The sequence below is a fragment of the Melitaea cinxia genome, chromosome 11, assembly GCF_905220565.1.
Source record: "Melitaea cinxia chromosome 11, ilMelCinx1.1, whole genome shotgun sequence".
NCBI classification, from domain to species: domain Eukaryota; kingdom Metazoa; phylum Arthropoda; class Insecta; order Lepidoptera; family Nymphalidae; genus Melitaea; species Melitaea cinxia.
Window position 1 is genome coordinate 5,067,003 of NC_059404.1, and position 144,179 is coordinate 5,211,181.

Consider the following 144,179-nt stretch of genomic DNA (forward strand, 5'->3'; position numbering starts at 1 on the left):
CGAGCACACCTCGGAAAAAGGGACTCAGGTGGAAAGGACTCCGCTTTACCGAAAAGACACACACACGAGTATTCCTAGTGTGGAGCTTTAAATGTGACGCGCTTTTAAATTTGTTTCTCAATTTACTCGTATGTACTTATTTTAATTATGTATTGCTTGTTTCAAAATTCTAAGAAGTCGTAACAAGTCATGAGTTTCAAACTTAACACAAAAGAATAATTTTGTTGCTTTGATTTATGAAGTCATTTCGTTCTTAGATTGAGTAAGTATTACAGTGTTGTTTTTTCTCAAAATATTTTTTAATAAAATGAAAAAATAATTTTCAGCTTCTGGTTGTACCACTACCGTAATTGTACTTTTGCTGCAAATTTAATTAAAATAAATTGTCGCGACTGAAACAATAGGACATATTCTGTAAGCTTTTTTATTACATTTTTATTGAATTTTCCTATACCTTATTAAAGAACAAATAAAAACAGTTTAAGGTCTTGTACAACTACACTTGGAGTTTAATCCGCCAGCGTGTACCATTGCGGGTTAAAGGATCAATTCCTTATGGACAGGATGGCTCTAGAAGTTGGCTGAATATTTTGTCGTGTAGCTTTCTGAGAAAGAACACTAAATACTTAATGAAATTGCAAATAATACTTTACAAATATATAAAATTGGAGTGTCTGTTTGTAATAATAAAATAACCGCATTTTACTAATTGCATATGGATGTATACACTGTCATCATCATCATCACTTCAGCCTATCGCAGTCCACTACTGGACATAGGCCTCCACAAGTTCGCGCCAAAAATAGCGTGAACTCATGTGTGTTGCCTATACTACGCTGGGCAGGCGAGTTGGTGACCGCAGGACTGGCTTTGTCGCACCGAAGACGCTGCTGTCCGTCTTCGATCTGTGTTTTCAAAGCCAGCAGTTGGATGGTTATCCCGCCATCGATCGGCTACACTGTATATATACCAAAATAACATTTCTTACAACTTCTCTCTGTCTGTCTATCTGTTTGTTTCGGCTAATATCTGAAACAGCTAGACCGATTTTGACGAGACTCTCGCTGGCAGATAGCTGATGTAATAAGAAGTAACTTAAAATTTTAAAAATTTTATAACTCTGCGAAATAAAAAATAACTTTTTTGTTAAATTCCACGCGGGCGAAGGCGCAAGCATACCTAGTAGTAAATAAATGTAATATTTTATTACTATTCGCTTTAAATTTGAGGACTTTTATTAAAACATTATTTAGTAGCTCTTACTGCAAATATTAGAAATTATGAACTTGTTTTCCGTTTCGACACAGTTATTTTGAGAGAAAAAAACAACAACATTAGTATCTACGTTCGTTGCTAAAACTTTCATGAAATATTTTAAAATTTTAACAGAATACTTGACAAAATTATATGATTTATAAAACTCAACAAACTTATTAATTACATTTGGTATAATATTTTAAAATCTACTATTTTAAGACCTACATATGTGTACAAAATAAACATCAGCGGGATTTTATGTAAAACACAGCCTTAAGTGTCTTACCTTCGGAACAGGCGACTATGTGTATATACATAAATAGTATTGATAAAGATATCGTAATGTTACATTATAATTGTAGTTAACTCAAGTAAAGCCACTACTTGCACTTACTAATAAAACAAATAGTGGTGAGGGAACGTCAGATAGCTAAACCTAGCTATTAGAGCTCCCCGTTCTCAAAAGGATAAATACTATTGTTACAGGATATAAAGGTACAGTGGAAACTAGCTGACGCCATTACAGTAACTTGTTACGTTTAGGCGACTGAGTAAATCCGTCGGTTTCGAATACAAAGCGGACCGCGCCGTTCAGTTAAGCTTATCAACGAACGCTCTGAACCGGCGTGATTGCTAATGTGGCTTTAGAATTATACGGTTAAAGAGATATACATATTTATTACGGTTTTAGAGATGACTTGATTTGGATTAGTGACGTTTCCATAGAACAAAATATACGCAATAAACGAAGCTATTAGTAACTATGTAGCATTAATTAATAGAAGTAACAGGACCATTGTACAATGAAAGATTAGGTTAGAGCAATTTAGTCCTGACTCGGAAAAATCTTGTAATTCAGCATAGCTTAACTTTTTTTAAGAGTTCATATGACAACTTCCACCTTATAGTATAGAATAAACTTCTGTTTTATCAAAAAAAATAATAATAATAAGTATCTATATAATATTATTAACTAAATTTAATAAATTAATGTAGAGTTCATTTCCAAACTTTTAACCCCCGACACATAAACAGGAGTGTTATAAGTTTGCCGCTAATATCTGTTAGTGGCATCATAGGTCTTGAAGCGATGACCCGATTTCGATTAAGTTTTTTATACGTAAAAGCAAGTTACCTTACTTTTTTTTAACAATTTTTTGTAGAAGTAAATCCAGCAGTTTCAAAAGTTCCGCCTCTTTTTCAAAATTTCGCGATGCATTTCGGACGTACAATGACCTCATACTAACCTAATTGTATCAATTTGAAATAATCTAATGAAAATAACGTTCTAATGAAAGCTAATTCATTAAAAATTTACAGATATTTTGACCGATTCAGATAAATTACTTTCTATCATTTGAATATTGTTAATTTAACATTGTTAACAGACACTTGATTTGAACAAAATAAAATGTCATTTTATTTCAATAAAATGTCATTTTATTTCAAAAATATCTATTTACAGCTTACACAATAATACAGGTCGTCGTTTGCTGTATAAAGTCTAATATTGAATTCCAAGAAATTTCAATAGTAATATGAAGTACATGAGCTTTCGTGATTTTCTATTTTCTGTAGACCAAGTAAAATATTTTCGTTGATTGAAATATCTCAGTCCGTTTTTATTACAAATAACTAATATTTAATAGCGATATTAAATATTAGTTTTCTTGCTTAAATATTATATTATAAACGTATAATAAAATTGTATCCAACCGATGTCTGCACTTAAGAGATATTAAGGAAAATCGAAGTGTAGAGGCTATAGTGTGAACAATAAAAGCAAAAACAATATTTTTTAGAATTTTATCTCTTTGCCTGTTTGTTTGTACGTTTTTATTCCAGCATCGCGTACAATTTGCTGCATGAAAGTCAATGTGGTTTTTAGTATTATGATTCTGAAAATCTCACTTGAAAGTGATGTCAATTTCATAATTACATACCTTCTATACGTAGAGTTGTTATTCTATAAACAACCAAAATAAACCAAAAGATATATCGAAAAAATACTGTCCAAAGTCACTATTCAGCTTCATACAACCAGACGCACTGCGTTACGCCACCCTTATATGGTTGACATTCCCACTATACGCACTAAGCGATTCGCTAGTACATTTTTGATGCGTACGGCTAAAGGGTGGAACTCTCTACCAGCGTCTGTATGTTACAATCTGGCGATCTTTAAGTCGCGAGTAAATAGGTTACTACTACGTAAGCGTGCTCCATCCTATACCGCATTTTCACTTAACATCAGGTGAAATTGTGGTCAAACACATGCCTATTATTGTATTAAAAAAACTATTCCACGCGAACAAAGTCGTGGACACAGCTAGTCTGAAATATTATATGGACTGCCCTAATAACATTCCACAAAACATTTTATTAGTATGATAGTCATTGCCTTTATATACTAAGTAGCTCTTGTCTGCGATTTTGTCCGTGAAGGTATCAATTTATCTAGAAATAGTAATCATGAAAATAAGTTATGAAGTTCATATGGTTCTTCTTGGTTGTTGTATTTAAAAAGTTGGATACGTAATCCTAAAATATAACTACGGAATGGTACTAGTATCCTTATTTTTCATACTAAGACTAAATATCTTCAACAAAACATTATCTTTTATGGAGTGCTAAGGACCAATGGCGAAGGAAGTCACGGGTATGATAAATTTAAGCTGAAATCCTGTCTTCTTATCTTCTTCTACTTTCTCTCTCTTTCTGCTTGTCTGTCAATCCACTAGTTTCTTCGTACATTCGCTCCGGTTGTACGTTAAAATATTCTTAACCCAAATAATAATTTTAAAAAAAATTAATTGATCGTATCTGCAAAACTTTTAGTCAAAATATGTTAAAAAATAAATCAAAATATAGTGTTACGTTGGTAAAATACGCAAAGAAGTTTTTTTTTATGACAAAAATCTAAAACAAAAGCCAATTTTATCGAAATCCTCACCGGATTCACGATGAAAAGATACCTTTTAAAAATTCATCTTTGAAATAGTCCCTCGAGTTACTTTCTTATTTTATTTTTTTATAAAATATATATCAAAGAAACATCCATTCTCATTATGGATTACTTCGTTAAATAGCTCAACATTTCTTTTTGTTTTTATTCAAGTAAAGAAATATTGTTTTTAATGATATATTGCTTGATATAATATGAATAAATTGTTAATGACTACCTTGTCAGTTTCATTGGGAAGTAAAGAAATGCTTTTAAACGAAACATATTTAGTTGTATTGTAACTAACTAATTATGCTAATTAATAGAATAGTAGGTAGTATATTAAAAATCGTACTTCTCTGCTGGACTGTATTGTAGCGGCACTTAGATGTTCCACTACTGGATTAAGGCATCTCTTTATTATTATTTATTTTTAATGTACACCGAATCACAGACACATATAAAGAAAGATTTAATACAAGATATACAAAGGCGATCTTATCGCTAAATAGCGATTTCTTCCAGATAACCTTTGGGTACTGGACACGATACAGTAGCAGCGGTTAGAGGTGTGCATAAATGAAGGAGGAAAAATCAATAATAAATAGACAAAAACTACGATAGACTTACATAATTATTAAAAAGGAACTATTTAAGGAAAAGTATTTAATCCTAATCGGTCACGCTACGCCACACAAAAATTCCCACATATAAGATGTACAAATTTTCATCCGACGTTTTCATTAAGCGCCGAATACGAGACGAATATAAAAAATTTAGGCGTTTAAAAATTTCAAAGCCATGTATTCTACCCGATAGTAATCAATGTCTTATGATTAAATTTATATTAAAAAGTCTTTAACACCCAAAGTGTGTTAATATGTATATTAGATTATATAGACGACAGAGATATGTAGGGTTAATTGGCACTGTCTTTTGAGCATGACACGTAACTGAATATTTAAAGATTGTATTTGATATTGACGTTTTTAATTTTTAAAAGTACTACTACGTAACATCACATTAAGTATTATTAAATTATTAAAGAAGTATAATTACGACAAAGCCAGCCCTGCGGTCGCCAACCCGCCTGCCCAGCGTGGTGACTATGGGCAACACACATGAGTTCACGTTATTTTTAGCGTTAACTTGTGGAGGCCTATGTCCAGCAGTGGACTGTATAGGCTGTAATGATGATAATATGTATGCTTCGTAAGATGACGATACAAAAGCGCTTATGGAGCCTGCCTGGGTAGAGAATTTGAATGGGTATCCATATGAACTGAGCAATACAGTGAAGTATAATTACGTTTAAGTTTTTATTTATCGCTTCTAATTACTGTAACTAAATAACATTATTACATAATTTAAACTAGTTCGAGTTAATATTTTGCATCAGTAATAGGAGTTTAATATTCCTCGTTTCGAACTTAGTTTTATTACGAATATTTCACAGTTATCAATTCTTAACACAAAACGGTACATTCAGCTCGTCAGAACTTGAACTATGGTAGTTCGTAACAACTTCACTGAAATTGTTAGCCTCAGTTAGAATTCTAGAATCTATCTCGAATTAGATGCAAAGTTATTTAGTGTACCTTAAAATACATTTACTATTTCTGTACTTATATAATAAGTCTGGGCCAACTGGTTAACTTCAGTCAATATTTTAATATGTATTGATTTACCCCAATGAATTAAACTTCATTTTCACCTGTAGTAAATGTCTCACAATTTGACTAATCTATTTGATATACGACGTATTACCTTTGGATTTCCTATTTCGATTCTCCTATGTGACTGAGCCTGATTAACGACCGAGTTTCCTTTGACAAACATTTACCACTTGCACATATTCAACTAAAAGTCTATCTGCCACAGCAAAATATTAAATTGAATGTACTTAGAAATTGTAGAAATTATTTAAAAGTTTACTTTTAAGCACATTTGACAAGATTTTAAAAATATATTAAATTAAACTTGTAACTTTATTTTATTTCATCTTTACATCTATACAAATGAATAAAATTAGTACTGTGTGGCTACGGTACTAAAGAATTTAGCCACCCCCTCTCTTCCCGTGGGTGTCGTAAGAGGCGACTAAGGGATAACACAGTTCCACTACCACATTGGAACTTAAAAAGCCGACCGGTGGCGGGATAACCATCCAACTGCTAGCTTTGAAATACACAGGCCGAAGACGGGCAGCAGCGTCTTCGGCGCGACAAAGCCAGCACTGCGGTCACCAACCCGCCTGCCCAGCGTGGTGACTATGGGCAATACACATGAGTTCACGCTATTTTTGGCGTAAACTTATGGAGGCCTATGTCCAGCAGTGGACTGTGATAGGCTGTAATGATGATGATGATGAAATGAATAAAATTGGAGCGTCTGTTGTTATATTATAATGACGCTGCGTTGGCGCAACGGTTACAGCCATGGATTGTACCTGTTGCGTTGGTGGTTGCGGGTTCGATCCCCGCTCATGACAAACATTTGTATTGGCCATACAGGTGTTTGCCGTGGTCTGGGTGTTTGTGCAGTCCTTGTGGGTCTCCCCACCGTGCCTCGGAGAGCACGTTAAACCGTCGATCCCGATTGTTATCATGTACACCTGATAGCGATCGTTACTCGTAGTAGGGAATATATCCGCCAACCCGCATTGGAGCAGCGTGGTGGATTAAGCTCTGATCCTTCTCCTACATGGGGAAAGAGGCCTATGCCTAGTAGTGGGATATTACAGGCTGAAGCGTTATTGTAATAACCGCTTTCTACTATATACATATGGGTATATACACGGTAAATATACCAAGGTAACATTTTTTACAATTTTTGTCCGTCTGTCTTTTTGTTTATTCCAGCTAAGCTCCGGCTGGGCCGATTTTGACGGGACTTTCACTGGCAGATAACTGATGTAATAATGAGTAACTTAGGTTTTTATTTCAGAAATTTATTTATTTTATAACTCTGCGAACTGAACAATATTTTTTTTTAATTCCACGCGGACGAAGTCGCGGGCACAGTTCATATAAAAAAAAACGCAACAAATATAATAATATATTTCACTATTGTATTTTTTTTTCAAATTTAAATACATTGTGCTATTTCCATTGAACCTTGCAAGAAAGACGATTTTTTTATATAACTAAGTCGGGGGTAAGCGATTACTGTAGTTTACAGACGCCTGTAACACCAAAAGCATTGCAAGCGCTTTGCCGACCCAATCCTCCCGAGGAGCTCTGGTCACCTTACTCATCACAGGAACACAAAACTGCTTGAAAGCAGTATTATTTAGCTGTGATCTTCTAAAAGGCTCTGTTGAGCTGCTCCAAATTTTGACAATCATATTTCCTGCTCTGCCCTACCTTAGTTTAAAAATTAATTATAATCGAAATGTCAACCCAAAATAACTTTTATTTCAAATCTTATATTATTGTGATCGAACGACGAAAAACTTCCATATAGTCATATACATTGGGATGAACAACTATAAAAAAATAATAATTCTTCTGTGCATAGTATCAAGGGTTTATGTTCTGACATCTTAAAATCTAATTCAGTCCAAATTACAGATGCTACAGATGCAATACAAAACTGGAAGTTAATGTGTCCTAATGGCGATATCCCGAAGGACGTTACAAAACAAAAACTTTGGAATTTACCAATAGTTCATCATCATCATCATCATCATTACAGCCTATACAGTCCACTGCTGGACATAGGCCTCCATAAGTTTACGCCAAAAATAACGTGAACTCATGTGTTTTGCCCATAGTCACCACGCTGGGCAGGCGAGTTGGTGACCGCAGTACTGGCTTTGTCGCACCGAAGACGCTGCTGCCCGTCTTCGGCCTGTATATTTCAAAGCCAGCAGTTCGATGGTTATCCCGCCACCGGTCGGCTTTTTAAGTTCCAAGGTGGTAGCGGAACTGTGTTATCCCTTAGTCGCCTCTTACGACACCCACGGGAAGAGAGGGGGTGGCTAAATTCTTTAGTACCGTAGCCACAAGTACAATAGTTCACAATACTCATATAAGTTTGACGCAAAATCTTACAAGTGACAAAAACCGTGCCAGGCTTCTAGCTGTGTCAAATAAAGAGTCAGGTCACTGGTTACACGCAATGCCGTCAAAAAATCTTGGGACACTTTTAGACAATGAAAGTTTTAGAATTGCTCTCGGTCTCCGGTTGGGAGCTCCACTGTGCTTTGAACACAGATGTCCGTGCGGAAAAGAGGTCGATTCTTTCGGACTACACGGCCTTTCCTGTAACAAGAGTTCAGGTAGGTTTTCCCGCCATGGTTCCCTAAACGATACCATAAAAAGAGCTCTTGCCACCATCGACGTTCCTGCTCTTATCGAGCCAACTGGAATTAGTCGCAATGATGGCAAGAGACCTGATGGATTGACGTTGGTTCCCTGGGAAAGGGGACGGGCGCTTTTGTGGGACGCAACCTGCGTTGACACACTTGCTCCGTCTCATGTCAGGGAAACAGCCTTAAAAGCGGGAGCCGCAGCGGAAAAAGCTGAAACGACTAAACGGCACAAATATTCGTCACTAATTCCAAATTACATCTTTGTGCCGTTTGCAGTCAAAACACTTGGACCTTGGAGTAGCAGTGCTAAAAATTTTTTAAATGAGATAACACCTCGCCTTATTGCCTCCACTGGTGACAAGAGGGCTGGTGCATTTTTTGCCCAGAGAATCGGCATAGCGATTCAACGGGGAAATGCTGCCAGCATTCTTGGCACAATTCCACGCGGACATGATTTATACCAAAACTATCTGTAAATATTTAGTTCTTAAGTTGTGAATTGTAAATATGTATAATATTTTGTATAAATAAAAAAATATAAATTTAAAAAAAAAATTAAGTTTACCTTGAAAATACTTGAGATAGTCAAACAGTTCAACGCGTAGACGAATTGTCAAATCGGGCCATAAATGTGTGCACCGAATAAAGTAAAGCCCGAAATACTGCAGCGGCAGAAGTGCGCAGTGAAATTCATAATTCACTGTGAAACCGCTTATCCGCTTGCAATATTTTGCAAACAAACTGACCGTGGTCCATACTGTTTACACAGATAAAATTTTACATATTAACTACACATTTAATTAAAGCTGTTATTTAAAATTCCTTTTTATTCGTACTCTATATTTTTTTTAATATTATTATGGATTAACATTTTATAAAAATGTCTATAATAAATACACTTTTACAAAAAATATTCGTAAGTTTTAATGCTAATAATACTGACTGGCCACCAGCTTGATTAAGAAGGATGACGATTCAAAATAAGTTAAATAATATTAATAAAATATGTAAGTTATTAATATATTTGTTTTGTCAATATGTTTAGGTACAAAGCAGCAATACAATAAATAAAACGATTGACATCATTATAATTATTTTTAGATATCTAGGCAACAAAATTTAAAAATTTAAGTACAACTAAAGTTCTTAGTTCCATTCGATTATAGGTATTACGTGGTTGTACAATTTGTACTTAACTCGTTAGGTTCGTAAGTATGCTGTCTCCGAACCTAACTTTAACAAATTGCGTATTGAGATACGTTAAATGGTATATTAGAAATCATGGTGAGATTTAAAGGAACAAAGAAGTACAAAAACATGTTCATATTTTTAATACCGCACTGCTCCATTGTTTTTACAATAAAATACTGAAATTCTTTTGTCAAAACATATTTATCATCAATCGAATCTTTTAAAATGTACCTTATCCTAATTCCTAAACCCACACCTGAATACTTACCTACACCTGAATCGGTTTTCAATAGTTAGATTAACTTTGTTCGAATATTTTTAAAGAATTTCTGTTTCTTTTAATTTACAACAAACAAAAATAGACCAAAGAGAATTTAGAAGCAAGTTTTATAATTCAATATCTTTGTTAAACAGCAGACGCTTTAAGGGAATGCCTAATTTGTATCGAAATTTACTGGGCTCACAAGCAGTGTTGCCGTTAGGACAATCTAGTTTGTGGCTACATCAAAGAAAAAAGTTGCCAGTTTTGTAAATAAATCACTTTGGAAATTCCGCTAGAAGTGGCTAAAGTGTGCGATTTCCAATTACAGAGCATAATATGACTCAGTGGAACTTGAATTAGTTTTGAAATACACCTAAAAAAACTACGACGACTTTACTTTACTTTGAATTACTAACTATTAGTATATTACTAGCTGTGCCCCGCGGTTTCACACGCTTTAATTTAAAAAAAATGCGTATTGCGTATGCGTAAACAATAACAACATTGCGCTCCGTTTGACATTTTGACACGAGTAGTATTGACGTTATGCAAAACAAACTAGGCTCAACATCAATAGCAATACGGTCCATTTTCATTCGATCGAAACCTAAATTACGTTAAAGATAAACATTCATTCGGGAAGCCCCCTGCCATAAAGCGGACATTATTGGTGCTGCCTCAAATTAATTATGTATTTTAGTTTGGTAGTATTGGTACCGTATGGTGGTATGTATTAGTCGGTAGACTTTTTATAGTAATAAAAATAATTATGTATGTATTAACAATCTAAAAAGCAGCTAGAAGTAGCTAGATTTATTTTGGTGGCTAAAAGGGATCATTTTTTGGCTAAAACCGTTGAAAATCCGCTAGATCTAGCCACAAAATGGCTAAAACGGCAACACTGCTCACAAGTTCGTAAGTTGTAAATGAAATTACATTCGAGAGCTAATATTTAATTAATAAAGTATTATCGTTATGAAATAAAATAACATTTTTGTTATAACCATAAAATAAAAGTATTTTCAATATGAAATACGAATATTTTATGTTAATAACTCGTTTAATTAATTAAAACTACATTTAATTATTGCCCATCCATTTCATCCCACAAATAGTAAGTTATTTTTTTTTTTTGTGTTTGTTTGCTAAAAACTTTAGTAAGCAGTGGCTATGTCGCCAATGTAAGTAAAATGTAAGTAACTAGAAGTGTATTTAAATATGATTTCGTTAGTGAATTCGAATAACTTTTTAGAATTGTACTTTCTCGATTTTTGAAGTCACTTTACTACAAAGAAAGCTTGAAGTTATTTCGCACTGTCGAGGCACGATGAGGACACCCCACAAGGATAACATTCAGATTATAAAAAATGACTATGCCTACTACATATTATTAAATTTCTAACTATCAAACTTTTCTAAAACTGTAATTTTGTGTAATAGTCATAAAAATATAACTAAAACGTTTGAAATTTTAACGTCGCCAACAAATGCTTGTCCAAAAATATGTTGTAAGTGTGCAATGTAACTAAGTTGACTCTGCAAATCGAGCGCAAACGATCTTGACTCAAATAATTATTATATTACTACTCGAGTTATTTTAAGTAAAATTAGTTGCTATTTGCGTCGCTAGAACAAGGAACCTACCTAAGAAATTACAATTTAATAAATGTATTATTAACATAAATAGTTTGTAGTCGGACAGAGGCTATACTGTTGAGGTTAAAGCATTATTTAGCACTGTTTTTAAAATAAAAAGCAATTTTTCTGTGGTAGAAAATACAAGTAATTAACGTAATGGACTTAAAAATAGCGTGAAAATATTGTGGCATATTCTTTTGTGTAAAATGTAATAAAATTTCAGTATAATAATACAGCTAGTGTTGCTAGCTGACCCGATTTATGCGGGACGTCCCGATTTTCAGGATTCTAGTGAGACAAGATGAATGGATTTTACATTTATTCCCATAATTTATACTTTGAGTTACAAGTTTCACTGGAAAACGAATATATTAACGTTCTATATGCGTGTATTGTATGTATTGTTTGTATTCGTTATCAGACTATTTTAATATCAATTTAATTATCCATCCGTTGCAAAAAAACTCCTACAGCCTATCGCAATCCACTGCTGGAGATAGCCTCCACAAGTTCGCGCCGAAAATAGCTTGAACTCATTTTTGTTGCCCATAGTCACCACGCTGGGCAGGCGCTTTAATGACCGCAGGGCTGGCTTTGTCTCACCAAAGACGCTGCTGCCCATCTTCGGCCTGAGTATTTCAAAGCCAGCAGTTGGATGGTTATCCCGCTATCGTTCGGCATTTTAGGTTCCAAGGATTGATATTGGATCTGTGTGGCTACGGACCTTGTGTGGCGGTAGTAAAGAATATAGCCGCCTCTTACGACACCCACGGCAAGAGAGGGGGTGGCTATATTCTTTACTCCTGTAACCACACCGCTGCGTTTTTAAATACAGGAACCAAATTTAAGCCTATAGAGCTTATGGAAACGGTAACAAATAAAATGGTAGCATGGAAAATTGTTACATACTATGACATCTTAGAAAAAGAGAGACATTGTCTAAACTACTGCAAACAGATCCGCTTGGAACAATTATTAACATCAATCTTTCACCTCTCTTACACAAACTACTACTGTCGATCGATTTTCTATTAGTAGTGTGCAATAATAAAATCAACTGTAAAAACTTTTCTACTACACGCATTATGCCTTTAGCTAATAATTGAAATACACTAATTGATATATTATCTAATATAAACAAATCCTAATCCTTCATCCTAACACTAGTATATACATTCAAAATGTAAGTAGGAGTTAAAGATATATCATTCTATATTTAAAATTAAGAATTAAGCGTAAGGCGTTTATTTATGTATTTAATATCAAAAATATGATGAATTCTAATAATAGTGCAAATATTGAATTGAATAAGCAATACGATTTACAATACAACTATTAAATTAGTGACCAATAAAATATTTAGAGCAAAAGCTGGCGAAATTTTAATCTTTTATACAATTTATACATTAGAACACTGCAGCGGATCAAATTGCATGTAACAGCCGACATCCCCATGTGGGTGAAGAAAACATTAGCAATATGTAGATCTGCGAGCTGTTTCGATATCCAATATGTTTCGTGAAACTTGGAGGAAGTAATAACAGAACATGTTCCTACTGTTTATTTCGATGTGTTTTATTCATGCAGCGTAGGTACGCGATATTGTAGTATACGAAATAAGATAAAAGGTTTTATACGCTATAAATTTTAATGCATATATTTAAAATTTAACTTCGTAGGTATATAACTAATGATTCTTAAAACTATCGGTTTAGTAAAATCGGTAAAAGTTATGCATGACACATCACTTTTACCCTACGATTTATGAAATAAAAGACCACAAATCGACAGTCAATTCAAAATATGAATAGTTATTAACAGTCACATTAATACTGAATGATACTTAGCACCGTGATTTTTTTGTTACCCACGTAACACTTAGACCCTGGGAGTAACGGGAACCAAAATCATAGTGTTTACGAGTAGCACTCGTAAAATTTTAATTGAAAAAATAATTGTTTAATTAAATTGTGTCTAAGATATAATTCAATAACAACACATTTCCAACACTTTGTTTTAAACTACGTATTTGATCAATACATACAAAGTTCTCAAAGCATTTTTCAACTTGTATGCAATAGGTATCACATAAAGCAGAGAATCCCTTCAGATCACGATAAAATATCTCGAGAATGTAGCTGTTTACTTTGAATCCACTTCTTGCTTGCTTGTCAGTTGAATCTGTAATTATAATTTTAGAATAAACGGTATACATCATTCATTTTCTTCGCGAACAATTTATATTTTATAAATTAACGCAAATTATCGCACCGAAAACTGCATGTTAAACTGTAATATTACTCATAAAGAAAATGATGTGTGCTTAGGTGCCACATATTTAGATGGGGGTTAGAGGGCCGACGATGTTTGAACAAGTTTTTTTTTTTAATTTTTCGAACTAACGTAGCTTGAAACATAACTCGTAACTCGTAACAACGTAAACTCTTTACTTTGAACTCTTTACATTACTTGACATTTTGACAATTTTAATAATTTAAATTGCAACAATTTGGAATAGTACAAATATTGCAATGTAGCTTGGTAATTTATTTTTAATTTTTTTCTACTTATAATTTTGGCTATGCTATGCCTACATGTATATCTATATGCCCCTAAACGAAAAGACACATGTTTAGATACTTGTTGTATAATAATATTGATGTAAAGAGTTCAAAATAAAGAGTTTAGAATGAGAATAGTTGCCAATGACAATGCAAGGTACGCAATCAGTGAAATATTTAAACTAAGGTTAAAACTCCTAATTTTCTAGTCAGCACGGCTATTGTCCTTCAAAATAATATTAATATTGTTTGTACAATATGAAAGGGTCTCTCGAGGCTGCCCCTGGGGAATTACTTCAAACTTACAAAAGTATAACAACAAGGTATTTAAATAATAAACATTTCCAAGAATTTAATGATAATGAGTATCTCAAAAGCCTAAAAAAATCAATAAAAAAGTATTGATCTTCAATTTACTTCTTCAAGAAAGAAAGTATTGTTAAACTTATTAACACCAAAAATAAAAACATATATTGCAATTGCTATCGTACATGCTTTAAATCTAAATTCTGTTAAAATCTAGTACAAGAACTTTAATCAAACATGCTTGGGTTTAAGTTGTACGTGCAAAATATTTTAGGTCAACAATAATTTATCGTAAGATAAAATATAATCTTTAATGTCGTCAAAAAGTTATTACAGAAAGATGCTCAACGCAGATAAAAACTTCTACAATAAAACGTCGATAAAATGTCGCCTTCCTAACCAATAAGTGTTCGCAATAAGTTGAACAATCCTCCCTTTTGTTTCCCGAGTGGCACACCGAGGCGCACTACTTTCATTCAGTACTTTGTTCCAGGCGGAGACTTCTTTCACTGACTTATGTCGAAACTATTAAATATCATCGTTAGTTTTTTTCTGACAACAGCGTCTGTCGCTTTTACAATGCTTTACGTCGTCTTATATATAAATTTAGGGTTTCTGTTGTCAATTGCATTTATATCTATGACTATCTGATTTGATAATTGAGCACGAGTAATTTTACTATGGTTGGTGGGTAAAGCACGAATAAGGAACCTTTCTTCGTTAAGGAAAAAACTAAAATTCTAGAAAAAGGCAATGTGGAGAAGTCGATATATTTTTCACTTTGCTTCATTAATTCTGCTGCGTAATTGCGACTTTGCGTGTCTTAGAATTGATCCAAACTTGCAGTTTTCCTAAGTATTTCTTTCGCTATAAAACAATTACTAATTCTTTTAATGTACAAATTAGATCCTAAAACATCATTAATAAACTAAACCCACGGTCTATATGGTTAATAATCATATAATGGTTAACTTACGTGTTATTTCTAAAACATATATGCATGCCCAATAAAAATACTACTACGCTAAAGGTAAAACTGAAATCTGACCGACAGCTCGTGACAAGTTTCAAATCATTTATACAGCACCATAAATTTTCATAACTAAACATAACAAACTCGTAGACTATCCATGAAAATCTTACTTCATATAATTCGAGTAATGTATAAAGTTGTGAACTGCTTAACAAGCACAACATTTAAATTATAGACAGTTTGTTAGTAACACATACAGTGTATACAAAGAGATGTGTATTTTAATAACAACCACGATTATAGCAACGTCGGTAGCAATTATGTGAAACTGTGCTCTGTTTTGCACTATCAACGAAATAGCGTGTACGCTAACGAAGTTTCTTGGTGAGGGAGATTTCGCTAATATGCAATCACACTGTTTATATTTCCTTAGCTTCTAGAAATTAAGCCGACTCGAAGTTTTATTATAACATTATATTGTATAACTCTGTAATAAATATAAATATATAATGTAATCTGTAATCTTGCATCTGTTTTTTTTTTGTAAGTGTTTGAATATGACGATAATTATTCATTTAATAAGCAATTATTTGTCTTGAATAGGGGAGCGGAAGGCTAGTTGTAACAGGGGTTAATAGTGATTCGCGTTTCTCTTTTTTTCGAACCCATTTTACATACGTACATTATCAAAAGTTTATGTGAAAACGATAGTTAAATAGTGGCTCATTCGACAAGTACTGTTGTATTTCATAAATACTAAGCTAATAAGCTCTCATAGCTAAGACACGAAAAATTGTTACAACTAGCCCCCTGCTCCCCTAACAGTATATATATTTAATACAATAGAGGAATCACAACAGCCTTTCGCAGTCACTACTGGACATAGCCCTCCACAAGTTCACGCCCGTCTTCGGCCTGTGTATTTCAAAGCCAGCAGTTGGATGGTTATCCCGCCATCGGTCGGCTTTTTAAGTTCTAAGGTAGTAGTGGAACTGTGTTATCCCTTAGTCGCCTCTTACGACACCCATGGCTATATTCTTTGATGCCGTAACCACACAGCAATATAATAGAGGAAAAATATAGCATATTTTAATGAAGTTATTTATATCTATGTGATTGTTCCCGTTATTTAATCTCTTCTTTATCATATATAACACATATAAAAAATATTTCTTAGTTTTTTTGATTTTCCACAAAACAAATAACATTATAAAGTAAAATTTATCTTCTCGTAGAAAACAGGTTAATTAATTTCTGAAGTTACCAAGAGTTAATATTTACATCAAGGCTCTAGTACTCAAATAACGCGATCATATTACATTTGACTCAGTATAATTTAGCGGCGATATGACTGTTGTTTGTTATTTGTTAAGTAATAAATCTAGTGACACAACATTTCGCTGACTAAGACCCTCCGCGCCGCTCCGTACCAGAACATCGTGCATATTGTTCAGTTAAATTAATGCGTACCGAAGAAAACAAAGTTAATTGGTACTTCACTCTGACATATATTAATTATGTATGCTATGCTAATGAATTAACGATAATCATTTTTCTTAGTTGAAAGTGCTTAACGGACTAGAAAGAATATATCCATGCAATAAAGTAAATAAAGCTATAGGTAACTACAATCGACATCCAATTAAATGAACATCCCACATTCGTCTAATAAAAAATATTTATTACTAAACAACTTTTTAGGTTAAAAGTTAAAAATTTCGAACGCTTCCGAATTTTTGAACTTTTTAGATATAAAAGTTTCGCACACTTTTTACATATTAAAGTAGAATTCGAACGAAAGTCGACGCACAATCAATAGCCACTTGTATGTATGTATAGTAAGTAGGTTGAAGAACACGGGATTATCATTACGCTTCAGCCTGTAATATCCCACTACTGGGCATAGGCCTCTTTCCCCATGTAGGAGAAGGATTAAAGCTTAATCCACCACGCTGCTCCAATGCGGGTTGGCGGATATATTCCCTACTATGAGTAATGATCGCTATCAGGTGTACATGATAACAACCGGGACCGACGGCTTAACGTGCTCTCCGAGGCACGGTGGGGAGACCTCACAAGGACTGCACAAACACCCAGACCACGGCAAACACCTGTATGGCCAATACAAATGTTTGTCATGTGCGGAGATCGAACCCGCAACCGCCAGCGCAACAGGTACAATCCATGGCCGTGACCGTTGCGCCAACTCGGTGTCGGGATTATCATATTAATTAATAAATCTACGAATTCTAACGAGATTTGTATTGTAATTTATCTTAATATTATTTATTATTTTAAATTTTCCATTACTATTAATTAATTATAATTCAACGCAAAGGAACACGAATATCCAGGAGTCTCGACTGTTATGAAAATTTAGTTGAAATTTCACGCAAAGCCACCCCATTTCTTATCTCCTTCGATTGTTCTCGATTCGAGGATATTTTATAGAGGACAGAAAAGTCATTGCTAATCGTTAACATAAACTCAAAGCATTTTATACAAAGAGAGATTTGTTATTTTTCCACTTCAATTGTTCCTGTATAAACCTACGGATTAATCTATTATTCAAGAGTGAATCTAAGAAAAAATAATAAATGTTAATTCAAATAAACCGAGTTAATGTTACACAAAATACATTAAAAGTTTGGTACAATATGCCAATAACAAAAAAGTTAAATCAAAAATAAGTAGAAAAGTATTTTGTCATAACCATTACTGTCAAATTATTATTTCACTGGTGCTAATCCGCAGTTTCGTCTTTCTCTAGCACGTCGAATTTAAAATCCACTACATTTTTAGATTAATAATTTCACTTCTGAACCGTGTGCCTAAGTATGAATACTTTTTTATTACTTTTTTTTGGGGACAAATGAATTCTTATATCTGATGAGAATTCTAAAAAAATCTTGGTTTCATATTGCCTTGTTTCGTTTTAAATTTATATTTAAGGAACAGATATCTTTTTCTTCTAGTTCTCTTTTATTAAGTGTATACATAATACAAACAATGTGATAAATAGGTAATAACTAATAACCAACGATTGGTAATAAATATAGAATGAAATACAAAACAAACATTAAAAATTATGTGACTTTAAGGTCAAGTAATACAATCGTGCACGTTTCCATATCTGAAATGATTCGACTAAAGCTCTTGAGGAAGTTTAACATTTCAAACATACGTCGTCTTCGAAAATATTCAAACTCTTACATTAAATAGAATTTATGTAACTCGACGAAGAGTCAGCGCCGCTCTTTTATGCATTCCGACTTTAGACTATGTTTTAAGCCTTACAAAGCACTTTCTTAAAGTTAAACTGAATAAATGCACTGTTTGATTTGAGTGGAATTGAAAATTTTCCGTAACCTTACTGTACATTTATCTATAGGGAAAGTTAATTCAATGAATTTGAAATAACGAACTAAAATATTCAATTCACATAATTTCTCGTTCCCATGTGTTTGTATAGCGGTTAAGTTTTTAGTTTGATGTTAATTCGGTTTAGTTTTGGTCATTGCAACTACGTGATAAAGATGAAATCGTGCTCTTTTAGATTATAGGTGCGTTTACTTTAAATAATTATTGTTATTGTTTTAACTGTTTTTTTTTTCACAAAATTTAAATAATTTTAAGTTAAACTATAATATATATACTATATATTATATATATACACATGCGTGAGAGAGTCAATTATGAAAATTGTTCCGCTTTTATCAATACCATCAAAACTTTTTAATTATTAGTTCCAGTACCACAATACTTTTTTAAAACTTGGTTAAAAATATTATAACTAAAAATAAGTTGAACAAATCACAGTTGATGTAATAACTAACTAGTAGCGAATTGACCAAAGTTAGGTGTCTTTGAGTAGTGGTTGATTCAGGTCATGAAAGTAGCAAAAAAGGCGTAAAAAGTAGGCAATTGTACCGACTACTTTTTTATTATGTAAAAGGTAAAGAGTTTTCTGTTCATCGTGACAAATGTATTAGAAGAGAAAAGGAAGTTTGGAATTTTTTAAATCAGTAGAAACAATTTTTATTTACGTAGATATATAATTATGATCATAAATAACTCATTTATGAGCAAAAGACACATATACAGATACATTATAGCTTTAGACGTCAACAAAATTATTTTGATGAAATTATGTATTTTTAATGACGACGACAACATGGCGTATCCCTTTGTATTATTGTTTTAATGTATGATTGCAAATCTAAATGAAACTTGAACAAATATAAATGAAACACAGGAATATAAATAAAAATTTACTTAGAATTAGAACGTTTTATAGATATTTATTTTAAAAGTTCATCATCATCATCAATTTTTTTGATAATATAATTTTAAAAATTATATGTTAGCGTGAAAATTTGAGTTTGATTTTTTTTTGAAGTAGGTTTTATTTCCAAAATAAAAATAAAAGTGGCAGATGTATCACACAAAAACTTTAAGAGCACATGTAAACACAAATAGTATAATAATAATATAATGAGTAACAAAATAGCTCTTTATTGTAATCAAGTTGTCTAATGTATTAAATAATTAAATAAAAAAAGTTGTATTAATTACGCTGTAATTAATACTTTGCTATGTTTCAAATATTTTAAGGACATGCCATTTTGTCGCAAAACGTCTTATCTAATAATATTTTATTATTCACAAAAATACATACTAGTATTTACTTCCTTTGAGAACAAATAATTTTTAATTTTAAAACTAAATTTTATTATTTTTCGTATATTCGTAGAATAAGTATGTCCCAACGAGGAATCGTCCCTGAAATAAAACAACATTATTTAATTTTATCATATTTAATAAAGACCACCAAATGATTAAAATGTATAGTGATGCGTAATGCGTCCATTGTTATGTCAATATATATAAATGAACTCAGAAGTGCTTGATACGCTTACAAATCGTGCAATTTTGTACTAAGTGGAAAAATAAATTATTTTAAATAAATCTGCATGTTGCTAAAAAGATTCTAGGGTACACAATACACTGTTAATACTCAATAAAACGGCAAATCGCTAAGTATTCTTTCTCTATTAATTCCCACATTACAATGACTTACGTTAACTACTAAATTTAAAATTTTCTCGTAGTTGCTAGATTACACGTGAACAAAAAAAACGTGACCCATTTAGAATACATACATATTAAGAGACTTGAGTTTATTTTATTTTTCTGCTCGTTAAACAAACAATGCATACAAAAATTGTCAATAAAATATTGGTCGTTAATAGGTATCGATTGGCGATAAGCTTTAAGTATATTCCGACAAACCTTTCCATTGTGGGTTACTCCAGAAACAATTAAATAACAAATTAGAGTCATTTTAGACCATAATGAGAATAATCTTAGATATATGTTTCTATATGTGGTAGCTTGTTATTAGCTTTTTTTTTATTCATATTCTGTATTAGTTATAGTTATAATAAGCTGTAAGCTATCTAAATAAAATAAATAAAATAAAATAAAATTCTCGTGTCGTGTGATATTAGTTGTCATACTCCTCCGAAACAGCTAGACCGATTTTTATGAAATTTTGTGTGCATATCGGGTAGGTCTGAAAATCAGTCAACATGTATTTTTCATAGCCTAATGTATAAGAGGGTATAACATATAAGACAAAACAACGTTTGCGGGGTCAGCTAGTATTGTAATAAATGCTTACCTACTCAGAATTTACTTAGTAATCTGTCTGTGACAGAAATCAATATAATAATCTATATCTAGTCGTTTCATACTTTCAATCTTAAATTGTAGTAGGCCTTATTCAAATAAATAAAAATATATTAAAATAAATAACAAGTAAAAAAAATTAAAAATAAATGAGTAAAATAAATACTAAACTTTATCTCTCGACTTCGACTCTGCTTGTCGGCAAATTTAGATTCAGATTAATAACATCATTGAAAACAGACATGATTTTACAATATTACATTTTTTTACTGATTTATAAAAATATCTATTAAACCAATGACCTCAGCTTTTTTCTCATTAGAATCTTAACTCTGAGATGTTATTGTTTAAAAAAAATGCAATAGTGAATAAAAAAACTTGACACCTACCGACAAATAATGAGTTTATTTTCCATGAAGACAGTAGTGCTCTTCATCTCTGTAATAAAAAAACAATTATGTGCATATATTAATAACATTTTTAGACCACTAGGGAGGTGTACGGTCCGTCTGATAGTATGCGGTCTGCCTGCAACAGCATGAGCTTCGCAAGTACGTTGCCGACCTTACTCTCGGCTCTACTCAAGAGCGCTGGCTACCTTACTTGTCACAGGAACACAATTTATAGAAAAGTATGTTTTGTGTTTAATATTCTTTAAGATGTGAGGTACTTCCCCAATTCACTGGGCTACTTCAGATCATGAGCTAGAAATTTCCTGCCATACACTACCCAAAAATTGTGTTTAATAATAATATTCTATTCTACTTAAACTTATTCACTCTCACTTTTACCCACAATGAAGTTGTTTCAATGAACTATTATTACTACGAAAACATTACCTTCCTGAATAAAAAGATCAGTTACGAATATTGTCTTAAAAGTATTTATATATTTTTGTTATATAAATTTATTATTATTTTATTACTCTTTAATTATTTACTAGTGTTCGCCCAGTGGTCGAAATTCGACTGTAATTAATTTAAACTATACTTCTATATTAATACAACAAAATAGTATACTATGTATACATAGGATACTAAGGGATAACACAGTTCCACTACTACCTTGGAACTTAAAAAGCCGACCGGTGGCGGGATAACCATCCAACTGCTGGCTTTGAAATACACAGGCCGAAGACGGGCAGCAGCGTCTTCGGTGCGCCAAAGCCAGCCCTGCGGTCACCAACCCGCCTGCCCAACGTGGTGACTATTGTGGTTTTCCCATTTAATTCTAGTTGCCGTGTGAATTTGAAAGTTAGTAAACGATATGTTATATTGGTTTTAAAAGTTTTTCTGTGAAAGTAACAAACAACTATAAGTGACTATAAACTTATATTTTGAGGACATGAACAAACTTCGTATTTATATAATAGAAACAAGTATATCACTTCTATATTAACTTTAAATAATGAATTTTTAAATTCGCTTTAGTAGTGTCAAAAATAGTAAATAGAAAAAAAAATCTTTTCACCTCATAATTTAAATTATGTAATTATTTAAACGAAAGTAGTAAACTGTAACTTACGTATGTTCAGCATCGTGCTTGCTCTGCAACATTTGCGACAAAGCTGCTTTAGAGGTACGCTTTTCCGCAGGACTTAGTTCTTTGTTCAGCATATGATCTGCAAGTTTAGATTAAGATATAAAAATACACAGCATAAAATTTACTTGATTATAAACGCACTGGATATACCGGAGGAAATAAATTTGCATTTACCAAATATTCATTGAAGAATGTAACAGTCTAAATTACAGCACTCTATAATTGACTAAACTGAACTAATATAGAACAACTAGAGTACAAATAAATATTGAATATAAATTTCTATGTATGTTGTATCCATTTACTGAGGAAGACTATGGGCTATATAATAATGTGTTTTTTCCTCAATTTTACGCGGGTAAAACCGCCGGCCCAGCTAGTTGTTATATATAAGGTATGTTTATCAAAAAATCTATCCTGAAAGAGTATTGATAATAACTACAATGTTCAACCCGAGAACTATAAAATCAAAATGTTTATAGCAATAACTATATATGGTTCTTTAGAGAGTGGCACATTTTTAATACACTAAATGAATAGTGCTAGAACTTCGAACTTGATTATATTAATACTAGCTGACCCCGCAAACGTTGTTTTACCATATATGTTATAAACTTCTTTAACTCTCCCCCCTCACCCCTATAACTTAGGGGTACGAAAAATAGATGTTGGCCGACTCTCAGACCTACCCGATATGCACACAAAATTTCATAAAAATCGGCCCAGCCGTTTCGAAAGAGTATTGTAACTTACATTGTGAAACGAGAATTTTATATATAAGAATATAATATAATTAATTTACATACTTTTAAATATATTAGCTTCGCCCTTCCGGTATTCCTGAGTATCCGCCGGTAGCTGAGTCAAGTACATTTGTAGTGGTGCTCGGTAGAAATCTATTGAAATGAAGATAATGAATAAGGATTATCTTATTATAAATCTAATTAACTATATGAAAATACTAACACAATATCCGATCTCCAATCACCTCAACATTTACAGGCTCAATGTCGGGACGAGTTCGTAAATGGTCAGCTGTAAAAACACATAAATTTAATACTCATCATTAATTTGAAATTGTACCTAATAAATAAATAAAAATAAATTACAATTAATAAAACCTACACAAGCAAACATTATATTAAATTATAAGTGAGCTTTGACAGAACCTGAAAATAATAAATATTTACTACATCATGTTGTAGTAGCAGATCAGTGGTTAATCCTCATTTTGGTTCGTCTTAATAGGTGTGGCAATCTACTACATTATCAAGATGATTTAACTGGGGCAGCGCACAGCAGGAAATTTCCTGCTCAAAATATGGAGCAGCCCGACTGGGGTAGTACCTCGACTTTACAGAAGACCACAGCTGAATAGTACTGTTTCCAAGCGGTATTGTATTCCTGTTGGTGAATAAGGTGACCAGAGCTCCAATGGGAGATTGAGGATAGGGTCGGCAACGCTCTTGCGATGCTTATGGTGTTGCAGGCGTCTATAAGCTACGGTAATCGCTTACCATCAGGTGAGCCATACGCTTGCTTGCCGACCTAGTTGTATAACAATAAAAAAAAAATACTTCACTATGGTTTTTTAAAATAAAATAACACGTCGTATATACCTACCTTTATATATATTAAAACCATCCCGGTCTAAATTCGAACATCGTATAGAGATTGCAAATAGCGAGATAATTAATACAAATGATTCCCGCATATTAAGCTTATGAAGAATAATGAGTTGGCAACCCCGTATCAGAACACGGCTACACTGAAGAGTTGAACGCGGGTTCGGGTTTTATATTATCGGGATGTAGGTTAGAATGAATTTATAGGTCAGGTGATAAGTAGGGTAGGTTGTACTGAGTTCGATTCTGTTTCGAAATGTTTAAATCAAAATTTACTTTTTAGTACTCAGTAAAACAAATTACGTAATGTATCGCACTTTAGTATTTTATTAAAATTGAAGACATCAATTTAATTTAATTGTACGATTATTAATTAAATAAAAAGTATGATATTTTTTGCGTTTTAAAAAGAGGACTTTAACTAGGTAGCCGTTTAATTTCATATACCTTAACATATTACCGGCTTACTAAAAAAAATGATGGCTAACTAGAAAATGGAATAAAATATATTAAATAATTTAAAAGATAAATAATAAAGCTACTAATATATAACATGAAAAAACGATAAAGCTGTAACTGAAAGGTACGAGACACCTACACAACACTGCAGTTGGCGGCACAGCGGGAGACATTGAAATCTGAATAAGGACGCATTTTAATACGCCTCCAAAGGTCCTTGTCATATGAAGTAGGTTGAAAATTTGCTTTATTATAAAAATGTCTCTTCATAAAATTAGTTTTACTTTATATTGATTTTTTATTACATTATATTACCTACGTATAATAAAATATAATAAAATGGTAGGAAAGTCCAAACTGTACATTGAATATTTTTTTAAAAGAATATTTGGGGTGTGATCTACAATCGATACCGAAACCAAAAATATAGTTTTTAGAATATTTTTTTTTTTTTTTTTGTATGTATGTATGGGATAAACTCAAAAAGTACTGTATTGATTTACTTCAAATTTGGCACGAATTTTATTAAGATGTTGGGTCAACATATAGGCTACATACTATCTCGCTATCACCTACGTGGAAGGAGCAGTGAACCTTTATTTCTTCAATGCATTCTGTAACAACGTGTAATCTAAGGACGCATATTTGAATGTTTTTGTTATTTATTATATTAATAACCATGCTATAAGCTAGCTTCATACTATAAATAAAGACATTCTGTAGTATAATTAGTATCAGCATTACACCCGTGCGAAGCTGGGGCGGGTCGCTAGTATTATCTATAATTAAGGTAAGCAGAGTAGGAAATATCTTGCTCAATATTTGGAGCTGCTCGACCGAAAACACCTCAACCTTATGGAAGAACACAGCGAAATAAAATTGCTTTCAAGTACGAGTAGTGTTACGTTCCTGTGATGCCTTATGATAAAATATGATACCTTTATGATAAAAATAAATCCTACGCGAGCAGATACTAATGTATCTTGAGGATATCACTTTATGTTAAACGCTAGTAATGAACAACGCCGCTTATGATCAACCATCGAACCACCTACAGAAGCCCTAATGTATTTTTAGCTTAACGAGATAATTTTTTTTTTTTTTTTAATTTTTTGAGATAAAAATATTTAGAAGTCAATGTAAAAAATTAAATGACCATGAGGAAGTTTTGTGGTCGGAAGGTGTGAAGAGTTGTAAATGGCCGTTCCAGCATTGTGAGAATTATAAAGCTAGGTTCAAAATAATTGTGCTGAATCGATTTTCTGTTCTGATTTTAAGTTTAACGTGCTTAACTTGATTCAATTTCTTTGTATTAATTTTTACGACATTACTCTGGCACCCCTTTAAAGATTTATCACATACGTTTACATCATCTCACGAATCCTTAATATCGTTAAAATGTCGTTTATCATTATCATTCAGAGCATATAATATATCCCTTTCCGATATTAGCTGTAACAACTTCACTAGTTTTTTTTTTTTTTTTCAATAATATTCCCTTTAAATATTTTTTGTTTTAAATTCTTCATAACCATGTTACTTATACTTTTTGTAAATACAACTATTTTAAAAATCTCATACAATATTTTTACAATCCGTGGCAGTTAATTCTAAGATAAACTATTTTAAATTCTATCAGTATAGATACATAACATGCCTTCTGTATACCATATCGTAGATTATCATTTTTCCATTTAAAGTGCACTAAAGTTTTTGGAATGCAACGCTACGCTCCCGCTATGCATACTAAATTAAGCGTGGCTGATCTCATAATAATAGTTTCATGATACAGCGATTGAGAAATAATGTTGTGAATATAATAATGATTTCAAAGTTGCAACCATAATATTGTAGTCTCTATTACAAATTTAATATATAGTTACTGGTTTACTTTAAACAGATTCCAAACAAAACCGAATAGTATTATAGCAAACATTATTGTCTGTATATAAATATTTAATGAACATTTTTTTAACAAATAATAATCAACCATTATTTTATTAATATATTTTATCGGTAATAATTATTATAAAAAAATAATAAATTTAAAATGTGAATTTGTAAACTGACAATTCGAAGGTGCTTTTGAAGCCTATTTGAATAAAGTTATTTTTGATTTTGATTTTTTTATCATTCATAATTTTTTCTTATACTTTACTAAGTTTCATTAGTTAAAATAGCTTATTTAGGTACTTTAAATCTTCTCAACAGAGCAATTTTTATACAGAAAACTAGCTGACCTGGAGAACTTCGTATCACCTTATTTTTTTCTGAAATATAATAATAACATAATATATCAAAATAAAATATAGCCTATCTTTTAAGTTGGATCAAACTGCACACGGTGTGCAAATTTGACTAAAATCGGTTAAGTAGTTTAGGAGTCCATAATCCATTGAGGACAAACATTGTGACACGAGATTTATATATATTAAGATAAATGCTACTTCAATAAACATTATTAATTATTATGAGTATTTCCTTGACACCTTGTTTGAAAAAAGTTGATTAAAATAAATGTACAAATAAAAAACTAAGATTTTTTAAAATAATTTGAAACAATTACAAGCATAAAATAAATAAAATAAATAATAAATAAAATAATAAATATATAAAATAATAAATTACAAGCATAGCAATATTTAATTCGATACGCACTGTTAGGCGTTTAATTTTTTAAGTATGTAATGGTATGTATGTCCCTTTTACGCCCAATATTTAACAGTAATACTTTTTTTTTATTGAAATAAATCGGAGTAGGAGAACGTAAAATTGTGTTCTTTAATGTACTCCAATAGATGAGTGTTGCCTACCATACACCTAGTAAAAATTAATACATATAAAAACAGCCAATTGAATCTAACTAATACAATTGTCTTGTGTATGTACACAATTTGCGGCATAACTAAATAGTGATATCTACTAGGTAGCCAGGGTGGGTCATCATCATCATAATCATCATTACAGCCTATACAGTCCACTGCTGGACATAGGCCTCCACAAGTTTACGCCAAAAATAACGTGAACTCATGTGTGCCGCGGTGGGTATTATGTACCTATTAGAGTTTAAGGATTAGGTAATTAAAAAAGCTATTAAGTTATTATTTGACTTAATTAGACATACACTAAAATCACAAGGGCCTAGATACGGTACTGTCTGAACTATATTTAGGGACGTGGAGGGAAACAACAAAAGTGCTGGATTTAAAAGACTTTAAAACTGTCGTTTTCAGCGCAGAGTGTATGCAACACAAATGGACGGCTTTCTGTCGACACTTGACGTAGAGGCTTTCAGTAAATGAGCGCTGCGGCATTTACAGTCCGCTTAAACAAAGAACTCTTAACCCCGACCTTACGACGACCTCGGGTGGAACTAGGCAGTATCAAAAACTATAACCACCATTTAAAGCCTTTTTTTTTCTTTATTTATTTTTTGCAAAAATTGTTATATTCTGTTTTTGAGTATTATTTAACATGATACCTACCATCTCTTAGCAGTCAACTAGTATCATCGGTGTATGATCTGCGCAAATGATAAGGCTCGTTTAATGCTTATGTAGCATCAGTATTTGATCGAAAAATCCCGACGAATTGATGCGTTATCTAATCTAGAGCAAGATATCGAATATCTTTCGAGATTTGGTTTATAAAAGTATTTTTAATATGTTTTTAAAATAGAAATCCCACTAACGACTTTTTAATGGAAATGGATAAATAATAATAGCATAGCGCTCAATTACTCGTAGATCCCTTTGTTTAAAACATTCATTGTTTAAAAAAAACTAGATCAAATTTTAAAAATAGTGATTCTGAAATTCATTAATTGTTTCTTTTTTTCAGAGATTGGTTTCTAATTGTATGAAGGCTATGTAAACCTTCCTATATTATCTTTATATCGGTGTATTTTAAAAATGAAAATGAGAAATATGCTTGATAAAACAAAAGTAACTATTTTTTTTATTAATATCAAGTGTTGAAGCAGTGCATTGTATGTCTGGACATTTCAAATTAGTCGCTATTATCTAAACTTGAAACGAATAAATCGGAGTAAACTTTAGATTTTTCTGTAATACTTAAATAATACCTTATCTTATCTATCAGTAATTTATTTTAGTCGCTATTTTAGTACCTTAAAATATTAACGGAACAGTCTTTAAAATATATTTTTCGTAACAAAAAGAAAAAATAAATATAATATATGAAAAAATATATAAATAAATGAAATATTTAAATACTTTATTGAGTTAGATAAATGTGTTTGTAAGAATTAAGCCACAGACTACAGTAAAAAACCTTTTTTACTGTAGTCTGTGGAATTAAGCATACAGTAGCTACACTTTTTAACTTTTATCACTTCTCCCGAGTCCAGTGTCATAACTTATTATGAGAGCTCAAATCATACCCAGTTTTGACTTTTTACAATTTCGTTATAGATCATAGAAGACCGCATAATTAAAAATAAAATGAGTATTTTACACGTTGAGCTAACAAATTACGATTGCATGACGTCAATTGATCTTCTTTCTAGGTTCTTGATCCAACAGTAAAACCAAACAGTAATATTCAACATGGAATGACTGGATTATGTGTAGCACTTTAGTGAACTTCATAACGTCTTAGTTTAAAATTAATTATCATCTTCGTTTAAGGATTACCATTTAGCAAAAGAGTTTGCTTTATACACAATTCTTATATTTAGCTTCATTCCTTTACACTTATTGTTAGCTTTTATTGTTAGATTCGAGGATTCGATTTTGAGGATTTTGAGGGAAATAAAAGAAAATATTTTTTGTTACAAATGTGCAATCATAGTATAACCTCGAACACTAGTCTTACAGATATAGTCCAGATCTTAAAGCCATGACGAATGTAGGACGCGTCGTACGAAGTGACAAATGACACCTAGCGTATCTGACGTGACACCATAAATCCAATACTCGTAATCGTATCGGAACTGATAGATCTCTCATTTATTTCCCGGTATTATCTATTTTGTAGGAGAATTATTCAACTTGGATAGATAAGTGTGACGTGTCGGAAATATAGTATGTAATATAACAAGGTTTTTTATTAGCTATTTCTTTATAAGAATGTTGTAGTTTGTTTATTTGCCGACCGGTGTGGTGTAATGGTCCACGTGCAACGTCCACGTGCCGGTCGCGGGTTTGATTCCCGCTCGGATTGAATATTTGTATTTATATAAATGTTTATTTTCGGTATTGGTGTCTGTCCTTGTGGGTCTCCCCACCGTGCCTCGTAGAGCACGTTAAGCTGTCGGTCCTGTTTGTTATCATATTCATTACTAAAAGGTCCACTGTCCTACATAGAGAAAGACAGATGCCCAGCAGTCGGATGTTACAGGCTGAATCAGTTTGTTTATTTGTTACTATACTAAACGCATAATAAATAAATAAATAAATACTTTATTTTAGGAGTGTTAAGTCCATTTGCTTTACTTCCTTTCAATTTAGATAACCTCACTGACCAAAATGAAAAAATTTCGCTAAAATTCATAGCGTACATTTAATGGTAGAAAGATGCAATTCATAAACACTAGCTTTAAAGGAACAAGAAAATACAAGCATATTACTTTTTACATAAGGATACAGGTAACTACGAGCTAAACCCAGTTCGGTGTATCTTATGCCAATAAGTAGGTATATGGTATAGAATGCGTTTTATCAGTTGGAATTGCGTTTGTTTTGTTTTCTTTAGTGGATACTTAAGAAATAAACGTTTTTTTTTTTAATTAGTATTTCAAATAAAAACGCTAACAAAAACAAGATTCTGACTGCGTTAACCTGAAGATATTTATGCTACGCCTTGCCTCGTAACAATAATAATAATACTCTTTATTATTCACAATAACATTTTACAAATAAAGAACAGTGTACAAAGGCATTCTTATCGATAAAAGAGCGATACGAAAATACCGTTTCTAAAACACGTGCCATCAGTAATATCTATGTAAATACAAGAGGTTGCGGGATTAGCGATATGCCCGCTTGTTGCAACTGATACAAATACACCGTTTAAAATTAATTTATTGTTCCTTTTTTGAATTAAATGTGAAAAATTGAATAAAAAATCATATTATTCATTCGGAAGATTTGGCAATTAACGCATCATTGTAATATACCTACTTAAATGTGACTTAAATATGCCATCAAAAACAAGAGAATTATCAAATGAATAGATCATAGTCCTCGAGAACCAGTATATTCATATTTAACCAGCTGACCCTGCAAACGTTGTTTTGCCATATATGTTATTAACCTCCTTAACCCCCCCCCCCTCCTAAAGACCTTGGAGAGACTATGCGATAGGTACCTGAGAGATAACGTACTACCAAAAGTACCCCTACACAAGAATCAACATGCCTATAGTGCAGGTAAATCCACAGAATCAGCCTTACATGCTGTAGTGGGCAAGATCGAAGAAGCACTCATAATCAAGGAATCCTGCCTAGGCACCTTTATTGACATCGAAGGGGCCTTTGATAAAACAAATTTCAACAGCATAGTTACAGCGTTAAACCGCCATAAAACAAACCCAACTATAATTACTTGGATCAGAAACATGCTGGCAAACAGGATCGTAAGAGTAGACAATGACAACAAACAAGGCGCTATCGTTGCTAAAGGATGTCTCCAAGGAGGGATGTTATCGCCCTTGCTATGGAACCTTGTAGTAAACGATCTAATATCCTTGCTAAACGACAACAGATATTACGCAATAGGCTATGCAGACGACCTGGTTATACTCGTGACGGGCAAGTTCACAAGTACACTTTGTGAACTAACTCAGACAGCCCTGCTATTAGTAGAAAGATGGTGCGAGGAGCATAACCTATCGATAAACCCGAACAAAACAGAATTAGTGATGTTCACGAACAAACGAGACTTGGAGAATTACACTCTACCTAAACTCTTTAACTCAACCCTGAATCTAACCTCAGAGGTAAAGTATTTAGGTGTAATACTAGATAATAAACTAAGCTGGTCCAAACACATGGAAAATAAATTAAACAAAGCCAGCATCATCTTCTGGCAATGCCGCAGGATGATAGGCAAGAGCTGGGGACTTACACCAAAACTGACCCTATGGCTCTATACTGCGGTCATTAGACCCATGATCAGCTATGGAGCTGTGGTGTGGTGGCGTAGAACACTCCTCACCACAACGCAATCCAAGCTACAAAGCTGGCAGAGGTTGGTGTGCATGGCAATCACGGGCGGCATGAGAACCACACCAACAACAGCAATGGAGGCCATGCTAAATATTCTGCAAAGCTGCAACCACTGCAGTAAGACTAAAGACTCACAAACTACTGTGTTCAACAGGCACACCACACATTAAGATTCTGGAAGACATAGCCAAAGACATTCCGTTCATGGAAGCACCAAATGACGGAATACAGATCAAATATATTTTTGATAAAAAATACAAAATACAGCTGGAAGAGGATTCACGTGTAGCCTCAATGGGGCGAGACCTGAGTATCTTCACGGATGGCTCAAAAACGAAAACAGGGTCAGGAAGCGGTATCTTCTCCGAAGACCTAAATATTAATATATCACTACCCATTGGTACCTATAGCACAGTGTTTCAAGCAGAGTGCTTGGGTATACTTGAGGCAGCCAGAACAATCGGGAGGAGGAATGTAAAGGATTCCCACATCCGTATACTATCGGACAGCATGTCAGTATTACAGGCATTGGATAGTAACTCGACCACGTCAGGTATAATCTATGAATGCCATAACACCCTGATGCAGGTAGGTGAAAATAATGACATCACACTGCAATGGATCAAAGGTCACAACAACACACGCGGTAACGACAAGGCAGATGAGCTAGCAAGAAGGGGGTCAAGTGTGACGGCTATAGGGGCCGAACCGATTATACCGTTACCTTCTTGCTGGCTCAAAGGCCAAATTCGACAACGCATGAAACACAAACATATCACACTATGGTCCGAAATTGAGGACTGTAGGCAAGCCAAGTTGGCGCTGCCAGAAATTGATGCCAAATTGGCAAGAATTCTAATAAATCTGGACAGACGCCAACTGAGACTAATAACTGCGGCACTGACTGGACACGGTCCGTATAACAAACACCTATTTAATATGGGCATTACCGACAGTCCCCTGTGCAGAGCTTGCATGGGAACAGAAGAAACGGCTACGCATGTACTTCTTTACTGTCCAGGTGTAGCGGCTTACCGGGCACAACATCTTGGCACCCTGAAGACACTTCCGGAGATCTTCAAGAAGCCCAAAAAGCTTCTGAAGTTTCTGGAGGAGCTTGGGTGGCAAGAGTGAACCGAATCACTCCCACACACGCAAAATAGGCGCAAAGTCGTCGAGTTGCGGAAACCAGCCCGTGTTAACCATACCATACCATACCAACCCCCCCCCCCCCCCCTCTTATAATTTAGGGGTATGAAAAACAGATGTTAGCCGATTCTCAGACCTACCCGATATGCACACAAAATTTCATAAAAATCTCTCCAGCTGTTTCGGAGGAGTATTTGAACTAACATTGTGACACAAGAATTTTATATACATAAGATTAGCAATTTTGACATAGGCACTATGCATATTTAATGTTTGCGGTTTCCTATTACTAGAAACGTTTTTTTTACGTGGGGAAAATCCTCATAGACACCTTCCGACTCTTACTGAATAAAAACCATCCACGTGTCAGTAAACCTCCGCCTATGTGGGGCGAGATGGGGTCGCGCTAGCATGCACCACCTCGCCCCGGCGTCCGGTCCGAATGAAAACATCCGGGCCTCGGCACCCAGAGAAGGACGGCCCCCATAAGATCACCCGTCCAATCCAGCCGAAGGTTCCCCGACCCCCCAGCCGACCACCCCACGTAAGGGACGCTCAACCGGACCAGTCTACCATCTGCAAAATGGGGACACATGCCCAGGAGCGTCCCCCCATCAAGCCAGGCTAGCCTGACCTCCAACGCGGGATCGCACCAACAACTGAGGTAACAGCTCCAGGGAGCCAGCACAATCCGGCCCTCATGCAACTGGTCTGCCGGATTGCACCAGGAACCGAGCAAGCGCCAGGTAGCCAGTACATCCTGGCAAGAACACCGTGCCTTAGCGCTACAGGGCGGGCGAGCTAAGCCCCATGGACCCACCTGCCCTGTCCCTACCGGCTAGGCAAATGCCCGACCTCCAACACCGGATCGCACCGAGCAACCGAGCAAGCTCCAGGGAGCCAAGCGCGACCCGGCACTCACACATCAGGTCTGCCAGATTGTACCACCAACCGAGCAAAGCTCCAGGGAGCCAGCGCAACTCGGCCGGCACACAGCGCTTTCGCGCAACACCGCGCTTTCGCGCCACAGGACGGGCGACCGAACCACCCGAACCGTCCGTCCACCGGTTTTTGGTACCACTCGCTGGAACCAGGCGAGTGGCATTCCCCCATCCACCACCTAGGGGATACGTCCAGTAGGAGATTCAGCAACTTCCCCTGGGGGCACTAGAAACCTAATCTAACCTAAAGGCTCCTCCATCCTAATCTTTGTAGTTCTAGGTCAATCAAAGAGACTTCGAGGCTATCGGAAATAAACCCACCTTAGAAACAATAATTTTGTTGCTAAGCATACGCATTCTTTTCGAGATTTTAACTAATGTATGTTATTAGGGAAAGCGTAAGCATTTTTTCCTCTACGAAACGTAAGTATGTAAATCGATTAACGGTTAAAAATTATGATACTGCAAAGAAATTCCTCGAAGCGCTAAAAAACCAAAAGGAGATTTTTTGGAGTAATGTAATAAAGTTATTCTTCCCACGTAAATTGAGGCGAAATGATCCTCTAACATTCGAATCTCAACCACATGATCTTTTTTCCTCTTTTTTATCCTTGTCTTTGTTACGATCTGAACTTTCTAGAATTGTAAATTACTCGCAGTTTCGTAACAATTGCAAATTACTAAAGTGCTAAGTCCCTAATATTGACGTCAATATTGAACATCTAAGGTTGAACTAGAAGAAATGTTTTAGTTGTACCAAATATAGAATACGTTTATTTGTATATTATTGCGATTTGAAGAAATATTAAAAAAAATTAAAAATGAGTTTAATTACAAGTAAGGGTAAATATAATTTAAAAAACGAGTGTGTTTTAGATCACACGACTGAAGTAAATAACTATATAATCAATGAGTAATTCATAAAGGTCGACTTATTTACGTATCTAAGTATTTTTGAAGCAAAACTCCTTTACGCACTCTTGACTTGAAGAGTTAGCGCTTACTTTTAAAACTGTATATTACGCATTCGTACTTACTACGTAAGTATACGATCAGTTTTGATACTAAACATACGTACACAAGTTACATTGCAAACGAACATTAAGCCTAGATATGGTTGTATCTAAGAAAAAGAAGCCACTGAACAAATAAAACTATTTTATTTCAATTACACCGCGTAGTGTATATTTTACAATTAGCTTTTAGTTGGTCTGGTCTTTTTGTGATATTCTAACTGAAAGTAATGCACCATTTCTGTCCGTTTTATCACTCTTTACGCGAGGCACGTGACACGTCGAACGTGGGTTGTGGAAAACGTTGAAAGTACCGAGAATAGATTTGAAATGGACGGAACTAAGGAAAAGATTTCTAATGCCGTAAGATATGAAGATTTAAATCGTTTGTTATTAAGTAGGTACGTGTAATGTAAAATGTGTTCGTAGTGGTTAGGATATAACATGAAAACGACTTGATAGATTATGCTAATGACCTCTTTAAGTGTTTCAAATTTGTTAGCTTATCTAAATAATAATAATATGAGGAAAAACAGGGAAAGTTAGCTAAACAGGTCGTTCTCCTAATTGGTACAAAATAAACATAGGTAAGTAAAATCTGCGATTATAGAAAAAAGCTTTTAAATGTTGTGTTAATTATTAGATAGGTATATTTATACTAATTATAAGAACGTGAATATGTGTAGGTACTTAATGTTTTCTTTTTTTATTCATATTCAGTTTTAAAATTACAATTCTCCTTTAGTTATAGCACTATTTTCCAATATAAACTATTTAATATTTATGCCTACAGACTTTCATTAGATTTTAAATTATTCTTACAATTTTCTTCTATGACTATGAAGTTATATTAATAATGACGCGACAGAATAAACATTAAAGTAATTTAATAGAACGAATATTCAGAATGAAATTGAGCAACAATAACAAACAGCAAGCATGTTAAAGCTCCCAGTAGAAACACCGATTACAACTTTCACACCATTAGGTAACCATATAGCGAAAATAGAGGCAATCCACCAACATCATTAATAATTTCACGTGAGATAAACTCGATCCCTCATACATATCCATAACATATACAATTATTCATAATTTTAGCGAATATTTTGAAGCAACAGTAACAAATATAAATACTCTTTATTGTACACTAACAGATAAAATTTTTACATAGAAAAAAAATATATCAACATGTAGGTACAAAAGGCGGTCTTATCGCTAAAAGAGCGATCTCTTCCAGACAACCTCTAGTATGAAAAAAAACATGAAAAAAATGTATATATATACTCAAATATATATACATATACATTATACGTATAAATACACTTAATATAAAAAAGTATAATTTAATATGGACGGAATTTTTTGATAACAGGTTACAGATCTAATTCTGTTAAGCTAATTTGACATAAAATTCTAGTTCACATGTCATGTGTGACGTGTCGGCGGCGCCTAAACACAGACGGTCGCGGGCTCAATTCCCGTTCGCAGTGGATATTTGTTTATACCTACACTTGATAGCGATTGTTACTCATAGTAGAGAATATGTCCGCCAACACGCATTGAAGAAGCGTGGTGAATTAAACTCTGATCGTTGTCTTACATGGGGAAAGAGGCCTATGCCCAGCAGTGGGATATTATAGGCTGACCTGTAGCGTAACATACACACACGGTCATCTGTACCTAATAAAGCCACTTAAAGTTTTTTTTTTTTATGTAACATCTGATTGATATAGTTGTTTTTTTTTTTTTTATAATTGTACACATAAATTAAATACAACACATACATTACACACAGACAGGGTAGGATCTGCGGGAATCACATCCACAAGACCTGACGCTGAAAGCAGTTTCTGCACACTGCGCCAACGGACTAGTCGAACTATTATTATTATTAGTTACTAGCTGGCCTGGCGAACTTCGTATCGCCTTTTTTCCTTAAATATAATCTAATATATAAAATTCTCGTGTCACAGTTTTCATTGCCATACTCCTCCGAAACAGCTTGACCGATTTTGATGAATTTTTTTGTGCTTATCCGGTATCTATGAGAATCGGCCAACATCTATTTTTCATCCCCCTAAATGTTAGGGGTAGTCCACCCCTAAATTTTTTTTTATTTTTTAGACAAACTTTTTAATTTCTATTTTTTTATGATACAACATTAAAAAATACATACAACCCTAAATTTTCAACCCTCTACCATCAACCCCTATTTTTAATAGCGTTTAGCGGCAAGACAACGATTGCCGGGTCAGCTAGTAATTACATAAGTATATCAAAATAAAATGTATTATCCTATCTTTCAAGTTGGATCAAACAGCACACGGTGCGCAAATTTGACTAAAATCGGTTAAGTACCTAGTTTAGGAGGCAATCGTATGCAAAACACCTTGACGCGTTAATTTATATATATTAAGAATATTTAGAAACTCATCTTATCTTAATCTTAAAAACAAACTAGGGCACGAATAAAAAAATTAATGTACAAATTAAAACTGCAAAGCAGCAATAAAACTTTAATCAACCATTAAAGACAATAAAAAAGAATTGAAGAGCTGTTATGATCAATCGGTACTATGAATAGGTAGGTACCTAATTACGGGATCAATTCGTCGCTGTATTTAATAAAATATTTAATTATTTCAAAATTGTAAATAAGTTTTTGAAAAAAGAGTAAGGTTTTATTTTTTCAAACCGGAATTAAAAATAGGTAAAGTATATATTATTATGATTATTCAAATTCTTAGTCGTAAAAAAAAATGGTAGTAACCGACAACTGCGCGGTGTAAAATATTAAAAGAATAGCAAAATAACATCATACAAATAGACAGATAATCCACGTCCATTTGCCAAAGAGGAGAAAAAACGAGTGTGCTTTAGACCACACGACTGAAGTAGAACTTCTTTAGTTGCCCCTACAGTAATATACGAAACGTAACGCTCTCTCTTTCATCTTCACTAACTTATATTTCCCTCTCAACTTCCGTTCGCCTCGCCAGATCACACTTTTCGTAACGCTCTCGTCACGCATTCACCAGCTTACTCCCCAAGTCAAGTGTGCTTAAAGAAGTTTTATTATAAAAACCAATATGAGCATACTTCATATTATAGTTTACGCCAGAATTTTGATTTTCGGATAGGAATAAGGGTACCAACTAGCAAGTGTAAACACCTTACACTGACTTTTGCAGTAAAAAGATCAAAATTGAGCAATAATTAGGGAATACAATCCAGCACCTAAAAGACAATCTTGCGAATCCGCAAGATTGTAAGATCCCGCGGATCCGATTTGCAGGATTGTACAATATTTTAGAACTATTAGTCCACAAAATTCATTTTAATGTTAGTAAATGAAACAATAGAATTTACTTAGAAGAAACATATTAATAGTTTGATTATATTTTGATCAGAAATAATGAGTCATGCACTTGCTTCTGAAATTGTTTTCGACTACACATAAAGTATTCAAGGTTTCATCTTTTACATTTAATCGTATTAAGCTGCACGCTAAAACACTAGGAATTTGTATAGGGTAAGGTGGGGTACAGTGTTACAAAAAAAATAAACTAGAATATAGTATCAAAAATATTGTATTAATCAGCATATTTTTGGCAAGGAAATAAACTTTAACAATCTCTCTTTAATTAAAATAACTCAAACATTAACATTATTAACAACTACTTAATTTAAATTGCACATTAATTAAATCAGTCGATTGTAACACTTAGCCCCGTATCTGGGGTAGTCTGTTACAGGGTCAGGGGCTCAATGTTACAACATTTAAAAAAGTAATAGAAAAACTAACAATAAAAGAAAAAGTTCTAACAAATATTAAATTTCTTTAAAATATCCTTTGGGAACTTATAGACATCTGTCTGACATGCTTTGCATTTGCTACTTTTCGAAGACTCACGCCACTTTCGAAGACTCACGCCACTTTCAACCATCATAATCGCTTCTGCCATATCTTTTTCACTATGAAGACCGTAATCCGTCTTCCTTTTACAATTTCGCACCATTTTCTTTTAATACCTTGAAATAGTATAAAAATGTTAATTGTTACAGTGTCACACAGTGACTTGTAACACAGTGCCCCAGAGAGGTAAACCAAATAAAAAAATTCGTAGCGTATTTTAGGTTATGTTTACAACAAAGTACTTACAAGTAATTTTTAGCTAAATATACATTAAATAAAGGAAAATTACCATCACTTACCTAAATACAATACCTCCGGAAAGAAATTAAAAACTTTGAAATTATTTTTTCGTCGTTTTATCACATAAAAACCTTTTTTGTTTATTATTTTTTAAATACGGTACAAACTGCCGCGATGAGAATTGTTTATAGATGGCTGCTTGGGAGCTTGACAAACGTCTATACCAGCATCATAAAAGTAAAGGACAGGGACGGATATATATGCATTGTAACATTGTACCCCGTGTAACACTGTACCCCACCTTACCCTACTACTGAAAGTATACAAATTACTTGGTAAAACATTACATAGCGAATCTCCGGAACTTCTTGACGACTGATTCTTTATTGCCTGATAAATATTTCTTTATATTGAAGGGTAAAATGATTAGACCAATAAATGAAGTCAATCAACCTGAAGATACGTTGCTTTACGATACTACATACTACAAGTCATAAAATAATGGTACAAATTAATAGTATAATCATTATACTACAAAATCCAATTCTGTTCGTGCCGTAGATATTGTTATGCGAAATCAAGCTGGAAAAAATAAAATCTTGCATAAATCTTGTGAATCCCACAGGTGTAATCCCTTTAATTTTATGCGGGATCCCGCATTCGCGGGATTGCGGATCCGCGGGATTGCATTCCATAGCACTAATTTAAACAAAAAGGTTTACTTTTCGAAAACCTAATAAAAATAACTGTGGTGTTATTGTATTTTAAAATTATTTCCAGCTTTAAAAAAATTACTATTATTTTAATAAGTGAAAGTGCAAATTTTTTTAATTTTATATTTTAAAGTCACCATACCAATAACTATGCGTCTATTAAAAAGAATAGAAGAACAAAATATTATAGTATGTACAGTGTACATAATATCAAGTAATTTTTAATAGAAAATAAAAAACTTGGTCTAGGCATTTTATAATTTATTTGCATAAAAAATATGTTTTTTTTTTTAAATTTTAAATAATTTTACAAATACGTTATAATATAATCTCTAAACTACATCGAAATACATTGACATAAATACATGGCGAATTTTCATTGCAACAATCTCATGTAAACTTATCCACTCTATTCATTAAAAAAAGTATATAAAAAAATATTATAAAGTTAACTAATACTATAGTAGAACACTGGCATTATAATAAAAACACATATTTGTATTACAACATTCTTATAAATAAAATGGTAAGCAAACGCGCATCCAGGTAAAGGTCAATGAAGGAAATCAATTACCTAAAATAATTTAAAATGCCATATATTTTTCACTACGCCTTTATTCTTTTAAGAAAGTACAAAATCATTTACCTAAAAATAACAAAAGTCCATTAAATGTTTACTTCTGGGCAAAAACTCCTTAAACCCTGGATATGTGACTGCTCATAGATCTATAATCCTCAATAATATCAAAAGTATCAACAACTACAGAAAAATAGTAAATATGAACCAAGTATTTGATACAAATTAATTTTTCCACATAAAAATACAAATGCTTAACCTCTAAATATAAATTAACAAAAAATATATGAGTCATTCTAAACTAATAAAAACCTTATTTTGAATACACAATTCTAATCTTAATCTATTATTGAAATACAAAAAGGCAATATAGTTGACCTTAGTATAAGCACAAAATGATATTAATATATGAATACTGTAAGGCAGTGTTATCCACGGTATAGTTAACTGATCGATATTAAGAGATCATTAGCTACAAATTTAAGTAATTGAAATATTATTGTCCTGGTATATGAGGAATATGCAAAGGAATGTTGTTTAAGGCAAACACGGTGATTGACAATTTTGTATGAGGTCTATTTTAAAATTTATAATTTAAAAATAATAATAATTTAAAAGTCAATTTAAGCCAAAATACTTACTGCGACGTTGACAACACTTATAACAAGTGTCAAACTGTCTCTTGTCAGAAAAAATACTATTTTGAATAGTTTTAATATTATATTTTTTATATCAAAACAGGCTTTATTAAACTTGTTAGTTAAAAATATCTTAGTTTTAGTTCGTTATCATTGCAATCATTTGAATAATCATTACTTAATAGTTATAAATGAAAAAATTCTTTAACGATAGTAATAAAAGGTAAATTTCAACTTTATTAGTAAATATATATGTAATACAACACTCCATATTAAACAATCATATTGTAAATAATATCATAACATAATACTTTATAATTGTGCGATGTTTGTAAATAAATTATGCGTCCAAATTTATCAATATTAATTTCGTTACCTTAATATTACATGACAAAATAATTTTATATACTGAATTGAGTATTTCTTAATCACTAATCAATTACTCTTACTTTGTTAATACTTACAGTATCTTATGCATATATATTAATATTGTCAGCCATTATTCTCCTGCAGCTTATTTTCACGACCCAAAATGCTTCAAACTATCTCCGCCATCTTAACTTATGAGTTTTAAACTGTGTTTGTGTTACAGATTTGGCTTTAACTTTTAATTTACAAGCCAAAAAAACGCTTGTACTTATACAAAATTTCCGTTGGCTATAATTAGCCAACTTGGTTTAACCTTGAAATTTTGGATCAAAAGTTGATCCAAATTGGCCAAATTTGTTTATTTTAAATAAAGTATCCAGTAGACAACGTCTCATTTTACAACTAGCTCTACAGCTTCAACAATGTTTCATATACATATAACTCTGTAATACTTTATTCCAATACTAAATTCATCTCACAGCTCCCGATAAGGCTTAATGGACATTTATTGAACACACACAACAATATTAATCGACTCCAATATTTGAATTAAAATTAAAAAACAAACACATATCATTATAAAATTACATAAATGCATTTAGGACTAATGTTAACAAACATCTTATACTTTAGAAGGTACCAGAAACAATAAGTTTAATTATAATCGTTTTTATTTTTATTTTTTTATTTGTAATGTATTATATCATATTGAAGTCATCAATGTGGTAAAAAAGCTGGACATTTCTAACAACAACTGTATTAACAATTAAGCGTTCTGAGTTCAGAAAGTTTCAAGTTAAAATATATTTTCATTTGACAACAAAGCCGTAGGGATAGTAAGATGAAATGAGTTTTAAGAGGACACATTTAGCATAACACATCAATGTTATGGTAAATACTTGTGAACATTAATGAACAATAAAATGACAACCAAAAATTATAGATAATACTGGCAGGTTCAAAAAGGGCAGTTATGATTTAAAATTGTTTAAATTTAAGTACAAAATGATAAAAAAATTGTTTAAAAATACTAAAATATATTTTTAAATAAAATGTATTCAAGTTGTCATTTTATTATCTAACAGAGAGGATTGATCAATTGAACAATAAAATTAATTATTGGTAATTTTAAAACTAATGATGATTCAATTCGAGATAAGGAACCCAAGTCGTAAATAAACTTGCATTGTTTAAACTTATATTATTAAGAAACGCTCATATTGATCAATTCCTAAAACAATATAAAATTTATAAATTATTTTAGTACATTTCGATAAAAATATCACAAGTTTTCAAGAGATTCATCTACAAGAAAAATTCGAAAATCAATCAAAATACACATATACAGTGGTTGATAGGTTGATCACATGTGATAATGGTTGAAAAGTTGATTAATTATATTAGTTGATACGTTGATAAGTTGTGATAGCGATTGAAAGGTTGATCAATCATACCATCAGCGGAGTAGATGATGAGGGTCGAGGGTGTGAGAATTGCATCACACCGCCGCAGGAGTCGCTGATTGTCAGTGCCACTTCGCCTTTTGAGCGAATATGTCCGCGCGGAGGTTTTGTGCGAAACATATGCCGAGGATCTAAAGTGATATTAAGATATAATTTATAAAGTTCAGTTACATAAAGTTGGTGTGGCCACTATACACAAATTTAATTTGATTATACAGTCTGGTTAAAATATAAATAAATGTATGTACATAATACGAGATTAAAATATATTAAAAAAAAATAGTTTCACTATGGCTCAGGCTTTTTCTGGTCACAAGAAGATCCAATAAAAAGTGAACTAACAGATTGAGAAAAAAATTAATAATGCTATATTTCAAGTAGTCAAAACATAAATTATAACAACTTTTTCACAGTATAAAAATTCAAGGACAAAAATAACATGGGTGGTAATTCTAAATAAGTATTGGTATAAATATAGCTTATATTAAATTTGCACTTCGCATTTAGCCTGTAACATCCTACTCTTGGGTATAGGCTTTTTTTCTCCATGTAGAAGACGGATTGGAGCTTAATCCACTACGCTACTCAACTGCGGGTTGGCAGATATGTTCCCAACCCTGAGTAATGATCGCTATCAGGTATTTATGATAACAACCGGGACAGGCGGCTTAACATGATCTCCAAGGCACGGTGGGGAGACCCACAAGGATAGCCAACCAAACCGGAAAGTAATATTTGTACATTTATAGAACAAAATATCCATCCCGAGCGGGAATCGAACCCGTTAATCGTCGGTGTTTTAGGTACCAAAGCGGTTATAAATTTCCCCTTAAAAGGAATCATTTGTTGTTACGAATATTTTGGTACTAAGATATTGATTCTAAGTTATAATAGCCAGTCACAAATAATAACTGTTACTTATTATTCTATTATTTTTATTATATTCTTATATAAGGGAGGTTAGATTATTGCTCTATGTAAAAATCAGTAACCATATCAGAACTAGACTATAATAACAAGTAAAATCATTATAAATCCTATGATACCAGAAACCAGAAGGCATTAAAGCATGTTTATCTAATTTATATGAACACATATATAGCACATTTATTCTGCAAGCAATAGTGCATCTACAAAATAAAACTTACTTGTGCAAAAGCAGTACAAACAGCGGACGTGGCTACAATCAACAGATTATGGTCGAACCACTCTTCAGCGGCCTCAAGACAACCCTTGTCATATATTATCTTAGCTATGTCAAAACTCTAGAACAAAAGAAAACTAAACGTAAATAACGACCAGCTAATAATGTGCAAATTATTACTATATAATATACCTAAATACTAAAATGACTTATTCAGGACATTTTAAATGAATAAAAATTTTATTTGGAACCTTCACGTTGAGGATACATTGAGAGGTTTTCTAATAGAACTAAAATATTTCAATTCATGTATGTATATTATGCACATGTCATACCTACAACAAAGTCACTTATTGCACAAGTCTATTATTTACCTGAGAACACTTCGATGACTGAATTTTATTATTTCTAATCTTAAAATCAGATGATAATTTTTTTTTTTTTTTTAATTCACCAAAAAAATCGAATCAAGATAATATTTTAAAAAAAACAAAAATAATAAGAAACAGGTTTTAAAATAACTCGAAGTAACATGAACATATTATTATTTTTATTTTTCTATCAATCATAACTACTTACTGGTGCGAAACCGAAATTACTATTGTATAGGAACACACATCATAAAGAATCAAAATTTTCTCAAGCTGTCCATCAACACACGTAATAACATAAATATAAGAAAACGAAACGCTACTTTACCCAAAGCAGTTGTGACGCGACACATGACTACAAACTTAGCAGACGAATAAATCCAATAATAAATAATACTGCTCTCAAGCAGTTGTGTTTCTGTGGTGAGTGAGGTGGCTAGAGCTTGAGATTTGTATTAAAAAAAGCTGTGCTACAACAAATATACATAAAATGCTAAAACAAAAGGTTCAAAGGGATCAAAAACGTCACAAGGGTCGCTAGGGAACCTTAAGGGCAAGTGGTCCCAGTACTGCGGCGGCAACGGGTACGAAATTTCGTTGAAGCCAATCTTCACCGGCTGCCAGACATCCACGTTCGTGTATCACACGTTCGCTCGATTGCTATATTTATAGTTCAATTAAATTTGAGGCGAGCAAAAAATTAATAATCATGTTGGTTTTACTTTAAAACATTACAAATATTCTTTTGCTGAGAAATCGACCCTCTCCCATACTTATAACAATACAGCCTATGTCACCCGCGGATAGTGTAGCTTTCCAACTGTGAAAGAATTTTTCAAATCGATTCAGTAGTTTCGGAGCATGTTCAATGCAAACCAACAATCAAATATTTTCTCTTTATATTATATTATAAATGTATAAAAAGACTTCATTCAAGTAGGCTTCAAAAGCACTTCTGAATTATCATTTAACAAATTAAATTATATTTGTTTTAAAGTATTAATAATAGTTAAAATGAAGCTACCACGGATTTGGTGTGTAGATTCTGCCGAAGGGTATCGGCAAGAAACTCTGCAGTTACTATTTAAGGGGCTACCCTACCTCAGCTCGAATTCAGATTTCACCCGTACTAAATACACATGAGAATTGAGAGCGCTTGGTTGTTCATCACGCGAATTATATGTATTTTCTTCCCACAAACATTATCAATAGTTATTTTTTAAAAAACGCAACATATAAAATGTTCGTCATACTTATTTCAATTACCATGCTTAATCTCAAGTCCATAACTTCTATATTTACTGAGATATTAAGGTTTTAATACAAAAATAGAGGTAACTTTGCGATTTTTTTCTATCGAGAAAATTTTATGGAACCGTGTTTTCGAAACATATGAAAGATAGTTTATGTCCTGAACTTTACCATACATAAATTTCAAACTTAAATATTCAGTAGTTTGGAAGATATGGACATCCTGCCGAGTGGAAAATAAGGAATTTGAGGTAGGGTACACTCTTAAGAAGGAAAGCTTAAACCGAAAAACTACAGTGCTGTTAATAAATGTAATTAAATATTTTCGAATGTCTCCTGATACATGTAAGTTATCTATTTTACTATGTAAATATTTTGAATGTCAGGTATATATATCAATATCAGTCTTCTAGATTTATTTCAAGATTCATCATTTTTTTCTTAATAAAAACCTTATCTTTTTTGTGGTAGTCATATATAGCATAACAGTAGCCCCAACATACATCTAAAATTTCAGACACCAAATCTCAATAATATTATTAGGTACTCATATTATAATAATATAATTTAAGGAAAAATAATGTAAGAAAAACTTACATAAGTAGGTTTCCTAACGTCATATCCACATTGTTTATTCCTGATGATGTCTTGCGGTTTGTTCCGGCAACAGCTAAAAGGCACTCCGCAAGCTTCTCGAGAACCAACAGCACCACTTGAACAATTGAAATATGCATTGCGATCCCAATCGCGGGGACCTTCTACACCGCAGCATTGCAACTGAAAATTAAATACTATATAATATCTATTATTTAACTATACTGGACCTGAACATCTAATAGATTTATATTTTTATCCTAAAAGATTTTTTTGTGGTAGTATCAAGTCCTTTGGAGGCAAACTTTTTTTTAATATAACAACGGGGGCAAACTAGCAGACGTAGCCAATTGATGTTAAACAGCTACCGTTTCCCATGGACATCTGCACCATAAGAGAATAAGAGGAGTTGTAGGTACGTTGCCGGCCTTTAGGAAAAAGATGTCTATACACTCAACGTTTGAAAAGCCCCAGATTATAGCGCTCAGGGAAAACCTCAGGTGGAAAATCATTCCACAGTTTGCACTACGCGGAAAGAATGCGCGCGAAGCTCGCACATTGGTTGCAAACGATACATCTAAGTGGTGTGGATGAAAGTCTTAGTCATTCAGCGAAGGGTGGGATGGTATAAGCGTGACAGCGGCACCATATCAAACAGTCAGAACACTCACCATTGTACAGACGGTAAAAAACACACAGGGAGCCAACGTCTCTTCCTTATACTTAGAGGTTCTAAACCGTCTTTGAGTGTGGGATTGTCAACAATGTGAACTGCCCTGCGTTGGACGGAGTCAAATGGGTGGAGTTGGTTTTGAGGGGCACCTGCCCAAATGTGCGAACAATACTCCAAATGGAGGCCAACCTGAGCCTTATAAAACAATAGCTGATATCCCCATATGAAGTAACGGCCCACCCTGTTCAGAACCTCGAGGTTTTTTGCAGCCAGTTTGGCTTTGCTCTCCAAATGACACTGGAATTGGATCTCGTTCATAGTGTCTACCCCAAGGATCCCAATACTTTAAGTGATGTTTAATGAGGAATACTGTTTAAAATATATGTAGAGTGCTGTGTGGTTACGGCAGTAAGAATATAGTAAACCCCTTTCTTCTCTCGGTGTCGTAAGAGGCGACTAAGGGATAACGCAGTTCCACTACCACCTTGGAACTCAAAACGCCGACCTGATGGTGGGATAGCCATCCAACTGCTGACTTTGAAATACACAGGCCGAAGACGGGCAGCAGCGTCTTCGTTGCGACAAAGCCAGCCCTGCGGTCACCAACCCGCCTGCCCAGCGTGGTGACTATGGGCAAAATACATGAGTTCACGCCATTTTTGGCGCGAACTTATGGAGGCCATGTCCAGCAGTGGACTACGATAGGCTGAAATGATGATGATGATAAATGATTTCAGAAAATAATTGTAAAAAATTAACGTTTCTTTGGGCAGGATTTGCAAATTTAATAAAAATGTATCATAACATACCCAATCTTCTTGAATCCAGTCAATCAAATTCTGCTGATCAGGATCTTCTCTGTAATGTGTGATAAATGACTGGAATCCACTTGAAGCTTGCTGTTTGATCTGAAGATAATCATTTATAATACATTTTATAAATACGAAATTTATTAATTTATAAAAATTAATAAATATAAAAAAATTATATAAAATAATATAAAAATTGTACAATATTTTTATTTAATATCTATAGATAAACAAAATAAAAATACTATACATAATTGTGCTATTTAGTAAGGGCAGCTCGTGTGAATAAACGTTTATTACTAATTCAAATAATAACTTTTGACCTGCTTTCGATAAAATATAATTGTTGACGGGGAAAGACCGGGTTATTTTAGCAGTTTTGTGTTACCGTTTACGCATAAACCATTATATATATCTGGTAAAAAAATATATAATAAATTAGGGAGATTATTTACCCAGTCTTTAAACACGAAGAATAATATTCCAGCTGTCATTTCCGCCAATAGAAGAAGAGCGAGAAATACTGCATACTGAAATTAATTTTAATTTCTAAATAAAAACCTATTTCAGTTTATTATTAAAATACATTTAATTTTATACCACATATTACGTTTAAAAAATGTATACGAATAATATGAAATGTTATAAACTGAATACTCTATAGCATTGTATTTTCATGTTAAGGTCAAAAAATGTGAACAATACGAGTACTGACACAAGCTAATAGGCACGTGTTCTCACGCAAGGCACCGACGCATCCCGTAAAGCCTATTATAAATGTCGTTGTACCTGGAAATTAAAACAACATGTATAGGTATTTAATGAACACTGAAATTTAGCATTACAATGCCTATAGAAAATTATAGATATTTACTTTTAATTAAATACAGACCACATTTTAACCGACTTCAAAAAAGGAGGTTTCTCAATTCGACCGCATATATATATATATAATTATGTGTGTGTGTTCGGGAATAACTTCGTCGTTTATGAACCGATTTTGATAATTCTTTTTTTTTTTTTGGAAAGGAGATATCCAAGGGTGGCACCATGATAAGGAAACCAGGATCTGATGATGTAATCCTAGAGAAATCGAGGGGAACCCTCGAAAATCGTAGTGACAACTAGTGCGTTTGTTAATTTTTGTCAGTCGGTTTTTTTTCTTTTTCTAGCAAACACAATTATAACGATTTTATTTTTAGAATATTTTATTAAATCTATATAAACAAAAATAAATCGCTAATAATGTAAAGATAGGTAAGCGCATTACGTTACTGTCAGAGGACAAGGTTTTATAAAAGAAAAAAATATAGGCTTACGATGTTTGCCGAGTCAGCAAGTTTAAAATATTTGTTAAGAGAAAAAATGCAGTAATAAGATAATAAAAACTCATAATATCAAGTATAAATCTACAGCATTCTTTGTAAGTAACCTATAAAATGTGATATGGTAATAATGCAACAAACAGAATTGTTGTTATTTATTATTTATTTATTTAAATTCTTCATTGTACAATAAATACACTAATACAAGGTTGTACAAAAGGCGAGCTTAACGCATATTAAGAAATCAAATTTTTAATTACGCAACATACTTATGGAAGGCAAAAAAATCATAAATTAAAATGAATTAAGATAAAATAATATTTTAAAACAAGAAAAACCAGTAGCTAACCAAAGACATTAATAAATAAACTTTCTAAATTTTCGTTACTATATGCATATTTAAATCATTTACTTTTTTTACATTTTGTACCACTCGAAAACAGTCTCGAATTTAGAACGTGAAGAGAGAGCGAAGTCTAATCTATACTAATATTATGAAGAGGAAAGATTTGATTATTTGTTTGCATTGAATAGGTTATAGGCTCCGAAACTACTAAACCGATTTGAAAAATACTTTCACTGTCGGGAAGCTACACTGCCTGCGGGCGACATAGGCAATATTATATTTTCAAATAAATTGGAAAAAAAAACATATTTTGAAATTTTTGTTAAACATACGAAACCGAGGAGGGATGCTAGTATGTTATAAATTTGTATAGACTAAAAAAGTGTAAAACAATTAACGTGGTGTAAAAATTATATATACATTATATATACATATATACAACACTAGTTACTGCCTGCTGTTTTTGTCACAAATAAATTAAATTTTTACCCAGAACATTTCTGAAATCATATGTCATGATATGGATATTATTTTACATTTTTGTTTTCAATTAATAGTACAGAAATTATTTAATTAATAGTTTAACAAATTAACCCAGAAAGCTAAAACATGATAAACAAAAGGTAATCCAATAAACCTAAACATATTCAAAAAGAACTAAGTCCACTTAACTTCATAGCAGCATTAACTAACAAATTAGAATACTTATGTACAAACTTCAGTGTAATTTGATTTATATTTTCATCATCACATAAATAAAAAAAAGCCTAGTAAACAAGTCATATTGTCAGACTAGCGACCCACCCCGGCTTCGCACGGTTGCAAAACTATCAATGTTCCTCTATTATATTACGCATGTATTATACATATAAACCTTCCTCTTCAATCACTCTATCTATTAAAAAAAACCGCATCAAAATCCGTTGCGTAGTTTTAAAGATTTAAGCATACATAGGGACAGAGAAAGCGACTTTGTTTTATACTATGTAGTGATGGGAAAGATACATATACCTTACTTATTGTTACCGCCTACAATATTTTCTGTTTGGCCTAAAGGTTGACTAGGAGAGAATGCCACTAGGCATTAAGTCCGCCTTTTGTTACAACTGTTTATATTGTTGGACAATAAAGTATATAAATAAATAAATAAAATAAATACCTAGGTATTTTTCAATTACATATAATACCATTTCTGTATATTGACAATGACACAGATTGTTTGATAACATCATTGTTTTTAAAGTTCTTTGTTTTCAAATTAATGTAAGATTAACAAATAACATCCATTGTTAGAAAAATATTTCAAGGACATTTTATTTAATTAAGCAAAAAGGATTTTTAACTAATAATTTCTACATGTCATTAATAGATTAGTACCTAGCGTTAATATACATACATATCATTAACATACTTATGTTTTTGTATGCAAATTGGTAGGCAAACAAAAAGGCTAACAAAAATTGCAATACACTCAAGCAACTACTTGAATGTTAGCAAATTTCTATTGTAATGTGCCTCTAGTGATTTTGTAAATATAGATATTTTGTTGAAAATATGTAATGCTTAATACTGTACTGTCTATATGAGACCTTTAAGTGCGAGTTTGACTTACATCTGATTGATATTTATTTACATATATATATGGGGGGTAAAGTTATTCGCGTCCGTAGGTACTACCTAACCACTTGCCCCTACACGTGCCCCCTGGGTGGTGCTAAATGAATAACAAGCCGAGAGTGCCTGCGCAAGCAACCGTGGGCAGTGCTGGCGCGGGCACTCCCGTAACACACACACACACATAACATACTCACCTAGAACACCACATTCATACTACACAGATACACTCCCTCAGGCCCCCACACGCGCAAGAGCGTACATACTAAACATGCACCTACACACCTTCTACACTCAATAGACACCCACAACAAGGTTCAACATAACACTTCTGCAGGGATGGTGTGGTCAAGTTCCTGCGGACCTTCCCTCGCAACAGTAAGCGAGGGTTGGCCTTAATTGACCACCTGCGTGTTTGTGCCGTGCGCGGGGACCCGTAAGGGGGGATGAAGGAATCCTGGTGGCTGAGCCGAAAGAGCGTCGGCTGTTGTACGTCTCCTAGGCAACACTCCACTTTGGTCTGGATTTCTCCTGACACGGGAGGCTGGAGACTAGCCACCTCCGGTCAATCGGCTGCGACGTCCCGTCAGAGGGCCGTCAGGCGAGAGCTCTGTCCCGTTGGGGGTGGACGACGGGTGGGACGGTGAAAATCATCTCGCCCAGCTCGGCCTGCTTCCTGGCGGGGTGGGGCTCTATATCCTGAGGTGACTTCTGGCGCTGACAGCGTCCCCACTTGAGGGCTCGAAGGAGGGTGGAAGCACTCTCAGGATGAATTTTTCTAACACTATTATGGCAAACAAAAATAAATTCGAAAAATCTAACACCAAGGCCGCACCGGGGGCGAACAACCCTGCTGGAGCGCCTACCACCAACCAACCGGCTGCACCTCAGGTTTCTAACCTGAGTGTTGCGCCAACTGATAAACCGGCTGCACCTCGGGCTCACAACCTGAGTGTTGCGCCAACCCAATTACCGGCTGCACCTCAGGTGCAGCACCTGAGTAGTGAAGCGGGTACTAGTACCATGGACCTCACTTCTCTGAAGGCAGCAATGCCGACAGCCACCCAACCCTGGCAGGAAGAATCTTGTTGGAACCTGGTGGCCGTTAAGAGGAGAGAGGTCAAAAAACATGACCAGGTGTCGGCTCGCAAGGGGAAGCGGGCTGTAGTCCGTGCGGAGGCGCGGCGAACGCGACGCCCGACTGACGACGGGAGTAGGCCGCTTGAAGCTGCCGAAGGGACCGAAAGGACCCACGCTGCCCCTGTCAGTGTTGCGCAGGTCCCTGGCGTAGCCGGGCCAGCTACACCTGTGGGGGCACCCTCTGAAGTTGTGGCAACTGCTGCTGCCAGCGCCTCCAGAACCAAGCGAGCCAGACGCCGCAACAAGAATACGACGAAGGTTAGCCACGGGGAGCATCCGAGTCGGCCAAAACCCGCGAAGCGGGACCGACCGGATGACTCCCTTACACCTCAGGGTAGTGGCAAACGTCGTAAACCTACCCACACCACCGACTCCATCAGATACGCGGACGCGTTAAAGTCTAATGACTACTGCGTCGCGATCATGATGGAGCCGTACCATGACCTCTCGAAGGAGCAGGCTGAGGCCATTGAGAGGCGGTTGCAGGGGGTGATGGACGAAGAAATATTCTCGCCCAGCACTTCCGCAACACCCGTTGCTGCACCGCAGTTTAGGGGGAAAGCCTTCTATAGTGAGGGCACCCTTAAGATGTGGTGCAGGGACGATTTTTCCCTTCAGTGGCTTCGTCGCTCCATAGGGAGGATCACATCACCACGCGCGGGAACCAGGCTGGTTGTCAAAAGGCAGTCTGAAATCCCGCGGCGTGTCAAAGTGGGGCTCTTGATCCCGCAGGTGGACCCGGAGGATACTCTGGATAAGATCCGCCTGCGGATCATGTGCCAGAACCCGCAGTTCCGCGTCTCCAACTGGGCGCTCTATAATGCGGTGCCAACGGAGGAGAAGAAATCCATGTATCTCCTCCTTGGCATCCCAGAGGATGACGCGGAAAAGCTGAGGGGAAGCGAGCGTAGAGTTTACTACAAGTTTGGTAACATCTACGCTCGCTTCCACGATGACCGCACTACCGCACTGCCGAATCTCGGAGCGGACGAGAAGGTCCTTAGTGACCCAGGCAGTGCAGACAACAAAATGGTGGAGGGACAGCCGGGCTCCAGTAAGGAGCCTGTCGTCGACACCGGCTCGTCCGAGGAGGGTCCCCAAATAGACCTGGGTGATCTCTCCAAGGACGAGCCAGGGGATCCTGACGACGCCATCCTGGAATCCAGCGATGATGGCGGTGCCAGCTCTTCCTAAATGCCTACTAACAATCACCCAAGCTAACCTCCAGCATAGCCAGACTGCGACGGCCAACTTACGCAGATTGCTGGAGGGCAAAACGAAGACCGTGGCCCTGATCCAAGAGCCGTGGATTAGGAAGGGGAGGATCTGCGGTCTAAGCAACATTGGAGGTAAGTTACTTCTAAATAATAACGTACACCACCCACGCACTTGTATCTATGCACACAAGGACGTGAACATCACCTTAATAACCGATTTCTGTAGCAGAGATCTTACAACCGTCAGGCTCCAAAAAGAACCCTCTTCAGGCTTACCTGATGTGGTGATAGCATCTGCCTACCTGCCGGGTGATGCTGACATCCCCACCCCAGAGCTAGCCGCGCTTGCTGAGCACTGCGAGCGCCAGGGTCTGGAGCTCATTGTATCCGCTGACTCCAATGCGCACCATGCGCTATGGGGCAGCAAGGACAACAACCAGCGAGGTGAGGACTTTGTTTCTTTTTTAATCGCAACTAACCTTAACATTATAAATAAAGGATCTGAACCAACTTTTGTAACTTCGAGATCCCAAACCATCATTGATCTAACTCTGGCGACAGAGCATGTGTCCGAATATATTTCAGATTGGCATGTGTCTGACGACGTGTCGTGCTCCGATCACCGGTGGATCAAATACAACTTAGAAATCACGCTGACGGCACCTAAACCCCGCCGTAACCCTCGGAAGATGGACCGCGGCAGGTATGAGCTTCTGACAGCGGAGAAACTCAAAGGCGTCGTACTACCCGATAACCATGAAGGCACGGAAGACATAGATAACCATATCAACCAGCTAACCGACTGCCTAATCACCAGCTTCGAACAAACATGCCCACTTTCATCGCCCAGCGCGCGACAGTTTCGTACGGGGCACTGGTGGGGACCGGAGCTCGAGAAGCTACGACGCAGGGTGAGGAAGTTGTTCAACAGAGCAAAGAATACTCGTCTCGAACACCATTGGGACGCCTACAAGCAAGCCCAATATCACTACAAAAGGCGCATCAGAATGAGGAAGAAGGAGTGCTGGAGGCGCTTTTGTACCAATATTGAAACGAACAATCAGGCGAACAGAGTTAAGAATATAGTGTGCAGCGAGCCGGTGCACAGCCTGGGATGCCTGAAGAAACCGGATGGAACATATACCAAAACGGATCTGGAAACCTCAGAACTGTTAATAACTACACACTTCCCAGGATGCCAAATCGAAAGTAATGTGGCATGGGAGGAAGAGCCAAAGAAGACACCTGTAATGGTGGACTGGATCACCGCCAAGAAAATTGTCACACATGACAAAGTAATCTGGGCCATCAACAGTTTCCTTCCATATAAGTCGGCAGGGCTGGATAAGGTGTTTCCAGGTCTGCTAAGATGGAGTGATAGGAAGCTAATCGACCACCTCGTCTCTATATATAGGAGTTGCTTAGCATACTGCTACACTCCAAAGTTATGGAGGGAGGTTAAGGTAGTCTTCATACCCAAACCCGGCAAAGGAGACTACTCGCAACCAAAATCATTCAGACCTATTAGCCTTACCTCCTTTCTATTGAAAGTTCTGGAAAGGCTAATAGATCGGGAGCTGAGGAGCACAACTCTGGTTGAGCAACCTCTGAATCCCAACCAGCACGCCTATTCAATGGGCAAATCAACGGACTCTGCCCTACATAAGGTTATATCCTATATAGAGGGCAATCTCCACCACAAAATATCAACCCTAGGCGCCTTTATCGATATTGAAGGGGCCTTTGATAAAACTAAGTTCACCAGCATAAGCCGGGCCCTGACTAAGCGTGGGGTCAATAACACAATTGCCGGGTGGATTGACAGCATGCTCAGGTACAGGGCCATTCAATTCACTGTGAATGAAACAACCAGAGGCATTGTAGCGAGGGGGTGTCCGCAGGGGGGGTCCTTTCCCCACTTCTGTGGAACATAGTGATCGACGAACTGATCACCTTGCTCAATGACCGCAGATTTCTCACAGTTGGCTATGCAGACGACTTAACTGTACTCGTCAGTGGACCATCTGAGAGGACAGTCTGCGACCAAATGAGGGCCGCACTAAAAGTCGTTGAACAGTGGTGTGTAGACCACGAACTAACAGTGAACCCCGCAAAGACGGAACTTGTGATGTTCACTAATAAACGGAATTTAGGGAACCTCAAACTCCCTAAATTATTTGGCACCAGTCTTGCCCTAACCAAGGAGGTCAAATATCTTGGAGTAATCCTGGATAGTAAACTTCTTTGGAACAGGCATTTAGACTCAAAAATCAACAAAGCCAGCATAATCCTCTGCCAATGCAAACGGCTCCTCGGCAAAAGCTGGGGCATATCACCTAAAATTACTCTATGGCTTTACAAAACCATTGTCAGGCCTATTATTACCTACGGTGCGGTTATCTGGTGGCAGAGAACAGAACTTATAACCGTTAAAAATAAGCTCCAGCGGTTTCAGAGAATAGCGTGCTCTGCAATCACTGGCTGCATGCGTACCGCTCCCACAGCAGCTCTTGAGGTTATGCTTGACCTGGCACCGCTTGATCTGTTTATACAACAGGAGGCGGCTATGTCAGCTATCAGGCTGAAACACTTGGGCCTGTGGTGCAACCAGGAGGGTCCACACAACAAACTTTGGAGCAACCTTGTGAGCTATGAGCCACTACTTGCTGCTCCATGTGATAGGATTCCCAAACAACATATTTTTGAAAGGAAATACCATATACAACCATTTGAGGCTGTAAGAGACCAGTCCGGCATACGTGAGGTCCGCATCTACACGGACGGCTCCAAAATGGGGTCTGGTACCGGTGCTGGAGTGTACTCACAAGACCTTAATATCAATTTATCACTAACGCTGGGCCAACACAGTTCCATCTTTCAATGTGAATGTGTTGCTATAACCCATGCAGCCACCGCCGTCCTGTCAAAAGGCATTAGGGATTACAAAATCCGTATTCTGTCGGACAGCATGGCTGTACTTAAAGCACTAGAGAGCAACTTGATTAACTCTAGTCTTATATACGAATGTCATCAAACCCTGGAAGTATTAGCCTCACATAATGAGGTAATACTACAGTGGATAAAAGGACATAGTGGATCACACGGTAACGACGCTGCCGATGAGCTTGCTAGACAGGGGTCCAATACAAAGGTTGCCGGCCCAACTATCCTAATGCCGCTACCTTTTGGACAACTGCGCTCGTGGGTAAGGCAACGTACACGTGCAAATCACAATGCCCTTTGGGCAAACCAAACCGGCTGTAGGCAGTCTAAATTGATACTCACAGAGGTATCACCGCAACTAGCATGCCGACTGCTCAGTCTTAACCGTTTAGACATCCGAATAGTTGTTGGCACGATTACCGGCCATATGGCACTTAATCACCAACTATTCATCATGAATGCAACAGACAGCCCTCTTTGCAGGGGCTGTCTGGCTGCTGAAGAAACAGCCGCCCACGTAATCCTGGAATGCGAGGGAGTGGCCACACACCGGGCTACCATCCTTAAGGGAATAAGGATGCTCCGAGAAGCCTGTGAACGCCCCAGGAGGCTTCTGAGCTTCTGGAAGGAGCTGGGCTGGCTGAACTAGTCATCCCACTTTTCACGCATAATGGACCACCTCTGTGTCTAAATGCGGCAAAACCGAGCCCACTACAATACAATACTAATAATAATAAATTTTAATAAATTACAAAAAAAAAATATGTATGTAACTATAAATTTATAAAAACTGTAGCTTAGTACATAAGAATGGAAGAATCTGTACATAAGAAAGGAAGTAAATTTACAGAAAAAATTACTGTGATTCATCTGTTTCGTATCTTTGCATAGAATCATGCTGTATATGAAACTTTGACCTAGTGCTGATTTGATCTTGACATACATTGTAGATCTAAAGTCATTACTTCAGAAGCAAATGGTTAAATTCAAAGTTATTTTGTACACACATATTATAAGAAAATGAACCATGCAAATGAAATTGTAGGTATGCTGTGAGTAACTAATACATTTTACTTGTTTATTTGCATATATCAACTTTATTGCTTGACTACAAATAAAATTAAGAAACAGCCGGACTTAAAGCCATACAGCCTTATCTACTAGGCAATTTAAGTAATGTTTAACAATAACAGTATAATAACTTAAGAAAATTATTAATAATGCAGTGATTTATCACAAGTTTTAAATATGAAGTATATCAAACCTAATACTGTCACACAGAAGTAATTTACAATGTATATAATATACTTACCAACACATATCAATATGAATGCCGGGTCCAAAGCAATATTAGTCAAGCGTGACAGATTACTGAATGTATCTTTTTCTGTCCATGCCCACACACCCACCGCCAACACAATTAATCCCAGAAACTGGAAATAACAAGAAATTTTTTTTAAGTGGATCATTGGTTTAGCAAAAGTTTCGTTCTTTTGTTTGAAAAATTAAACGAAATAAACCTTGAAAACTTCTTTAGGTTAGTGAGGTTTTGACACATTTTACTTCCTTGTTTTTAAATAAACAAAGTATAGTAAATGAGTATTTAATAAGGTAAATTTATAATATTAAGTGATCGATTAAAAATATCCTGCAATTGATCTCGGTGACTGCAGCCTTGATTTTCTACAAATAGATAACTTAAAAACTTACTTACAATATTTAACTATATTGAGATATAAGTAGCAATTTCAAAAGTTATTTTGTTACTCACCCAAAATAAAACATTTACACCAAAAATTACATATTTTAAACAACAGCTGACTTCGGTTGTGTCACGTCGGTATTTCCTGATGCTAGGCATTTTACAATCTAATTAATCATGTCCAGCGAAATAAGTTAACATAATTGTATAAGGAACAAATGAAAAATATAATTTATGTTCTACATTTACTTTATTTAAAAACTTCAAACAGCTAATGAAACAATAAAAGAAATAACAAGTAGGCCAAAGGCCAACCAACTGGAATGACGAATGCCAATGCTTATTGCTTCGCGTCAAAAGTCAAGTTAGAAGGGCAAAACGCAAAAGTACGTAAAGTTTATTGATTATCTGTGGAACGAATTACAGATAAGATATTTATAATTTTATATAGAACTAGCGACCCGCTCCGGCTTCGCACGGGTATAAAGTATAATTATACCCTATGTCATTCACTGAAAAAATGATTAAAATCGATCCAGTAGTTTTGATTTATTCATTACTGCCCGTGGCTCGCACGCGTTAACTTTAGAGTAAAAGCCGACCGGAACCGCCGCAAACGCTACGTACCGCAATTTTTAAATCTGTAATATCTTCGAAAATATTTATTTAAATTATATGCTGTAAAGAGAACTCCGGGCTTTTCCAGGGCAAAGTTATTCTTTGGTGAACGCAGCATTTGCCCCATATTCTTAAAAGGAGTAAAGATAGTCTTCACCGCATATTTGCTCAGGACCTCAAACTCAGCAATCTTATCTGTCACTCCTATAATATATGGCATAAAATTTAATGCTGGTTGTCTTTCAACCCTGTACTGTCGTCGTAACTTTTGTCCTTTGCAGTTGTGTTTCGCACGTTATATCCATTCCGCTGTAGGACCTCTTTAACGTGTGCTAACTCTGATTCTATGTGGTCTTCGTCACAAGATCATGTGCGCGATTGGTTTACTACAGCGCTTAAGTGTCGAGGATGGTGGTGTGAGTCAGCATGCAGAAATCGTTCGGTGTGCGTTGACTTTCTGTAGACAGTATGGCTCACCAAGCCATATGTACGTACTCCAATCTCAACATCAAGGAATGCCATTTTTCTGTTTTACTCCATTTCACGGGTGAATTTAATTTTGCTGTGGATGCTGTTTAAGCGTTTTAAGCATTTCATTGCATTATCACTGTCCCCTTTTATGATGGCAAATACGTCATCTACGTACCTCTTACACAGTTTCATTGTTGTCATCTCGTTCACGTCGCCAGTAGTTTCCAGCGAATCGAATATGTTTTGGAGTTCCAATTGGAATGGCGCGGAGCCACATAGTATTCGGGACAGCGGGGTGGTTTGATTCTCGATCCGTCGCGATCTTGTACTCCCACTTTAGCGTTGAACTATCCCATAACAACGCTGTAGAAGGTCGAAGTATTGCCATGTATGGCCCTTCTAATATCTTCATACAAGGTTTCGACTTCATCGTCGCTGTGTAGCTATGGCATTATAGAATTTAGCCACCCTCTCTCATCCCGTGGCTGTCGTAATAACCGACTCAGGGATAGCAAAGTTCCAATACCCCCATGGAACTAGCGAAGCCGACCGATGGCGGGATAGCCATCCTACAGCTGGCTTTTTAAATACAGAAAACAGACCGAAGACGGGCAGCAACGTTTTCGGTGCGACAAAGTCAGGCCTGCCGTCACCAATCCGCCTGCCCAGCGTGGTGACAATGGACAAAAACCTCTATGAGTTTGCGTCAAAAATTTCGGCCCTCAGTTCCAGTTCCGGTTCAGTTCCACCGAGTTACGGAGGCTACCAATCAAAATTACACCTGGCTACGTATAATGGACGCACGCTACGGTTGGACCATCACCTTACCGAACTTGAAGTAGAACTGAGTCACATTAAGTGGAGCATACTGAGGTTTTCTGAAATCCGAAGAGAGGGTAAGGGCACGATTTTTTGTTCTAATTCCGTGAAGGGCTTTCCCAAGGTGGCGTCGGTTTTCTGGTCCACGAGACTCTCGCTAACAACGTTATGGAAGTCAACAGTGCGTCGACCCGGGTAGCCTACCTTGTACTTAAACTCACTGACAGGTACTCCCTGAAAGTGATACAGGTATATGCGCCGACCTCGGTACACTCTGACGATGTAGTCGAAGTTTTTAGTGTACACAACAAAAATACATAGTAGTAGTAAGCGTACAAAAACGGTCTTATAGCTAGAAGACCGATCAATATTCGGCGAGCGGAGCGGATGTTTGAATGTGTACAAAACAAAATCAGATGTGGAATAAGTCTATTCTTGTACTCTCCCCATCGTGCCTTGAAGATTACAATAAGCTGTCGATACAGGTTGTTATCAGATACACCTGATAGCGATCATATAGGTATAACAATACCTAGGTTTAATTCGCAGTTAATGCTGACGCCGCTATTTTAATTCCTTTTATATATCCAATTTTACATGCGGTCTAGTTAGTTGCCGTTTACCGTTTACCATCCAGCGCGTCACTAGCTTTTAATTACACAGAAAAGGAAAGTGAAAAAAGTTTTTGGGGACAGTTACTGTTAGTGTTTTGGAAGATATAATAAGCTAAATCAGTATTCAAACAACTTTTAAAAAAAAGACTACCGGGAGATGCCGCGTAACAGATCGTTACTCATAGCAGGTACTATATGCACAAACTAACGATTCTTCGATCCTTCTCCTACATGGAGAATAATAAGTTAACGTCTAGCAGTAAGTAGGATATGACAGGCTGAATTATATTTTATATTCTTATCTATTTATTTTAGACTAGACTTAGACTTTAAAAGTGGGTTATTATTTAATTTTCATATAATCGTCTTGGACTGATTTCAAATAAGGTATAATATTACTCTTTCATAACCTTTTTTTTTAAAGTACATACTCTGGAGCAATAAGTAAATGACAGACAAATATGACCGTTGGTCGATACTACTCAAACAATACAAATTACTAAGAGGAGGTATAGGTAACCGGTGGTTTTGATGAACATTGTACTTGAATGTAAAAGGAGTTTGAAATTAAAGACATAAAAGTTATTAATCTATATTGTTTCATTTTCTGTCAATATGATATGATATTTCTTTAGAAATAAGTTTTTGAATATTAATTTAAAAATATATATACATAATAATTTTAATGTTATCTATAGTCGCATGTCTGCCCATCAGCTGTGTGCTCCTTGATCCAATCAAGGTAACGGGCAACTTTTGTGTAAACTCCTGAAAAAAAATCGTTAGTGATAATATAAAATATAAATATTTTTGTTACTGACTTTACTTTGTAATTACATATACCTTCATGCTGTAACTGTAAGTACTAAATTTTTACTGAAGTATAAAATTACTTGTATTACAGACATATACCTAAAACTTTTCTAGATAGATATTATTGAAATAAAAACTTCTTTATGCACGCTTGACTTAGGGAGTAAGCTAGAATTTACCAGCATGACGAGAGCGTAACAAAAAGTGTGATAGGGCGAGGAGAACGGAGCAAGAGAGAGAGATTCGAGCACATTTTTTTCTCTTTTTCTCTCATAGCCAGTGACGTCCCGAATACTTTCGTTTTACTTCAGTCGTGTGGGCCTAAGCATACTTATTTTTTAAGTACCCATTTTTTTATTAGCAACTATGTACATTTGCTGGTGACCATCGCGATAGCCCGTTCTAACATTTAATATTATCTCTACCTTATATTATAGCGAGATAGATCATAGCTTATGCTATTTCTAAGCAACGTATCTCTCTAATTATTAAAAACAGTTCAATATATTATATTAGTCATTAAACACCAATTCTCACCTTTTTATAAGCACAGTTAAAGAAATATAAATAAAATGCTCTGAAAAATTTGATTATAATTTTTTAATTTATCTAACTACTTAAGAAACTGTCTAGACCAGTGTCTGAAGCTTAATTTTACATTAAATGAAGATTTAAGTTGAGCTTACCTGGATATCTTGGATCAGCACAACCTATTCCCCAAGAGACAATACCTAAATAAATAAAGAAACATATTAAATTTAAAATATCTATTATATTAAACACAAACTAAATAATTAATAGAAAGATAGATATGGTAATATTTGCAAATAATGTTGATAAAAAGCTACTGAATGTGCAAGAGTAAGGCTGGCCTTATTTGTTTTGACACATTTGTTATTTAATTATTTACCTGCTAGAACGTATCTTCCAACACCTTCAAAAACTAGTAGAGGTCCTCCACTGTCACCCTATATTTTATAACAAAATAGGTAATATGTGTATTTCATTCAGCAAAATAATAATTATTAAAAATAAATTAAATCATGAACATAATAATATATTAATTTAATGTTCCTTAAGCTATCTACGCTTACGCTTCAGCCTGTAATATCCCACTACTGGACCTAGGCCTCTTTCCCCATGTAGGAGAAGGATCAGAGCTTAATCCACCAATTAATAATAATAATAAACATAATTTATCAGAATTCGAAATATATTCTTTAAGTGGGCATTTAAGGCTTACCTAATAAATACCTACTAATTGTGTATTAAAAATATTAAATACTTATAGATTGTGGTATATCTTTCCATACAACAATGTCTTATTAACTAATTACCATCTGTTGCTTGTTCGTTTAACTATCATACCTAAAATTGACTCTGTTAAGAATTCTTTGAAAGTTCAACTCGCTATATCCTTGCGGTAATACTGCGTAAACTTTATAATATAATGTGTAATGCAGAAAATTCATAAATTTTACGAAAATTTACGAGAAGTCAAGTCAGTAAATTTTATGGGTAAACCAGCTGACCCCGCAAACGTTGTTTTGCCATAGGTATATCTTATTAACTCCCTCAATCCCCTCCGTTATAACTTAGGAGGATGAAAAATAGACGTTGTTCAATTCTCAGACCTACCCAATATGCACACAAAATTTCATGAGAATCGGTCAAGCCGTTTTGGAGGAGTTTAACAACTAACAACACAAAAACAACACCGCGACACGAGAATTTTATATATTAGATTAAAATGAACAACGACTTGATAAGTTTGTTTCCGATTAAAAAAAATACAATTTACATTGTAAAGTAATAAATGAGAACATCATCACCGTAGCCGAAGATTACTACTTATTTAACGCATTATTATGGATAACTCACAAAGAAGTCATCAGAGCCTTCGGATATAAAAATAATTATCAAAATGACTACAATAAAAAGTTGTGGGGTAACACACATCAAAAATATACAGTCAAACTGAGTACCTCTTTCTTTTTTGAAGTCGATTCAAAATATTAAGTACCTGGCAACCATCCTTTCCTTGGCTGAAAGCGCACATCATCGTCGGTTCTATATGTCTTGCTAGTTTAGAATTCATACATTCCTCATCACTCAGTATACGAAGACTTGCTTTCATTAGTGCATCCGATGAAGGTCCATTTATTGCGAGTCGCCCCCATCCGACTATCGTCCCAACTCTACCACCGAAATTTTGTCCTAAAATTTATAACATTTATATTTCGAAACGAAATTGATTCAGTGCAATATATTTTAATTTTCTAGAGGTGATTTAGTCAGTAAAATGTCTTTATTATTAAGTATTCTCTTTTTACGTTTTTAAATTATTATGGTATTATGTTGTGCATGTTATATATATATACCTACGCATGATTTATTTACCCTTACATACGTTACGCATGGTCAACAAAACTGAGCTCAACATAAATTTTGTTAATTCTAAAGTAAAAACAAGTTGCGACAATTAACGCGACGAAATAATGCGCAACCAGTTGAAAAACAAAGGTCCAAATTAATTTGAAATAGCAGACTTAATTTATCTGTAAATGGTAATATTCAAATTACTATATGTATAAGAAATCAGAAAACAAGAACTAGTTTTCAACTGGATCCGTGTGACATTGTCGCAACCAAAAACATTCAACGACAGCTTTCAACGCAGTCGGTATTTAATGTAAGCTTAGGTATATTTCTATAATATGTCTAAGTTATTTTTAAGGACAGGATATGATGTATTTAAAAAAAACGATCTATTTACAAAAAGAAATGATGCTACAAAATTCAAGAGGCTAATACAAAATTAATGACCTCACTAATAAACTTTAATACAAGACATATTTATAGCGCATTTGCATTCAGCCTGTAACATCCCACTATTGGGCATAGGCCTCTATCTCCATATAGGAGAAGAATTGGGGCTTAATTCACCATGTTACTCCACTGCGGATTGGCGGATAATATTATTTATTATATGTATAGATAAACAATATGATTTATAGCGTTACACATAAATATAACTCCAATTTCTTTCTATATTAATATCAGGTAAGCTATTAATACTAAAGTTAGACAATATATTATTATATAATTATAGTAAACTAATAAATGTAAAGTAACTATTAGTAATAACTAGTATAACTATTGTTACAAAAACTTACCACTCTCTGGTAAGCAAATAGTTCGTACAATACTACTAAATGCCACAGGCCTGTCAAGAGTAGCGATTGCTATATCGTTCTCATCTCGAACGGCTGTTGATTTGAAATTTTCGTGAATCGTTACTTTTGATAAATATCTTTCTTCGACATTAGTTCGTTCACTCAAACTATCTAAACCGATTAGTGCCACCATTGCATCCTTGTCATCCCTAAAAATAAATGGATATAATACTATATTGTTATTCAGTTATTTTATGTGATATTATTATAAAATCTCAGAAATGAAACATTTAAATAATAAATAAGAACCCATGTCAGGGAACAAGCTTTAGAGCGGTAACCACTGCAGCGAAAGCTGAACCAAATAAACGGCGCAAATATTCGTCACTAATTCCAAATTATATATTTATGCCGTTCGCAGTCAAATACTTAGATCTTTCAGTAGCAGTCCTAAATTTTTTTTATAAAATACTCCTCGTTTTATTATATAGTAGAGGCACTAGTGACAAGAGGGCTGGTGCATTTTTTCACCCAGAGAAACAGTATAGTGAATCAACGGGGAAATGCTACCAGCGTTTTTTGCACTATGCGATGCGGACGTGATAACCCTATGGAAAAAATCTCATAAAACATGGACAAATCAAATCAAATTCTCATACCGAGTTATGAGAGCATAAGAGATTTCGTAGACTGCATTTGTCTATGTTTTATGAGATTTTTTCCACAGGGAAATAATTCAAATATTTAGTTCTTAAGTGGTCAATTGTAAATATGTATAATATTGTAAAATTTCGAAATCAATTTTATAAATATTTAATGCCGAGTTATAGAGGTCTTTATCAGAGAACGGTAAACATCTGTAGGGCTATGCCCTGTACAAGTGTTCGTTATAAGTGTAAAAAATGTTTCTAACAGGAACTTTCTTATAAATAATTACCATTTAAAGCAATGACCAGCGCTGAGAACGTGCCTATCTGTAACCAAAGCTCCTCCGCAGTGTAGGCGCCCCTCCTTCACAAAGGAGATCGTCCAAGGAAATGAGTGGGGCTCAGCTCTTCGACCGCCAACTATCCTCATTGATGAGATCTCATCAGAGGGCCTGCCACACTCTAAGGATGTTTACAAGGCAAGTAAATGTATTTTACGTTTGTTTTAAACGACACTTATCCGTAACTATTTCTAATTAACAAGTATTTTAAAACGGTTATATTGAAACCGTACGTTTAAATAAAGTTTTTTATACTCTCCAAATTTCGAGTTGGATATTTTCTACTTTGCCCTACCTTGCTTAATATTTATTTATTTACACTTTCGCATACCAATAAGAAATTGTAGTTAAAATTAAACATTAGGAAAATTTCAAGTTGCATCAGTTGCAATCATTTTGTAATAGGCGGCGGTAAGATATATAATATATGCTTGTTGTATTGTTGTTATAATATATGCTTGTTGTATTGTTGTTATAATATAAGCTTGTTCCCTGATCCACATTATTAACTTCAATTAATACGTTTCATTCTGTATCTGCTATAAATTGCTAAAATGTCATTTGATTAAAGAAGCCTTTTTTCACGTTCTTAAAAAAAGATTTTGTAATGATTGTTTATATTTATTTTCTGATAAAACTTTTGATGAAAAAATTTTACTATTAAGTATAATAGGCGACGATATTATAGGGTAAACTAAATATTAAGATCCTCGGTAAATATTCGAATTAGATTTTTTTTTAATCAATACTTACTATTTATTGTTTTACTATTGTTTAGAAAACGTAAAGTATGTTATAATAATCGATATAAAATATAATCGCAATTTATTTAAAAAAAGCCGTACAATAAAACAACACATTTTCAAGCTTTAAAATGCGTCTTAGAAATAAAAGTAATAATATCCTCAGATAATCAAAAAATTGAACTAACCTTATCTATAATCAGAAAATTTTAAAGTTCAATTGTAATATTAAATGTAATAAAATCCTATTTTTCTGTAATAGTATCAATATACAAATTTTAATTAGGTATTGAATTTTATTAAAAACATTAACTTAATAATGATCTTCTTTATTTGATTACAAAATATATAATAATACTTACGACATGCATCGTCGCTCCTAACCGTCACCGTCTGTAAAAATCTGTTCCTTTCAGTATGTTGTGATTTATATACTTGATTAATATTTTGATTTAATTAATACAAACCTCAACACAAATAGTAATAAGAAATATTAAATGCCACATTGTTACACTTTGTCACCACGACGCTTCAAGACTCCTGCTTGTGAACAGTATCGGTCACTTATTTATGTTTTCTGCACTTTAAATCAAAGAAATTATTCACGCCAACGTAAAGGAAGTATAACTTATGAGACGATTTAAGGCTTGTACTGGACAATAAAAATCTTCCATCGTTAGTATTCTCAATCATTATGAGGTTCATTAATCAGAAATCATGTAGAGATCAAATCAATAGTTGTCATATTTGTTTCGTAAGAAATTAATTTTTTGTCCATGACATAGAAAGTAATAATTATGTTGCTTAAATGAAAATTTATTTACAATTTTATATACCTACTTAACAATTTCATGTAAGAAATCAATTTATTTTACGTCACAGTAATATCATAACAATTCTCTTATCGCTTAATGGTTACGATACCATATCAATAAAAATATATTGAAAAAATGTTTTAATAAAAGTAACTGAACAATACAACAAAATTATTGACACTTTAAACGGTTTCTGATTCAAAATTAAAACAAAATGTTGACTTTGCAAAGTAAAAAATAAAGTCAAGTAAAATTTTAATAAAATTACAAAATCTTATTTAAAACTTCAACAATTTATTCAATGTTAAGCGCAGTACATTCCGTCTTTCGTTTGTTGTTTTATCCAAGAAATGTATTTTGATACGATTGTGTAAACACCTGTAAAAATGATATATCTCAGAAAAAAGTAATTCAATAAAGTCAAGCCAATAAGTAATTATTAAAGTACAATGATACCTGGATAATCAGGCTTAGCGCAATCTATGCCCCAAGAAACAATTCCTGTAAAGTAAACTCATACAATTGAATATAGTTGCAACAGCTACAGTAAATATTTGGTAATTATTAAGTAAAAAGCGAAATAAATTTAATACTTTGTTTGACTGCAGATATGACTAATGTGATATAAAAAAATGAAATTGCTGATGATGACGATATTCATATTATAAAAATAATAAAAAACTCGCAGCTGTCTGTACGGAATTTTATTAAAATCATTTTCGAAGTCTAATACTTCAAAAACAATAATTTTTGGAGTGAAATTTCTTTAGGCGCATGAGGGTCAAATTTTAACGGATGAAACGGCAACGTTTTATCAGACATTTTTATCAGACTTAAAAATTAGTTTGCCAAAGAAGTTTCACTTCTGACATGTGTACTTTGTGCGCACGCACTTTTTTTCGAAATTCGGTATGTATGTCAGTGAGATTGTGCACGCTAAATATAGGAAAATATTTTATTAAAATTCATCCCCTAAGGGAAGGAAGAAGGAAGTAATAGGTGTTGAAAATTTGTATGGAAGTCTGGTATTTTAGATCTTCGAGACCTGAAACTTTGTTTTTGGAACATTTTTTACGGTATTAGAAGTAGCGTTTTGTAACTTTTAATTAAACAACGCATGCGTTAACTTCATTAAGGTGAAATAGTTCCGTGATACGCGTACAATTAACCGTGTGGAATTAAGTAATGAAAATTAATTTACACTCTCGTTTTATTACGATAGTTGTTAGTTTGTTGACATTGATAGTTACAATAAATCACTTAACGGAAAAATTCGATTCGAGATAGTAGCTTATTCTTAACTGATTTTATCAAAACATTTGTGAGATCTAGCATTTTTTTTGTTTGTTCCTTAGTAATGTGCAACAAAGTATGTTATTATAAACTTCTTTTTCATTTTTAAACTACATAATAGGCTAAAAAACCTACGATCCACCGCCGTCGTCCATAAGCGTTCATATGCGTTTAAAGGCGTCATTAGGCTACAATAAGCAGATACCGTAGCCTATGGACGCCCACAATGCTAGAAACTTTGCAAATGCGTTACCCTACCCCCGAGTTACCTCACCATAGTCACAAAAGACTGAGAGCAGTATTATTTAGCTGTGACCTTCTTCTGTTAAGTTGAAGTACTTCACCAGCCGAGCTGCTCCAAATTTTTAATAAAATAGTTCCTGCTGTGGTGTTACTTCAGAAATTGGAGAATTTGAACGAACCAAAAACTTTAGAATTATTTTTAAGATGATGAGATAAATTTAAAAATTGGTGACAATGAAAACTTACGTACCAACTTGGTACCATTTCTTGTTATTACTTCTGAGATGAGTGGAAAACAGTGGTCCACCACTATCACCCTAGGAAATAAAGATAAATTAATTATAAAATAGCTGTACCATATACAAGACATACATACTTTGCACGACAATTTAATAACGCTTTTTAATACGTAAAACCGTAAAACATACACGATAATCTTGAAATTATACAAAGTAATAATTATTACTTGCAATTATTGTTGGAGACTGGAGGAATTCTGACAGATCAAACAAAGCTCACGTTTACTTTTATGCTTTAATAAGGGTTTGAGGGACGCTTATAACCTATATTAAGTTACACACTAAGTTGGCAATGCACAAGTTTGAGGGTACATTGATGCTCGTGTGAGAAATTGTAATAAAATTATATGTCAGTGTGTGCTTAAAATACAAAAGAAAAAATAGTATAATTCTAAAAATTAGCACGGTACAAGAAATAACGCAAGTATAACAGTATGATGTAACTAGTACAAGGACTAGTCAAAATCAAATCTAACCGAACAATAATGCGATAAAAATCAATCAATCTCAACCCAAATCAACTTAAAACAAAATTAGTATATTCACTATAATTATCTTAACAATAAATTTTATCATCATTCATCATTGGCCTTAGTCCGTCTATTGCAGACGATTTAGACAGTGTCAGACAGACACTGTGTCGCCTAGGACACTCTTCAGGAAAACGCAGAGTTGCCTAAGCTCTGCGCCACCCTCTCGACCTCACTGGCTAGGCCCACAGAAACGACGAGTCGATACCTGTGGAACCAGTTCGGCTGCAGGAGTCTTTCGCATTTTAGAGCTATGCCACGAATGCTTGACGGAGACCCCATTCCGGGTTTCAAATGAAGTTTTCCTTCTCCAGGACCATGATGATTTCGAGCCAGGTTTTTCCCTCGGTCGCCTTTTACAACCCCCATGGTAAGCAAGTGGGTGGTGCTATTCTACTCGGCCGACACCACACGGCAGAATAAATATTATATTGACTAAATTAATCACGTTTTAAGTCATTTTTTTTTAATAACGAGTTAGTTCTATGATAGAAATTTAAAATATTCCGATCAAGTTTTTTAATAACCATGGCTTCATATGCTTATTAACGTGACATTTATTATATATAACATTAGTTTTGTAAAGGAATTTTCTAACATAATTTTAATATACTGTAAATCATCCAGACAATTTAACTGCATATGAACCAATTACAAACTATTTATTACAATAGCACTGTTTTATGTATGGATAAAAAGACACAAATAAACAGTAATAACATACTTTACATCACAAATCATTAGAAATTATCTATTATACAAATTATTTTAAATTTATTATAAATTGATTATATAATTCTTTTAGAATTACATGAACTTATTTTTTTTTTCATTCCCATACATACTCGTAAGTATATTCTGTTCGATTATGTTTCGTATCGTTTTTCCTACGTAAAAGATTAAATATAATATGTGTATGAGTTGAGTCTTGTCTAGTCAGAAACGTCGATTTGCCATTATATGTTGTTAACTCCCTTAGCCCCCCCCCCCCCCCCCCATAACTTGGGGGTATGAAAAATAGACGTTGACAGGTTCTCAGACCCACCCGATATGCACACAAAATTGCATAAAAATCGATCCAGCCGTTTTAGAGGAGTATAATAACTAACATTGTGACACGAGAATTTTATATATGACTAGCTGACTCGGCAAACGCTGTCTTGCCCGCTAAACGCTATTTAAATATAGGGGTAGAAGGGTGAAAATTTAGGGTTGTATGTATTTTTCAACGCCAAATCATAATAAAATAAAAAATAAATAATTTATCTAAAAATTTAAAAAAATTAGGGGTGGACTACCCTTAACATTTGGGGTGATATAGATGTTGTTCGATTCTCAGACCTATCTAATATGCACACAAAATTTCATGAGAATCGGTCAAGAATTGGTCAAGCCGTTTTGAAGGAGTTTAACTACAAACACCGCGACACGAGAATTTTATATATTAGATATAGAAATATACCTATATTAAATAGATTTTTTTACCATAGGAACCAAAAAATACATCGAAATGTAATAAAATCTTAATAGATGTGTCTGGTATCATAAAACAAAAACTTTAGGTAAGTACTGTTAAAAACGACACAATTGCTTTTCTTGAGTAAATACACCGTTTACCTGACATGCATCCTTTCCAAGACTGTAAGCGCACATCATTGAATCAGAGACGAGATTAGTTCTGTATATAGAGGATCTCATACAAACATCGCTAGGTACCAATTTCACTTTGGTTTCTAGCAGGTATCTTGACGAAGTGAGAGCACCTTGCCTTGTTTTACCCCATCCTGCGACTGTTAGTGGCACGTCGCTGAAGTTCATATCTAAAAAATGGATCTTTGCTGATATTTCCGCTATATCAAGAAAGTAATATTTAAGAAAAGGCCGAATTGTTCGGTAAGATTATTACAAAGCAATCATGTAAGTACAAACGTTAAGACGAGTGGAATTGGCAGATGGAATTTGTCATCATCATTACAGCCTATACAGTCCACTGCTGGACATAGGCCTCCACAAGTTTACGCCAAAATAACGTGAACTTATGTGTTTTGCCCATAGTCACCACGCTGGGCAGGCGGGTTGGTGACCGCAGTACTGGCTTTGTCGCACCGAAGACGCTGCTGCCCGTCTTCGGCCTGTGTATTGCAAAGCCAGCAGTTGGATGGTTATCCCGCCATCGGTCGGCTTCTTAAGTTCCAAGGTGGTTGTGGAACCTTGTTATCCCTTAGTCGCCTCTTACGACACCCACGGGAAGAGAGGGGGTGGCTAAATTCTTTAGTGCCGTAGCCACACAGCAGATGGAATTTGTATTATACTGTAATTAGAAAACGTTATATTTATATACCTGTTTCTTTTTCTTATTATATATGTATGGTTCCTATATACCATCTGTAATAATATTATATAGAGCTAAGATTTTATTTTTTGTTTATTTCTAAACTAAGAAATTGGTATGATCTAGAAATTCTTTTACCAGTAGAATGCCATTTTATCAGTGATTCTGAATAACCTACATGTTTTAATAGAACAGTATAAATTTTGTAGTCCAAGCGGGTAAAACCCGCAGCGAAAAGGTAGTCTTAAACATGCATAATATGATGGGTATATATCAAAATCTAAAAGATTTGCTGCGTTATTTTCGGACTAACGAAAAAATTAATAAATCTTAAGATGCATCAGTGCATCATAGATATAACCGTGTTTAAGATATTCGCGATAATATAAATACTAAGAAAGTAAAAAAAAATTATCTGTTTTGCTTTTGATATTTCACCTTCACTTGGTAAGCAAATGGGTCGAACTTTATCAGAAAACTTGATTTTCTTTCCCAGAGTCAGCACAGCAATGTCATTGACATCTCGAACGGCATTAGAGGTGAAGCTGGGATGTTTAACACCATTCGTAGCATACAATATCGGATGAGAGGAACCAAGGCGGTCGTGCATCCCGATGTGTACTGAGAGATCTCGATAGTGAACGCTAGGGGTAAACAAAGTTGTTTTCATTATCGTTAATTCTATAACACAGGAAATACGACTGTTTTTGAACTTTTTTTATTTAAAAGGTTATAATTTAAGGTAATAACTGTAAAAATACACTGTAACAATAAACAAAGTTCATTAAAACTACCTCGTTTTTATAATCATGAAGTGATCAGGTTCGTCGCGTAAAAGTCACATAATATTCGAATTATCATGAAAAAGGCAGCGAAAACTGAGAATAAAAATATTATAAAAAAGACCTTTTAAAGATTAAGCCCTTCTGTCAAAAGTTCGAATGATTCCACGTGTCTTGCAACTAAATTAAATATATTTACAAAATCCTTAATTTACCCAAAAGTAATGCAATGCCCGGCTGTTAGTATATGCTGGTCGGTTATGATAGCTCCTCCGCAATGTAGCTTGGATCCCAGCATGAGAGCCACCAGCCATGGGTACTGATGGGGCTGAACTGTCGTCCCACCGACAATGCGGCGATTCTTTCCAGCGATACCACATTCTAAGTAAAGAAAAAAGTAGAAAATAAAAAATTTATACTCTACTCAAGAAGAACTCTCTCTACTCTGAAGAGGCTTACACAAAATCATATTAATTGTACTGTTTTTATAACCGAAATAAAAATAGCACCTAACGTTTCATTTTATGTTGTTATAAAGGTATACATTTCATTACATTTTAAAATATCAATTACAAAACACACTTTCTCACCGCAAGAATGATTAAATTTGCTCGCATAAACCTAAAGAATACAAAACAAATCGATAATATTTGCCATAATTTCATTAGAAACGCATAAGTTTGTGAAATGAGTTTTTTGACTTACAATTTCAATCATCAAACAAAACAAAATACTTATTCGTCTCATTTTATAGGTTTTCGTATTATCTCGTTCCTGCGTAAGAGGAAAAACATGGCGATCAAAGTCGTCGGATCGATTTCTTAAGCAATAAAAGAAATATTTGAGAATTTTTAATTAAAACTGAAGTGGATATCGAATATTCACTTGTGCGTTTAAATTAATCTTGTAAATTTTATGCTTGTTGCAGTGCAATATATTTAATGCGTCTTCGAATTAATACAAAAAGTAAAATATAACCACTTCAAATTTCAATACAATTATATTTACCTACTACATTATTACTACACACTACATTTATTAGTCACAATCTGGTTAAATTTTGCTTATAAATTTTATTTAATTTTTAATAAGTTAGTTAAAACTTAGATTAGACTTAGATTGACGCTAAGTTTAAATTATTATTATTATTACATGGAATTGGAAAAAATTAAAACAAAATTAAAATATAATTTAAATGGTAACTAATATACTTTAACATATTACTTAATGATTCGTACATTATTTATCGTATCACGTATCATGATCGTTTGTGTACGATCGTGAGGTACTGTGGTACCTTCTAATCCTATTGAGTAATAGTACACCTATATTAGCATTAATTATAATAATATAATCAGCATATTTAATTAAGATGTGCGTAATCTATTTTTATCGTTATCAACAGCATTGACATAAGACAAAATATAAAAGACAATGTATTAAGATTGTCCTAATTTGCATACAATTACTACGGGTTCAAGTTTACGTTATTCAATATTCTAATAAAACAATACGATTAAGACATATGTTTCCACTTAGCAAAACTAGAAACGTTTAAAAGGACATGAAATTTTTTTTATCCATAGTGTCATCCGAACAGTCGTACCGATCTATCAGAATGAGTCCTAAAAATTTTGAGAACGCAAAATGTGACGAAAATCCAACTACAGAAACAGTTGGTAAACTCGAAAAATACATAGTTACCAAGAGAATCGGAACAGATTACTCCTATAAGCACACAATAGTATGGAAAAATGCTATTGGATTTTTTATCTTACATGTCCTAGCATTATGGGGTCTATGGATTTTTGTCACAGGAGGCATCAGTTTTAAAACATATATATGGAGTAAGTCTACTATACAACTCCTTTTAGTATTATTTAAGACGTAAATATAAATATATGAAAACATTTGTTTTGCAATTGAATTTTTGCTTCCAGCTATAACGGTGCTGTTTTTCAGCACGGAGGGAGTAACAATAGGAGCTCATAGACTATTTGCTCATAAGTCGTTTAAGGCAACGCCATTGTTAAAAGCCTTTCTTATAATTTGTCAGACCATTACTGGACAGGTATGTGCTATAAAGTTATTATTTATTTCATTTCACTTGTCGACATTGTTAACTGTTACCCCTTATAAATGGAAAACACACATTCTTCTTCCTCTTAAAACATTCTTCACTCTCAACCTTTGTGTTTTCTAGAATTCTGTGTTCACTTGGTGCCGGGATCATCGCCTACACCATCGCTATTCTGACACTGATGGTGATCCTCACAACTCAAAACGAGGATTTTTCTTCTGCCACATGGGCTGGTTAATATCCAAAAAACATCCATATGTTATCGATTTAGGACGCAGGATCGACATGAGTGACTTACAAGCAGATTGGATGGTTATGTTCCAAAAAAAGTACGTTAACTAAGTTACTCTTTACTTTTTTCCTTTAGTACAAGAATAAAACAGCAACTAAGACTATGTTGTTACCGTCCCCAACTGTGAAGGGCCTTCGACTAATAAACTTGGACCTCTGACATGGAGCCTCTAACATTCCTGTAACTTTATGATAAAATTTAAATAATTAATTCTTTAAAATTTTTATGAGATCATATATTTAAAGACATAAATATTATTTCATATTTTAAATTGATTTTCAATTTCAAGTAATAGGAACTTATATTTGAAACGAGATTATAATTCATCCGTGGACAATTTTTTTAGATATCATCATAGCTCCTACGTTCGATTTTTATAATAACAGTTTTATATGGTTTGAAATATTTATTTTGTTAATGATGTATGTCTGACTTTGTTCTGTTTCAGATATTACTATTACTTATACTTTTTGTTTGCAATCCTTATTCCTGTTGCTGTGCCATGTTATTATTTTGGAGAATCATTCAAGAACGCTTTCTTAGTTTGTTATATATTGCGCTATGTATTCCAACTTAATGGAGCTTGGCTAGTTAATAGCGCGGCTCATCTTTATGGAACAAGACCATATGACAAGTAAGCGAAAAATATTTGCTTATTTATATATTTATTTAGTTCTGCTCATGTATTCGAAAATACTAATTCCATCTTTATCTTTTTTCTTTTGTATTACGTAATTAAAACTTTGTTATCTTGCGTAACATAAAATGAATGTAATATATTTTACAGAAATATGCAACCAGTTGAATCCTGGTTCGTATCCTTCCTAACTCTTGGTGAAGGTTGGCACAACTACCACCATACCTTCCCTTGGGACTACAAAGCAGCTGAATTATCAATGCACTTTAATCCATCAGCAAGTTTCATCAGAATGTTTGAGAAGCTAGGATTGGCTTATGACTTAAAAAGTGCATCACCTGAGATGGTAATTAATTATAAGAATTTCTATATGAAGTTATGTGGAGACGTTATTCTTAGTATTAAATTTAAAAAGAAAATCAAATCAGATCAGTTATTCTTAAGCTTCGGACAGCAATACGATAGCCGTTTAATTTTTTTTCATAAAATTAATAGCTTCTTTCATTTAAGGTTTTGAGACGTATAAAGAAAAGTGGAGATGGAACCCATTACCAACTGGGTAATAAAAAAGACCAAAATTCAGTTACTGCCTTCGGTATATTGCACCCTCTAAATCCAACGTATAATATCGTATATGAAGCACCCGACGTAATATTGGAAGATAAAGGATTACCCTTGTTTCATGAAAACGATGTAATTGATGTTAGCCTGCATAAAAGAGACATTGCTAGTGGATAATATACCAACCTTATTGCATTTAACTTAATAATATTTGTATATTTCTAAAATCTCACTTATATTTAATGTTTAATAGTGATTTAATTTGCTATAAGTTTAGAAAATAATTATAATAGAATAAAATATTTTTTGAAACGAAAACGTTTTATTATTAATTAGAAAACTTCAAAAACATTGACAATCGTTACGGATATGCTCGTGAATCCACTGCATGTTGTCCACTGTTCTTATAAATAGTGGATACTTATCATCTTCGCACGATGCATTTGTAATGACACCAGCTATCCTGAATGGAGAGCTTGGTAACCAACGAGTCATAACAGGCCCTCCTACGTCATTCTTGAAAGAAAATATGTTGATTTATAATAAATAAAGCCAATTGAACCAACATGCTTAGTATTTCAATTTTTTTTTTAAATATAATTGATAAAAACTTTGTATAAAAATATCAAATGCTATTTTCTATACTATCATTGGATGGCTAATATCATTTTACTTTATTTATTAATGACTTAATGCAAAATACATTAATTTATACAGAAAATGGGCTTAATGCAAAATTTTTGAATAATAAGAATATAATAATAAATAGAATCTTTTGTTATATAAGTGCATATTTTTCTTATACTTCTTATTTTTATTACTTACCTCACACAAAATACCCTTGATACCTACAGGTCCAAGGCAACTTTTATCTGACAGTGTAACCATAAATGGATCGAGGAAAGTATTTCTATGACAAATGCGAGAAGGTAAAATTGGTAATGTAGTTAAACGAGTTAGACATGATGAAGATTTATTCCTTAGCCATGACACAATCCATGACAGTTGATCAATTTCGCCAAGCTCTGAAAGAGTAAAAAGTATAATTATTTCGTTTCATAATTAAATATTACCACACCAAAAACCGTTTTTCTTTATTTTAACCTAATTAATAATGTTTTAATTCGTCGATGTAAATTTGAATTCGTTTTTTTCTTTTGTTTGATAAAAACACGATTTTAAAACTTGAACATACATATAATATATTAATTTTATTTCAATGTCCTATTCAAAAAGTTTTTTTATCATAGTACATTCCTATCTTATTAGTTAAAAAATTCAAAAACATATACTTGCCATACACTGGCATGCAAATCGGAGAAATAAACTGGCTAAACTTTATTGGATTTCTTAATCTCAAAAGAGCTACATCGTTATTTCTCACGGTGGTAGAATATCCTGGATTTATCAAAACAGCTTCGACACTAGTATTTAGTGCGTGATTGCTTTTTTTACATAATTCAGAACCTAAAGTAACTATTATATCTGACGGTGGTTTCCTGCAAACCGATAATAAAAAATAATAATATATATAGAGACTAAGAATTTAGTCAAAATGGAGATCAGCAATTAAATACCGGTATACTGGATTAGCTGCAGTGATGACATGTCTATCCGATATTACAGTTCCTCTTATAGTTGCAGATCCAGTGTGAATCGTCGCTAACCACGGCATTTCATAAGAATTTTGTATCTCGTCATCCATTGATTGGCCATCTTTTAAATTACTGTCGTAACTTCTTGAAATGCCACATTCTGAAATTTTTATTGCAAAAGTAATATTGAAGTATTTATAATTTTATATTATTTTACTGTTAATTTCTACTAAATACTTACGACATAAACAAAGTCTTCGAAAGCCAGTGTAAAAACTTAACAAATTCGATATAGCACCAGCGGCTGAAACCTGTACTAAAGCATATTAACGCAAATACGTTTCTACAGTATTATTTCTAACCGACTTCAAAATGATTGTGTTGGCTCGCAAACGAAAAAAAAAAAACTTCAATTATATCGATAAGTAATACAACATAAGTAGACGAAAAAATGGTGAAGAAAATACGCATTATTAGATATAACTCGAAAACCGTTGTTAAATCTATCGAAATCTGACAAGTAGGTACTTTTCAAGTTGTATTATATCTCAGGTATACTGATTTTGATGATTCCATTTTTTGATTGAGATTTAAAACAATTATCCCACGTGACATTGACGAAATCGACAGTGCCCCCTGGCACAACTGAAAGCCATTAAGCCCAAGAATAACAATAATAATTTAAAACAACTTTTGAGTAATCTTTGATAACGTGTATTTACTTGACTATTTTTTCATTGTCGTTTGTCGATGTAATTGAAGTCGGCTATTTTTCGTTTGCGTAACGTGCGTTTTGTTGCGTACCACGTAAGTAAAATAGGAAAAAATTAACAAATTAAAAATTAACATTATAAGTATATTAAGTACTACCACTTTTACAAAAACTTTCTAACGATGGATTGTATTTGATGTGGATATATATACCCAAAAGTACAGAAAAACAACGAAATTAATTATACGGGCTCTTTAATTTAGAACCAAGATAACTTAAATGTTAATGACGTTATAGCAATATTACATCATTATGTGGGGATAATACGGGTATTTTATACCGAAATAATTTAAAACGTTAAAATAATTTAGTCTGAGCAGAAACAGCCGTGTCGTGAGTTAGTCTTGATCCAATCCAAGTATTTTGTGACTCTTGTGTAAACACCAGGATATCCTTGTCTACCACATCCGATACCCCATGAGACAACACCTGCAAAATTAGAAATTAAAAAATATACATATTCTGTAACTTTCGCTTCTCGTTTTAACCTTATCGATCTTACCTAATAGTTCATAGCGCTTGTCTATTCTTTCTGCAGATAATGGTCCACCACTATCACCCTAAAACATACATATTTATTATTGTTAATTTTTTGAATTTATATTAAGCTCGATCTCTATAATACATAATTATAACGTTTCATTCTAAATTTAACGTTAAATTAAGGTTAATCTCTGTCAAAATACTTATGTAAATAAGCTAAAAATGTAGTTTTGCCCAAAGAGCAACACGGAGGGGAGTAGCCATGTACAGGCGTTCCCCTCTGTCAAGGTATAAGGCCAAATGGCCATATGCAAACAATAAAACTAGTTGCAGCCGCACTGATCACTAGACTAAATCTAGTTGCGCGATTGAATCAACGTCCTTCAAAAAATGCCAAATTGTTCTGTTTTTTGCTTAAAAAAAAGATCTGCCACGTCAAATTTACTAAAACATGGCGTTACCTTTCATACGTAAGTATTTTTTAATCACATTATTACTTGTATACTACTTTTAAACCTTTTTTAAACTTAAAAATTACAAATATTATCGGTCGTGTTGACTCGATTTGTTTACCAACATAGGCCGCTCGCCCTCATAAAATATGCGGATCGGTCGAGCGACTGATCGGAGTCTATTTTCGAGAAGTCACTGTCGCCAAGCGATAGTGTTGTTACCGGTTTGTTTGTAGATAGTTATCGATAAAAACGGCAAAGGCAAAAGAGGTGACAGACATTTTTGAGATCTTGATTTATTTATAATATAATATTGCTAGCTTTTTTTTAATAAACATAGTTATATAATAAAATTGCATTAAATTAAATATAATACGCGTATTACGAGTATTATTACATTTTACTAGAATTACTTAATGTGAACTTCGACCATAATGTTATATAAAAATTTGGCAGGTTTTCTGAATATCCAAATTTAAGGGATACATGGAAAAAAATTGTAATAACAGACAGACCTGGACGCCCACAAAAAATAGTGTAATTTGTTCAGATCATATCAATACCACTAACTTTCAAGTGTTGTCGAACACTAGAAGGATTAGTCGAGGGCACCAAACCAACACTAACGCCACACTGTTTTTGTCCCGTAAGTTTTTTTTTTTGTCTCATGTACAAGGTAATCAAGATATGGTTCACCTTTGTCATAGTAGTGAAACGAAACTTAGATTTGTCAAATGTGAAAATTAGCAATGTTAAATCCATCCTTTCAGAGTCATCGACAAATCATTCAATCTAGCAGATGACAGGCTATCATCTTATGATGCCATTAGTGCTACGCTCCCTATTCCTGATTCGTTGACATCACAGTGTACATCATCAACTCTTCAAAATGTGGGTTAATTTTAAATCGTTTATTGTAGACTGGCAGTGTTTGGCACAACAACGTTGCACCAAACGTATTGTGACATAATTATAATAGTTAGACATATGCTGTCGCGACACTTTTTAACCGACTTCCAAAAAGGGAGGAGGGTCTCAATTCGAGTGTATTTTTTATGTATGTTACTTCAGAACTTTTGACTGGGTGGACCAATTTTGATAATTTTTAATTTAATAGAAAGCTGATGTTTATCATGTGGTTGCGCTTAAATTTCATCGAGATCTGATAACATATTTTTGAGTAACCTTTGATAACGCGTATATATTACATATATTGTATTACTTGTCGATGTAATTGAAGTCAGTTTTTTTTTTCGTTTGCGAGCAAATACAATTATAGTAGATAATGATGTATTCTACAAAGTCTTACTACATTTTGTATTTCTATTATCATTAGTTTTTGCAACGCACGCAATGTAAGGAATTTTTTAGGATATTTTTTTATCCCTTGGGTTACATTATTGGAGTTTTAGTAAAGATCCCTAATATTTTTAAAAATATAGTATAACCTATGTCGCTCAAGGATAGTGTAGCTTCTCAACGATGAAATAATTTTTTGAATCGGTCCAATAGTTTCGGAGCCTATTCAATGCTAACAAACAAACAATCAAATCTTTACTATTTATAATCGTTTATTTTACATGAAGATGTTTGATTTGTAGTATATAATAAATTAAGTCTATTATTATAATAATATCTTACCTTTGTATCACTTTAAAAACATTATTTCCCTAACCGAGTAGTTGAATTTATCGATAATGCATATCGACAGTTGTTACAACCACGGCTGTTAGCAACTTTTCAGTGTAGTTGCGGCGTGTCATTATACTGTAATGACATAGAATGTATCTATGTGTGTGTGAAAAATGTAAGTGTGATTTTAATTTAGTATGTGTGAGTTTCGTAGTGACAGACGATTATTTTTGTGTGGGAATTAGATAAAGTATGCATGTGTGTAATTTCCCCCCGCAAAAAATGACAGAAAGTTTTGTATCGGTAACAAACGCAATGGCCACTCCCCTCCGTGTTGCTCTATGAGTTTTGCCATTTAATATTATTATAAATATTTTTTTTTTTTTTTTAATATTAGATTGATACATATATGTATTTATATAAATTTTTTGGATCTATTTATAAGTCTTAAATTTTTACGTTTTGTGTTGTATTTAGTTTGAACTAATACATAATTAAAAATTTTAAATTAAAGAAAACCAAAAAATAATGAAAATAAAGAACCCTTTTTAAAAAAATTCAATTGACTACAGACTTTGAGAATTAACAAAAGAGTATAATATACTTGTGTGTATGTCAAATACATGGTAGTGTGTGTAATGTTCTTGTTTTTTTTTATTGATTTAATATATTTTTATGCACAATAAAAAATAATATTATCATTCTGCACTCATTCTCTATATAAACTAAAAGGTTACGAAATTTCATACTCCTCCGTCCGCGTAATTTTCGAAATAAGTGGTACAAACTTATTGTTTCACGTTATAATTATTAGACTTAAAAACAATATCGTACCTGACAAGTATCTCTTTTTCCTTCGTTAGGGTATCCAGCGCAAAGCATAGCGTCAGCTATCATAGTAGATTCATATTTAGTATTTCTACATTCTTCATTACTAAGAACTGGTAGTTCAACTTCTAATAAGTTGCAGGAATGATTTTTCTGCTCTCCAACAGCGCCCCAACCAGCCGCAATAGCTTTGACTCCAACATAGGTATTGTCTGAAAGTATACTAATATATAAATTATCATTTATCTCTTTTACAGTAAACTTGTTTTTCTTGATGAGACAGTTTGGTTTTTTATACCTTATAATTTCTCATAATCTATATAATATTACTACTATACTACTTATTATTAAGTGACGTAATCAAAATCGTGTATGTAAAACGCGGGCGAAACCACGAGGGAAAACCTACCTTATAATTTTCGATTAAAGTATAATTCGAAATATAAAGTACTATTACTCTTGGTAAATTTAAATCTACAATCTTAATATATATAAATCTCGTGTCACAATGTTTGTCCGCGATGAACTCTTAAAGTACTTAACCGATTTTAATCAAATTTGCACACCGTGTGCAGTTTGATCCAACTTGAAAGATAGGGTATATTTTGTTTTGATATATGTAATTATTATATTTAAGAAAAAAAATAAGGCGATACGAAGTTTGCCAGGTCAGCTAGTTCTCCTGTAAATTTGTGTCCATTTGTATATTCGTCAAATTTGATGTTGGAGTTAACTAAGGACACTATTATTTACAAAACAAAGTCACTATCACTTTACTCTGAAAATAAAGTCAATAATTCCAAAAATAATATACCATCATTCCGTGGAAGACAGACAGGTTTTATTTCATCGGATATTTTGACTTCTTCATTCAGTTTTAGTACAGCTATATCATCTCTAAAGGTCAAGTATGAGAAATTGTGGGCTACCACGTCCACTACAAAGCGAGTTTCAGGTCTGTGGGTCTTGTTGCAACGATTATGTTCGCCCAGCGTTACTTTTATCATGAACCACATTAATCTAGAAACAAAAAAAATGACGCTGACGATTTATATACACTTATGTACTGGTATTCATTATTACCAAAACCTAAAAAAATATAATGGACATTAATATTTTTAATCATTCTACTCGTATTCTTTTAAAACGAAACGATTAACTCGTCTATAATATTCGGCTGTAACAAACAAAAATTGTTAAAAATAAACATTTTTTTTAATTTTTAACCGACTTCAAAAAAGGAGGAGGTTACTCAATTCGATCGGAGAGAGATCGAAGGAGATATCCCAGGTATAGAACCATGATAAGGAAACCAGGATCTGATAATGGAATCCCAGAGAAATCGAGGGGAACCCTCGAAAATCGTAGTGACTACTACGATTACGTGCGTTTGTTAATATTCTATCTAAGATGTCCAAGTTATTAATTTAAAAAAAGAGAGAAATTTATGTTAACTAAAAATATCTGTATGCTATGTGGTTACGTCATAAAGAATATAGCCACCCTCTCTCTTTCCGTGGAAGTCGTAAGAGGCGACTAAGGGATAACACAGGTCCACTACTGCCTTGAAACTTAAAAGCCGACCGATGGCGGGATAACCATCTAACTGCGCTGGGTTTAAAATACGGAAGACGGACAGCAGCGTCTTCGGTGCGACAAAGCCAGCCCTGCGGTCACCAACCCGCCTGCCCAGCGTGGTGACATGGGCAAAACACATGAGTTCACTCCATTTTTGGCGCGAACTTGTGAAGGCCTATGTCCAGCAGTGGACTATATTAGGCTGAAGTGATGATGATGATGATGGTGAAAAGTATCTTTAGGAGAGAGTACTTCAGCAACAGTTAAATATACATTCTCAGCTCCTTTAGCAATATAAAGTTGAAAATATTTTAAATTACCCTTTAACACAGTGAGCTGCAGTCAAGACATATCGATCGTTGATGAGCATGCCACCACAGTAGAACTTGTTAAAGTAAGTAAGCCTGACCACCCAAGGGAACTCATTCACGGCCGTTTCTACTCCGCTTAGGATGCGGGACTTTTCGTTTCGTTCCCCGCAACCTGTTGAAGCAGTTATATGAATTGAAGAAATGAAACATGTTAAATAATATCTTAAAAGTAATCTTATAAGAGTAGATGTATCAACTAGACTAGTAACTATTAGAAACTAGACGTTTCTTCTCGTCGTTTAACGTCTAACGTCGTTAGAAACATCTCGTTTCTAATGGTAAGTTTGGTAGTTAAACTTAAAAATATTTCGGTTAAAATCAAAAGCTTGCTTTCTTCGAGTGGGCTTTAATAATTTCGATTCGTTATTTTACAAATTATAATTACGAGTATACTAGCGTATGTTAATTTATTCTGGTTAATGTGAAGCATGGAGATTAAATTCAAAACTGACAAAAAACTTCCTACTTTATAAGCGATGTATTGTTAACAAAAATATTCTCACATAATGGTTTCATAATCGTGTTCATTTAAGCATTATATTAGGAAAAAGAGGACCTAGAAACGAGCCCATGGAACACCAATTTTTCCTCAGATCCAAAACATTTTACTCCGTTTACGTGTACATATTTAATGGGACAACTATTATCATGTGTTATATAGATATTTATGTCCAATTTCAATTATTTTACAAATAACATTCAAGACTACAAATACAGAAGATAAATATAAATAAGATACTTACGACAGCTACATCGGTTGTTTACGTTAAAATCATCGTCAACAAATACATCAGGTATCTCAGCAAGGGTCACATTTTCTTTTATGTCATCGATATTTTCCTCACCTCGAACCTTTGTAATTTATATAGCAAAGCGTAAATTTTCTTACTAGTGTAGTATGTATGCAATAAAATGTGGCGCTCAAGAGAAAACTGCTAATTTTATTGTTCTGGCTAAACTTTTTACCGAATTGACCTTTATTACCTATGCCTTCGTTGTTATTGTTGCTTCATTTGTTACAAAAAAAATGAATATCTCTAAGATAATTTTCGCAGAATATTTAAATGTTCGCTCTGATGCAGTGATGCTAGTAGTCGCCTAAAACGTCGAAGATTTGCGTGTTCAATTCCCGCTCGGGATGTATCGGTTCCGGCTGTTATCATAAGTACCTGATAGCGATCGTTACTCATAGTAGGAAACATATCCGCCAACCCGCAGTGGAGCAGCGTGGTGGATTAAGCTCCAATCCTTCTCCTACATGGGGAAAGAGGCCCATGCCCAGCAGTGAGATATTACAGGCTGAAGCTTTATAATACGAAATTATTGACGTATGAATTTCATTTGATTAAATTCATGCGAAAGTTTAAGGACTCCTCTTTAACATCCTTTCACTGAATCTACAAAACTAATAACAATAATAATAATGTACTCTTTGTTATACATCATCTCATAAACCAGTTTTTCCAGGCAACTTTGCGATGGAAAGTGATAAATAATAAAGTTGAATGGACAAAATCAGCACAGTAACCTTCCAGTCCTGGATAAAACCTTATCTAAATGTTGAAGAAGATAAAAACATAAAAATACTTAACAATATAAATATAATCTTTGAACATAAACATAATATTCAAAAAGAAACCTTTAACTTACAAATGTCCCGCTGCTCGCAAATAAAATAATCACAACACCGATCCACATACTTAAAGAACGTGACATAAAAACTAACAAGAGAGAGTTAACTTGTCCGTTTTACTTGCCAATATTTTTATATCATAAATTTTCACAAAGGTAACTATGACAAAGTCTCACTAAGTCGAAAGGCGAGTTTATCCTAAGAAGTTGCAACGAGAATAGGCACGAGTACGTTGCTCCCGCGACATCACTATGTGGTTTAGCCTTCTTCTATTATTAGTGCGAATACTAGCTCCGAGACTTGAAGTTGTTTATATCGTTACACAATGTAAACAAATCAGTGATGTATTCAAACAAATTTTATATTGTTTTTAGTTAAGTTATAACATTAAGAGATCGTCCCTTAATCACATGATGTTTTTAGCTTTTTAGGCCTCAACTACCACCTGTTGTTGATACGTCGTGAGGTTTTAGAATACCATACCTATAAAAAAACCACGTGTGGTTTTTTTTTTGTATATTAAAATTTTCAGAAGTATCATATGAGCTGTAATCTCATACATTTTTAAATAATGGTACAAACTTTCAAAGAGACATCAACGTTGTCAACTGTTTGTTGGTGGTTTTTTTTTTGGTTTAGAAATCGCGCAATCAGTGAAAAATAAATACACGTGACATCTCAATAGAGTCCCCCTCTCCTTATGGAGAACTTGGGGAGGCCTACGTCCAGCTGTGGACTGCAATAGGTTGAACTAACTGACTGACTCCTTGTGATATTTCGTGATTATTTTTCAGAACCCCACTCGCCCTTTAGACATGATTAATGGACGATTCTTAAACGACATACATATTAAATATTAATAAAAGAAAAAAAAAACATCTCTGATTAAATAAACAAAAACATCACAAAAACTATGTTTGTGCATTGTATACATACATAAAAACTCTTTTGTCAAATATCGTTCGATCTAAAATCAAATTACTTAATTGGAACGAAGTTCCTTACGGCAGGCTTGACATTTCGCTGGGCGACCGAACTGAAAAAAATGTGATACTAAAACCGTAAGAAAACTATATAACGGAAGTGACGTAATATCAGTCACATGACGTTTGTAAAACTAAAATATTTAGTAAACTTTTTTTAAAATATTTATGTAATTTTATACTGTCGACCAAAATAAATGGACATGTTTTTTTATTTCACTTAATAGTTTGAATTATTATTATTATTTCTACGTTGTATAATCTCGGCTAGTAACCATTAAGCCGGGTAGTCGATGACACGGGCCTAGGCCAAATGTACATCATCGGGTTAGCAAATAAAGGGTTATTAAATTTATATTATTATTATTATTTTGTTTGATTTATTTTATTTTACGGTATTTGTTATTTTCTAAAATACTAAATTTCCTAAATACTTTTTTGTACTTAATTAAAAACAAATCAACAAAATTAGAAAAATCAAGAACTAGAAAATATATATACCTAATTCAACATTTTTTTTTCAAATTGTGTTGCTTCTATACTATCCGAAGGAACTTCGTTCCTACCTGGTGTCCCATGACACCACATATTTTATTTAAAATACAGTGCCATTGTAATTTTATTTCACTGATACTCCGTATCTTTCGCCGCATTTATATTCGCTGTCCTTTGGACTGATAAGTCAAACTTTAACTAAATAGCTAATATGAACTTAAATGTTAATAATAGTTTGAAACAAATAAAGAATATTGTATTAATAAATTTTATTAAAATAGTTAATGGTAATTGATGTATACAGGTGAGGTAAATAATTAGAATTTAATATCTAATAGTCACAGTAGCATGCGTCTTCAGTATTGTCTCGAATCCAGTCCAAATATTTAGTCACTCTAGTATACACTCCTGGGAAACCCACTCTTGCACACCCATAGCCCCATGATACTATACCTAAAAAAAAATTAACAATTTTATTTACAAGAGAAGATATGTAATCTTAAAAGTGACATTCACTTTAGCGTTAAAGAAACAGCTACACTCGAACGAATAAAGTCTTAAGAGTGTATGCTATCTCAAATTGCTTATTTTCCACTCGGCAGGATGTCCATATCTTCCAAACTACTCAATATTTAAGTTTTAAATTTATGTATGGTAAAGTTCAGCACATAAACTATCTTAAAACACGATTCAATAAAATTTTCTTGATACAAAAAAATCGCAAAGTTACCTCTATTTTTGTATTAAAACCTTAATATCTCAGTAAATATAGAAGTTATGGACTTGAGATTAAGCATGGTAATTGAAATAAGTATGAGGAACATTTTATATGTTGCGTCGTTTAAAATACATATAATTCGCGCGATGAACAACCAAGCGCTCTCAATTCTCATGTGTGTTAGTACGGGTGAAATCTGAATTGGAGCTGAGGCAGTGTAGCCCCTTAAATAACAATCAAGGAATATCAATAAACTAAATAAGTAGTACATCCATTGGTTGTAATTACTACGCCTATATCGTGACACAATTCAAAATAGTATTAGCCCTTCTTTAAGTAATAAATATTATACTACGGTTTCAACGCTATAATGATTGATACTAATTATTTATTCAAACAATATTAATGTTTGAAAATGATTTGAATGATTCATTATTTAAAATTGAGGTAAAGCTTTAGATTAGGAAAAATCGAATTTCGGGATCGTGGGGGGAAGAGGGGGGGGGCGTGGAGAGTGCTACCCCTGGTACCACTGTCACACTTTGAAACCCCATGGTTATGGAGATATCCATGGTTAAAGTTTTGAGGTTACATGAAGAATTTCTCAGCTTTTACACGTTATTTTCACATTTCAACCGCTATTTTCATATTTCACACGTTATTTTCACGTTTCATAAGTTATTTTCAAACAGGAGTACGTAAAAACGATCTCGACTCCAAGATCAACAAACGATACAACTTACGTTACTCATGCTCCGTTCCGTAGTTTTCACATGTTATTTTCACATTTCGCACATGATTTTAACATTTCACACGTTAAATTAACGTTTTTACACGGTTTTTTAACAAACGATACAACTGATGTTTAACAACTGAGAGATAGATGTTTTAATAAAAAATGACAAGCCACTTATCGTTTCGCTCCAAAGCAATGTAAGCATAAATTCGTTGTTTTTGTTTAAATAACTATAAGGGCAAAGGTCTAAGACCATACAGCCTTGTTTCATGTTATGTTATTTACTTAAATATATTTTATTTTATTATATAATAACTTTAAATTCTTCCTCTAATCTCAAAACTTTAACCATGAATATCTCCATAACCATGGGGTTTCGAAGTATAGCAGTGTTACCTTGTATAGCTTCCCTTACACCCTCCACCCTCCATCCCCAAAAACCTCATAATTTGGTTTTTCCTAGTCTAAAGCTTAGTCAAAATTGATTTATAAGCACAAAAAAGGAGTCTTTGTTATAAAACTAAATTAGAAAAGCCCGCAACTTAGGGACGAACCTAAATAGTAATATATAAATAGGTTTAAATAGGTTTACATACCAATTAAATCATACGCATGGTCACTATTTTCAGTAATAAGAGGTCCTCCACTGTCTCCCTAAAATAAAACATCATCGTAAATTTTTTTAATAAAATGAAGAAATTTAATTTTCTCTAAAATAATGATTTTTGATAAGATGTAACCTGATGTCCAGTTTTTATTATCTCCTTAAAGTAACATACGTAAATGTAAATTAATCTTTTATGATTTTAAAACTGATATCACTGGTTTTCTTTCGTTGTATTAAGTAAGAAGAGAAGCTTATTATGATTCGGGCTTTATTTTATAACTGTTTAAATGTTAAACGATATCTTTCTGAAACCTTTTTTTAGGTGTTTGGTTTTCTTTAATATCACATATATAACGCATATAAATAATCTTTAATCAAACATAAGCTACCCGGGCTAGAGTTACATTACTAATGAAATAAAATCGCGACCCTACTATGATTATATTAAAAAAGTTATATACAAATTAGGAGGGACAATAAAATTGATTATTTTAAAAAGATTAATTTATGATTGTGAAAGTATTCGTATAAATGTTATGAATGTAAAAACCTGTATAAATAAATGTACAGATGTTTGTTAGTTTCGCATTCTACTGCCTATTACTAGTAATGATTAAATACGATGTGTAGTAGAAAACAATATTAACATACATACATATGTAAGCATGTATTTATTCCGAATTTCTACGGAATCTCAACTAATCGGATGGGTGAAAGAGATATAGGTATTTTAAATTTTAACTAACCGTGCAAGCGTCTTTATGAGCTGTTTCTGGGTATCCAGCGCACATCATGACATCCTTGATCTTTGTCTCATTATATTTCGTATTTTGACAGTCCTTATTACTTAGAACTGGTAGTTGTGCTTCCTGGAGTGTACAAGACCATTTCCCGGTTTCTGCCGTAGCTCCCCAACCAGAAACAGTGGCCTGAATACCTGCGTATAGGTTATTAGCTGTAACAAAAACAATTTTTTATATTCATATGAATATTGAATTATTCATATAACTTTTCAACTACTTTTACAATTAATATGAGCGATACTAATGTTTTATAACAATTACAATGGTCACATAGATCGCATCCGAGCGATCGGTAAACAAGCTGGCAACAAAAAAGTTTGTTAAATTTTCAAGGGATTAGGGCATATCACATTATCTTATATATAAAGTTCTCGTGTCACAGCGTTAGTTAAAATACTCCTCCGAAACGGCTGGACCGATTTTTATGAAATTTTGAAGTTTTTTTCTATAACTACACTCCTAAGTTCATTTTAGAAATAAATTTAAAAGGGCAGGACGATTGGTACACAACCTTCGTGAACAACGTATGTAACAATTAGGCAGTATGTATTAAGTTCAAATTTTCTCAATTGTAGAGGAGTGCAATAGTTACAGATGGTAGAAGTACGTGATGCTTAATTTAGGAATAATTTAAGTAGTAAGTTATTGTCTAATAAATATACACATCATATATATTAATAAGCTACACCTTAATGTTTGCCTCCCTATTTATAAAAAACCTCACAATTACTCCACATAAATTTTGTATATAATTATATAGATAATTGCTTGCTCTACCGGCATCCAAAACTAAAAAATTTATTATTGCTTTTGTTTTCGTAAATGAATTATTTATTAAAATTATATATAAGTATGGTGGCTTTAATTTTGAAACAACGTCAATCGGTAATTTCTTTGTTAAATCTGATACTTGCGCCTCTATATGACAATTTTAGTGAAATATTTCTTTAATCTGAAAACATTATTTAATTATAACTATAGAACTAATACGGAAAAAATTTATAAGGAAACGAAAATTATGAATATTAATCAATTATACCACTTTCATACACTATTACTTATTTATAAAATTATACATAAAAAAATTGATTCAAAAATAAAATTTACACTAAACAATGAATTACCAAAATATACTCAACGTAGACCTAAAAAAACTTTTCTAATTTCAAAAACTAGAACTAAATACGGACAAAGGACCTTGGGTTTTGAAGGAGCGCAATTATATAATAAATTACCAGACGCATTAAAAAACTGCAAGTCATTAAATATATTTAAGAATGGACTTAAAAAACATGTCTTGCATTCATTTTAAATAAAGTGAAGTTTTACTTGCGTCCCTATGCGGACGTAGCCTCGACCGGCCGACCGGTGTGCGACCGACGACTGTGACAGTACCGTCTTAGTACGAGTACTTTGCCGGCCGCGCGCTCCGCGCGCGCGCCTTTGCACTACTTATTTTGAATGCAAGATAGGTAATAGGTAATGGATAGATAATAATGCATATAAGTTGAGGAATGGTCTAATTTTGGTATGTAAAATGTTTTGGTGATAGAAATTCGTTGTAGTTAAAGTGTAAAACAAATCGTAATGTATCTGTGAACTGCTGGACAATTTTTGTATTTTTACCCACATAATATGTTGATAGTTTCTCATGTAAGTGACTGTGTGTTTTCAATGAGAAAATAAATATTCTTTAAACCTAATCTGTCATCTGAGCTTCATAATGTAATAAAACAAAAAGAAAAACGTTATATACAGTAGTGTGCAAAATTAAAAACGAATTGAATACCTGCAATAAATTTGAATTTATTAAATTTAGTTGAATGATTTATTTACATAATAATTACAAAAATGATAAAATAAAATTCCTAGGCGACGAACACTGGAAAATCTAGCAGGAAGACGTCGAAGGAGGTCAACCCGTAATCATGAAACACCTGAGCAACGAAATATAAGATCTATACTTCGAGTATTGTTTATACAAAAGTTTTCAATAAAGATTTTTTTTGTGTAATTTTTTTAAGTGATAATTGCTAGTATACCTACATATTATATTACTTCATATTAAACCATCCTAATCTAAAAATTTATCAGCTATAAAAGCACGTTTTTGCTTTTGATATTATAAATATTTTTAGTCCTGTTCCGTTTTATATATATTTTTTATCGTACTAGTAATAAAACTTCCATTAAAGTATTATTTCCAATGTAATAAAAGCCCAAAGTTACCGAAGGGAAATTTTATTATTTCACAAATCAAATGACACCATAATAACTCGATGATTATACGATACGTTATAAAAGTTTTAGTGAAGATAAAAATTAAATCAGAATAAAATCGTTTTTGTAGAGTAATTTTGCCAATGCTTTACATTATTAATAATAAGTGATAGTTTGAGGTTGAGTGTTCAAACGTAGAAAATCAATATATATGTAAACAACAAATACTTAGGTATATAAAATACGTTCGCTCCAAACTCATTTAAATATATATCATATAAAAATAAATCATGATTCTCGGAGTCAGTATATTTAATTATCGTTAACTTATAATAAATAAAAAATAAGCATAGTATAAAATTAATAATTAGAAGTATGTGCAACATAGTCTTGCTGTGTGGTTTGGACAATGAAGAATATAGCCACTCCCTCTCTTTCCGTGGGTATCGTAAGAGGCGACTAAGGGATAACACAGTTCCACTACCACCTTGGAACTTAAAAAGCCGACCGATGGCGGGATACCATTTTTGGCGTGAATTTGTGGAGGCCTATGTCCAGCAGTGGATTGTGATAGGATGAAATGATGATGATGAGTCATAAAAAATTTTACTAACCTTCTTTCGGTAGGCATACAGGCCTAACGGCATAGGAATACTCCACGGGTCTACTTAGGCGCAGCAGTGAAATGTCATTCGTCAGTTCCGTCAAAGTAAAATTATGCACGTACATCTTCACCACATGGCGAAGTTCCGGTCTACTTTTAGTATCACATCGATCATGCTCACCGAATTTCACTTTAAACATAAACCACATAAACCTGAAAATATTAGGAAATATAAACATTTACGTATTATGTAATTGTAAAAATATTCTAGTAATAAACCAATAGTCACGTGGGGACATAAAATGATAAAGATTCCACTTTAGGCGTGAATATCTTTCTTTCAAGCTGTTGGTCTTTCTCTTCAAATTTTAAGGGCAAATTTTTCAGTAGAATTAAATTTAGTTAGTATTACCCTAGGAACATACATACTAAATGAACTAAGATAAATTTATTTTGAAATTAATTTGTACAACCGCTAAAACATTAGAATTTAAGTAATTAAGATAAATAACTCATCTATATTTATTAAAATCTAATTCCCCCTTATAGTAGATATCCTTGATTCGCTCAAAGCAGAAAATGTCAAAAAGTATATTATATTCCTGCATGAATTAGCTAATAAACAGTCATGTTAGTCGTATCCCTAATAATACGAATAGTTAAATCGTAAATTTATATTTACATTTTATAAAATTACATTTGCCTTCCGAAGCGTTAAAAATATATATATACCGTTTCTTTTAATTAAGTGATATAAAAGGAGACAACCTTATTGATTTTATTTTGAGAAAATAAAACGCTGTCTGCAACTTTTACGTAATTTACAACTGATAAAATACCTTACATAATAATCATTTTAAAAATTTTATTACAGAAAATAATCCTCAAAATTTACAGGGAATAATGTTATTAAATAATAAATAAAAGTGTTTTCAAAGGAGCGCCTTTACACCTATTAAGTGTGAATATAAAAAGATTAAACGAAAGAAAAATGAGGTAAGGTTCTTTAACCCTTCCTTTATTTTCAATTTCCACTAACAATGGCTAAAATGTCTGCCCGATTAATATACTTACATACAGCGACTTTCCTGTTTGTTTTTAATATATTTTAAATTAAACTTTGTTTTATGATTTTAATCTATACAACTAAATAAAATTGGAGTGTCTGTTTGTAATATTAAAATAACCGCTTTTAACTAAATTAATATGTATTTTATATACGGTGCATATACCGAAATAACATTTTTTATAATTTTTGTCTGTCTGTATGTCTGTCTGTCTGTCTGTTTCTTCCGGCTAAACTCTGAAACGGCAGGACCGATTTTGACGGGACTTTCCCTGGCAGATACCTGATTTAATAAGGAGTAACCTAGGTTACTTTCATTTCTTTTTTTAATTTTATAACTGCGAATTAAACAATAATTATTTTGTTAAATTCTACGCGGACGAAGTCGTGGGCACAGCTAGTCTTTTAATAAAAATAAATTGAGTTATAAAGATAAATTTGGATTTCATCGACAGTAATTTCTTAAAATCTAATTTTTTCGCTTGTTGAATTTTACTTCCAAAAGTTTACTCATAAATTTTTTAAACATAAGTACTGTTTTATTTAAACAATTAAAAAATACCACTTGATGCATAAAAATTTAATTACGTTACATTTAATTTACGTTATATTTAGACGCTTAATAATAATGTTACTTTTGTACACCACCGTAGGTGTGGTTGGATTTTATCCAGTAAAAGTAATAAGAAACTTTTTAAATTATAACGATAAGATAAGTAGCGGTATAAAAGGATACTTGAAGCATGAAACAAATATTGAAGCAAGTTTACAATAATTAAGTAATAAATTATATTATTATATATTTACACGAAAGACAAACATATTTTTTTATTTACGTACACGAATACTCACTCTTCTTTAGGGAAATTTTCATAATCACTTAATAAATTCTTTCAAATGGCAGAAAAATAAATTAAATAAATTTTATTTTATTTAACTTATTTCATAACGATTTTATTGATTTAAATATTGTATTAAGTACACAATTTATTTACCCTTTAACACAGTGCGCCGCTGTGATCACGTATTTGTCGTTAATGAGCGATGCGCCACAACCAAAGGAATTGTGGTAAATAAGACGAGCAATCCAGGGGAAAGCATTTAAGTCAGCAGTGGAGCCACCAACCACACGACCCTCTTCATTACGCTCGCCACAACCTAGACAAATACAACAAAAAGATTACTTTACCTACCTGGAAAATACATAAGATTAAAGTTCTAAATTATATATGACAAAATACACATGGGGAAACGCGTGTTCAGTTTTCCGCGTTTCCCAATGTGTCTGCAACACCAAGAGCATAACAAGCGCGTTGCCCACCCTACTGAACACGACACTGCCTGAGAGCAGTATTATTTGGCTCTGATCTTCGGTAAGGTTGAAGAGCTTCACCAGTCGGATTGCTCCTAGTTTTTGGCAAAATATTTCTGTTGTGGCCTATCTCAATATGTATTTTTAGTGGTAAGTATTGCTGTGTGGTTACGCCAGTAGGAATATAGCCACCTCCTCCCTTCCCGTGGGTGTCGTCGCAAACACGGGCAGCAGCGTCCTCGGTGTGACAAAGCCAGCCCCGCGTTCACCAACCCGCCTACCCAGCGTGGTGACTATGGGCAAAACACATGAGTTCACGCCATTTTTGGCGTGAACTTATGGAGGCCTATGTCTAGCAGTGGACTATGTTAGGCTGAAATGATGATGATATCAAATGTACAAATAAGAATCCAACAGTCACTATTTTCTGAATTCAATAATTAGACATGTACTCAGTTGACATGTGTGATAAACAGAACACCAACGTATTTCCTAACATTATTTTCCCTTTCTATGGTTACTAAAATAATAAATCGATTAAATTTAAGAAATCTCAAATCTCAGTTTACGTGTTAAAATACATACCGTAAACTGCATATAAGCACTTTACAACGTACAAATATAGTCAAACATGCAGAAAGAATAGTTATGTATTATTTATTTACATCAATAAAATGTGATGTGCAATTTATATTTTTATATTCCCACTATGAACACCCACAGAGCACCCATGTGGTAAAAATAAAAACAAAATGATTTGTTCTCAAAAAGAATAATGCTTTTCCTCGATTATTCAGTTATTATTTGTGTTTAAGTTTTATTTAGTGTTGTTTCACCAACATTGAATACACCAAACATTTTTTTGCAAAAAAATAACGAATTTATCAAAAAAAAAATTTATTTTATATAAAATACCTTATCTCGGTTTTAATCTCATTTAAAGTCTAAGGTAAAAGTAATATTAAAATATAGATGGATGAAAGCGAAAAATGGATTAAAATACATTAGCTTTTAATTAAGTTTAATTTATGTACTTACTGCAGTCCCTACAGGCCGGCAATTTATAATGTGTATATTCTCCATAAGTGAAATAACCATCACTCGCTCTAAGCAGGCCCTATAATAAAAAATATATAAATTGTCATAACATTTTTTAAGTAACCAACAGTTACAAAAAAAAGCATAATTAATCGTAATATGACGTAAAACTTATCGACTTATTATACAAATTAAAAGCTCGATGTCTCACAAGATCGCCATAAACTTAATTTATGATAATAAGATTTTAACTAAGCCATTATTTACGATTAAAAAATAAACTATCGACGTTAAGATTGAGTTATATATATATATATATATATATATATATATATATATATATATATATATATATATATATATATATATATATATATATATATATATATGATCGCTTCAAAAATGATTCGCAAAAAAAATATTTAAATATCGATCGACATCGATAAAAACATAAAATAAAACCTTACCTTGCTCAACGTATTCCCAGCACCGATAGACACGCAACAAATAAAACAAAACAAATACAAAAACATACTGCTTTCCTTGTGTTGTGAACGAATTTTAAAAAACGTGTGACAGCAAAACCATTTGTAAGCGTTGTAGCACTTCCACTGTATCCGTTGCGTTTTGGGTACAAAGTTTGTGATATACTAACTCATTTCTTCGATCTCAGCGCACTTATGAATATCAAACATCCTAAAATGTAGCACGTCATAACAAAAAATATAGGTACATATATATTACAGCTATAACCACTCTCATCTGATCTGTAAATACTTAATTTTATATCTCTTTTATAGAAAAACTGAAGCGGAAGATGCTTTTCTGTAAGTGCTAATCGGGCTTTTAAAAGCATTTTAGTCACCAAACGTTGGCTATGTCTTCAAACATGTTATTTGGCAATGACCTCTCGGATCGTTGACCTCATGAATGTGTTATGAATTAATCACTAATTTGAATCTTATTAACAGTTACATAAACGTCATAGACGTTCGATAATGTATTTTGTTATATTCCTAACATAAAACGTAAAACATTATAATAAGTTTTTGAAATAGGCATTTATATTTTTATAACTTATGTGTATAAAGGTTTGTTTTAGATTTCTTAATCCAGGAAAAGAAAACAAAATCATACAATTTTATAGTAGGGGAGATCGAGGAGAGTTGAAACAGAGGTAGGTTTAAATGCCGAAATTTTCTCGGAATCGGAAAATGCTAGCAAGGCAGCATGCCTAATTTGCCACTTTTGCCACCCGCCAGCCCTCACTATTTATTTTCGCGCCAAAATCGACATTTTCGTCACTACAAAATATTAGATAAAAAATTCGATAAAAGTAAGTTTAAATCCTAATAATATCTTCACCTAAATTTTGTGTAACTATTTTATTTTAAGTATTCTGTGGTATTTTCTAGCTTATTAATCCAAGATTATTATTGTGATAAACTTTTGACATACCTATCTTGTCTTACAAAGTTATTTCAGTTTAAACCTAATAACAATCGAGTTTTATACGCTAGGAGAGTTAAAATGGACAGTCCATTAATCAGGTTTTTTTATTATTTAATTTTAAGCCCCCCTCCGTCATCTTGGTGATACGTGATGAGGTTTAAGATTAACCCCCTCCCCAAATCACGCCTATTTTATAGTACCTACAAAAAATCTTAAAATTTTTAGAATATTATCAATACATATAATAAAAATATAACGTATATCTGTTCATATATATACATGGAAGATATATGAGAAAAAATATTATTGGGACCTTTGTCATCGCAAATACCAACCAAAACAATAATTGTTAGAATTTTTGTCTATTTGCCTGTGCGTTTGTGCACGTTTTGCATTTTCGGAGAACATTTACCATAGTAATGTATATATTTTAATACCATCAGAAAATAGAGATTTCAACAAACAAAAAGCCCACCGACTTTTTTTTAAAAACAGATATTTTGACCTCTGACAATTTTCGATTGAAAATGAGGATTCTTTTTCGATATTGAGGACTAAATAAGGTGAAAAAGTAAATATTTTAAATCAAAAAAATTACAGTGTGTTTGGGACATAAAAGGGTAAGTTTTCACCAAATTTCGTAAAAAAAAAATCTTGTTAAAGATATAAAAAAAACCAAAAACTTGGTTTTTTGAATTTTTCACATGAATTTTAAGTTAGTTATTCAATCAGTCAGTTCAGCCTTTTGCAGTCCACAGCTGGACACAGACCACCCCAAGTCCGCGACAGACATCCCGGTTTTCCGCAATCAATTAATCAATCAATCAATGAATTTTGAGGTTATGCGAAAAAAGTGTAAATACTTACATCAGTTGTAGATCTGTTTACTACCTACAACTTTGCTAATAAGCTTTTTTCTATAGGACTTGTAAAGCTTCAGCCTGTAATATCCCACTACTGGGCATCCACCACGCTGCTCCAATGCGGGTTGGCGGATATATTCCCTACTATGAGTAACGATCGCTATCAGGTGTACATGATAACAACCGGGACCGACGGCTTAACGTGCTCTCCGAGGCACGGTGGGGTGACCCACATGGACTGCACAAACACCCAGACCACGGCAAACACCTGTATGGCCAATTCAAAGGTTTATCATGTGCGGGGATCGAACCCGCAACCGCCAGCGCAACAGGTATAATCCATGGCAGCAACCGTTGCGCCAACGCGGCAGGTTGGTGGTAGAAGGGTGAAAATTTAGGGTTGTATCTATTTTTCAACGCCAAATCATAATAAAATAAAGAATAAATAATTTATCAAAAATTAAAAAAAAATAGGGGTGGACTATCCTTAACATTTAGGGATATGAAAAATAGATGTTGTTCGATTCTCAGACCTACCCAATATGCACACAAAATTTCATGAGAATCAGTCAAGCCGTTTCACACCTCAGACACAACACCGCGACACGAGAATTTTATATATTAGATTTTATACATATAAGATTTAATTCTTGTTTTTTTTTTTTGTAAAATCAAATTTACTTCAAAAGCAATATTAAATCGTCTGTGTAATGAATTAACTTATAAAGTGCAAGATATGAAAAAATCTTTTACCAGGAAAATACTACGTTATCACTTAGTGATATAGCAGGAAATGGAACATCCAAAATCATGTAAGTACCTAATCCACAGTAAGAAACCGAGTACGAAAAGGTAGTCATGAAATAAAAATAAAACAATTATATCCAGTTATTTAATTAATATAATAATACATTGTAATTCCACAGTCATACTTAATACTATACTTAACTTATGAGGCAATTTTACGTATATTTTGAAACTAATATATTAACATCTCAATATATAAAAATATTTGGTACAATTCGAAATAATCGCACATATAAAAAATTTAAATAACGACGAAAAGAATAACAATTTACACTTTATTTTTGTGAATTTTTTAGAAGCGTGTTAATAATGATTTATTTGGCAAAGGTCATCAATAAAATCATTCCACTAAAACGATCAGTTAATCAATTTTGCATGTTTTAGTACACGAGTTCAATGACTCACTAATGATTCGTTGAAGATCATGTCACCAATTCTTGACTTAATAACTATAGTTTTTAAATAGCGTTGCTTATTTTTATAGTTTTAATTAAAAAAATATTAAGTAGATTTTTTAAATTATTATTACTTCATATACCTACTTTATATCGCAGATAAGTGTTTATGCACATTATTAATAAACTAGACACATTTATACGTTATGGTATATATTCTACTGTTAAATAAAGTATACCAGTCCTATTAAGAATAGAGCTTTGTCAGTTTTAAGCTAATTAGTTACCGGACAACTGCGAACACTTCTGTTAGAACATTCTTAAAACTGAAGAAATTTCCTAAGGAAGGTTCTTTGCGCATAAATTTCACACTTCCATAAATCTAAAATATGTGTATAAAATTTTAACACAAATATTTTATAAAATTCAACTGGCTTTATTGCTGCAATTTTTACTGGCTGTTCTGTAAAAACTGTAATAATATGCGTAACTTAATGAATTATATTAGTAAGAGAATAATATGCGGTGTAAATACCCTGCTGAAAGTTCCAAATAAAAAACGATGATTGTATAGGAAGTTATCGTAAAAATTTTCATACAAATTTTACCTGTTTTTATCTGAACATCAAAATTTTGGAATCCGTGTTTCAAACACACAGTAGTTTACAATAACTTTCCATAAAATCATCATTTTTTTTCCACTTTTACGAATAAATTTGTATAGTTTATAAAGACAGTAATAAAATATTCATTCATTACAATAGCAGGCGTCTTGTGTATTTTCTCGAATCCAGTCTAAATAATTCGTTACCCTCGTGTAGACCCCGGGGTAGCCAACTCTAGCGCAACCGTTACCCCAAGAGACAACTCCTGAAACCAAATATTTTACAATAAAATTAATCATAAGTGACACGATAATTTAATTATAGTTGGCATACCTAACCCCAAGTCTCGCAAAAAGTTAGTGCAGCTATTGTAACAGAGTCGCCTAAAATTAGTAAGTATTAAGACCGCCAATTTCAAAATATTTGACTTTCTTATGCTTATTCAAATAAAATCAAAGATTTCTAACACTACTGAATCATCATTTTAAAAATTATAATATATCGTTAATATGAACCAGCCACAAATTCGGCATAGAAAGATAAACAAGAAACTTTTTAAAAAAACTATCAATCGTTACCCAGTGGATACATGACGCACTGCGATTTACGTAAATACAATATCAATATGATATGTATAAAATTAGTGTTTTATGTCACAATGATGAAATTTACGTCATATGTTCACTCACTTCACTTCCGCCTATTGCAGTCCACTGCTGGACATAGGCCTCCACAAGTTCGCGCCAGAAATGGCGTGAACTTATGTGTTTTGCCCATAGTCACCACGCTGGGCAGGCGGGTGACCGCGGGGCTGGCTTTGTCACACCGAAGACGCTGCTGCCCTTCTTCGGCTTGACTATTTCAAGCCAGCAGTTAAATAATTATCCCGCCATCGGTCGGCTTTTAAGTTCCAAGATGGTGTCGGAATTGTGTTATTTCTTAGTCGCTTCTTACGACACCCACGGGAAGAGAGGGGGTGGCTATACTCTTTACTACCGTAACCACACGGCAAAGTAGTCATATGTTCACTAGGTATAAATTAAATACGGTCTTGCGTGCAATACACCGCTTCTAGACGCACACATCTCCATCATTAATATAATCTTGAACCGCACTATGCTTAGGTATTAAGTACTTTTTATACAAACTTAAAATTTATTTTCTAGCAAGTCTTAAAGATTTGTGGGATTTTGTTATACTATACGAGTATTCGTATATATAATACCATTATATACCCCTGATAATATAATGATAATTATATATAACCATTTAAATAAGTTAATCTATCGGATACTCTCAAACACACTCGTGTGTGTGACAAGTGAAAGCCGATCTACCTTGTTTTACAAAGGGCGCCACAGACGCAGAAGGATTCGCAAAGTCAACATCAATATTCATTACCTATTAACTCGTACCGCTTGTCTTGCTTTCTCTCGGCTATGAGCGGCCCGCCGCTGTCACCCTGGAAATAGATGTATTGAGTTCCCATACCTTGCATTAAATATTCAGTTCTGGTCTTAGCAATCAAATTAAAATATTTAACCTTAAATTTATACGAGAACATGTTACTACATACTTAATTACTACAATAAATGCAAAATTGTAAAAAAAAAATTGTAATGCATCTTATTTTTTTGGTATTCCTATTACATAGTTCGCACGTCGTTCTCCGTTAAAATATAACCTAAATTTATTATAATTGTATTTGCTCGCATCCGAAAAAAACCGACTTCAATTACATCGACAAGTAAATACAACGTAGGTCGACGAAAAAATAGTCAAGTAAAAACGCATTATTAGATATAGCTCGAAACGTAGTTGTTAGATCTCAAATAAATTTAATTAGGACCAAATGACACACACCACCTTTCGTTTAAAAAAAATGTCGAAATCGGTCCACCCAGTCATAAGTTCTGAAGTAACATACATAAAAAAAGTACAGTCGAATTGAGAACCTCCTCCTTTTTGGAAGTCGGTTAAATAGTACTAGTTTACGCAATCCACAGTCTAGTGATTTTTTAAAGAAATCCAAAATGTGTAGTTCCGTAATATCAGGCACTGTTGATTACAACTTTTAATACAAATTTAACTAAAATCAACGCACAATTCAATTACAAGAACTGTTAGTGTCAATTATGGTACACAAGTACTATGTACTAAACTAATTAACAATGTAAATAAAAACCCGAAAGCTTTTGCTCAGAAAATACATATTACAGCGTTTAATAGTTTAAGTAGCAAATTAAAAAAAATTAAAGATACTTAAAAATTATCGTCCTACAACGTATATAATAATGTAACTCCTAAGTAACTTTAATTGTTTTAAGCAAGTATTACCTGGCAAGAATCCTTCTGCCCCGATTTAGGGTAACCAGCGCACAACATGTTGTTTGTAATCATACTGGAAGTATACTTTGTATTCTTGCACTCCTGATTACTCATAACTGGTACTTCTACCTCTTGCAATAAGCAGGATACCTTGCCTTCTTCCGTCAGAGTCCCCCAACCTGACGCAACGGCTTTCACTCCAACGTACAATTCGGCTGTAGAAATATACATTAAAATAATTAATGTAATTCATATGTAAAGTGCTGTGTGGTTACGGCAGTAAGAATATAGTAATCCCCTCTCTTCCCGTGGGTGTTGTAAGAGGCGATTAAGAGATAATACAGTTCCACTACCACCTTGGAACTTAAAAAGCCGACCGATGGCAGGATAACCATCCAACTGCTGGTTTTGAAATACACAGGCCGAAGACAGACAGCATCGTTTTCGGTACGACAAAGCCACCCCTGCGGTCACCAACCCGCCTGCCCAGCGTGGTGACTACGAGCAAAACACATGAGTTCCTGCCATTTTTTTTTTTTTTTTAAAGTAAACGTTACACACTCGACGGATCCCCCAGTAGGATTTTCTCCTGTACTGGGTGTCCGGAAACACATACAATACACAAACACAACGCCCAGACCACGACTAACATCTATATGGTCGATATAAGTGTCCGTCGTGAGCGGGAATCGAACCCGCGACCGCTGGCGCAACAGCCAGTGCGTCAACCGTTGCGCCAGCGGATCGTCAAATTTTTGGTGCGAGCTTGTGCCTGTGTCCAGCAGTGAACTGTGTTAGGCTAAAGTGATGATGATGATGAGTGATATGTACAATGATAAAAATATTACTTAATCCTAAAATACGACAAACAAAAAAAAATATTTTTTTGTCGACAGTTATAAATGGATTTAATGTATTGTATCATTTAAAAATATTTGAATATTAATTATAATCTAGTATTACTTTTAAGCAATACGATTGTATGGAGCTTTATATGCAAGTGTTTGTTTAATTAAACTTGCCACTTAAAATTTTTCGGCATCACAATAAGTATAATTATGTAACCAAATGACATAAAAAAGTCACTTTCGGATACATGTCAAGTAAATGAGACAGAAACGAGATGAAAGATATGGCGATTGAAACATTGCCGAAATAGGAGTATGAGGACCGCAACAAAACAGTTATCGTGGTAAACGCCCGAACAAATATAAATTTAATTAAAGATGAAAGACTGCTAAACTACAATAAAACTGAACTTATATACACTAATAATTATAACAAAGAACAGTTGATAAATGAATGCTTGCCGCTGCTATGGGCTACCTTCCTATATTAAATAGCGCTACCAAATGCTCGGCAGCAAATACACGAATATTTTAGATGCAAATAATATAAATAAGTATCGTAACATTCGTAACACGAGGATTCGTGTGTTTTTAATATAAATTGTCACTTTCACTGTCTTGACAAGTGTTTCAATTCAGTAATAAATTACCTGTTTTCAATGTACTGAAGTATAATTTCTATGAGTAAAATTATATAAATGAATTAATTTTTGGTACTTATATCTACATATAATTATACAGATATTATAATTTTTGTGTACGAGCTGTATATTATATGTATTTGTGTATTTATTTTGTAAGTATTTAAAAATATAAACGTTTCGGTTATTATGGTCTACAAATAGTTAATACTTTTTTTTTAATTTGGCTTAGAGGTTGACTGGATGAGAGCGCCTCTAGGAAAGAAATCGGGTTTTTCTTTCAACTTTTTTCTTAAAAATTGTTAGTCAATAGAGTTTTCAAATGAATCAATAATTTTGAATTAAAGCACTTAATGATTTATCATTTTTATTTAATTAAAGTTGTGTCATACTTTGGATTATTCAAACAAAAAACTTTCAAAACACCGTAAGTACTACTTAATTTGTTATTTATGTCTGCAGTATAAGAGACAATAAAGCCTATTAATATGCTATAAACTGTATGATGTATCGTTAATACTGTATTACGTAGATTAAGAGAAAATTGTATGACTTTGGCGAAAGGTAATAAACTTAGTACAGAATAAAATTGAAACTTTTTTTATTTATAAGCAACGAAAATGATAATTTGTGTGAGATGCCTCAATTATATGGTTTTAAACTTAACTAACTAACTTAAGAATTGTGTTTGCTAGCAAACAAAAAAACCGACTTCAATTACATCGACAAGTAATACAACGTAAGTGGACGAAAAACATTAACAAACGCAGTAGTCGCCACTACGATTTTCGAAGATTTCTCTCGATTTCTCTAAGATGCCATCATCAAATCCTGGTTTCCTTATCATGGTACCACCCTTGGGAAATCCCCTTTTTAACAAAGAATAATCACCAAAATCGATTCATAAACGACGAAGTTATCCGAGAACACACATAAAAAGATCTAATCTATATATATATACGGTCGAATTGAGAAATCTCCTTCTTTTTAACCGACTTCCAAAAAAGGAGGAGGTTCTCAATTCGACTGTATTTTTTTTTTTATGTATGTTACATCAGAACTTTTGACCGTGTGGACCGATTTCGACATTTTTTTTTTTAATCGAAAGGTGGTGTGTGCCAATTGGTCCTATTTAAATTTATTAGAGATCTAATAATGCGTTTTTACTTGACGCTTTTTTCGTGGACCTACGTTGTATTATACCGCATAACTTTCTACTGTATGTACCAATTTTGATAATTCTTTTTTTGTTGGAAAGGAGATATTCCAAGTTTAGTACCAGGATCTGATGATGGGATCCCAGAGAAATCGAGGGAAATTCTTGAAAATCCGCAATAACTTTTTACTGGGTGTACCGATTTTAATAATTTTTAATTTAATCGAAGGCCGATGTTTGTCGTGTCACATATTAATTTTATTGAGATCTGATAACTACTTTTTGAGTAATGTAATCTTTGATAACGCGTAGTTACTTGACTATTTTCGTCGATCTACGTTGTATTACTCGTCGATGTAATTGAAGTCGGTTTTTTTTTCGTTTGCGAGCAAACAATTATTTTGGAGTCGGTTAATCTTTATTGATTATTATATATCATAGAATAATGAAATAATCTTAAATAGTTTAAGTGTTTGCAGACATACAAGTCGCTTTTACTGTATTCTTAATTATTTGTAAATTAGTTATATAATACTTACAGCTATCTGTAGGCAAGCATATCGGCTTGATTGATCCTGACATAGGAATTCTCTCATTGAGGCGTAGCAAGGCGATGTCATTATCAAAATTTGTTAGAGTGAACTTATTTGCAATAGCTCGGATGACGAAGCGAGTCTCAGGTCTCTGGGTTACATTACACCGGTTGTGTTCGCCGAATGTGACCTTTATCATGAACCACATAAAGCTGAAATTTAATAAAAAAATTGGTTTGAAAAATTGCCAGACAATAAAAATAAAAATGTACAGAACTCTATTGAAATATCCTGCACAAATTTTACTTCTGGGATAAAACTAGGCTCCTCTAAAAAGAAAGAAATGAATTTCGAAAGAATTGTATGCAGGTTTTATCGTACTACACATATTATAGTCCATTATATAGTCCAATTAATTCAGAGTATATTATAAAAAACAAATTACAAATCTGTGTTTGTTTTGACATTGAGCGAAAGTGACACGAAATATTTTTGGACTTGAATACCATTAATGTCTCATTTACGCTTTCACTAACTGTAGGTAGCTACGGCACGACAAAAGGTCTTCGTTGCATCTATTTAACTGTCATCTTCAATACCTATTCACACGACACCTATATCCATACTTCAAACATTGAGATATTTTTCTGTAGAAATCAAACAAAATACAAAAATCGCGCAATCGTTTCGAATGTGGACATTTAGTGAGGATATTGAACTCTAAGTTTAGAGCCTGCCCCTCGGCCGGTTTAAAGGTGAACGTACTGATACTGATTGGAATTCAAAAATTCGGACCAAGAACTTATTCTGGGCCTGTTTTGCCATTCCCAGGTTATCGGACTCGTATATCGATGATATACGATCTCATCTGCAATTTGGAGACGCATTTACATTTTTATCAAAATAAAGGAAAAATTTAATTCGTCAAACGCCCTCTACTTCTCCTCAAATTTACATATTAGGTATTTGTGCAAATTATCTGGTCCTCGAAGTTGACTTAACGCACTAAATAGTGTAAAGACTTTATTTTTAAGTGATTACGTCGTTTATTTGTGCTTAACCCATTTTGTTAATAATGCATTCCAATTTTGGAGAATGAGATCAAAACGAGAATCTAAGTTTCAAATTAACCTTAATTTTGACAGGGGACATTTAATTTTAATCATTACTTTGGATAAGAAACTACTACTTCTACTACTGTTAAATGTTTTGTGTTTAAATAAGTAATTTTACGCCAATAGGCTTTTTGTTACGAAGTTTTGATTGCGAGTCAATATACTCTCAAGTTTTATGTAAATACATAAAAGCCACTTGCTAAAACGTTCAGAATTCTCGGTTCATTTAAACACGTAAAGCTGTCGATACAACTCAAACAAACTATAGGTACTTGTATTTGATGTAATAAAGTAGACGTAGTTTCTAAGTCATAAAATTATTTTCGTATTGAGACAAGCTACTTTTATATTATCTTATAAAGAAATAAACTTTATTATTTCGATTTTGTTATAAAGTAACTTGTGTTTTGCTGTGTCGTTACGGCAGTCGGTAAAGAATATAGCCACGCCCTCTCTTCCCGTGGGTGTCGTAAGAGGCGACTAAGGGATAACACAGTTCCACTACCACTTTGGAATTTAAAAAGCCAACCGATGGCGGGATAACCATCCAACTTTGGCAAAAGGCTTTGAAATACACAGGCCGAAGACGGGCAGCAGCATCTTCAGTGGACCAACCCGCAACCCACCCCTATGGGGGCTCTAATACACATAAGTTCACGCCATTTTTGGTGCGAACTTGTGGAGGCCTATGTCCAGCAGTGGACTGCGATAGGCTGCAGTGATCAATATAAATTAAACATATTCTTGTGCAACAATGTACCTGTATAATTATATCTAGGTTCACATTATCGAAGTTATATTTTTCCTATGTAATATACAGTTAAAGTAAAAAATTTAACGAAAATAAAGTGACATCTAAAATATCAAACTTTTAATGGTTATGATAATTTTTTTAAGTATTCTTGAATTTTTATTATAACAATAAAGTGATAAAGCTTTATAGTGATAAAATTTTTAAAGGGCAACCAAATATTAGGATGTATAAATCTCGCTGGGCGCCAGAAATTTGCAAGGTAGCAGACAAAAATAAATAAAATAAAACTACTATATATACTTGTTCAACCAGCGAGAACTTTTTTCAACTCATACGAATGATGATGATGAAATGATTATTAAAATAAAATATACTTCGATTTGCGGTCCCACTAAAAGTGTGTGTGTTTAATTAAGTGGAATGGAAATAACACGATCGCACCTGATCAATAATCCCCATAAGTATATAAAAACTATTAAATGAACTATGTCGTGTCGGATTCTGGAGGTACGGAAGAGTACACCGCTTCAAGAATTGCCAAAGCGAGCCTTCTCTCAGTTGCGACCCGTGTGGAGATCCAGGAAGCTGACACTAAGAGTGAAACTCAAAATCTTTCGCTCCAACGTTAAGACCGTTCTTTTGTACGGATGCGAGACTTGGAAGGTTACTAAATCCATCACACAGCCAATTCAAGTCTTCATCAACCGATGCCTACGTCAGATCATTGGCATCTGGTGGCCCGAAAAAATATCAAACGACCACCTGATGAAACTTTGTAAAGATACCCCAATCGGCCACCAGATAAAGCGGCGTAAATGGGTATGGATCGGTCACACCCACCGAAGGGATTCCTCTCACATACTGAGACAGGCCTTAGAATGGACTCCTCAAGGGAAAAGGAAACGTGGCCGCCCTAAGCAAACGTGGCGTCGCTCCGTCACCGCGGAGATGAAGAATGTCGAGCTTTCCTGGCCCGAGATTAAGCTGATAGCCCAAGAACGAGCGAGATGGCAGCGCACTGTGGACGCCCTCTGCCCCATCCAGGGGATATAGGTCTTGATAATGATGATATAAAAACTATTTATGTTATTATTAATAGCACTTTACAAGAAAACAAGCACCTGAATACAATTTTAAAATATTTGTAGTTGAAAGCGTAGGTTAAATATCTACTGCTAATGAAATTCGTAATGAATGTATAGCAGTTTTATTTTTATTTTTATATACCTTTCTAATATTAAGAGAAAATATCCAGTTCAGTACATTCGTTCAAAAGTTATGGGCATACACATACATTTTGAAGATTCATTCTCATTATGTTTGTGCAGTCCTTGTGGGTCTCCCCACCGTACCTCCGAGAGCACGCCATCGGTCCCGGTTGTTGTCGCTTCAGCCTGTAATATTCCATTACTGGGCATAGGCCTCTTTCTCCATGTAGGAGAAGAATCAGAGCTTAATCCACCACGCTGCTCTAATGCGAGTTGGCGGATATATTCCCTACAATGAGGTACGATCGCTATCAGGTTGTTGTCATAAATACCTAATAACGATCGTTACTCATAGTAGGGAACATAGCCGCCTACCTGCAGTTGAGCTGCGTGGTGGTAAGCTCTGATACTTCTCCTACATGGGGAAAGAGGCCTATGCCCAGTAGTGGGATATTACAGGCTGAAGCAAATTCTCATTATATACATCGTGCTATAAATTAACAAATATTTTATACCCTTTAACGCAATGCGCGGCTGTTAAGACGTATCTGTCATTGATGGCCATCCCTCCGCAGTAAAATCTCTTGAAATAAGATAATTTAGCCATCCAGGGGAACTCATTTATTCCGGCTTCAGCCCCTCCAACTATTCGCGACACTTCGTTTCTTTCACCGCATTCTGAAAATCATTTTATAAGGTTTATACAAACTATTTATAAAATTTAAAAAAAAATATGTGCTTGTACGATAATTAGTCTTTATTTTTATAAATAACCCATAAAAAATTAGTTGAACCCTACGCTTGTTTGCCAACTAAACTACCTAGTTGTATAAAAAAAATGATTATCAACATTAATATACAGCTTAAAACGGGAGGGTCCGGGGGGAGTGACGGAGTTATGACTGGGCTATTTAAGGCAGAGTGATCAGTCCTAAAAGCCTTAGTGACACTCTAACGCCACCACTCACCGAAGTACCACGCCGGAGGCAGGAGTTTGGTTGTACTGTTCTTCAAGAAAGGCAATAAGTCTCTCTTAATGAATTACAGACCAATCTCACTTCTAAGCTATGTCTATAAGATGTTTTCGAGGGTCCTTACGAATCGTTTCGCTAAAAGACTGGATGAATTCCATCCAGCGGGGCAGGCTAGTTTCGAAATGGCTACAGCACCGTAAACTACGTCCATACTCTCTGGCAGATATAAAACTGAATAGTAGGTATAATCAACCACTCTGTATGGCATTTGTGGCCTACAAGAAAGTCTTTGACTCTGTCGTGACGTGGGCTATCTTGGATTCAGGCGATATATCGAGATACTGAGGCTTATTATTTATTTATTTATTTTTTCCTTTTTTGCACTAATATGTGCACACTTCACACAATGTGTAGATAATAATGAGTAATAAAGAATAAATAAATAAATATGTATGATGCGGTGATGTTGATCATCCATATCAAAGACCAATGAACAGGACCCATTTTCCTTCAACGTCGACGTTGAACAGATATTGGAGGAGCTATGCCAATTGCTGGGCGGCCTGAGTCCTCCCGACGAGTCGGTCTCTGTATAAATTAGGACAAAACGAAAGCTAACAAACAAAGTCGATCGATGTAGTTGGTCCATGTTATCCTTCTCGAAGTTGTTCAGGATTATTTCTACCTAGACCATACTATTCGTGCAATGGAACAGACTATGCTTGGGGTCTCTCTCAAAGATAGGATCAGAAATGAAACTATCTGCGAGAGAAAGAAAGTAACCGAGATAGCCAATAGAATTAGCAAGTTGAAGTGACAGTAGGCTGGTCATCTGTGTCGCAGGATGGCCACTGGAATAGATGCGTCCTGGAAACCGCGTGCTAGCTAATGCAGTGTGGGACACTCTCCGGCCCTCTGGACCAACGATCTACGTAAGATTGCCGGTGGAAGCTGGATGAAGTCTTTAGAAAACCGGGATGCTTAGTGCGATCTTGCAGCGGCCTATGTCCAGCAGTGGACTGCAAAGGCTGAAGTAGTAATATTTCATTAATTTTTTTTTTTTTGCTTTTGGAAATTCTATATACACTTACACATATGTATCCTCCTTCTATATTCGTTTATATTGCATATGCAAGATTGTTTTTGGCATGTATTTTCATATATTTAATTAAGGTATTTGATTACTTTCTAAAGACGTTACATTATATTTTATATATAGGTATTTTACATCTTTGTATTAATCATAATAAAATTTATAACATACTATATAATTTGTTAATTTTATTTAATTATAATACTAACTGCATGTGCATGTTGTTCTCGGCTGATTAGCTTCAAGCAGAGGTGGTCGGTTCCCCCAAACACCTCCGAAGAAATTCTTCGCGAAAACTCCTCGTTTTTCTCGCAAAGATTCTCCCTACATATCAATAGACGTGTTTTATTATTTTTATTAAATATTGAGTTTAATAGTTAAAATAAAAAATAATCATAAAAAACCTTGTATTGTGGAAGTCTACTGTGACTAAGCCTGCTTGAGATTTAAGTTTCCCGCACAAACTATATTTTTATAGACTTTTCCTTATAAAACTTTATCAATGATATCAAAAATGTTAGAGATTAAATAATGTCGTACACATTAGTCGAATTAAAACTCATTACACTAATAATTACATTTACATTAATCAGGCAATGTTGAATACAACAAACAATATTAACAATTTAAAAAAAAATAAAAAAAAGTTTTTGCTCTTTTTGAATATTAGCAGCAGTTGATTATTTTGTGCTCAACATAACTCTACAACAACTTTTACATGCGCTTTTCAATGAAATAATACACAAAATTATTTAAAATTATATCAATCAGATACATATAAATCAGGAATATAGTAACAAAAACAACCAAAATTTAATAATAATAACACGACACAAACCTGTGTGTAAGTGAAAGTTAAAGCTGCAAACACAACGAAAAGAAAGCACTTCCACATCCTGCAGCTGGTTGAAAACAAAAAAAAAATAAAAAAAATCAAACTTCGTTTTCAGAATTCACTAAAACCTCATTGCTCGTCGTTAGACTCGTCGCACGCGCGCACAAACCACACTGAGATCGACACTCGGCCGTGTTGACGGACACACGTTATTTGGGCGGACACCCCACTAATCGATCTATTGATTAGTAGTAAAAAAAATACTATGAATAAAATGCATTAATCAGGTAATTATTATATATAAATAAGACAGCCGTCGCTAAAAATATAATTGTGACATTTTTTTACTTTTTACAGTTTTTTTTACAGTTCGTAAATATAATTAAGAGCTTGACAAGTTTTTTGCATATTTTAAAACATTTTTATATCCTTTTTAGCCTTAGTCTATCAAGCGAAAGTATTGCTTTCCACTACAGGTAACGGTTAATGCCTCTTTATATTCATTACAAGATAATGCTGTATGCGTCTTACATACATACTGATTTTATAAAATGACTAATTTCTTGTTTCAAAGTTTTATGTTTTGTAATCTAATGTTGAACAATAAAGTTTAATATGATACAATTATATGTTATTAATTTAAAATTATGGTGTATTAAAAAACTTGGCAAAGGTCTCCCTCCGTCTTTTGATTTAGTATAGGTATTAAGGATGTATTGTTAAGTATAAATAAACAAAGAAGTCAATTAAGAATATATTAAGTTCATTAGTTATTTTAGATTGTAAAACAATATATCAATAGGTATGTTAGATTCAACATTTTATGTAAAAAAGATAAAATGTTACCATCAAGACGAGCTTTTTTACGTAATAATTTAATCCTCAATTTACCATTTACCATACTGAGTACAAATTATTCATTTTTAATTTTAAGTTAAGAAAATAATATTTATTTTTAAAATACCATTAATATGTTCTACGAACCATTAATATGATGTGTGGTTACGGCATAAAGAATATAGCCATCCCCTCTCTTCCCGTGGATATCGTAAGAGGCGACAAAGGGATAATACAGTTCCACTACTACCTTGGAACTTAAAAAGCCGACCGATGGCGGGATAACCATCCAACTGCTGGCTTTGAAATACACAGGCCGAAGACGGGCAGCAGCATGTTCGGTGTGACAAAGCCAGCCCTGCGCTCACCAACCCGCCTGCCCAGCGTAGTGTCTATGGGCAAAACATATGAGTTCACGCCATTTTTGGCGTGAACATGTCGAGGCCTATGTCCAGCAGTGGACTATATTAGACTGAAGTGTTGATGGTGATGATGGTGAAAAGTATCTTTAGGAGAGAGCACTTCAGAACGCTTAAATATACGTGTCTCAGCTCCTTTAGCAATATAAACCTTTAACCTATCACTTTGTTTTCAGTCTGTCTGTCAAGACCCTTTTTCTCGGAAACGCGTATCAAGCTGAAATTTATATCAAATACTCAGGTCTACTGTCTGTTGTGTCTGTGTTTATGCTGCAAATTTTCGACACTCGCAAGGGAATCAAAACCTACAGGATACTTCCAGTGAACTCAGAATCTTGAAATTTAACACACACAAACACATCAATCAGCCTATCACAGTCCACTGCTGGATATAGGCATCTACAAGTTCGCGCCAAAAATAGCGTGACTCATGTGTTTTGTCCATAGTCACAACGCTATTTTATTTCTTAAATCGTTACTACGTTTGTATTATTTCTAGTTCTTTTGGACCTTATTAATTTTAATTAGTTTTGTAATAAGGTCATGTGGAAAAAATAAAAAACATTTCTTACTAAAGTTAAAAAATGTATATTGATATAAAGAAATGTATGTATTAATAAAAACATTTAGTCAATCATGTAAAATTAAACGCAGTAAAATATTATTTCTATACAAAAATAAATAAACAAACAATTCTTATAACTAAATAGATTATAAAGTTTAATTACATTAATTTCATCGTGAAAAAGATCACAGTAATAGCCTAAGAGCGATTTTTCTTAATAATCAAAAATAACAAGCTATATTTAAAACATCAACAATGAAGTAAGATGACTCCAATTTTTTTAATCATATTATCAAAAGTAGTTATGACAATGAAAATGTTTAATGAGATTGTGAATTGTCTGAAAGGTCAAAAATATCTCTAAATGTTTGATCTAGATAAAAATTACAACATGTCATTTTGGTTAAGAATGGTTGTCATCAAATGAAGAGTACTTTTAAAAATAAACTTATTATTGGGGCCATTAGAGGAAAAAATAAAAATATGTTGTGATGATGAAAATCGAAATATGATGTGATGAAAACGGCTCATGAAATAATAAGATGATAGTGATAAAAATGATGATGGTGATGATAATGATAGTGATGATCTAAATAAAAATGATGATGATATAACTACTTCAACGACAATAATGAAGATAATTATAATAGTAATAACAATGATGATGGTGATTACAGTGATGATGATGATAGTGATGATAATGATGATGATGATGATGAGTGATGATAATGATGCTGATGATGATAATGATAATGATTATGATGATGATGATGACAATGATTATAAAACTAGTGACGCTAAAACAATGATATTTACAAAATTATAAATTATTTGAATATCTTAAACTTTATGTACAAATAAAAAAAAATGAACACGTAGGTAGCTGTCCACAGTAGCTTATCATCTATTGGTAATCTGCACCACCGGCCTGTCTGTTATATATACACGTTAAAATTAGTTAAAACAAATCTTACCAACTATCATCGATTATATCGAATTACTAAAATATGTTATAGTTTGATGACTAACAATAAATTTGTTATAACAAATCATTTAAAGTACCATCAAATTTACCAAAACCATGTACATTGGGAAGACTGAGCTTATAATAATGACATTGAGCTTATAATAATAAAAAATAAAATATGTATTATTAGTGTTGCTAATATACATATTAATTGTTACAGTAAGTAATAGAATTAGGTTTTTGATTAATTTCTTTTTTACGTTTAAAATAATCAAAAGATTTAAAGTTTTCAAAGCGAAGTACATTACAGTGAGAAATTAAGGATTATAGAAAATAATAATTAAAATTAGATTCATACTTAAATTTGAATAATCATATATACATAATAAGAATCATTAACAACGACTTTCAAAGGTAAAAATATTTATCTTAAAAAACAATTAAAGTAGATTAAAAGATGACTTTAAAATGAGTATTTCTCAGAGAGAGGCCATGGTGGAACGAACAAATTCAATACTGGAGCAAGTATCCCAATGGGGTGATTGCAACCTGGTCACGTTCAACGCCGCCAAAACGCAGGCCTGTTTATTCTCCACCAAACGGAGTCCTTTCAACTTGACTCCTACTTTCCGTGGTACACCTGTCCATGTGTCCGATACCCTCGACCTCCTTGGCATAGAGTTGAATTCTAACCTCAACTTTGGCAATTACATTGAGTCCAAAGCGCAAACTGCGGCCAGAAAGCTTGGCATCTTAAATAAGGTTAAGCGTTATTTCACGCCTAAACAGCTTCTTACGCTATACAAAGCTCAAATCCGATCGTGCATGGAATATTGTAGTCACTTGTGGGATGGCTCAGCTAAATATCAACTCGCCACACTGGACTCAGTGGAACGCAGAGCCAAGCGGCTTATCGGTAATGCCAGTTTGGTGAAATCTCTTCATACTCTGGCTCACCGAAGAAAGGTTGCCAGTCTAACGGTCTTTTACAGGTTGTACTTTGGAGAGTGTGCCCTGGAGCTACACGAGCTCATACCCCCATCTCCTTTCTTCCATCGGACTTTCAGACGTACCGCAGGCTTTCATTCCTACCTGATTGATATACCTTTCATACGTACAAAGCGCTTCGAATCATCTTTTTTAATGCGCACAGCCAAGGAATGGAATTCCCTGCCGGCGTCTGTATTTCCGAGTTCATATAACCCGAACATATTTAAAGCGCGAGTGAACAGGCTTCTTCTGGGCGAACTCGCTCCATCTTCGACCTCGTCTGTGCTCTAGGGCTAGACTGAGGTCAAGAGTAAGCCCATATCGTAATAAAAAAAAAAAAAAAAAAAAAAAAGTATTTCAATACAATAATACCTATCAAAATTGAATTTTTTAATAATTCAAGTAATGATAATTGTCTTAATTTTACATTTACTTACTAAATAAACAACTATATAACACATCACTAACAAGTCATGGGCTTAAATTAGTAAAACAAGTACAAATTTACATTAAAGTCGATAGTAAAATATAAGTAGTTTTAATAAATTAGTAAATAAATATTTTTTTGTAGTTAATGAAAAATAACTTAGTTTCCACAAAGACAAGTGTCTCGCAAGTTTGCTCTCAACCAGGGCAAGTAGCGTGTTATCCGAGTGTACACGCCGGGATAACCCGGTCTTCCACACCCAACGCCCCATGATACTATACCTGTAATATCATTAAAAAAATTGTATTCATTTTATACAAGTGCCTGTGTTAGCTCCGACACGCAAATGGTGTTTACTCCTTAAGAAATATTACTTAGATATGTAAAAATATATTTATCTCGCATGAGACGCTACGTGGTAACGTCATTCTCACCGTCGCGTCATTACGGTTTCACAGGTTTTCACTCCAAATATATTTTTCATACCACGGATCCTTAAATCTTTTCTTAAGAAGTAAATTCCAAAAAAAAAAGATATTTTACTTCTACTACAAGAACTACTATCGCAAGAACTAAAATAATCGAAATACAAGTTGTGTACATAGTATGTAGTGCGTGTACTAGGAATTTCGTAAACTAGGAAAATTAAGACTTAAATTACATACAGATCAACTATTATATATATATTGGCATTTCTAAGATATCAACAAACATATTTATTGTTAATTTTCTATATTTCTTTCTTTATTTCTATCTCTTACTCTCAGTCGTTCTTTATCTCCGTTTTTCCCTTCTACCTCATCCTCAAAATTACTTTCGAATCATATGAGCTTTCTCAAGGTAAATGTAACACTTAAAATGCATACGGCGCATAGTTTGAAATTTAGTTTAGTTCACTATATAGGGATAAATATCCACTGAGCCATCTCGACTCATTTGCTGAACTATAGACCCTTAGGACTAGCATGGAATTTTACGTATGATATGGAAACTAACAATATATTATTATAGGGTTATTTAGAAATGCGAGTAATTTTATTGGAAATTTCAATTCAGCCTGTAATATCCCACAGCTGGGCATAGGCCTCTTTCCCCATGTAGGAGAAGGATCAGAGCTTCATCCACTCTATTCACCAACCCGCATTGGAGGAGCGGCTCCAATGTGGGTTGGCAGATATATTGCCTACTATGAGTAACGATCGAACCCGCAACCGCCAGCGCAACAGCCACAAACCAGTGCCGTGCCAGTCTTTTGGCAATTTACTAACACTCTATTCAATATCTTACGACTATTTTTCCATCACTATTTTTTTTAAGTTATAAAATCAAGACATTTTTGAACCAAGCTTTAATTTCTTACCCACGATTTGAAATCTATCACCTTGCTGTAACAACAAAGGTCCGCCGCTGTCACCTTGACATGAGTCCGTTGATGCTCGACCCGCACAAATCTGTAATTTGTAAAAAAACGGCTTATCAATAAAAAATATCTGAAAATTTAATTATTGTAAAGGGTCACCCATTAATCACGTGAGGTTCGAGGGGGGGGGGGGGACATCACGAAAAATCACAAGGCTATATTAAGATATCGACAATTCAGAATGTAACATCCCACTGCTGGAGGCCGTTTTCACCATGAAGAAGGATCGGACCTAAATCCACCACGCTGCTCCACTGCAGGTTGGACCCTACTAAGAGTAACGATCGCTATCAGGTGTATATGATAAAAACCGGGTCCAATTGTCCAAACACGTGTATTTATTTTTCGTTGAACACACGATTATCTAAACAAAAAAAACAACAAATGCCCTGCAACCTAAATATCTGTCTAGAAACTTGTATCAGGATGCTTAAATTCCCACAATTTAATCAGGTTATACCTGTATTTAACACAAGTTATTTTTGAGTATGTATGGGGAAGTAATTTAAGCCTCAGATATATGTGGTTAAGTGTGCTTAAAAATATCACGTGATTAATTTACGATCCCTAATGAGAGTAATAAAATACTAGGTTGAGCACATGTTATTAAATAATATTTAATTTTTAATCGACTTAAAAAAAAGAGGAGGTATATTCTATGTGTATTTCATATCTTTTTACTAGATGTATCGATTTTGGTGATTAATTTTTAATCGAAAGCTGATTATGCTTGTCAAGGTTCCATTTAAGTTTGATTGACGTTTGACGACTACTCTTTCATTTATCATATATTATATTAATACGCTAAAATTAAGATCCTGTTTAAAAAAAACCTCATAATTATTCCACATAAATTATATACCATTTTATAGATAATTGCTTGCTCTACCACCATCAACAACTGAAAAATGTACTATTGCTCTTTTCGTAAATAAATTAATTATTAAAATTATGTATATATATATATATATATATATATGACGGCTTTAATTTTGAAACAACTTCAACATAATTGACGATCGGCAAATTGTTTACTTATTTAGTGCGAATTATTCGCACGGGTATGGCTAGTTCCTAATAATACGTATTTAATTAATTATTTTTCGACTACCTACATCGTATTACTTGTCAATATAAATTGAAATCGTTTTTATTTTTTTCTTGTTTGTTATCAAACAATTGTTTTGCACGTGTGATGATTTTATAGGAGGTGGAGTTGAAAAAAACGAATATGAGGAATTTAAAAAAAAATTCAAACCACAAACCATGTTATTAGTGATTCTGGAGGCGCGATACTTCATACCTCGACACTGTGTGAGAGACAAAATGGGTACTCGAACTTCTTGAACTATTGCAGGCAATTGACCACCCTCGGACGTACGACCCCAACCAACAACGATACCTTCCTTGCCTGATGGATCTACGCCTGTAAATAGTCATCAAAATATTTAGAACAAATCTATCCCACACATTACCATAATTGTATGATAGGAAAATGTCTGAATGTTTATCTAAAAATATCATTATTACTAAAGCAGTGTTTAGTGTTCAAAGTAACTTACTTGCTGGAGGCAGACAGACGGGCTTGATGATTTTGGAAAAGGTGACAGGTTTCCGTAACTTTAGTAAAGCTATGTCATTATTGTAAGACTCGGCGTCAAAGCTACGGTGTCTGACGATGGCGGTGACTGCTCGCATGATTGCGGCGCTCTCTGATGTTATCGTTTGATCATGGTCGCCCAAGATCACTCGAATTTTAGATCGTTTCAATCTGTAAAATGAATTGAGTTTTTATACTTAAACTTATTTTATGGAACTTATCTAAATATATATGCACCCATTTAAAAGATGGCACTATGGGCACTGGACTGTACTGGAGTTACCACGATTGTCATTTTGAAACCCTGACCCTTTGAAAACCTATTTACGTTGCAAACACCATGGTCGTTGGTGATTTCGAGGCTATGAGTTTGATGTTATTGTGCGGGTAAGGCATAACGATCTACCCTCTTTATGTTTTGTTTCTCATTAAGGTGTTTGCACTCTACACTGCTCCTCAGTCAACCGTAACCATGGCGTCTGGCACTTCGCCAACATATCGGAGTTTACGAAACGAGGTACGTTTAAAAAAATTCTTGTCAACATAAAATATTCACTTACTTTCTAACACAATGTGCCGCTGTCAAAACATACTCCTTCGTCAGCAAAGACGCCCCACAGTGGAATTGGCCATCATAGACTAGCCTCGCCATCCAAGGATACCGGTTAAGACCAGCCGCAACACCACCTACTATACGATTTTCCTGGTTCGGCCCACTGCATTCTACAGAGAAAGTGACGGTTAACGAACTGCCATAGGAAGGTAGAGCCTGCATTACTGGTTAATTGACTAGCATAATGTAATAGTGACATTGCCTTAATTGAAGTTGCTTGCGTTGTATTAATAAACCTATTTTAAGACATTAGCTTTTCATGTTCAAGTTTGTTCATTTTATTTATTTTTTTATTTATTTTTTATTTATTTACACTACAGCTACCTTCGATAGTTATTAGTGCACAAGTTAAAATTTAACTTGTACCTATTCCAACTATGTGTTGCAGAATACAGGAGATCGCATCTTTATTTATAAATATGAGATTAAACAGTCCAAGGCATTTGTTTAATACTACGAATATTTAACAATTGCCGTAGTCCTCAGTGAGAAATTTTTCGTTAAAAATATTATATACATATGAGTATAATACATAGTAGTACAGATATTCCCTATACATTTATTGCAAGCGAAAAAAGTATTACGGTAGCTATATCGTATACGCAATTAGTTATTTTATATGTTAATATATAATCTATTTATTTTTAATCGATGTAACGAATTATCCCAAAGAATGTAAAAAGAGAAATATTATTCAGACAACGAAAGTTAATCCACAGCTAACTAAAGGGTGTAAGAGGAGACAAGGGAAGTGAGTCAAGAAGAATGTCCAACAGGAAGACTACGAAGGTGCTATAAATAAGTGCATTTATACTACAGGTGCTTCGTATTCCTTAATGTGTAACTCACCAATCTTTCTAGGAAGTGGGTTCGCTTTGCCGCACTCTAAAATGTGAATGTGAATGAAAATAATTAGACTTGCTGAGAGTTCTACAGGTGAAAATAGAATTAAGTGTCCATAAATTCGTATTTTTGAAGAATATTTTGTAGTTGTACTTACACAAAGATATTGATTTGTGTAAAGATAAAATATGTGTACACAATAATGTGTTTCAAAAATATAAAATGAGATAGATTTCAACTTAGAATCGGCCTAAAACTCAGAATAAGACAAATTCTAATTTTCTTGAAATTTTCATTATTATTCTATGAAATGTATTGACTTTATGACTTATAATGAAATATTTAAGTTTTTCTATGGAAGTTCGCTAGCAATCATAATAAATAACACAAAAATAAAAGAAGTTATTCTCTTCTCAATCTTGTGTAAATTGCAAACAGATTTTTCGTTCATTCATCAATAGAGTTACATACCACAGGAACAATTCTTGACTTGGGAGTCATCGTCATCTTCTTCAACGCTTTGTTCCTCCAAAAGTGGCACCTCCAAACCAAAGAAGGAGTCGAATAGAAATCGTGAAGTTCTGTTCGTTAAAGATACCTGAAATTGATTTTTTTATCTCTTTGAAAATTACAGCTTGTTTTTATAACAATTGTGTTTGCTCGCAAACGAAAAAAACTGACTTCAATTACATCGACAAGTAATACAATGTAAGTAGACGAAAAAAATTAACAAACGCACTAGTCGTCACTACGATTTTCGAGGGTTTCCTTCCATTTCTGTGGGATTCTATCATCAGATCCTGGTTTTCTTATCATGGTACCACACTTGGGATATCCTCCTTTCCAACAAAAAAAGGTGTGGCTACGGCACTAAAGAATTTAGCCACCCCTTCTCTTCCCGTGGGTGTCGTAAGAGGCGACTAAGGGATAACAAGGTTCCACAACCATCTTGGAACTTAAGAAGCCGACCGATGGCGGGATAACCATCCAACTGCTGGCTTTGAAATACACAGGCCGAAGACGGGCAGCAGCGTCTTTGGTGCGACAAAACCAGTACTGCGGTCACCAACCCGCCTGCCCAGCGTGGTGACTATGGGCAAAACACATGAGTTCACGTTATTTTTGACGTAAACTTGTGGAGGCCTATGTCCAGCAGTGGCCTGTATAGGCTGTAATGATGATGATGATGAACAAAAAAAAAGAATTATCAAAATCGGTCCATAAACGAAGAAGTTATCCCCGAACATATATATACGGTCCAATTGAGTAACCTCCTCCTTTTTTGAAGTCGGTTAATAAATATGACATATTTAAAAGTTTGTTGCATATGTTAGGTATTAAAACTTAATAAGATTAGAATTTAATGGGGGAACATCATTATAAAGACCAATTACCAGTAAAATCGAATGGGTAAAAATTATAATATTTAATAAACCAACGTAAGTTTATTGTACCTTTCAATTACTAGCGTTCAATAGCTATGTGCCACTACTTTACCGTTTTTATCGAATATCGTAAACTGAAAATCAATCAATGAATGTCACTCATGCCGTGAGAGAAATTTTACACAACCGACACCCTAGAGTATAAGTAATAAAAGTTGTCATGAAGAAAGAAATCTACGTTTCAGTTTTTTTTTTTGTAAATAAAAAAAAAAATCATGAACCGAATGAGAATACTGACAATAATACACCGCTGGACAAACGTCTTTCTTTACAAGATCTTTCTCTTTCTTCATTTAGATGAAGGGAACTTAATGTAAGGTTTAGCGGATAGTGGCAATGTGACAATGCTAGCCGGCTAATTTGCCGTATTTCATCGATAAATGGCTTAACACGCTTTCCAAAGCACAAGAGAGAACTATATGTAAGATAATCACATCAAAAACATTTATATACTCAAATATACACATTTTTGCTCCAAGGAAATGTTGGACACAAAACCTCGATGTCAACGGGACACTGCTACACTAATTAGTAGTTAAAATTCCAAAAATTGAAATGAAAAAATGTACCTAGAGTTGATATTTTTTTTCTAACAGACTTTTCTTGCCAAGAACTACATTACAAACCGGTGATAACTTTATTAACAACAAAAAACTACTTCTAAAATGTCGACTCATGTTTTAAAAATAAATTGTAATGTTTATTTCACCTATAGGTTAATAAAACGTTTCTATGAAACCATTCCATGAAACATTTTCGATCAGTTCATCAAAAGTTAATTATATATCTTGCATACACATGTCCCCACTAATAATTTCACTTATGGCATAAATGTACACAGCCCTAAAACGACTTATAAACGACTACCTTTGTACGACTATACTAATAACAGAGCTTCAAAATTATAACTTTTATAAATATTACCTGTGTAGGCGCATACTGTTCAGCAATTCATTTTTATTGAAATGTAGATTGATTGTCACACAAGAATAATAAACTTAGAAGCATGTGCAGGACAACCGTCATAATCAAGGTGGGCGTTCTGTGACCTGAGGGAAATTGGTTCGCTATGCCGCACTCTAAAATGTGAATGTGAAAGAAAATAATTAGATTTTCCAAGAATTCACTTAATGAAAATAGAATTAACTGTTCATAAATACGTACTTATGCAGAAGATTGTGAGTTGTACGCAAGAGTATTTGTAGATAAGATAGGTGTACACCATGTATGTGTTTTCGAAAATATATAATAAGAATATAGATCTTGAATAAGAATTACCTAAGATTCAGTATTCAAAAATTCCAATTTTCTTAAAACTCATTAATTGTTTGAATTGACCAAAAATTACCAAAAATTATTCACTCTTACTATAATATCTATTACGTTCGTTTTTGGGTACAATGAGGCTGTTAAAGTAGATTATTTACAAAATCGTTCCGTATTTCTATTGTAATCTTCATAATTTACACGATAACACATTACAGTTTAAGCAAACGCGAATCGGCATTTCTAGCAATAAATTTAAAAAATAAAAACACTTAGTTGATGTATCCTCTCTTCGCTTTAAGGACGCTATCACATTTTTCCACAAATATCAGTGTATTTCACGTACCATTTTAATTAATTAGGAGTCACCCTGAGAAGATATCTTGGTTTCAAATGAAAGAGAGAGAATATTCATCTCCGAGTGAGACCATAAAAATTATATAGCCCCATACAAACTTTTCACACAAATACAGTTTAACCATCACAGAAATCGCAAAAAATTAAAAAAAGAAGGGTCTGAATAGGAACCATTATAGCTAAATACACTGCACTAAGAAAAATAACTACACTAAGAAATTGTTGCTTATTTAGTCCTCTATGCGTAGCGCTAGATATTTAATATAAAAATAAATAATATTTCTATTTATGAGAAAAATAAGAAACGCTCTCAAATTTCTTCATACATTTTTTACAAGTGAACCATCGTCGTTCGTCATTCCGCGCCGAAACGCGCTCATGGAAGCACGACTGTATCGCTTCAGCGCAAGTAATAATTACGTAAAAAATGAGTTCCTTGTGTATACTGTGCTTGGACGAAATCGATATTTTACAAATTCCCACGCAATCCATAACTTTGCAACTCAAGATCTTCACAATCGATTGTCTTTGCTATGCATCTGGTTTATATATAATAATCAATAATAATAAGTAATCTTCGCAATTTGTCTTCTTTTTACCCGCCTTCAAAAAAAGGAGGAGGTTACTCAATTCGACCGTATATATATATTTTTTAATGTATGTTCGGAGATTACTTTTTCGTTTATGAACCGATTTTGATAATTATTTTTTTGTTGGAAAGGAGGTATCTCTAGTTTGGTACCATGATAAGAAAACCAGAATCTGATGATGGGATCCCAGAGAAATCGAGGGAAACTTTCAAAAATCGTACGGGTGCTAGTAAATTTAATCATGTTTTCATTAAGTACTATAAAGCACTACTATTTAATAAAGGTCTGGAGTCGATCTGATGATGGAGAAGAAAGATAGTCGAAGGGACTCTTCAACAATTTATGGCAATTACCTGCTTTTTGAACTTAATTCGTTTCTATTGATGAGAATTTTGCACCTGTATTAGTTATAAGTGCCATTACAGTCTGATGATGGAGAAGAAAGATAGTCGAGGGAACTCTTTAACGATTTATAGCAATTACCTGCTGTTTGAACTTAATTCGTTTCTATCGATGAGAACTTTGCACTTATATGAGTTACAAGTGCCATTACAGTCTGATGATGGAGACGAAAGATAATCGAGGGAACTTTTCAACGATTTATAGCAATTACCTGCTGTGTGGTCATCTGTGTCGCAGGACCAGGTTTGATGATGGAGCCCATAAACACTCGAGGGAATTTCTCAACAATTTACAGCAGCTACCTTTTGCTGTTTGACGACCGCTTTGATATAATGGTGAATGTGCCGTGTCGGCGGCGCCTTAACACCGACGGTCGTGGGTTCAATTCCCGCTCGGAGTGAATATTTATGTTTATACAAATATTTGTTTTCGGTCTAGTTGTTAATCCTTGTGGTTCTCCCAACCTAGCCTCAGAGAACACGCTAGGCTGTCAGTCCCGGTTGTTATTACGTACACCTGATAGCGAACTTTACACATAGTATGTCGACGCGTTAGCGCAGCGGTCACAGCACTGGTTCTTGCGCTGGCGTTAGTGGGTTCAATCTCCGCGCAGGACAGACATACATGTATGTTTCCGGACCCCCGATACAAGAGAAAAAGCAGCCTTGTTAGGACTACCCATCACTAAAAATTGTAAAATAAAATAATTGTTAACAAAAAAAAACCGACTTCTAAGAAACTAAAAAGTGAAAAATAAATTTACTTAGTACAAAGTAATTCGTATTTTGATTTAGTTAATCAGAAATGATTAAATAAATATTTTATAATATTGAAGTCGGTGCCAAGTAAATACTACAACAACCTGACTACAATAACAAATAAAAACAACACACACACAACAAACAAGTACAAAAAATATTATTAGATATATCAAAACAATAACAGAATAATAACAGTATTCAAACTAATCAATAATAAAAAAACTGTCAATGAAACAAATTATGAAAGAAAACTAAATACAACTTACGAGTAGATACTAGAGTAGTTATTTTTTACTTAGTTACCAAGTTCGACATTAAACTTACAACTAAATTTACTAATCAATACCAGTAAAATTAAAAATTAATACTTTCAAGTACCAAGATTAGTTACGTCGGTACAAAATCGAGCAGATAGCGGTATCAATGTGTGCGTACGCGTAATGTTATTGTGTTGAGACTTAAATACCTAAACTTGAGCGAGTTAAAAATGTGATAGCGTCCTTAAGCTAAATTAAAATTTTTGTATATATAAAATTATTTGTTATTTTTAGATAACTTACATTATTTCGGTGTGCACTGCGTGAGGCGATTCACTTTCCCGTTGAGCGCGGATATACCGACAACGTTACATAATATAATTGCGCACTAATGTCAATGTTACTTTCACAATCTTAACTACTTCGTTCCGGTCGACTGTGAATTGTGATGTTTTTTTGTCTTATTCCCTAGTTTTTTTATATACTTTCGTGAGAATTCATCACGAATACACACTGATGGTGAAAGAGAAAGGGAGACATTTTGCGTGCACTGATGTTACATGTTGTGATACCTATATAATACTTATATAAGTGTGGCATTAGCTAATTATTCTGTAATTTGCTGAGCTGCCTATCTTTTTTATTTTTGATAACTACAACTAATATTAAAATCATATTTAAAGTTTCACTTAATAATTTCATCGAAAGATTTTATTTGTTCCTATATTTACAAATACGATGATATCAACATGCTATAACCAATAAACCAATTGCGATAATTCTTTCACCAATTAGCAACAAAAATTGCACAGGAGTAGGGTAAAATACAAACTATACGAAGAAGTTACTGTATAAATTTTAGTACCCTGTACTTGGAAAAATAATTAGCATAAAAAATATATCAATTGCTAAGTCTCGTTCTTCTGTATAAATAAAAATGAATATCCAAAATATATATAAGCGAACAACTCCCAAACAACTACACCAATTTGATTTTTTTTTTTTTTTTGTTAATCATTGACAGGGCATGGTTTGTGTGAAAGGAAATAAAAAAGATGATATAGTACAAAATCACAAAAAAAATAAGGGCGATACTACGTTACGGTTCACCAGGTCAATAAGTATTTAATAAAAATAAATAAAAAAATATTATAGTAATACTACCAATTATTTGTAGGTATATTAAGTATATTTATCGGATTTTGTGGAGTCGATGATTTTGAAATTGTTACTTTAGTTGGAAGAGTCATTATATTAAATCACATCAAAAATTTGATAATGCTGCTAATTGTATCGAGTTAGTAACGTTTATCGGAAATTCCACAACATTAAACAATAAATTAAGTAGTGTCGTCGTATGTCTTATCTGTCTTGTCCTATACCCAATGTTGTCTGATAAGACCGCCTCCGTACATCTTTCATTTTATGTTATTATTTTGTTGTCTCTTTTAATGGTGTACAGTAAAGAGCGATATTATTATTATTAAATAGGTAATGAACAATTGATTTTCATTGTAACTTTTATTTATTTTTGCTTTACGTAATTATAATTTCCCTCATTTTATTTGTCTCAATAATCCTATGTTACAATAGTTTTCGTTGTTTCCATTTTATAGACATAGTGAGAATCAGGGTATAATGGGGCTGACATGTCTCTAAATATAAAAGTCCAAGTTAAATAGGTACGCAAACGTTACAAACAAAATATCTTGGTTAACAATAAAATGCAAATTATGCGATTCATTGCATTCCGATAGTCGATGTTGAATATATTTCTAACACTTTCCCTCGGATCACTACGTAACTGTGACGAAACAAACGGACATATTATCATCAATATTAGATAACGTGTGACATAACGAATTAACAAGGCTAAGGCTAGTTGTATGTAAACAATTTTATTATGACCTAGATACTTCTAAATATTCAATAGCAAAAATATTTTTTGTTTAAGCCAAAAAAGTTACCTATATGAATAAATAAGGAAAACGTAAACTGTTTCATTAAATTGTAAATTTGAATATGTAAATATTTTTATCGTTAAAAAACCAAAAGTTGAATTCTTACTTTTATTTATAATTAGGTTTTTAATAACATTAAGCCTATAAGTACCTAGATGTAAAGTAAGGTATTGATGTTAACAAATAAATACGGTTTGTATTTCGTTTAATTATAAAAGGAATAAAATTTATACCAGATATTGCTAGGCATAATATAATTTGGATTTTTTAAATGAAAGCTAAGGCTATTTTACCCTAGTCCTCTCCTCGTATCTTTTGTGTTAGCTATTAGTCACTGTTTCTTATACAAATCGTGGACCCACAACCCTTGAGCTGTAAATGTTAAGGTCAAATTGTTAAAATATTAATTAAATGTGGAGGTCGGATTAACAAAAAAATAACAAAACGATGTTAGGTTTCATATAATTTGCACAGATCTAAAATGAGCCATGACCCGTTTGATTACAATGTCGCAACTGGCCTTGGTTCTAATCAATACCTCAATACATTTGAAGTTCAATATCAGAACATTTATTCTTCATTTAGGGACACTAAATGACGAATAAACCAGCTTGATTTTAATTTATCATTAAATATGAAATTATAAAATTCGTAGGTAATTACTACAAATAGATAGTATAAATTGAAGATAATTCATAACTAAATTAGCAGCTGCTATTTTAGTTTTGAATAATTATTAAAACCTAAAATTACTAGTATTTATAGGTTTTAATAATTATTAAATTTGTGTTCAGACAAAAATAAAAGCGAAAGAAAAAAACAAACAATAGCAATAATATATAATGTAATACAACAAATACATGTATTGTGTAAGATCTGTGACATAATTTGTTAAAAAATATTACGTATCTAAACACAATTTTTATAGTTTTATTTATCACTAGCTGTGCCCGCGACTTCGTCCGCGTGAAATTTAACAAAAAAAAAATATATTTCTAAAATAAAAGTAGCATAAGTTACTCCTTGTTACACCCACTATCTGCCAGCGAAAGTCCCGTGAAAATGGGTTCAGCTGTTTCAGAGATTAGCCGAAACAAACAGACAGACAGACACGACAGACAAAAATTATAAATAATGTTATTTTGGTATATGTACCGTGTATACATCCATATGCATTTACTAAAAAGCGCTTATTTTAATTTATATATTTTTTTTTATATTACAAACTTATTATATTATTACAAACAGACACTCACACAGAACAGTGTCTTATTTTAATATTACAAACAGACACTCCAATTATTATTTATTTGTATAGATACTTAGCAAAAAGGTATTTTATTACCTACAAATAAATATTAATACGCACACAATTATGACAAATGTAAAGACAGCTTTCATGTCATAATTTGTCAAATAATTTAGCCTGTAAAGCTTATCAAATTCACATATTATAATTATTAACATTCAAAAATATGAATGTTGGCAAAAACCTACCTTAACAAATTTTTTTTGGTTTATTTTCACTTTTTTAAAACTACCCAGGCTTAAATGAAATTTAATTAAAGCCTCACACAACTTTTAATGCTTCAGAACTTTTTATTTCTTTTATAACTCCGCTAAATTCGTAAGATCAATCTGTAAACTACTTTCCAAAGTAATCGTCAGCCTTTCACGAAGTAATTGTTATTGTACTCTCATTTTTGTTAACCGACATCGTTTATCAAATACAAGAAAGTATTGACGCTTGTGCTAATAAGGAAACGGGGGCAGTGTTGGAGCTCTTTGTACTTTGATTCACACAGCTTGTATATACTAGGTCTTATTATTAAGAATTCATCAATAATATTAGTTTTGGAATCATAACAATATTACTTTATTTTAATTTCTGAGGGTCCAAAAACATAATACAAAAGAGGAATGGGTCAAAAAATAAACATTTTCCAAAAGTGAAGATTAAAAGCGCAATTACCTAGGGGCCATCCATAAATTAGGTCACACGCTAAGAGTGCACGAAGTGTCACATTTTGTGACGGGGGTGGGGATGGGAGTGGTGGTCACATTTCATAATACATAATTGTTAGTAGATAGGTACTAACATAATTTCATTTTTCACGATTTCGATTACTGGTGATAAACTTATGTTATAATATATTATTATACAACTGGTATAGTGTGAGAAATATTAAAAACCATTAGCGAAGTGAGAAAGGACGCTCAAATGTGGTCATTAAATATTATTGCTCGCATGGAGAAAAAACAACCGGACATTTTGTTATGTAAATATGGAAATTAAAAAAAAATGAAATTTCATTTTAGTTATGTATTTGGGTCATTGCGGCTGAAAACCCAGTTTGTGTAAAATACTTAAGTACCTAAAGCTTATGTAAGAATGTATTGTTTTATTTGATGCAAATATCATTGAAAAACATCCGTAAGTTTATTTACAGAACACATGTACAGTACTGAGTTGTTATAATTTATATTGTCTACAGACTCTACAGTAGACAAATTAGCGTTTTGTTAATTTTTGTTAAATATGTTGTTACTTTATATACTCAGATTCAAGAACGTACAATAGTTTTCACTAAAACTATTTGGTATTTGAATTACTTAAGGTTACCTATGGTACCTACCAATAAGTATATTATACCTACCTAGGTATAATATACTTATTATACAGAAACTATACACTCATTAAACGCAATACAAATAAATAATATAGTAATCTATTATTGGTCTATTTTTAAAAATTTTTCGTTATCTGCACATAATGTAAGTACGTGTGATTGCCAGTGGAGGCTGGATGGAAGATTGTGGAAAATCAGGTTACCTTCGCGAACTTGGGGAAGCCTATGTCCAGCAGTGTACTGCGATATGCCGAACTAATACTGATACTGATATATGTACAAATATTTCAATAAAATCTATGTTAGCTACATAATAATATGTAAAGCAAGTAAATATGTTAGCTAATAAATAAACCCATAAAATTTAAAGTAAGTTTAGATACTTTTTATTATTAAATTTTAACAAAATAAGGATTTTGTACAACATACCTAATAAGACAAAAGAAATTACCAGTAACTTTTATATTTGTTAAGTAAAGCAATAATCAGACGGAACTGTATAACTGTAACACAGCCCACGGCTATCCTCAAAACAAGCTCTGGCCAGAACTAAGTACAAGACAACAGGAAATCAACGACTCCTGTCCATTTATCTAATAACAAAGCAGTCTGGGCTTCTAATGAACTACGATAATGGTGGAGGTATGCCACGGTAATTAATCGAAACTGTTGTTGAAACTTCTAACTTGGGATAACTTAGTTACCTTTACGGAATTTCTGGGTTCGATACGCAATTGAATAAATAAATTTTGATTCATATAAATATTTAAAACTCTATTAACTGAAATGTATGAATAAAAATAATAAACACATATTTTATTGATGATCTTGTCAAAGAAAGGGTTAAACATGTTCATTATTTATCATAACAATTATTATGCATTTCTAAGAGCTATTTCACCAACAAAATAGCAATCATAATGTTCGAAATCCTATTTATAAATATTCCACATTATTGGACACATTAACGGAATAATTAAAATTTATTTTTAAAGAATGTTAACAATAAATTATCTACTATGTTACAAAATATCAACTAGAAGTGGAAAAATAAATATGACCATAAAAAATAACCTGCATAAATATTACATGCGACAATATTATGTAAGGTTTCGTAATCGGCGAAAGTAGTGCATGTCCATGTTTCATCAATAAATATTACTCAACCTTTATTTTGAGGTCAATTAAGTATATTAATTTCAATATTTTAGTAATGTTTTAGTTAGTAATTTATGCCAAAATAATTTAAAAATTATTTACAGCTTCTTAAAAAGGAGCCTCTACTCTTCAGACCACTGAATCGTGAATCTTTTGGGAGCTAAGATGCAACAGATAAACATTGGCGTCAAACTTATTACACCACTCTTTACACGTCGGAGGTTAATAAATTCCCTAAATACGTTTAGCATTTAAAAATTAAACAATTCAATAATTTTCTTTACATTTTTTACATGAATTTAAAAAAATTAACGAAACGTCGAGCATTTAAAAGAATTAATAAATAGCGATAAAATCCGAAAAAGTTATTTCATTATACCTAGTACTAGCAAAAATTTCAAAATAATCATTTTCCCTAATTTTCTTGAAAATATAATATAGCCTATGTCACCCGCGGATAGTGAAGCTTCCCGACAGTAAAAGAATTTTTCAAATCGGTTCAGTAGTATCAGAGCCTATTCAACGCAAACAAACAAACAATCAAATGTTTCCTCTTTATAATATTAGTAGGTATTTAATCATCACAGATCTATTATGTTACTTCAATATTTTGCTAGTAACATTTTCATTTTGCTTTCTGGTTACAAAGACCTTATTTTGCTATAATTGGGATCATGATGTATGTTTTGGACAGCACAATTGATTCACATAAGACTACCTCCAAAAAACTTTGTATTAATCCGACTTTATATTTTGAATGTATTAAGTTTCAAACAATAGACATAATTATTAATGCCTACTATTGTCATGTAAAAAATAAAGAATCGATTAAATTTCGTAATATCTACTCCATTTTACTTTTCTTGCACTATTATAAGTGCTTCAAGCAAATTTTATTCAAATATTAAAATTTGATTTAAAAATTAAATTTATAGAAGACTAATGCGCAAATTATGTATTTTAACACTTAAATGTAGAGACTCAACAATGAACGAGTATAAATTTAACAGAAATAATTACAAAACTGTTAATATCAATTAAGGCATTCAATTCAACATCAATTTTCAGTAACTAATTCTCACGATCTATTATTATCGTTATAAATTATTACTATTAGTAAGCAATTAACGTAAGTATCAATTGAGTGCAAACCACTGAAAGTAAAAGTGCATTCAAAGTCATTGCACTGTCGTGCGTAATGTGACCGATTAAATAACTATTTCTTTTTAAATTACTTACATGGTTATCGTTTACGGTGTCCTGAGGATGTATTTCCCTACCCTCTAAAAGGGCTGTAGTAAGAAACACATAAAATATAGCCACTGATCTCCATGGGCACATTGTCGTTGGTCGGGTGTCGAGATATTTTGTGTCGGCGCTATTTATTTGTGCGGCATCTCCGCGCGCGTGGTTACTGTCGAATTCGACGACAGAGATTCAATGGCATTATTTGGATATTTCGCAAACAAATCGCAGGCCGACTGGCGCTGTCGGCCGCGGCCGCGCGGAATCCTCTGCGCGCTGGGGTCTTCGGCCACCACTTCGCGTACTTTCTCTTCGAACCAAAATCATAAGCCCCACCGCCTATACAGCCACAGCTGTTTCATGTTATTGTAATCTTGCTATACGATAGTAGAGAACAGTTAAAGAAAATTTAAAACAATCTTATAATAATTAATTAAGACGTTATTAAAGGTTTAAATGAAAACGTAAATTTTAAGTTTTATTTTATTGACGCCGCGTTTGCGCAACGGTTACAGCCATGGATTGTACGTTGTTGCGTTGGCGGTTGCGGGTTCGATCCCCGCTCATGACAAACATTTGTATTCGCCATACAAGTGTTTGCCGTGGTCTGGGTGTTTGTGCAGTCCTTGTGGGTCTCCCCACCGTGCCTCGGAGAGCACGTTAAGCCGTCGGTCCCGGTTGTTATCACGTACACCTCATAGCGATCGTTACTCATAGTAGGGAATATATCCGCCAACCCGCATTGGAGCAGCGTGGTGGATTAAGCTCTGATCCTTCTCCTACATGGGGAAAGAGGCCTATGCCCAGTAGTGGGATATTACAGGCTGAAGCGTAGAAGTTTTATTTTACAACTTATATTTTTACATTTTTGTCATTCGTTTCGAAAACGAGCATTTTCATCACGGTTAAAAGCTGATAAATTCAATTACCTATCTATTTTTTCTTGCTGTTTCTCTCAACATTTCGTGTTCTTATTCATTTGTTATAAAATTAAAAGTTACTTGTAATAAATATCGCAATCATGAATTCATGGCTCTATCATCTCTCACGACATTATAATCCGCGGCCGTTGGGATTTTCCATACTGATAAATGAAAGTGAAATCATAACGCCGTCTCGACGGCATTTCCGCAAAACGTTCAACAAAACGATGCTTAAAACACGCATCTAGAGAATTGTTACAAATTCTTTCACCATTATTACAGTAAGACTTAATTGTTTTATTTTATTGTCGGTAGGTACATTGTAAAAACTGTATTTAGATAGATAAATAATACCTATGTATTTTCATTAAACTAGAGATGAAACAAAGTTCTTTTTTTTTATAGAAGAGGGGACAAACGGACAGTTGGCTCACCTGATGGTAAGTGAAAATCAACATCCACAGACACCCGCTACATCAAAGGATTAGCAGGCGCGTTGCCGGCCTTTCAAAAAGGAATATGCTCTTCTTTTCATAGTATGTATGTTCATAGTATTACATACTTTTTATATAAATATCAATATCAAAACATTAATAGTATAGTTTTAAAAGAGTGTGTTAATAAATCATTTATTAATTTAATACAGAATTTCAAACGATTCTATGGAAACACATCTATATCTTATCTTCTTATATATAAAATTCTCATGTCACAATGTTAGTTAAAATACTCCTCCGAAACGGCTAGATCGTTATAAAAAATTTTGTGCATATCGGGTAGGTCCGAGAATCAGCTAACATCTATTTTTCATACCCATTAGCTTCAAGAGGGGGGGGGGTTTAAGGGCGTAATGACATATATGGTAAAACAACGTTTGCGGGGTCAGCTAGTAGGTGGGTCAATCAACTATTCTTTGTAAAAACCTTGTCCCTACACTTAATATATATGTATGACTAAGAAAACTAATCATTTACCAAATTTCATATAAATAAAAATTCAATAAACAGCTTTTAGAATACACAGCATTGATATAAAACGGCATTTCATTATCATGATTCAATTATTTTTAATTATTTTAACGGTAACTTAGTTGACAAGATCTCCTTCTCATACAAATTATTGCTGTCCCCATGACTAGTTCAATTATTCATTGACGCATTAATTTAAAAATATTGTATGAAAACGCATTATTTTCCATTTCCAGTCGCATTTCGCGATTTTTTTTTGCGCGGTTGCGTCCCGTTAGTACCACGCAAGTCGTTCAAGGAAGAAGGTGTGTTAATTAAGTGTCTCCTAAGTTCTGAATCAAAAAGTGACAAAATTTACATTATTTTTATTTGTAATTACTTGCATATTGTTTTGATTATCTTATTTACAATACTAGGAAGCAATTTCGTGTTTATTAAACGAGACAGCGAGCACACGGATATAAACTATAAAATGCCTCCAAGTTACCGGTAACTTCCGTTAAGGGGGCGTCCATAAATTACGTGAGGTGTTTTGTTTTAAATTATCTGTACCTCTCCCCCCCCCCCGCTGAGATGTCATGACATTTTATTCAACCCCCTCCCCCAACCCCCAATCTCACGTGTTTTTTTCAAAATGTGAGTTTCTTACGTAAAGGCGTTGGATTGTTATTGTAAAAAGGAAAAAAAAATGCTTCGTGCTTTTATTTACGACTATTTAAAACTAGTAATCAATAATGCTGAGAATTTAATTATAAGTGTAATAAAAATTTAACAATAGAATATTTAAATCGTTACTACTGTGATTAAAAAAATGATATCTACTCTAATTCACTCCATAGAGAATCATGCGCGGTCTCAAGAGGGACTATTGGAACCAACATGTCCATATGATTTCATTAATCGTATTATGATTACGCTTAAGAGTAAATCATAAGCATGTAAAATCTGGATTAAATGGACCAAAATGATTTTTTTTTTTTGTTTCAATCAGAATAAAATTGCGTGATAATTGCCGATGGATATTTGCCCTCTCCCTAACGTAAGATTAGATGAGATTTGACTCGAACCCTCCCCCCCTTAAACATCTCACTTATTTTATGAACGCCCCGTAAGGGCGTCACACACGGTGAAGATACTATAATATTTTATCATACCTATTCATCATACATACCTTTTTATCATGCATTTTCTGGTTCATTGGGCTTTGGCTATCACAAGAACTATGGAACTCATTATTGTATGTAAATATTTTATGGATAAAGCATTGTTGTTGTTGTTGTCGTTGTCGTTGTCGTTGTTGTTATTGTTGTCTGGCTGATCGAGGCTGATGCCTAGCCCGTTGAAGGCCATTCTAACAGAGCGCATAATCCTTGGCCTTGTGTTGCCCGGCCTGAAAGCTAGCAGCCTACCATTGAGGGCCCTGGCTAGGCTGATACGGCTTACGGCTACTCTTATGATTAGCGCGTCCAGGCTCCTGGGTCTTGGCTCCGACAAGGCGGTGCACCGCTAGAGCGGCACCAAGAAGAATAGAACCCGTATCCTCCAAGCTGAAGCTGCCTTCCAAATAGGGAGGCAACAGCCTGTTGGCTGCCTCAATGGCACGCCGCGTCGTGGCATTGAGGGGGAGGCGAGAAAGTCGCGGTCTCATTTCCAGAGGAGCGCCTCGAGTCGCGGAAATCGCCTCTTGCAAGATTCCTCTCATCTGTTCTACTTTTTGGGCGACTGCTCCCTCAGTGATCGCCTCCACGGGCGCATCGCTATGAACGCCTTCTTGTTGCTTTGACACTTCGTTGCGTACGGTGGACACGGGTTCGACTTCAGGAGCAGCCTCACGTCGAAATCGTTCGAGCTCGGCGGCGTCAAATATACCCTTTCGTTGGATGTACCGAGCTCGATCTGCTAGGTTCTGTTCCGTGACAGTTAACGTAGGCTCAAGTAGTAGGAACTCGCGGTGCATTACTGCCCGGTAGCCAGTCCACCCGGTCTCCCGCCCTACAGCCCTATAGTATCGGCATCCTCTGTTCCAGGAGATCGTACATAAGAGCAAGCTCTTGGTGGAGAATCTTGGCCACTTGGTTGTGTCTGTGCAAGTACTCAATATTAGCAAGCGCGGAACAACCCGAAAGCACATACCTGAGTGACTCACCGGGATGACGACAGGCTCGACGGAAGTCGGGAGTGCCATCCTTCAGGACGTGCTTTCGGTAGTTGTTCGTCTTGACCACCTGATCTTTTATTGCACAGACATTATTATTATTATTATCGATCGGACGTCACTCCACCCGCCCAATATATAATGATACATATATAATGATACATATATTATAATAAATATTTATATAAATAATATAGTAAATTTACTTATACTTACATATATAAAAATAAGCGGGTAGAGGAATACGCCCTGGCAGGGAGATCAAACGGCCAGGGGTTAGGGCTGCAGGCTGAGAAACCGGCGGACAATCCTAGCAGAGTCCGGAACCGTCCCGGATCCCCAGTTGCCTCAGATGGTGGCGAGGCTAACCGGGATCAAGCCATTGGCAGATATTACGATAGGGATTATTTCAACGGACCCAACACCCCACCTGTCGACAATCTCGTGTGTCAGATCCAGATATTTTACGTTTTTTCTCAGTCTCGGCTTTCACGAGGTTCTCGTCATGCGGGACGGTGCTATAACACCGAAACTATAACACCTAAAAACTTGAAATTTGGCAGATAGGGTCCTTATAGGTCGTAAACATCCGCAAAGAACGAATTTTACGAAATTAGACCCCTAAGGGGCTAAAACGGGGGTCGGAAGTTTGTATGAAAGTCCTGTTTTTGAAGCAAGAGACTTGAAATTTAAAATGTATGCTTTATAGATAGTGAGGAGGTGTCCAAATAATATATCTTTAGAAATCAACTCCTTTTTGGGGTTAAAACGGGGGATCGTAGGTTGACTCACTGATCACGAAATCTCCGAAACTATAACACGTACAAACTTGAAATTTAGCAGATAGGCTATAGGGCGTAGACATCCGCTAAGACGCTAGACTAATTACAACGCGGGCGAAGCCGCGGGCACAGCTAGTAAAGATATATTATATATAATCATGTTTTATCGAATTTTTACGATTAAGTCGTATTCCCTTATTTTGTTTAAATAAATTTTTTTTATTGACATAGGCATTCAATAGGCTCACGTGTTATGTTCGATAAAAACCATTTATTAGAAATATCACTCAATATATACGTTTCATACTACCAAGTCTGAATGTTCTTATTATCTTGACATTGCAATTTTCAATTATATATATATATATATATATATATATATATATATATATATATATATATATATATATATATCATCATTACAGCCTATACAGTCCACTGCTGGACATAGGCCTCCACAAGTTTACGCCATAAATAACGTGAACTCATGTGTTTTGCCCATAGTCACCACGCTGGGCAGGCGGGTTGGTGACCGCAGTACTGGCTTTGTCGCACCGAAGACGCTGCTGCCCGTCTTCGGCCTGTGTATTTCAAAGCCAGCAGTTGGATGGTTATCCCGCCATCGGTCGGCTTCTTAAGTTCCAAGGTGGTTGTGGAACCTTGTTATCCCTTAGTCGCCTCTTACGACACCCACGGGAAGAGAGGGGGTGGCTAAATTCTTTAGTGCCGTAGCCACACAGCACATATATATATATATATATATATATATGTGCTGTGTGGCTAATAATATATATATATATTTTTTTTTTTTTTTTTTTGGCAACAGGCAACCCATTTTTAATTTATTAGCTAATATAGATGTGTACTAAATTTATTATAAACTGTTTCATTCTATTATCAACTCAGTCAAGATCGACTTAGGTTTGGATCTTCTACTATCTTGTAGTCAAGTATCACGATGTAACGCTGAAAATTATAAAACATGTTTTGTCCCAACGAGGAATTCCATAATATATATGTATTTATGCCTAACTAATTTATCATGATTTCATGATGTTCAATAATCTAAAATCACAAGAAAAGTTGACCTTTACTCTCCTACTAGATAGATATAGATAGTAGGAGATATCCGGCTCGAAATCTGGTGCAGCCCGACGGGAAGTACCACGACCTTACAGACTATCACAGCTAAATAATACACCATTCAAATAGTGTTCTGTATAACAACTGTGCATACCTGTGGTAACGTGAACAGAGCTCCTATAGGGGGATTTGGGGGTAGGGTTGGTAACGCGCTTGCAATGCCTCTGGCGTTTATAAGCTACGTTAATCGCTTACCATCGTATCTATATAATTTTATATATCTTGGCTGTCATACTAAAAATAAGTAAATTGTCTGTGTTGCGATAGACAAATTAATGCTAAACGTGGCAGAATTTGAATCGTCATTTGTACAAGTTATTATCATACTAGCTGTGTCCGCGACTTCGTTCGCGTGGCATTTAACAAAAAAGTTATTGTTCAGTTCGCAATTATGAAATATAATGCTGCAAATAAAATATAGTTCTTACAATAACATAAATAAAAAAAAAAAACAAAAATTACAAAAAAAAAACGTAGTAAAGCACATCACTATTCTCTACCGTCATGACGCCACTGTCACGACTGGGAGAACTACGGCGCAGACCTTCCTGAACCTGGCGGCTGAAAAGTTATTTTTACTATTTTTTTTTTTATAAACAAATCGTTTGCTCGCCGTTTGTTTTTATTGGTTCGTCAAAAATTATTATTCGTTCGATTGATCCTTATTTTTAAAAAATTAAATAAATTTACCCTTAAAAGTTGGCGCAACCTATACTTTTTACATTACAAAAAAAAATCGTAAGAAAGCACAACACTTACGGTTTTGAAACTTTCTTAGAGAAGTGCTGTGTCGCACGCAAGGAAGCCGCACGCTATATATCGATTTCGAATCGAATCGATATATATATATATGAAAAGTAATTTAAAAAAAAATTACCAAATTCAAATTTGTAATTTTTCTTATTAGATAATTAATAACTAAAAAGGGAGTAATAAAAGTTTAATATTTAAGAAACTTTAAAGTACTTACCTAAATATGCCTACTATTTATTTAGAGGTGTGGGTGCCAGCCTTAATATTTAACGCATGTAAATATTTCTTTTAAAGGCTGGCACCGACCGCACCGATTATATTAATTTGCTTCATCGGATCAACTACTGAAGCACTTTTTTCGCTTAGGTAGCAAATAGTACTAAAACAGTACCGAGTAATAGATCCCGCCATTTGACTTCACGACACCGAAAGGCTAACATAAGCACAGAAGAAAAGCTTTTATGAGAGTGGGGGTTAGAGATGATGTTGATGCTGCCAGACAATTATGAGAATGAGAAAGAAAATCATAACCTTCGCTCTTAACCTTAGATAAAAAAATGAAAAAAAAAACAATGTATTTGTAATTTATCTGTCTTTAGAAATCAACTCCCTTTTGGGGTTACGACGGGGGATGGTTTATCATGTGATCACATATAAATTTTATCGAGATCTATTAACTACTTTTTGAGTAATCTTTGATAACGCGTAGTTACTTGACTATTTTTTCGTCGATCTACGTTGTATTACTACGATTTAATTGAAGTCGGTTTTTTTTTCGTTTGCGAGCAAACAATTATTAAATTTTATTGATTGGTTTTTAATTAAGTACATAAAAGTATTTAAGAAATTTAGTATTTTAGAAAATAACAAATACCGCAAAATAAAATAAATCAAACTAAATAATAATAATTCAAACTATTAAGTAAAATAAAAAAACATATGGCTTTATTTATTTTTGTCGACAGTATAAAATTACCTAAATAATTTAAAAAAATGTTCACTAGTAATATTTTAGTTTTACAAACTTCATATTATACAGTCGTGTGACTGATATTACGTCACTTCCGTTATATATTTTTCTTACGGTTTTCGTACCACATTTTTTTTAGTTCGGTCGCCCAGCCAAATGTCAAGCCTGCCGTAAGGAACTTCGTTCCAAATATAACAAATTTGAGGTCAGTTTTGAATAGCTTAAAAAACATCTATACCATTTTGACTAGCCCGTTGGCGCAGTGACCCTGCCAAGTAATACAACGTAGGTAGACGAAAACATAGTCAAGTAAATACGCATTATCAAAGATTACTCCAAAATTTGTAATCAGATCTCGATGAAAATTAAATATGACCACATGATAAATATCGGCTTTCGGTTAAATTAAAAATCATCAAAATCGGTACACCCAGTAAAAAGTTATTAAGGATTTTCGAGGGTTTCCCTCGATTTCTCTCGGATCCCATCATCAGATCCTGGTTTCCTTATCATGGTACCACACTTAGGATATTTCCTAACAAAAAAAGAATTATCAAAATCGGCTTATAAACGACGAAGTTATCCCCGAACATGTATACATATATATACTAGCTGACTCGGCAAACGTTGTCTTGCCGCTAAACGCTATTTAAAAATAGGGGTTGATCGAATGCATCGATGAAAATTTAGGGTTGTATGTATTTTTTAATGTTGTATCATAAAAAAATTAAAAAAAAAATTATCTACATTTTTTTAAAATTAGGGGTGGGCAACCCTAAAATTAGGGGGATGAAAAATAGATGTTCGATTCTCAGAACTACCCGATATGTACACAAAATTTCATGAGAAGCGGTCAGGCCGTTTCGGAGGAGTTTAAACTACAAACACCGCGACACGAAAGTTTTATATATATGATTATTTATTTATACCTCTTGCGTCACATGTCACATCCCTAGCGGTCAACTAAAGAAGACTTCGGCGTTCTGGACGTATCATTTACGCAGAATAAAAATGCCATGTTTTTATTTCAATGTTTCTCAGTACGTGTAGCTCTGAAAGACTTGTTTTTTATACTCAAATGTTGCAGGAATATTCTATTTTCAGAAAGGTTGAATTAAAAATACTAGAAATATTTTTTTAATAATTTTGTTTAATATTTTTATGGTCAGTTTTTTGTCGCCTATAGACGTCTTTGGCGCACAGGACTCGCAACCCCTTGTCAAGTATAGGTGACTGGCGATCAAAAATTAAATGAAACGCTAGGAATGCGGCAGATTTGCGATATCAGATTTATTATGGCAATTTGATTGATTTTAGTAGATTCGATTTTTTTATTCATTTGCTATTTATGTGAATATGTGCTGATAATATGTTTTTTACATTTTGTTTTATTCAAATATCGAATTATTTACAGAAAATATAACGTTTGAGTTCAATTTTGAATAGCTTAAAAAACATCTATACCCTTTTGACCAGCCCTTTGGCGCAGTTGTAGTGACCCTGTTTTCTGCTCCGGGGATTGTGGGTTCGATTCCCACCGAGTCTGGGTGTAATATATATTTATTTATATATGTATTATTGCCAATTTATAAAAAAAAAAAAAATGAAGCTATGCCAGTCGGCTGTTATCTATAACACAAGCATAAGTTGCTTTAGAAACAGATGACGGTGTGTAGAAATATTATAAATATTTATTTATTATTTATTTATACCTCTTGCGTCACATCCGGCCACCTATAGACGACTTCGGCGTTCTGGACATATCATTTAGGTACGTTGAATAAGAATGGATGTTTTTATTTTAATGTTAATCCCCCCCCCCCCCCACAACTTAGGTGTAAAAGAAATGTTGGTCGATTCTCAGATTTACCCGATACGCACACGAAATTTCATAAAAATCGTACCAGCCGTTTCGGAGGAGTATTGTAACTAACATTGTAACAAGAATTTTATATATTAATAGCTGACCCCGCAAAGGTTTTGACAAAATGTTATAAGCCCCTAAACCCCCCCCCCCTCCCCTAATAACTTAGGGGTGTGAAAAATAGATGTAGGCACGCAAAATTTCATAAAAATCGGTTCAACCCCGGGATATTCCGGTATGGGTTATTTACCTTTATAAAACGGTACTTATCGAATCAAAATAACGGTAAGAGAATCATTCGGTAACCGAATCATATCGGTAATACAGTATCGAAATAAACCGGTAGTAGGCATAACGTTCGCGTCGTAAGTTTAAGCGGGCAATTCCCGTTCTTGTAGCTGCGCTGCGCTAGCTCGGATTGCGGTCCGAACGTACACCATATCTCTATCTCATTAGCTCCCGTGTGTTGCGTGATTTTACTTAAAACTTATTTATTTGTGATAGACGACAGGCCCCGGGCGTGGCGCGAGCAAGTTTTCATCTCTTTTTCGCGTTAATGTTTACATTGCATATAACGAATAATTCAAAACAAAAAACTTAACTGATTCCGTGCGGATGATGCCGCACAGGCACCATGTAAATCTTTTGCGAATGGCGTATGGTGCCCGAGAGGATACAAAATTGAAACTTATGAAACTCCGATAAAACGACATTTTTCATAAAAATTCCGTAAACAAAAGTGTCTCTATTTGTCTCCCATATCATGCCTACAGTGTTAGTTTCAAGGAATATCGTGAATTCGCAGACTTCAGGGATTGTCAACCTTTTTTTATTGGGTACTTTTTCGAGTATGTTTTTTTAGAAATCCGCTTCCGTGCGGATGATGCCGCACAGGCACCATATAAATCTTTTGCGAATGGCGTATGGTGCCCGAGAGGATACAAAATTGAAACTTATGAAACTCCGATAAAACGACATTTTTCATAAAAATTCCGTAAACAAAAGTGTCTCTATTTGTCTCCCATATCATGCCTACAGTGTTAGTTTCAAGGAATATCGTGAATTCGCAGACTTCAGGGATTGTCAACCTTTTTTTATTGGGTACTTTTTCGAGTATGTTTTTTTAGAAATCCGCTTCCGTGCGGATGATGCCGCACAGGCACCATATAAATCTTTTGCGAATGGCGTATGGTGCCCGAGAGGATACAAAATTGAAACTTATGAAACTCCGATAAAACGACATTTGTCATAAAAATTCCGTAAACAAAAGTTTCTCTATTTGTCTCCCATATCATACCTACAGTGTTAGTTTCAAGGAATATCGTGAATTCGCAGACTTTAGGGATTGTCAACCTTTTTTAAACCGACTTCAAAAAGGAGGAGGTTTCTCAATTCGACCGTATATATATATTTTTTTATGTGTTCGCGGATAACTTCGTCGTTTATGAACCGATTTTGATGATTCTTTTTTGTTTAAAAGGGAATACCTCCACGGTGGTACCATGGTAAGGAAAATAGGATCTGATGATGGCTTCCTAGAGAAATCGAGGGAAACTTCGAAAATCGTAGAGGTTTTGTGGAATTTTATTCTTCTACTTACGTTATATTACTTGTCTATGTAATTGAAGTCGGTTTTTTTCGTTTGCGAGCAAACAATTATTTATTGGGTACTTTTGTTTCGCGTATGTTTTTTTTAGAAATGTATACAATCATATTATATCTAAGTTTAACAAACTTATCTTTATAGCTGGAATATATTTCTGAATTATTACTACACGAAAACTAATAAAACCACAAAATCGAATAAACGGTCTACTTTGTTTTCTTAGAATCTTTTATTGATTGTTACAAAGTCAATTTAAATAGTCTACTTCCTGGAACGCTCCTCAAAAAAATCAAACGCTTTTGTTATAACGTTCATTTTCCAAATGGGTTTGTTGTTTTTGTTTTCGCTATTGTTCGCTGCTCTGCCCGGCCATTTTTTTTCGCTGTTCGCCGGCCGTTCGTCTACAAAGTACCGTATGCGCTTGCATTTAAGGTTTATTATTGTTTGAAACTACGAACCGTTCATAATTGTATGCGCCGGCGCATCCCGTTTGTCATCCCGCACTTCTGTCTTGCTACC

At 33.8% G+C, this 144,179-nt stretch overlaps 8 protein-coding genes and 1 long non-coding RNA gene across 11 annotated transcripts; 1 reads left to right on the forward strand and 8 right to left on the reverse strand.

The window, feature by feature from the left end:
- Positions 1-19,939: 19,939 nt before the first annotated feature.
- LOC123657544 lies at positions 19,940-21,576 on the reverse strand. Its single transcript, XR_006743721.1, has 2 exons — positions 21,528-21,576; positions 19,940-20,229 (listed from the first exon to the last, which is right to left on the reverse strand). It is a non-coding gene; the product is annotated as an uncharacterized LOC123657544 (long non-coding RNA).
- Positions 21,577-22,658: 1,082 nt separating this feature from the next.
- Positions 22,659-24,394, reverse strand: LOC123658015. The gene is made up of 4 exons (XM_045593494.1): positions 24,304-24,394; positions 23,647-23,715; positions 23,487-23,576; positions 22,659-22,759 (listed from the first exon to the last, which is right to left on the reverse strand). Exons 1-4 carry the CDS (start codon positions 24,392-24,394, stop codon positions 22,659-22,661), a joined length of 351 nt encoding a protein of 116 aa, XP_045449450.1.
- A 7,853-nt stretch (positions 24,395-32,247) lies between these two features.
- On the forward strand, positions 32,248-33,087 carry LOC123658016. Its single transcript, XM_045593496.1, has one exon. The coding sequence runs from the start codon at positions 32,248-32,250 to the stop codon at positions 33,085-33,087; it is 840 nt and encodes a 279-aa protein (XP_045449452.1).
- A 9,950-nt stretch (positions 33,088-43,037) lies between these two features.
- LOC123657761 (tetraspanin-5) lies at positions 43,038-58,518 on the reverse strand. Of its 3 annotated transcripts, XM_045593272.1 has the most exons (9): positions 58,174-58,518; positions 57,715-57,835; positions 48,533-48,606; positions 48,273-48,347; positions 47,818-47,916; positions 46,339-46,518; positions 45,037-45,150; positions 44,124-44,240; positions 43,038-43,106 (listed from the first exon to the last, which is right to left on the reverse strand). In XM_045593272.1, the coding sequence occupies exons 1-9, from the start codon at positions 58,261-58,263 to the stop codon at positions 43,038-43,040; spliced, it is 939 nt and encodes a 312-aa protein (XP_045449228.1). In that variant the 5' UTR covers positions 58,264-58,518. The 3 variants fall into 3 exon arrangements, with proteins under 3 accessions (XP_045449228.1, XP_045449229.1, XP_045449230.1); XM_045593273.1 differs by lacking the exon at positions 45,037-45,150; XM_045593274.1 differs by lacking the exon at positions 44,124-44,240.
- A 2,687-nt stretch (positions 58,519-61,205) lies between these two features.
- LOC123658017 lies at positions 61,206-84,437 on the reverse strand. Its single transcript, XM_045593497.1, has 22 exons — positions 84,425-84,437; positions 83,871-84,033; positions 82,787-82,992; positions 81,979-82,184; positions 79,080-79,137; positions 78,896-79,006; positions 78,047-78,109; positions 77,788-77,965; positions 77,507-77,709; positions 77,036-77,235; positions 76,576-76,726; positions 72,856-73,060; positions 72,297-72,502; positions 71,144-71,346; positions 68,948-69,014; positions 67,618-67,662; positions 65,553-65,724; positions 64,616-64,824; positions 63,463-63,656; positions 62,350-62,407; positions 62,126-62,170; positions 61,206-61,394 (listed from the first exon to the last, which is right to left on the reverse strand). The coding sequence occupies exons 1-22, from the start codon at positions 84,435-84,437 to the stop codon at positions 61,315-61,317; spliced, it is 3,036 nt and encodes a 1,011-aa protein (XP_045449453.1). The 3' UTR covers positions 61,206-61,314.
- LOC123657698 lies at positions 76,513-77,854 on the reverse strand. Its single transcript, XM_045593218.1, has 3 exons — positions 77,788-77,854; positions 77,036-77,235; positions 76,513-76,726 (listed from the first exon to the last, which is right to left on the reverse strand). The coding sequence occupies exons 1-3, from the start codon at positions 77,816-77,818 to the stop codon at positions 76,553-76,555; spliced, it is 405 nt and encodes a 134-aa protein (XP_045449174.1). The 5' UTR covers positions 77,819-77,854; the 3' UTR covers positions 76,513-76,552.
- Positions 84,438-87,286: 2,849 nt separating the features above from the next.
- LOC123657697 (trypsin-1-like) lies at positions 87,287-96,669 on the reverse strand. The gene is made up of 7 exons (XM_045593217.1): positions 96,604-96,669; positions 96,137-96,215; positions 94,782-94,944; positions 92,731-92,933; positions 89,840-90,048; positions 89,083-89,140; positions 87,287-87,485 (listed from the first exon to the last, which is right to left on the reverse strand). The coding sequence occupies exons 1-7, from the start codon at positions 96,667-96,669 to the stop codon at positions 87,364-87,366; spliced, it is 900 nt and encodes a 299-aa protein (XP_045449173.1). The 3' UTR covers positions 87,287-87,363.
- Positions 96,670-100,401: 3,732 nt separating this feature from the next.
- Positions 100,402-111,803, reverse strand: LOC123657696 (trypsin-7-like). Its single transcript, XM_045593216.1, has 7 exons — positions 111,747-111,803; positions 111,118-111,232; positions 109,357-109,519; positions 105,771-105,976; positions 102,596-102,801; positions 101,660-101,720; positions 100,402-100,523 (listed from the first exon to the last, which is right to left on the reverse strand). The coding sequence occupies exons 1-7, from the start codon at positions 111,801-111,803 to the stop codon at positions 100,402-100,404; spliced, it is 930 nt and encodes a 309-aa protein (XP_045449172.1).
- A 4,278-nt stretch (positions 111,804-116,081) lies between these two features.
- Positions 116,082-122,162, reverse strand: LOC123658018 (trypsin-1-like). The gene is made up of 8 exons (XM_045593498.1): positions 122,130-122,162; positions 120,896-121,022; positions 120,431-120,466; positions 119,529-119,691; positions 118,931-119,139; positions 118,634-118,794; positions 117,309-117,399; positions 116,082-116,229 (listed from the first exon to the last, which is right to left on the reverse strand). The coding sequence occupies exons 1-8, from the start codon at positions 122,160-122,162 to the stop codon at positions 116,108-116,110; spliced, it is 942 nt and encodes a 313-aa protein (XP_045449454.1). The 3' UTR covers positions 116,082-116,107.
- Between the last annotated feature and the right edge of the window lie 22,017 nt (positions 122,163-144,179).

Coding starts and splice junctions, on each gene's coding strand:
- LOC123658018 (XM_045593498.1), bottom strand. CDS start 122,162: ATGAAGAAAGAGAAAGATCTTGTAAAGAAAGAC. Junction 120,467..120,895: donor AGTCAAGAATTGTTCCTGTG/GTATGTAACTCT, acceptor TTCACATTTTAG/AGTGCGGCAAAGCGAACCCA. Junction 117,400..118,633: donor CCAGAATCACTAATAACATG/GTTTGTGGTTTG, acceptor TACAAATTACAG/ATTTGTGCGGGTCGAGCATC.
- LOC123657697 (XM_045593217.1), bottom strand. CDS start 96,669: ATGTTTTTGTATTTGTTTTGTTTTATTTGTTGCGTGTCTATCGGTGCT. Junction 92,934..94,781: donor GCGGCGCACTGTGTTAAAGG/GTAAATAAATTG, acceptor TAATATTTTCAG/GTTTATGTGGTTTATGTTTA. Junction 87,486..89,082: donor CCATGCGTATGATTTAATTG/GTATGTAAACCT, acceptor ATTTTTTTTTAG/GTATAGTATCATGGGGCTAT.
- LOC123658015 (XM_045593494.1), bottom strand. CDS start 24,394: ATGCGGGAATCATTTGTATTAATTATCTCGCTATTTGCAATCTCTATA. Junction 23,716..24,303: donor TGGTTTTAATATATATAAAG/GTAGGTATATAC, acceptor GTGTTTTTACAG/CTGACCATTTACGAACTCGT. Junction 22,760..23,486: donor CGAAGCTAATATATTTAAAA/GTATGTAAATTA, acceptor CTAAACTTGCAG/ATCATATGCTGAACAAAGAA.
- LOC123657761 (XM_045593272.1), bottom strand. CDS start 58,263: ATGCCTAGCATCAGGAAATACCGACGTGACACAACCGAAGTCAGCTGT. Junction 57,836..58,173: donor GTGTAAATGTTTTATTTTGG/GTGAGTAACAAA, acceptor TGTTATTTCCAG/TTTCTGGGATTAATTGTGTT. Junction 47,917..48,272: donor TCTTCGTGTTTAAAGACTGG/GTAAATAATCTC, acceptor GATTATCTTCAG/ATCAAACAGCAAGCTTCAAG.
- LOC123657696 (XM_045593216.1), bottom strand. CDS start 111,803: ATGTGGAAGTGCTTTCTTTTCGTTGTGTTTGCAGCTTTAACTTTCACT. Junction 101,721..102,595: donor GGCAGAAGGATTCTTGCCAG/GTAATACTTGCT, acceptor ATCTATTTCCAG/GGTGACAGCGGCGGGCCGCT. Junction 100,524..101,659: donor CAAGCGGTACGAGTTAATAG/GTAATGAATATT, acceptor ATTTGGTTTCAG/GAGTTGTCTCTTGGGGTAAC.
- LOC123658016 (XM_045593496.1), top strand. CDS start 32,248: ATGGGGCGAGACCTGAGTATCTTCACGGATGGCTCAAAAACGAAAACA.
- LOC123658017 (XM_045593497.1), bottom strand. Junction 76,727..77,035: donor TCAAGGGTATTTTGTGTGAG/GTAAGTAATAAA, acceptor TTTTCTTTCAAG/AATGACGTAGGAGGGCCTGT. Junction 65,725..67,617: donor CGCTAAGCCTGATTATCCAG/GTATCATTGTAC, acceptor AAACATCCTTAG/AGTGTGGCAGGCCCTCTGAT.
- LOC123657698 (XM_045593218.1), bottom strand. CDS start 77,818: ATGTCATCACTGCAGCTAATCCAGTATACCG. Junction 77,236..77,787: donor GCAGCTAATCCAGTATACCG/GTATTTAATTGC, acceptor TTACTCTTTCAG/AGCTTGGCGAAATTGATCAA. Junction 76,727..77,035: donor TCAAGGGTATTTTGTGTGAG/GTAAGTAATAAA, acceptor TTTTCTTTCAAG/AATGACGTAGGAGGGCCTGT.